This window comes from Amblyraja radiata, chromosome 2 (assembly GCF_010909765.2).
Source record: "Amblyraja radiata isolate CabotCenter1 chromosome 2, sAmbRad1.1.pri, whole genome shotgun sequence".
NCBI classification, from domain to species: Eukaryota; Metazoa; Chordata; class Chondrichthyes; order Rajiformes; family Rajidae; genus Amblyraja; species Amblyraja radiata.
This window is the reverse complement of record NC_045957.1, coordinates 135,412,158-135,556,336: the sequence shown is the minus strand read 5'-3', so window position 1 is coordinate 135,556,336 and position 144,179 is coordinate 135,412,158. Positions and strand designations below refer to the sequence as shown.

Below are 144,179 nucleotides of genomic sequence, written 5' to 3'. Positions count from 1 at the left end.
CCCAAGCGGAATATGAGGTGCTGTTCCTCCAATTTCCGGTGTTGCTCGCTCTGGCCATGGAGGAGACCCAGGACAGAGAGGTCGGATACGGAGTGGGAGGGGGAGTTGAAGTGCTGAGTCAGGTTGGTTATTGCGGGTCTTTAAACCTTCTTCACCATGTACCGTCCGAATGTCTTTTAAATATCAAGTCGTCAAGTCAAGTCAAGTCAAGTCAAGTTTATTTGTCACATACACATACGAGATGTGCAGTGAAATGAAAGTGGCAATGCTCGCGGACTTTTGTGCAAAAAGACAAACAACCAAACAACCAAACAAACTATAAACACAATCATAACACACATATTCTTTTACATAATAAATAATGAGTAGAGTTAGTCCCTGGTGAGATAGGCGTTTACAGTCCGAATGGCCTCTGGGAAGAAACTCGTTCTCAACCTCTCCGTTCTCACCGCATGGCAACGGAGGCGTTTGCCTGACCGTAGCAGCTGGAACAGTCCATTGCAGCGGTGGAAGGGGTCTCCCATGATATTGTTGGCTCTGGAGTTGCACCTCCTGATGTATAGTTCCTGCAGGGGGGCAAGTGAAGTTCCCATAGTGCGTTCGGCCGAACGCACTACTCTCTGCAGAGCCTTCTTGTCCTTGGCAGAGCAATTCCCAAACCAGATGGTAATATTCCCGGACAAGATGCTTTCCACCGCCGCTGCGTAGAAGCACTGGAGGATCCTCGGAGACACTCTGAATTTCCTCAATTGCCTGAGATGGTAAACAGATATGCCTCAAGTACCTCCTCTGGCAGCTCGTTCCATATACCCCCCCACCCTTTGTGCGAAAAAGTTGCCCCTCAGATTCCTATTAAATTTTTCCCCTCTTATATTAAACCTATGGCCTGTAGTTTTTGATTTCATTACCCTGGGAGAAGGACTCTGTGCATTCACCCTTTTTATTCCCTTCATGATTGTATAAACGTTTGTAAGATTATCCCTCAGCCTCCTGTACTCCATGGAATAAAGTTCTTGCCTGCCCAAACTCTCCAAAAATCAAGCCCTCAATTCCTGGCAACAACATTGCAAATCTTCACTGCACCACTTGCCATCTTTCACTGCATCTTACCTATAGCAGGGTGACTTAAACTGCACACAATTCCAAGTGAATTCCAAGTGTGGGCTCACCAACACTATAATATATATTCGCAACTTCTATACTCAATAGCACGCAATTAAAAACAAGACACAAATGCTGGAGTAACTCAGTGGGTCAGGCAGCATTTCTGGAGAACACGAACAATCAGTCTGAAGAAGGGCCCGCACCCGAAACGTCACCTATCCATGTTCTTCAGAGATACACAAGAGATTAGTGAGCAAAATTAGAACACATGGTATTGGGGGTAGGGTATTGACATCGATAGAGAACTGGCTGGCAGACAGGAAGCAAAAAGTAGGAATTAACCGGTCCTTTTCAGAATGGCAGACAGTGACTACTGGGGAGCCGCAAGTCTCGGTGCTGGTACCCCAGTTATTTACAATATATATCAAGATTCAATAGATTTAAGATTCAATCTAACATTTATCGCCAGAGGTCTTTCCACCAATTCAACTGAGGCAACCACTATATCATCTTTTATCAGACTTCATAATTCTTAGTGTTATTTTTTCCCCCTGGTTTTATTTTTAAAACACAGTATCAATTCTTTCATGCTTTTACAAATCACACGAACATTTGGTGAGATTGTGACTATTTTACATTCAACTCATCAATACCAATTCCACATTAAGTTTCCGAATTCTTTGAAGTGAAACCAAAAAGTAAAGTTGAGGAAGACGAGGTTCCTTCCTGCTGCCTGAGGTAGTGGTGTTTCTTTACAGTTAAAGATTTCTTTCCTGCAGGCTTTGCTGAAAGTCACGGAACTATATTAAACAAACTAACTACAGAGGTTTCATTATGCTGTGGTAATATGACAGGAAGCCTGTATAGATCATGACCCTAAAAAGCAACATTCAGAACCATATCTTTAACGTGAAAAATATCCAGTGGCTAAAACCTCATTCAGGAGGTTACATTAACAAAGCTTGGAACCCGCTTGATGAAAGGGTTGATTTTAAAAAACGATACGTTTTTTTAATAGTGGAAGAAAAAGGATACTATTAATGCATTAAGTTAAAAAAAAAATGAATGAACCAGCCTTGAATGAATTCAGACTAAACAGAAATGCTTACACAACATCCTAATGGAGTTTCAAGTAAATGTTTCACTTAATTGCTAAGTCCTTATTTTCGAAGCAAAAAAGATTTGTTGATTGCGGCTCAAACTGGCAGCACGTCTTTACGGGTCTGAAGTAGGGTCTGGACCCGAAATGTCACCTATTCCTTTTGTCCAGAGATGCTGCGTGATCCGCTGAGTTACTTCGGCATTTTGTGTCCATCTTCAGTGTAAACCAGCATCTGCAGTTCCTTCCTACACAGCACGTCTTTATGTGTGAATGCAAGTGATTCTTTGCACTGAAGCAAGGCACAGGTTCACTGATGAACTGTAGCCGAGAAAATATTCCCCAATTAAATATGATGCTGAGGAACTAGATTTAAACTCCTGTCCCACGGTACGAATTCATTCCAAGAGTTCTCCTGAGTTTGCCCTGATTCGAATTCAGAAATTTACGGTAATGGCCACTCGTCGGTACTCGGGGCTCTCATGGACATTTTTCATCATGTTGAAAATTCTTCACAAGTCTTCCCGTGCTTACCTGCCGTTAGCGAGTCTTCCCGAGTACCAGCCGTTAGCGCTAAGAGACGTCCCCGAGCTCCGACGTACCCGCTACGTTCATTCTCTGTGCTTACCACGAGTTTAACTTTTTTTTAAACTCGGGAGAGCTCTTTGAATGAACTCGTGCCGTGGGACAGGGCTTTAACACTCCACGATGTAGCACCTTGTGATAATGCTTGCAAAATGAAAATGAAGAACATGATAGATAAAATAGAGGTTAAGCTTTAATGGTCCTGTGATTTCTAAAACCAAAATGTTAATCTGTCTTTTCTACCTCATTCAGCCAAGATCTCCCTGCCCTGCCTCTCAATTAATTATATTTATAACCAAGAGGAAGGGGCCAGAACCTGGGGTATCCAGGTTTGCAAATGACACAAGTATAGGTGCATTAGCCTAAGGTAGACACAAGAAGCTGGAGTAACTCCGCAGGTCAGGCAGCAACTCTGGAGAAAAGGAATAGGTGACTTTTCGGGTCGAGAACCTTCTTTTCAAAACCAAAATGTCACCTATTCCTTTACTCCAGAGATACTGCCTGACCTGCTGAGTTACTCCAGCATTTTGTGTCTATCTTTGGTGTAAATCAGCATCTGCAGTTTCTTTTTTTACATTTTGCCCTCTGGCATGGCCATCCCTCTGTTCAAGGGCAGACAAGGTATACGTGGATTGCTTGAGTGGATGAAAACCTGGCAAACAGAATTTAATATGGTTCATGAACTTTAATAGGAAAATCAAAAGGCAGACTATGATCTAAGTGGAGAGGGATAGGAAATGTGTGGAGCACTGAGGGATCTTGTTCTTGTGCATATATTGCAAAAGGTTAGAAAAACAGGTGGAACATTAATTTCTAATGTGTAGGAAGGGACTGCGGATGCTAGAGACCTGAGATTTAGTGGATGAGCCCAGACATTTTCAGCAGTGAAATCAAGGCTGAGGGATAGGATATCCAGGCATTTGGATGGGCTGATTCGGGATAGTCAGCATGGTTTTGTACGTGGGAGGTCGTGCCTCACAAATCTGATTGATTTTTTTGAAGATGTGACCAAAAAGGTTGATGAGGGCAGAGCTGTAGATGTTGTGTACATGGACTTCAGTAAGGGCGTTCGGCAAGGTTCCGCATGGTAGGCTGCTCTGCAAGTTTAGATCGCATGGGATCCAAGGAGAGATCGCTGAATGAATAGCAAATTGACTCCATGGAAGGAAGCAGAGGGTAATCATGGAATGTGTTCAAGAAGGAACTGCAGATGCTGGAAGATAGAAGGTACACAAAATTGCTGGAGAAACTCAGCGGGTGCAGCAGCATCTATGGAGCGAAGGAAATAGGCGACGTTTCAGGCCGAAACCCTTCTTCAGACTGCCGAAACGTCGCCTATTTCCTTCGCTCCATAGATGCTGCTGCACCCGCTGAGTTTCTCCAGCAATTTTGTGCACCTTCTGGTAATCATGGAATGTTGCTTCTCAGAATGGAGGCCTGTGACTAGTGATGTGCCACATGGTTCGGTGCTGGGCCCATTACTGTTTCAAGTCAAGTCAAGTTTATTCATCACCAGGGACGGCCTTAGTCGGTGCGGGGCCCAATTGGGAAATTTTTTCATAGAAATAAATAAATAAATAATTATGATTGAGTCATATGTCGTGAGTAACATGACAGTTCGGGGGAGAGTTCCTTTCACAGCGTGTGGGGAGTCTAGCCAGGGGTAAAGTTGCGAGGAGGGAAGGAGCGTTGAGAAGGAGGGGGTCGGGTTCATGCCAGTAACACTCACTCACCGCTGCCGCGGCGCTCCGGGCGCCACCGCATTGTGGCCGGGGAGAGAAGCAGCTCGCATGGCTACCAGTGGCCTCCATCACCGGACAGCGGAACCGACAGCCATCTCAACGCCTTCTGCCGGCCCGCTCACCTCTGGCAGTGCTCCCCGTCTGAACAGTGAGGGGACCAGCTCAAGAGCAAAGAGTGGGTCAGCAGGTGATGGATAACATCACAGCGGGCGATGGAGCTTAGTCCGTGTGTCAGCGCGAACAAGGGATCAATTGAGGTTACCCGCAGCGACTCTGGAGAGAAGACCCTTCTTTAGACTCAACTGAACTCTCGTCGGTGAGAGTATTTGTGATTGTCTGAAGAAGGGTCTCGACCAGAACCGCAACCCTCTCCCCAGAGCCCCTGCCCGTCCCGCTGAGCCACCACAGACAGGGAGTTGAAGGTAGACACAGGGGGGTCCACCTTCAACTTCAGAGCCAAACAAAAAACACAGAGTGCTGGAGGAACTCAGCGGGCAAGGCAGCACCCGCGGAGGGAACACATCACTTATCAGGAGCCGCCACGGGTCAGGACTCTTCCCCCCCCAACAGAAAGGAACCGCAGATGCAGCCATCACCGCAAAACGTCTAAGAATTAACTGTAGATGCTGGAAAATCCAAGCAAGACAAAAATGCTGAAGAAACTCAGCGGGAGCGGGTGTGAGGCAGCATCTATGGAGCGAAGGAAATAGCCAACGTTTCTGGCCGGGTCTAAAGAAGGGTTTCGACCCGAAACGTTGCATATTTCCTTCGCTCCATAGAGGGGGGGGGGGGGGGGTGCAGGGAGTCAGATAGACTGCGCAATGACAGGGGGGGTCCAAGTGTGAGAGTGAGTCACCACCTGTGTACAGCGTTCCCACATCCCTCGTCTCCACCAAGCAAGGCACACTCCTCTCTCCCCTCCGTCCTCTCCCCCCTTCCTTCCCTCATCCTCCCCCCCTCTCTAAAGAAGGAGGCAAGGGGAGGGGGAGGGGTTAGTGAGAGGTAGTGAGAGGGAGATCTAAAGGGTAACTGGTTTTGGTCTCCAATCATCTCACAAAGGGCAGCCAACAGTGGTGGTGAGGCACAAGGGAGAACTCTCTATCTCCCGCCCCCTTCTCTGCACCCCCTCTCCCCCCCCTCTCTCTAACCCCTCTTTCTCTCCCCCCTCTCTCTCCTTCCTCTCTCTCTCTTCTCTCCAATATCCCCCTCTCTCTCCCTCCCTCTCTCTATCTCCCCCTTCCTCTCTCTTCTCTCTCAAATTCTCTCTCTCTCTCTCTCCCACCCACCCCACTCCACTCCTCTCCCCCCAGCCACATTTATATCTACAGTTCACTGCACGAGTGTGTGTGTGGGAGCCGAGCAGTGTTTCTCATTCTGACTCTGCTCCGTGAGCTGCTCGTATTGACAGTAATCGTGTTCAACTCTTAACTGGAAACGAGCAGTTTGCAAACTGAAAATCCCCCCTCTGCCTCTCCACGCCCCCCCCCACACACACACACAGACAGAGAAACACACGCAGATACACACGCAGATAGAGAGAGACACACACACACACAGCCACAGAAACACACACACACAGAAACATACACAGACACAGAGTCACACACATACACAGACAGACAGACACCAATGTTAGCACAGACTCAAACCTCCAACCAGGTCTGCTGTTGTACGGCACCGAACGAGTTTACACAACCCCCACCACCCATTCACTCACACACGGGCCGCCTGTCCGCTCCCGGCGTTTAGCGTTGAATACTCACGGCTGAGTTCGCTGCCCTGTAGACTCCCACCCCCCGGGTCTGCTCCGGCGGCAGTGAGTGACACAATATAACGCATTTACTGAGGAATGCATTGTTTAACTACTTGCTAACTACTGCCTGTTTAGAAGTGTTACAGCAGCAGTTAACACATCGTTTGTTATCCATGTTTTTTTTTAAATCTTTATTTAACATAGCGAATTTGTATTTCCATATGAAATACGGAAAATGAACGCGGGGCCCCCATTGGGCGCGGGGCCCAATTTGGAAAAATCGGTCCAATCGGCCTAGGGCCGGCCCTGTTCATCACATACACATACGAGATGTGCAGTGAAATGAAAAGTGGCAATGCTCGCGGACTTTGTGCAAAAAGACAAACAAACAAACAACCAAACAAAATACAACCAGAATGGAACAGAATCACATATTATTTTACATTAAATATCGTGGGATAAAGGAAAAAGGGGAAAAAACTGCACTTTAAAAAAAAAAAAGCAGTAGAATGGTACAGTAAAAGTTAGTCCCTGGTGAGGTAGGAGTCTACAGTCCAACATTTTACACTTTACAGTTTGTCATCTACATCAATGACTTGGATGAGAACATACAGGACAAGATTAGCAAGTTTGCTGATGATACAGAAGGTAGTGGTTTTGCAGACATTGAAGATGGTTGTGAACGATTCCAGCAGGATCTGGATCGATTGGCCAGGTGGGCGGAGGAATGGTTGATGGAATTTAATACAAAGAAGTGTGAGGTGTTGCATTTTGGGACGTCGAACAAGGGCAGGACCTACACAGTGAATGGTAGGCCTCTGGGTAGTGTTGTAGAGCAGAGGGATCTAAGAGTGCAGGTGCATAGGTCCTTGAAGGTCGAGTTACAGGTAGATAAGGTGGTCAAAAAGGATTTTGGAACATTGGCCTTCATCAGTTAGAGTATAGAAGTTGGGAGGTCATGTTGCAGATGTATAATACATCTATTATAGATTATACATCTACGCTTTCTGGAGCTCCCGTAACGCGACTTCTCTAGCCCGTGTCGCGGGGTTGGAATGACCCGGAGCGGGGCCGTACATCGCCCGGCGCGGCTTAATGGCCGTGGGGCATTCGAACGCCCGCCGGGGGCTCCAACTTTGTGACATTTAGACCGGGAGCGCGGCCTAAAATGGCCGTGGGACTTATCATCGCCCGCCCTGGGCTTCGACATCGGGAGAGAAATGGTGCAGGGGAGAGAAAAGACTTTGCCTTCCATCACCGTGAGGAGGAGGTTCATTGTGATGGATGTTTCTGTAAATTGAATTGTGTGTATGTCTGTAGGAAATTGTCTTTGTTTGTATGGCTGTGGTTCAAATGACATGTAATAAATATTGTATTGTATACGTTGGTGAGACTGCATTTAGAATATTGTGTTCAGTTCTGGGCACCTTGTTATAGGAATGATATTGTAACTTGCTTGAAACTCTTCAGAAAAGATTTACGAGTATGTTGCCAGGACTAGAGGGTGTGAGCTATAGGGAGAGGTCTCTAATCCATGGAGCGCACGAGGATGAGGGGAGATCTTATAGAGGTGTATAAAATCATGAGATGAATTGATCAGGTAAATGCACAGAGTCTCTTGCCCAGAATAGGGGAATCGAGGACCAGAGGACATAGGTTCTAGGTGAAACATAGAAACAACCCAATATCCTGTACCTGCCTTCTCTCCACACCCCCTGATCGCTTTAGCCACAAGGGCCACATCTAACTCCCTCTTAAATATAGCCAATGAACTGGCCTCAACTACCTTCTGTGGCAGAGAATTCCACAGATTCACCACTCTCTGTGTGAAAATTTTTTTTCTCATCTCGGTGCTAAAAGACTTCCCCCTTATCCTTAAACTGTTATCCCTTGTTCTGGACTTCCCCAACATCGGGAACAATCTTCCTGCATCTAGCCTGTCCAACCTCTTAAGAATTTTGTAAGTTTCTATAAGATTCCCCCCTCAATCTTCTAAATTCTAGCGAGTACAAGCCAAGTCTATCCAGTCTTTCTTCATATGAAAGTCCTGACATCCCAGGAATCAGTCTGGTGAACCTTCTCTGTACTCCCTCTATGGCAAGAATGTCTTTCTTCAGATTAGGAGACCAAAACTGTACGCAATACTCCAGGTGTGGTCTCACCAAGACCCTGTACAACTGCAGTAGAACCTCCCTGCTCTTATGCTCAAATCCTTTTGCTAAGGGGAAAAGAATTAATAGGAATCCGAGGGATACCTTTTCCACACAAAGGGTGGTGGGTGTATGGAACAAGCTGCCAGAGGAGGTGGTTGAGGCTGGGACTCAACTATTTAAGAAACAGTTAGGACAGGTTTGGAGGGATATGGACCAAGCGCAGGCAAGTGGGTCTAGTGTAGCTAGGACATTGTTAGCCAGCGTGGGCGAGTTGGGCTGAAGGGCCTGTTTCCACATTGTTTCACTCTATAATTCTAAGGGAGGTGTTGTGCCAGTAGGGTCAGGATGCCCCTCAGCTCTGGCAGATGACGGATCCAAAGGTCTCCAAGGTTTGAGAAACTTCACATTGGGATAGATCTCATCAGACCCTCGAGATTTATCCACTCTTATCCAATTCAAGACGTCTAATAATACCTGCTCCTTCTTACATAGAAACATAAAAACATAGAAAATAGGTGCAGGAGTAGGCCATTCGGCCCCTCGAGCCAGCACTGCCATTCAATACGATCATGGCTGATCATCCAGAATCAGTACCCCGTTCCTGCTTTCTCTCCATATCCCTTGATTCCGTTAGCCCTAAGAGGTATATCCAACTCTCTCTTGAATACATCTAGTGAATTGGCCTCCACTGCCTTGTGTGGCAGAGAATTCTACAAATTCACAACTCTCTGGGTGTTGAAAATGCCTGGGGTCTTCCACTAAATCTCAGGTCTCTGTGCCGTAACGCTGACATGTTGCAGATTGTGTAAGTGGGATAGCATGGAACTAGCGTGAACACATGATCAATGGTCGGCATGGACATCATGGGCTGTTGTGCCTGTATCCATGCTGTATCTCTAAAAGAAAATATAACTATACCCCCTGAGCTCACTTTCTTCCTTGACTTTCTCATCAGTGTATTTAGACAAGAATATTCATTCAGGGCAATAAATAAACTGCTGAAAAAGACTCAGTGGGTCAAGCAGCACCTGTGGAGGCTTCTGGCTGAGACCCTGTAACAGGACTAAGAATGTGGAGCGATGATAGTCAATGTCTAGAAGTGAGGTGAGGGGTGAAATGGGCTGGCAAGGTAACAGTTGGTAACAAGTGAGATGGGGAGGGTCAGTCTTGAAAGAGAGGTTGGCAGGTGACTGGTATTTAGCCAGTTGGAGGTGGGTGGAGGAAGCGTAAAAGCAGAGGCTGAGAAGTGAGAGGATTCCTTAATGTTTAGTTTAGTTTAGAGATACAGAGCAGTAACGGACCCTTTGGCCCACCGGGTCCGTGCCGACCAGCGATCCCCGCAGATTAACACTATCCTACACCCACTAGGGACAATTTTTACATTTACCAAGCCAATTAACCTACAAACTTGTACAGTATGTCTTTGGAGTGTGGGAGGAAACCGAAGATCTCGGAGAAAACCCACGCAGGCCAAGGGGAGAATGTACAAACTCCATACAGTCAGCACCCGTAGTCGGGATCGAACCCGGGTCACCGGCGCTGCATTCGCTGTAAGGCAGCAACTCTACCGCTGCGCCACCGTGACTACTGTAGTAATGAAATATCAGCAAGAATCCTGGCTACGTCAGGTAATGGAGGGATGATAGGCAGATGGAAACAGAGCGGAAGGGAGAAGAAAACCAGGTAGACAGTTATGTGGGTGATGGGCAGATGGAATCAGGTGGGTGATGTTGATGTCTTGATAAAGGGGGGTGTGGGGCTAGGGGAGGTGGTTGAGACAGATACAGTTGTGACATTCAAGATACTTTTTGGGTAGGCATTTGGATATGCAGGGAATGGAAGGATATGGAATATGTGCAGGTGGATAAGAGTTAATCTTGGTATCATGTTTGTCACAGACATTGTGGGTTGAACGGCCTGTTCTTGTGCTGTATTATTCTATGCTCCATGTCGGTAGGGGGCGCTGCACTGGCAGCAGCCTGTCGGCAGCGTGTCCGTCTTTTTTCAACTTTTTTAATTTTTTTAGTATGTTTAAAAGTGTGTTTTTAATGTTTCTTTGTGTGTTATGTGTGGGGGGTGGTGTGGGGGGGTGAGGGGGAAACCGTTTCGGCCGCCTCTTCCATGGAGAGGCGACTTTTTCAGGTCGCCTCCCCCGTGGCCTAACAGCATGGATCGGCGCGGACTTTCCCGGAGACGCGCCCGGAGCTTCAGCGGCGGGCGCAGCATGGACTCTCGGCGCGGAGCGGGTGAGACCTCGCTGGAGGGGAGCGCTCCGTTACGCTGGCCCGCGGCAGCCGGCAGCCTGAAGCCGTGGTCTGCAGAACTCCAGCTGGTGCGGCGTCTACAGCCCGGGATCTCACGTGGAGGACCCGGGGGGAAGAAGAAGCTTCCACCGCCGGCCCGCGGCCGCCTTCTACCGCGGGCGTGGTATGGACTTAACATCACCCCAGGAGGGGAGCTTCGACCGCCGGCCCTGCAGACTGCGGTGCTTCCGGCTGCGGCACGGCAGGTACTTTAAAACTTTGACCGCCGGCCTGCGGCCTACACCAGCCTGAAGCCGCGGTCTCTGGTTGGGAAGAGCCGATCCTGGACTCACCTTGACTTTGACTTTGTCCCTTACCATCTGGACGCCCGCAGCAACGGCTGTGGAGGGTGGAGGTCCCGACCACGGGGGAAAATGGAGGAGGACTGGCCAAGCTCTGTGCCTTCCACCACAGTGATGAATGCTGTGGTGGATGTTTGTGTAAAATGTTTATTGTGGTTGTGTTCTTTATTATTGTACCGCTGCTGGCAACCCAAATTCCACCGACCTTGGTTGTGTGGCAATTAAATTATTTCAATTCAATTCAATTCAATTTCAATTTCAAATTCAATGTTGTTCAAATACTGCGTCACTGTTTCAAGACACCCATGAAACCAAGGGAGCAACATGTTATTATGTACTCCAGTTCACAGAGCTTGGCTGTTCCTCTCATTAATGAATCCTCTACCACCAGTCCTTACTTAAGGGCCTGTCCCACGAGCATGCGACTCCATGCGGCAAGCTCGACCTAACGTGGTCGCTTGAGCCGTACGGCCTCGCGGGGCCGGTCCCACTTCGATCGGCGGAGCCGTATGGAGTTGTGCGGAGCTGGTCCCGACATCGCGCGGGGCTCCGAAAAACTGACACTGTTCAATGCATTGAGGCCGTATGCACCGCCTGTACGCAGCATCTTGACGGCGTACGCCTAGCGCGAACTTCCTGCGGACTTCGCTCGAACTTAAAGTCAACTCGTACGGGATCACTCGACCTCCGCGCGTCCCCCGCTTCCGGTTTGGTCGCGCTCGACGCATGCAGTCGCATGCTGGTGGGACAGGCCCTTTAGTCTTTTCCCTTCCCTGCTGTCTACAGCAGAGCCAACATCAGTGCCTCAAACTCAGCTGCTGCTGCTTTCTTCTGATGGGCCGCCACCCCCCCCCCCCCACCAGTATCCAAAATGGTCTACCTGTTTGAGAAGGGAGTAGCTACTTGGGAGGCCAGCGCTACCTACCTGCTTTTACCGCCCATCTTGACCGTCAACCATTACATTACAATCTTACCTGTAGTGTGACCAGCTCACTAAACGTGCTATCTCTGGCATCTTCAGCATCGCGGATGCTCCACTGTAAATCTAACCTCAGCTCCGTCTGATCTTTTTCTGGTCCGACTGGAACTGCAGATGCACACATTTCTCGCAGAGGTGGTCAGCGGGGACATCAAAAGTCCCTCTGATTTCCCACACAAGGCTCAAGGAGCATAGCACTGCCCAGATCCCATGCCCTATATCAAGTCACCTCTGCTAAGAGATATCTACCTATTTGCTACTCGCCTTCTGAAGAGCAACACTTTGACCTACATTTGTATCGCTACTCCTAAAAAGTCTGGCACCCTTTCCTATTTAACTCTGTATGCTGCTGCTCTCAGCTCTCCGGCTCACTGCTAACTATTTTGGGAACGTAGTTAGACTTTGGCGAAATTAATCTGTGGGAACCCTATCAGAATGCAATAATCGGAATTTGTTTCTAGTTGCCATTGTTCTTCCCTACTTCCCACTGCGTTGATTATTGTCAAGGATGGCTGGGAACTTGCTGGCCATATGTAAAGGTTACTGTGGAAACGCTGCAACATTAAAATATTAGCTTGTCTGAGACACAAACTCGGACGTATCCAGGATTCTTGCTGATGCAAGTTTTTCATTGAAGAACATTTAACAAGAACAGATAATCGCCATGTGTTGCATGTGCCTGGATATGTTGCCTTCAGACATTTTTTTAGACTTTTAGGTACAGCGCAGAAGCAGGCCCTTCAGCCCACCAATTCCACGTCGACTAGCGATCACCCCATACACTATCCCACACTCTAGGAACAATTTTAACATTTTTTACCAAAGCCAATTAATCTACAAACCCGCACGTCTTTGGAGTATGGGAGGGAACCGCCGCACCTGGAGAAAGCGCAAGCGGTCACAGGGAGAACATACTGTATAAACTCCGTACAGTTAGCACCCGTGGTCAGGATCGAACCCAGGACTCTATCACTGCTGCCCACTAAATCAACCTGTTCACAATCTAAAAAATGAAGATGTAATCAGTCTGTAATATTAAATGCCCATGTCTGTCTAGAAAGAGAGACAAAATATCACATCACATTGCAAAATATTTCTCTCAATTAGTCCAAGTACAAGAATCATCATCGCAATCCATACAACAAGCTGAAATCTGTAGCAACTGAAGAGTGTACCCCAGCAGTGAGGACTGCACAGAGCTGGTCAACGGAGGCAGAGGATCGACTCCGGGACTGCTTAGGGGCAGTAGACTGGGCAATGTTCAAGGACTCGGCAATGGACCTGAATGAATACGCCACAGTCGTTACAGACTTCAGAAGGAAATGTGTGGAGAACTGTGTTTCTATAAAAAAAAACATCCGAGTATTTCCTAACCATAAGACTTGGATGAACCAGGAGATCCGTATTCTTCTGAGGTCCAGATCTCAAGGGGGTGTGTGTGGGCGGTGAGGGGTGTGTGCGTGTGTGGGCGGGGGGGGGGGGGGGGGGGGGGGGGGGAGGGGGGGGGGATAGGGAAGGGGAGGGGTGTGTGTGTGGGGAGGGGGAGGTGGGATGTATGACAGGATGTGTGTAGGGGAGTGGGGTGTGTTGGCCGTGGGGGTTGGGGGGGAGTGTGAACGGGGGGGGCGGTTGTGGGGGGATGGGTGTGTGGGCGGGGGCGGGGAGAGAGTTAGGATAACAGACGGGGAAGAGCCATGGGGAGACGGGGGTATCACGGGAGAGGGGGGCAGGAGCCAGTGAGGGGGACCAGAGGGGAAGGGGCTGGAGCTGGCGGTGCGATAGGGACTCACGACCGGTTGCTGGTCGTTCTCCTCTGCCAGGATCAGAGCCTCTGCTTTCCGTTTGGCGACATCACCGACTCAGTGCCGCGCCGCTTCCGGTCCCTCCGAAAGTTGTGTCCGGTTGGAGATGTCTGCCGGCCATCCACAGCGTCCCTTAGCTCCAGTAAAGACACGATGGCGCAGGAAGGGGCCGACCGTCCCGAGGAGTGACAGAAGAGACCAATCCGCACGGCACTGATTGGCAGGAGAGGGACCAGCTCATGGCTGGGACCAGCTCATGGTATTGGCCAATACCTTCAAAAGGGAGCGGGCAACCCTGTAGGGAACTTGGATGTCAAGAGATATTTATATTCTGGTCAAGGAAAAGGAGGCACATGCCAGCATTAAGCAAGCTGAAAGAAGAGGTCTCCCTTCAAAGTGAAAATAATAGGAAAAGCTTCAAATAACAGGGGACTTATTCTAATGATGCTTATGACGACTTTTTTGAGAATGTTATGTGTATGTGTGCAGTTACATTCTGACTGTCTAATACCCAACTAAAATACGTGCCTTGTCCTGAATGACCTCTCCATTAGTGAACAAAGAGCAATCTGATCACTACAGGTTACAAATATCCGTGACCACTGACTACTTCCCTGTTCCCAATTGCACTAAAGATAATTAAATTCCACCCCTTGAATTACCAATTAAAAAATATTAAGGTGGCACTTTCTTTTCTCATGCAGCCGATTTTCACAGTTTCAGGAGTGCTGATTCACACCAAATGAGTGGGTGGTGTTATGTTATGGACACATCGCATGGAGGATTCTAATTCCATTCAAAACCTCTGAGGAAGGCAAACCAAATGGATTATATTCAGGAGCACAAGAGAAAACGAGATTTTGAAGCTTTTAACCTACTTTAAATTCAAGTCTGTCTCCTCGTACTGTGATGTGACCATGTAACCTCCCACACAGTGCTCACCTCCACCTCACCTACTTATAAAGTCTGTCATGCAATGTAATGACTTAAGTGAGAACACATTTTTCTGTAACTGGATGAAGCCTTGCAAAAAGAAAGCTAAAAAGGAATATTGTTTCATTAATACATTGTCAACAGTTCTCAAAATCAGAAGTGACTCTAAGTGGATTATTATTATTATGATTTCTTCCATCCACGACAATATAATGGGTCTAAAAGTAACTAACTTTGGTAAAGCTGAAACAAATGATGACCTCTGCCTTCTGGGTGGAAATGTAAAGTCACACAGTAAATGAACTTTGGAATTGTTAAACAATTGCTTCACCTTTTCTAAATGTGCATGACAAATGCTAAAATTTAATTTGACATAATGTCAGAATATCTCCAACATGAACGTCAACATCTCCATCATTATATCTGTGGCTTGATTTCACAATTCTTCACTCAAGTATGCAGACCGGGGGCTCTGGTGCCGACTACTCACCTCACCGTAACGGAGCTGGCCGAGTCCAGAGCGGGTGGAGCGATGGTGGACGCTGCTGCGGCCCGACCCCCGGAGATTCGGAGGCTGCAACTGCAGGTCTGGCGGACGGCAGCACCGGGAGCCCGCGGGTCCCTGGAGGGAGACCGCTTTTCAGGGCTCCCGCAACGGCGACTTCTCCCGCCCGAGTTGCGGGGTTGAAGAGCTCCTGGAGCGGGGCCTTACACCATCGCCCCGCGGGGCTTGGAATGGCCGCGGGACTCTGCGAGCGCGCGCCGGGGGCTCTAACATCAAGAACCCGGTGTGCGACCTTGCATCATCCGGCGTGGCTTTAATGGCCGCGGGACAATCGCCATCGCCCGCCGGGGGCTTTGACTTTGACTCTGACATCGGGGGGGAGAGTGCAGTGGAGAGATAAGTTTTTTTGGCCTTCCATCACAGCAATGTGATGGATGTTTATGTAAATTATGTTGTGTCTTGGGTCTATTTGTTTGTAATGTATGGCTGCAGAAACGACATTTCGTTTGGACCTCAAGGGGTCCAAATGACAATAAATTGTATCGTAATCGTAAGACATTTGGATCATTGACCAAAAGAATGGGGCTCTGTATCCCTTGTTCTTAGCCTTTGAGGGCAACTTAACTCAAGATGACATGGAGTTTCCCACTGATGTCAAAATGTTTTATGTGCCATTCCTAACTGTCACTGTATGTCATGTTGGCACATGGGCGGAGCACCAAGGCAAATTCCTTGTATGTGAATACTTGGCCAATAAACTTATTCATTCATTCATTCATTCATTCATTCAAATCTTAGATTTTTTGTGTATGAAAAAAACGATGCAATGATATTTCATCTCTTTCCTAGGTTACCATTTTCTCTTAAAAACCGGTGTTGTTTCTTCCTTAATAAGAATGACCCTCTGTCCTCTTTTGCTCCTCTCACTTCTCACATATCTCCTTCCACAGTGTGCCATCAAATTTAACTTCACATCACTGTCCTATCAGACTCTTCAAATACCAGTACCTTGCAGCTTTGGAACATAGAACACAAGGCAGGACAGGAACCGGCCCTTCGGCCCACAATATTTGTGCCGAACAGGATGCCAAGTTAAACTGATCTCATCTGCATGTACACAACACATATCCCACCCTTCCCTGCCCTTCCACGTGTCTGTCCAAAAGCAGCAAGTTCCAGGTACCACCCACTCTGTGTAAAAAATGTTCCCTCTCAGCTTAAAGCTATGTCCTCTTGTATTTGACATTTTCATCCTGGAAAAAAGGAACTGACTGCATCCCCCATCTATGTCTCTCATCATTTTATAAACCTTTATCAGTTCTCCCTCGGCTTCCAACACTCTCCTTTGTCCAACGTCTCCTTCTAGTTAACACCCTCTAATCCAGACACATCCTCAGAAACTGATTGTCGTACTTATGAAACCTTTTATCTGTTTCAAAATTTTAAGTCGGGTTGTAAAGATTAAGGATGATGCTAGATATATTTTCTGTCAACCTTTGAAATATATTTAATAATAATTATCGATCGAGCAACTATCAGCACAATAACCTGCCCCTCAACACCAACAAAACCAAGGAACTGATTGTGGACTTTGGAAAAGGTAGGATGGGGACCCACAGTCCCGTTTATATCAAGGGGTCGATGGTGGAAAGGGTCAAGAGCTTCAAATTCCTGGGCGTGCACATCTCTGAAGATCTCTCCTGGTCCGAGAACACTGATGCAATCATAAAGAAAGCACATCAGCGCCTCTACTTACTGAGAAGATTACGGAGAGTCGGATTGTCAAGGAGGACTCTCTCTAACTTCTACAGGTGCACAGTAGAGAGCATGCTGACCGGTTGCATCGTGGCTTGGTTCGGCAACTTGAGCGCCCAGGAACGGAAAAGACTACAAAAAGTAGTAAACACTGCCCAGTCCATCATCGGCTCTGACCTCCCTACCATCGAGGGGATTTATCGCAGTCGCTGCCTCAAAAAGGCTGGCAGCATCTTCAAGGACCCACACCATCCTGGCCACACACTCATCTCCCTGCTATCTTCAGGTAGAAGGTACAGGAGTCTGAAGACTGCAACAACCAGGTTCAGGAATAGCTACTTCCCCACAGCCATCTGGCTATTGAACTCAACTCAAACAAAACTCTGAACATTAATAGCCCATTATCTGGTTATTTGCACTTTATTTGTTTTCTTTATTAATGTGTGTATATATTTATACAATGGTATATGGACACACTGATCTGTTCTGTATTCATGCCTTCTATATTCTGTTGTGTTGAAGCAAAGCAAGAATGTCTTCAACTACCTTCTGTGGCAGAGAATTCCACAGATTCACCACTCTCTGTGTGAAAAATGTTTTTCTAATCTCAGTCCTAAAAGACTTCCCCTTATCCTTAAACTATGACCCCTTGTTCTGGACTTCCCCAACATCGGGAACAATCTTCCTGCATCTAGCCTGTCCAACCCCTTAAGAATTTTGTAAGTTTCTATAAGATCCCCCCTCAATCTTCTAAATTCTAGCGAGTGCAAGCCGAGTCTATCCAGTCTTTCTTCATATGAAAGTTCTGACATCCCAGGAATCAGTCTGGTGAACCTTCTCTGTACTCCCTCTATGGCAGGAATGTCTTTCCTCAGATTTGGAGACCAAAACTGTACGCAATACTCCAAGTGTGGTCTCACCAAGACCCTGTACAATTGCAGTAGAAACTCCCTGCTCTTATACTCAAATCCTTTTGCTATGAATGCTAACATACCATTTGCTTTCTTCACTGCCTGCTGCCACATGGAGAGGATAGGAAGGGTTTAGAGGGATATGGGCCAAACATGGACAGGTGGGACTAGTATAGATGGGGCATTTGATTGGCAAGAGCAGGTTTGGCAGAAGGACCTGTTTCCATTCTGTATGACTCTATAACCATTTTTTTTAATCATCTGCCCTGACTGATGAAGGATAATATAACAAATGCCTTCTTGATCATCCTATCTATCACAGATGCCACTTAAGGAACTATGTACCTGTACTCCTAGATCCCACTGCCCTATAACACTCCCTGGGGCCCACTCATTTACCGTGAAGGTCTTGCCCCGATATGACTTTGCAAAATGCAACACCTCGCATTTATCTACATGAAATTCCAATAACCATTCCTCAGCCCAGTTGCCCAACTGATCGATATCCTGCTGTATTTTTGAATAGCCATCATTGCTGTCTACAATACCACCCACTTCAGTGTCATCAACTATACACTTTGGTCAATACCATAAAGGGATAAGAGGAAAGAAACAAGAAAGTTAAGGAACTAAATTTCAGAGCTCCGTGCAACCAAAGGCTCTGCCTCCAAAGGTGAAGTGATGAATGTTTTCCAGAGATGCCTCCTGATCCACACTTAAGGGCCTGTATCTAGCGCGACCAAACGTCGTGGCTTGAGGCGTACGGCCTCGTGGGGCCGGTCCCACTTCCAACCGCGGATGCGTATAGAGTTGTGCGGGGCTGGTCCCGACATCATACTCACCAATCAGCTGGGCAGGGGGCGGGCCGACTGAATTTGGACAACGCACGGCTACGTCATCACGCAACAGCACGCCGAGCGGTGACGTCATCGTGCAATGCCACGCATTAGGCGTACGCCGTCAAGGCACTGCGTACGCCGTAGAGGCGCTGCGTACGGCCTCAATGCGGCTGCAGGCCGACAGGCCGTTGTCGCGCGGGATTTTCGGAAAGTGCAAGATTTTCGGAGCCCCGCGCGATGTCGGGACCAGCCCCGCACAACTCCATACGCCTCCGCCGATCGGTGGTACCGGCCCCGCGAGGCCGTACGCCTCAAGCGACCACGTTTGGTCGCGCTAGACGCATGCAGTCGCATGCTGGTGGGACAGCCCTTAACTCCAGCACTATCTTTCTTTTTTTGAAGTGATTAAAATGAGGGCTACCAATGAGGCCAGAGTTAGTGGAGCACAGATCATTTGGTTTTGGGGCTGATGGAGGTGACAGAAAAAGGGAGAGAGAGGCAAGACTCTAGGAGGGAAGAATGAACTGGGCCAATTTAAATTTTAAGAAGGAACTGCAGATGCTGGAAAATCGAAGAAGGGTCTCGACCCGAAACGTCGCCTATTTCCTTCGCTCCATAGATGCTGCCTCACTCGCTGAGTTTCTCCCGCATTTCTGTGTACCTGGGCCAATTTAAATGGTACTTTTCATGTTAAATTCAGAATATCCCAAAGAACCTGGCAGTCAATTAAGTTATTTTGAGGCCTGGTCTCTATGTGGCAACAGATTTGCACAGAGCAAACTCCCACAAGAAACAACATGCTAATAGGCAAACAATGATGATCGACAGATAAAGGTATGTCTGATCATTTGGGATTCATCAGATTTAATTTCAAACAGTGTCATGGCATGTCATACACCTACATGGGGGGGCTGTTAAATCTCTCATTGAAAAAATGGCATATGTCTAGAGCTCCTCAAGTATATGCATTTTTAAATAATGTTTTGGATTTTGTTAAAATATACAGCACCAGCCTATAAAGGAAATGTAAAAACTTTCTCTGTTTTTTCAGGAATTATTTACATGTGAATGGAACACAAGTTTCCGAGGATCACAAGTTGTGGCAACCTGTCCTATACTGCCCCCAAGTGGATAAAGGGATGAAGTCAGAAATGTACTGTGTTTTTCATTGCCACATTTAAAAGCAGAAGTTCATTTTCAGAGTGAACATTTGCTGCAGCTTTTAAGTTATTTTATCTAGTTTATTAAATTTAGCTGTAACAAATTCAATTTCCTCCAGTCCTATTTATTGTTAGTACCAAAAATAAAATATTAAACGGCACCCAAAAGTCTATGACTCTTAGATCATAGAGCTGTACAACATGGAAACAATCCCTTTGGACACTTTGACTGAAGAAGGGTTTCGGCCCGAAACATTGCCTATTTCCTTCGCTCCATAGATGCTGCTGCACCCGCTGAGTTTCTCCAGCATTTTTGTGTACCTTTGGACACTTGTCCATGCCAAACAAGTTGGCATATTAGCCTTGTTCCATTTGCCTACATTTAACCTATATCTGTCTAAACCCTTCCTATTTATAATTTATGGAACTCTGTGGTAAGGTCAGAAAGTTACCAACATGTGTTGCATCCATTCCTCGGCAGTTAACCTCTGACATAGAAAAGTGGAAATATTGGTTAAGGTCATTGCAGTCAAATCTAAAGCTGGCATTAACAACAATTTGACCTTACACCTATCTCACCAGCCAAAGTGGAACTTGATTTATCCTGACTGCACTGGCACTGGAATGGCTGCATTCGCAGAATATTCCAAGCAATTGAATAGGTTCCTTGAACACTCAATGTGTATTCTATTTGGCTGATCTCTTTGCTCGTTTGTCCCAAGAATAAGATGATCATCATGTTGCAGTTGTATAGGATGTTGGTGAGGCCGCATTTAGAGTTTTGTGTTCAGTTCTGGGCATCATGTTATAAGATAATGTCAAGCTGGAAGAAAGGGTGCAGAGATTTACGAGGATGTTTCCAGGACTCGAGGGCCCAAGCTAAAGGGAGAGGTTAAACAGGCTAGGACTCTATTCCTTGGAGCGCAGGAGGATGGGGGTGATCTTATAGAGGTGTACAAAATCATGAGAGGAATAGATCAGGTAATAATAATAATAATGGATGGGATTTATATAGCGCCTTTCTAATACTCAAGGCGCTTTACATCGCATTATTAATTCACTCCTCAGTCACACTCGGTGGTGGTAAGCTACTTCTGTAGCCACAGCTGCCCTGGGGCAGACTGACGGAAGCGTGGCTGCCAATCTGCGCCTACGGCCCCTCCGACCACCACCAATCACTCACACACATTCACACAGGCAAAGGTGGGTGAAGTGTCTTGCCCAAGGACACAACGACAGTATGCACTCCAAGCAGGATTCGAACCGGCTACCTTCCGGTTGCCAGCCGAACACTTAGCCCATTGTGCCATCTGTCGTCCCAAAGGTAGACACATAAGTCTCTTGTCCAGAGTAGGGAAATCATGAACCAGAGACATACGTTTAACTTGTGGAAGGAAAGATTTAATAGGAGCCTGACAGGTAACTTTTTCACACACAGTGGTGGGTGTATGGACAAGCTGCCAGAGGAGGTGGTTGAAGCAGGTAGTATTGCAGCATTTAAAAAAACATATGGACAGGTTCATGGATTAGACAGGTTTAGAGGGATATGAGCCAAACGCAGGCAGGTGGGACTAGTGTAGATGGGACTAGTGTAGATGGGACATATTGGTCAATGTGGGCAAGTGGGCCACGGGGCTTGTTTCCACACTGTATGACTCTATATTTCTACAACTATGGTCTCCGCATAAATAATTGTTTATTCCTGTCCACGGCTCTGCTCTTCAGTGCGCTCGTTATTGCCAGTTTACTGAATGAATACAACATAATCAACATACAAGTTTGCATCTGTTTCACAATATGAAAAGACCACAGAACTACAACTAAATTGATGTCTGAAATGTGAAAAAAATTCTCGCTCAGCTAGTCTGTGGCGTTGAAAATGGCATGCTGGAGGATTTGTCATCAGCATAGCAAATGAAGACATTTTATCAAGGACTTAATTAGTTTATTTTAATGGTTGTGATCAGTAATTTAATATATTTCAGAAAGTTATTTTTGGTGAACCTTAAGTAAATTCACTATTTGGAAATAGAAAATTAATGAGAAAAACATTTTTCACATAGAGAGTGGTGAATCTCTGGAATTCTCTGCCACAGAAGGTAGTTGAGGCCAGTTCATTGGCTATATTTAAGAGGGAGTTAGATGTGGCCCTTGTTGGCTAAAGGGATCAGGGGGTATGGAGAGAAGGCAGGTACAGGATACTGAGTTGGATGATCAGCCATGATCATATTGAATGGCGGTGCAGGCTCGAAGGGCCGAATGGCCTACTCATGCACCTATTTTCTATGTTTCTATAATTCCTTGACATGGCCTCATCAGTGGTTTCCATGAATAAGGTGCCAACCACAAAAAAAAAAGCTTCCACATTTTAAAACACTTCAGAAGTACTTCAGTAGCTAGTGTTTTGTATCCTAAAAGGATAATTGAAGGATAATATAAACATTGTTTCGCTGAACAACTCTGCTTAATCCGCCTTAACCTACCTGATCTCCTGGTCGTCCCATTCCCAATCTGACCTTCCTGTCCTGGGCCTCCTTCATTGTCAGAGTAAGGTTCAGCCCAAATTTGAGGAACAGCACCTCATATTTCGCTTGGGTAGCTTGCACCCCAGCAGTATGAACATTGAATTCTCTAACTTCAAATAGCCCTTGCATTCCCCGTCTCTCCATTCCCTCCCCCTTCCCAGTTCTCCCACCAGTCTTACTGTCTCTGACTACCTTCTATCTGTCCCGCCCACTCCCTTGACATCAGTCTTAAGAAGGGTCTCGACCCAAAACGCCACCCTTCTCTCCAGAGATGCTGCCTCTCCCGTTGAGTTGCTCCAGCATTTTGTCTACCTTCAATACATTATAAATGCTGGCTTTGCTTTCTGTGTTTTGAGGCTTGAATGATGAGATTATGAATTAAGGCGCAAACTCTTGTTGAATTTACTGTTTCTAGTCATCTGCTACAGGTGTCTAGTTTTTACATGTGACTAGGTTATTCATCGCTAGCACAGATGGCTTGGAACGTTACAATGAAGAACCATCGGTGTGGTGTAGTAGGACTTATGATGAGTTTTCTATCAAATCTAATTGTAAATGTTATTTAAGATCTATTAATATTTACCCTTGGCAGAAGTCTTATACTTCTTATTTCAAACTGAAATTAATTTTCCATTGCCAAACTATCACATAGATCTTTGGTGAGGTCTTACATCACACACCATTTCATTTCAGCTAGCATGTGAATGTGTTTTTGAGCAGAACTCATCAATACAACGTCCGATTTACGTTCTTATCGGTGTACTGACGTGGCTCCAATTAACTTTGCTGAGCTTAATTAACATATTAATTATTGCACAATTGTCCCATCTGCACAAACACCCTTCCTGTCATGTATGAGTATCATTGCATAGAAGCATGAAACCATGTACTATCAGATTCAGAAATAGCTTCTTCCCGATGTTATCAGTCCGGTGAAGTCCTCACATAAGCGAGTGTAGTCCTGAACTTCCAATCTACCTCATTGCAGATCTTGGAACGCTATGTGTACTGTAAAGCTGTAACTATATTCTGCACTCTGGAATGTTTCTCTGCAGTACCTGCTGTCCTTATGCATGGCTTGATTATACTCATGTATAGCATGATATGACTGAGTAGCATGTAAACAAAGCTTATACTGAATAAGAATGAATGAATAAGTTTATTGGCCAAGTATGTTCACATACAAGGAATTTGCATTGGTGCTCCGTGTGCAAGTGACAACATGACATACAGTGACAGCATGACATAGTGACAATTAAGAATGACACATAAAACATTAATAGTAAAACATAATCAATTAAACATGTGAATTAAATAAAATACCAGAGCAAAAGGAGGCTACAGATTTTTGGTTTTGAGTAGAGCTACTACTCGTGGGGAAAAAAAGCTGTTTTTATGTCTGGCTGTGGCAGCTTTGGCAGTCTGGAGTCACCTTCCAGGGGGAAGTGATTCAAAGAGTTTGGGGCCAGGGCGAGAGGGGTCAGAGATAATCTTACCCGCTCGCTTCCTGGCCCTTGCAGTGTACAGCCAACAACCTCCTCAGCTGATCGGACGATTCGCTGCAGCCTCCCAGTGTGGTGCTTGGTGGCTGAGCCAAACCAGACCATGATGGAAAAGGTGAGGACAGCATCTACAATGGTAGTATATAATTGGACCATCATTGCCTGTAGCAGATTGTGTTCCCTCAGCTGCCGCAGGACGTTGCCTCAAAAAGGCTGGCAGTATCATCAAAGACCCACACCATCCTGGCCACACACTCATCTCCCTGCTACCTTCAGGTAGAAGGTACAGAAGCCTAAAGACTGCAACAACCTGGTTCAGGAATAGCTACTTCCCCACAGCCATCAGGCTATTAAACCTGGCTCGGACAAAACTCTGATTATTAATAACCCATTATGTTATTTGCACTTTATCAGTTTATTTATTCATGTGTGTATATATTTATATTATGGTATATGGACACACTGATCTGTTTTGTAGTAAATGCCTACTATGTTCTGTGTGCTGAAGCAAAGCAAGAATTTCATTGTCCTATCAGGGACACATGACAATAAACTCACTTGAACTTGAAGTACATCCTCGGTTGTGCCTTTTTGACTGTGGAGTCGATGGTGGCCCCCCCATTTAAGGTCCTTGGAGACAATGGGGTCCTTTTGGAACTCTTCATAGAACTGACCGCCCGGCCAAACTGAGCAATCGGGTGAGAAGGGCTTTGGTCAGGGAGGTGACCAAGAACCCGATGGTCACTGACAGAGCTCCAGCATTCCTCTGTGGAGATGGGAGAACCTTCCAGGACAACTATATCTGCAGCACTCCACCAATCAGGCCTTTATGGTAGAGTGGCCAGACAGAAGCCACTCTTCAGTAAAAGGCACATGACAGCCCGCTTGGAGTTTGCCAAAAGGCATAAGAAACACGATTCTCTGGTCAGATGAAACCAAGATTGAACTCTTTGGCCTGAATGCCAAGCGTCATGTCTGGAGGAACCCAGGCACCGCTCATCACCTGGCCAATACCATATCTACGGTGAAGCATGGTGGTGGCAGCATCATGCTGTGGGGATGTCTTTCAGAGGCAGGAACTGGGAGACTAGTCAGGATCGAGGGAGAAGATGAACGGAGTAAAGTACAGAGAGATCCTGGATGAAAACCTGCTCCATAGCGTTCTGGACCTCAGACTGGGGTGGAGGTTCACCTTCCAACAGAACAAGGACCCTAAGCACACAGCCAAGACAACGCAGGAGTGGCTTCGTCACAAGTCTGTGAATGTCCTCGAGTGGCCCAGCCAGAGCCCGGACTTGAACCCGATCGAACATCTCTAGAGGGACCTGAAAATAGCTGTGCATCGACGCTCCCCATCCAACCTGACAGAGCTTGAGGATCTGTAGAGAAGAATGGGAGAAATTACCCAAATATGGTGTGCCAAGCTTGTAGCATCATACCCAAGAAGACTTGAGTGTAATCGCTGCCAAAGGTGCCTCAACAAAGTACTGAGTAAAGGGTCTGAATGCTTAGGTGAATGTGATATTTCAGTTATTTCTTTCTTAATTAATTAGCAAAAATTTCTAAACACCTGTTTTCGCTTTTTTTTAAAATGGGGTATATTGTGTAGATTGATGATTAAAAAAAAGAATTTAATCAATTTTAGAATAAGGATGTAACGTAACAAAATGTGGAAAAAGAGAAGGGGTCTGAATACTTTCTGAATGCACTGTACCTTTGTGAGATAACAGAGTCATCAGTGTAACCCTGGTACCTAAAAAGTGCACCTCACAGTACAGGACTGTTCAGAAGTGCACTGAAGTACTGGCTCAAATCCAGGGGTTAAACCAAAGGCAAGTGTGCTACCAAATAAATTGCAATGGGTCAGCTGGATCCAACAGCACTTTAGGAAGAACTGGGGTGGGCTGAGGATGACAATGTGTTCTGATGTTTGTTTCATACCAATCAACACTTCCAGCAAACACTGATGTAGTTTATGTACATTTTCAATTGCAAAAGTAACCTTGAAACAGCTATCCAACTGTCAGATTCCCAAAATGCTTAAAACTTCAAAAATTTGGATCTAAAAATAGACATTTGTTCAATGTATACACCAAGAACAGAATGCAAAATGATACCCTGTATGCTGTACAATATTCTTTCTAGTGTGTTTAGTCCTTGTGGCTTAAACTACTGTGGTTAATTGGTACTGTACTGACCAGCCTTTGGAACGCATAAAATGGGATATTTAAGATTATTACAATTTTTTTTAATTGCACATTTTGTGCAAAAGCAGAATTCTGAAGTAAAAAAAAACATTTTTTGAATACACATTTCTGGAAAAGCAAGCATTTGCTGACCAATCTAGCTGCCCTTGAGAGGACGGCACTGAACTGTAATCTGAGAGATGGTTTACTGCTGTTTAGGCTGTGGGCCGAGGAGCTTTATTCCAGTGTTTCGTGACCCAAGTCACAGAACTACATGAAATGTTCACATATTGTGTAAACAAATTATATAAATCACCCCTGAAACTCGTCATGAACAAGACTTGCATATTTTTTAAATAAATTAGAGAAAAACCGGAAAACTTTGGTTATTTTAAGTCCAATCAAAGCACGTTTAACATCGAGTTGTCTGCCAGTTGGCCAATCACGCGCTTTGTTTCAGGCTAGCACACAACATAGCTGAGAGGACTTGACGGATGCCTGTTTTACTGGAGATTCCAATGAAGGTTCTTTGTTGTTCTGTGGAATACATGTCGTGGAAACTTGCAGCAGGGTAATTGAATTTAGTGAGAAAAGCATTAAGAAGTCTGAAAAATGTGCAGCTAAGTGGAAGAAAGTCTTGAAAGCAAAGTCCCTGCTGTGATGCTGCAACACAAAGTTGTGAAACTTTGTGAATCAACTCAAACTGAAAGGTAAGATCTAAAGTCTGAATTTATGAAAATTAATCTGTATGGACTTTAATTAATTTAATTGCACCCTTTATAATGTGAAAAAATGAGATTTGGAGGCCATTCATTCATTCATTCATTCATTCATTCATTCATTCATTCATTCATTCATTCACTCACTCATTCACTTATTCATTCATTCATGTTGAGGGCCTAAACTATATGTATCAATAACAAGGTAAATTAAACATTTTCACTAATGCCAGCTTGTTGTAGAGTAATAAGTATTAATCATCTATTCTCGGAGCTGCCTGCGATAACTTATCGGGAAAAGGTGCTCCGATCGCGGGGCCTATGTATTTAACATAGTGAAGCCGCGGTCTCAATTAAAAAGCGGCCGATTCGCGAACGCGGATCTTCCCCGCGGGCGGAGGTGTACATAGCGCCGTCCGTAGCGGCCATTTCCAGAAAAACGGAGGAATATATCTATATGGAATATATATAGGTATAATAATATATTATATTATTATACCTATATTACTATCTGGAATATATAGGTATATGGACTGCAACACGGAAATAGGCTGCCCATCGTGTAATATGGGCATTGGCCACTAGATGGCGCTTTCTTTCCCGATCTCATTTTCTAATTAGTTTAATTAATGAATGTGCACCTTTCGGCAATGACAAGTTATGACATCCTTCTCAATTATATTTCATCTAAATCTGTGGAAAATTTCATGTAGTTCTGTGACTTGGGTCACGAAAACTGATTTCTAGACACATTTTTGATGCTCGGCCCACAGCCTAGTTAGATTGGAGTTCCAGGTCTTAAAAACTTTGAAGGAATATCACAGATGGTGGCATTTGCATGCACCTTGTTCTTCCAGCTGGCAGAGGTCAAAGGACTGGGCAGAGCTATCGATGATCATATAGAGGCTTCTGCAAGTAAATATTGTTCCTGCGCAATTGGTATTCATTTATCAAATGTTCTTCAAAGTTAGATAGAAACCCCCCATTTCCAAATATACAAGGTCATAAGGAATAGTAGAATTAGGCCATTCAGCCCATCAAGTCTACTTCCCCATTCAATCATGGCTGATCTATCTCTCCCTCCTAACCCCATTCTGCCTTCTCCCCATAACCTCTTACACCTGCACTAATCGAGAATATATCTATCTCTGAATATAAGAAGCTGCACATCTTTTACATCTACCTTTCTTTTTGATCCAAATTTATCAGCTCCCAACATGAAAGAGTCTTCTGCTGGAAAAATACAATGACTAAATAATTTTCTGGAAGTCCATTTCTAGAGTATGCTCATCTCTTTGTCTTGAAGAACAATTTTACAGACGATAGGTAATGCAGCAGACATCCAATAAAACAAACAGCAAGAGCACTGGGGAACACTCCACCACGTCACCCAAAATGTAGTTTTAGATACACAGGATATCATTGATAATTTCACAGTGATATAATGTACAAGTGAGATACTGGGCACCCAAACATGCATTGCTTATGTTGTGCCAGCTGTGGGGCATAACAGAAGTGATGTACTCATTTGGTTCTGCTATAATTACTTGAATATCAGTAAACAAATTCTATAATGATCAAGAAGTTGAAGCTGTTCATCACCTTCCTCTTTACAAACCTGAGACATCAGTAATAAAACAATGTTTTAAGCATTTAAGCAAAGGGCTGTCTAAGTGCTTCCCTAAACTTAAAACCCCACATATTTAAAAAATGATTTAAAAAAAAGTGCTTAAATTTCCCTGACAAACATTTTCAGTCAGCGAGATTAAAAATCTGGGGAAGTTGGTCAAATATGGTAAGTTTGAAATCATTTTATCTGATTTCAGTGCCCTTCTTAATATAACTTTCCAGCACATCGAGCTATCAAGAACGATAAAATGAATTTTAAAATAAGTAAATGGACCAATTTACAAGTTAACAGACACAAATTATTTCTCTGTCGGATATAAAAAGACAAATGGGAATAACAACTGCTCCTGACAAAACAATTTGAGAGAATTGGATGCTTATTGAATGGTGTTATCAATTGAATACCAATAAAGATTCAATTACCAATAGCAGTGTTTTTAATTAGTACCTTGTGTTCAAATTGAATTGAGTAATAACGTTAACTGTGTAATGCAATCATAGAATTATAGTGCAGAGCCTCACACAAGTTATAAATCAATTATCATTTATAACAAAGCCAACACTTAAGAGCAAGTTAAACTTCAGGAAAGAACAAGATAAACTAACATCTTAACCTTCATAGAAACGCTTCTCTGAATTCAATTCCTTCTATACTATCCTTCAAAGCCCTTGTTCAAAACCAAAATAAAGTGCTGGCACAAGAGTTATTGACGGTTAAATAAACCTCAAAGACAGTCATATTTGCTATATGAAAACTGTATTTGTAAATTATATAATTCAATAGGTTTTTCATTAATCAAACAGAAATTTTAGTAAATAAAACTGTGTGGTGAACCCCATGTAAACCTGCACATGAAAGAAAAGTGAACATATCCAGTGGTAGCATAGTTTTATTTTTTTTATATACTTTAGGAAACAATATACAAAGGTGAGCTCTACCACCATTTTCCAATGATGGTCACATGCTCAAATTACACAGATCTAGCGTATTGTGATGGCAAAAGAACAGCAGTCAGCACCTTACTTGCACAGTTAGCTACAACACAAACATCCTTCAAATTAAATGTGTCATTATAGTAATACAGGTAAACCAAGACTTTACACAAGCCAATTACAGGCAAGGAATCCCAAATCCTTGTTGAAGTTCTTGTTTTAGTCACAGAATCACTTACAAAGAAAAAAAATTGTCGTTCAATTTTGCACAAAATGGTCTCTTCTTGAAAGCCAGGGTTCTATACAAAAAAAAACAAGCATCCAACAAGGATTACTCCCAATCAGGTTTGCCAGAGCAGTTCAGCTTCCTATATGCAGTAGCTGAATAAAAAGGGTACCCAGTGCTTTAAACAAAAGTTTATTATATTTACATACATCTTCTCATGAATGACCAGCTTTCTCCCACCATCAACAATGTTAGCAATTAACATTGAGCTTGTCACTAATTGTGAGTGGCTTCAGCCACTTAATAAATATACACATGCCCTGTATCAATCTGTCTCTGCTCCCATTTTTGTTTTAAAACAGGGCACAAATGCAAATACACAGCAATTAGGTAGGCATACAAAAAATCAATCTGTACTGTACCTACTGCAACAATCTGTATTTTATTCAGACAACAGCGCACAACTATGAACTGCTGTAAGGAGGAATGAAAAGTTGGTGAACCCAAGTGCCTTGGCCACAATGCCTTAAGGAAAAAAATTGTAATTGCCTTGCAATGAAGAAAGCTGCCTGCAGAGCTGTGCCTGACTGGGTCTGTGGAATCTGAAGGTGCTCCATGCTAATTTGTATACTGACCAAACCGTTCCAGTTGTTGCAGCCCGTGATGCACACTGGCTGGTGCCAGCATTCTAAGAAATGCATTTCACTGAATGATGAAAATTACCAAAGCTAGTTTGCAGACAAGTTAACATGTAAAAGGCTAGGTATTTAGCCACCTCAGCATTGATTAGTTCAGATGTCAAAGCTCTGATACACATGGCTTCCCATGGCTTCACTCTACAAAACATATTTACAACGTGAAGAATACATCTACAAGAAATCTACATTTCAAGGATTTACAAATTAACCACTTTATCTCCCCTGAATCAGAACCTCCTTGTCCCCCTCCCATTACACCCTTTTGCCCAGACCCACGGTCCAAAGCCCTCTCAAACGCAGCTCAAATTTTAGTTTAAGATTGGGCAAGCGTTTACAGTCCCTGGCTTTAAACCATGTGCAATTTCTTCACAAGCCCTCACACCATAAAGGAATTTTGATTCTTCAGTTTTTCAAGTTCTTTAATTTGTTGTCTCAAAAACAGTATCCTGTAAAAATGGAAGCAAAGAACTGACAGTTACCAAATTGTCATGACAATTACGCTGATTAAGTTTACAATCGCAGCCAACCGAAAAGGTTTAATATTCTTCTGAACATACTTGTGTTTCTTGTCAAAATATATCATGTTCAGATCTCCTTTGAATGCTTGAAATTAATTAATTTAAAAGTTGGGAACATGGCGGAAGTGGCGGCACTGCCCAAGCAGCTGCGGCTCACCTGCAGTCCGTCTGTCTTTTCTTTTTTTCTTTTGTCCTGTTGTTTAGTTTATTTAGTTTATTTTAGTTGTGTATGTGTGTGGGGGGGGGGGGGGTGGGAGAAACTGTTTTTAGTCTCCTCTTTAGGGGGGGATGCGACCTTTTCTTTGTCGTATCCCCCCGTCTCTGTCTCCGTCTCTGCTGAGCCCTATCGCGGAGCTGGCGGCCTCCAACTGGGACCGACCTCGAGATTCCGAGATAAATCAAAGCCAGGACTTAGCAACGCGGGGCTTGCCAACTTCGGGGCTGTGGTGGCGTTGCGGCGGCAGCCACCCGACTTCGGAGCCTCGGCCGCGGGCCCAGTGGACGACAACTGTGTCATTGCAACAGTAAGAAATACAAAAGTTCCTAAAACCAAACCGCGTGTCATCATAAAGCGGGACATGAAACATTTTGTGGAGCAAGCATTTTTTCATGACCTGTTTCTCTTTGGCTGGGAGAAAATTAATGTAATTCCTGATGTTGAAAATGCCTGGAAATTATTTTATGATGGTTTTATTGAAATTGTTAACAAGCACGCTCCTTTTAGGAAGTATAGAATAAGGGGCAGGGATAATGCATGGTTCACGTCAGAGTTATCCATTTTACTCCATGAGCGCAATGTGGCATGGTCTAAAGCCAGGAGTACTGGTCTTGGATCAGACTGGTTGCTCTTTAGGCAGCTGCGAAATGCAAGCACAGTTGCAATTAGAAAAGCCAAAGCTGATCATTTCCTTATTGAAACTTCAAATAACCTAAACAATCCGTTGAAATTCTGGAAAACCATTAAATCAATAACTGGAAATAAAAATGTTATTGAGCTACCTCCATGCATTGTCAAAGACTCTACCCAAATTTATGAAAAGGCTGACATGCTTGGTTGTTTTAATGAGCATTTCATTGCCTCTGGTTCACTTTTCAACTCTCAAAACACAGCTCAAGGCTCCTCTGCTTGCTCTGATAGTAGTTGTTTTTTTGAGGGACAAGCCTTTACTTTTGACGCTGTTACACTTTCAGAGGTGCATAAGGCCCTGAGATGTTTAGACACAAAAAAATCGGCAGGTCCAGACAACCTTGAGCCTTACTTCCTAAAGTTAGCTGCTGATTTTATTGCATTGCCTCTGACTTATCTTTTTAATCTATCCCTGGAGACAAACGAAATTCCCCTTATTTGGAAATCTGCCTTTGTTCTCCCACTGTTAAAAGGGGGGGACCCCACTGTGCTAAACAACTATAGGCCCATCTCCAAACTGTCTGTTTTAATTAAGGTGCTGGAATCCATTGGAAACCAACAACTGAAGGACTTTTTATCAACTAACAGTATTTTATCTGAATTTCAATCTGGTTTTAGGAAAAAATATAGTACGTCAACAGCTGCTTTAAAAGTAGTAAATGATTTTATTGAATTTTTAGACAATAAGCAACACTGTGCAGCCCTTTTCGTTGACCTATCAAAGGCTTTCGATACTGTGGATCATGCCTTATTGTTACAAAGACTATGCAGCATCGGTTTGTCTGATCAAGCTGTCTGTTGGTTTAAAACCTATCTATCAGGCAGATCCCAGTGTGTGCGAGCAGAAGGTATTACTTCTAGCTCTCTTAATGTATCCAAGGGTGTGCCACAGGGATCGGTTCTAGGACCTTTATTATTTACTATTTATATTAATAGTTTAGATCATAAAGCTCCGAACGCAAATTTTCACTTTTATGCTGACGACACAGTGATATATTGCTCTGCGTCTACCCCAAATCAGGCTTTCTGTCAGCTCCAAACTGCTTTTAACACTGTGCAACGTAACCTGTGTGATTTAAAACTTGTTTTAAACGCTGACAAGACAAAGCTCATGCTGTTCACTAAAGCTAAATCAAAGCCCTCGGACCTCCCTCCTATCACCACTTTGCAGGGCTCTGTGGTTGAATCTGTGTCTCAATATAAATATCTGGGAATTATAATTGACGATTCTCTCTCTTTTAAACCTCATATCCAGCAACTTGTGAAAAAACTAAAGATAAAATTAGGTTTTTACTTTAGAAACAAATCTTGTTTTTCTTTTGAAGCCAAAAAAAGACTTGTTGCTGCAACGTTTATGTCTGTGTTGGACTATGGTGATGTTTTATATATGAATGCATCTTCAAAATGCCTAGTCTTTGGACACGGTCTACCACGGAGCACTGAGATTTGTTACTAATTTTAAAACCCTCACGCACCACTGCACTTTGTATGCTCAAGTTGGATGGTTTGCCCTGTCCGCCCGCAGACTCCATCATTGGCATATCCTTATTTATAAGACTATCCTCGGTGTTCTTCCTTCATACCTGCAGAAGTATGTAATTCGAAAAAGCACAGGAACTTATCAGCTCCGCTCTGAGGACTTGTTCTTACTAACTGTACCTAAAGTCCGTACTGAACTGGGGAAAAGGGCATTTAGTTATGCTGCTCCCTTCGCATGGAACCAGCTGCAGAATGAACTGAAACTTAAGGAGCTGGTTTCTATAAACAGATTTAAATCCCTTCTTAATGATGTTGAAGCGGGCTCTTCTGTCTGTACATGCTTTGTTTGATGATGTTCTGACTGTGACTCCATTTATATGTTCTCTGTTGTTTTTTTTAAATTATTGTCTGTAACTGTGGAACTGTGCTGCTGCCTGTCTTGGCCAGGACTCTCTTGTAAAAGAGATTTTTAATCTCAATGAGACTTACCCTGGTTAAATAAAGGTTAAATAAAATAAAATAAAATAAAACGTCGGGAGCTCGCAGGTCCCAGGTTGGTGACCTGTTTTCTGGAGCTCTCGCAACGACAGCTTCGTCCGCTGGACTGGAGGGTGGCAGCTTCGACCGCCCCAGGCGCTGGACTTACCATCACCCGGTGGGGGTCCAACACCGGAAGCCTGGATCGCCTCAACGCAGAGGGAGACGAGGAGGGAAGAGACTTTTGCCTTCCATCACAGTGAGGAGGTGCCTGGTAGACTTACTGTGGTGGATGTTAAACTGTGTTAAGTGTGTGTTTTGTTATTTTATTCTATGTTATGACTGCAAGGTATACAATTTCGTTTAGACTGAAATGTCTGAATGACAATAAAGGATACTTTACATGAATGAATTAATCTAAGTTTGACTTCATCGTGACCGGCAGAGTGAAGGCAAATTTGCAACAGGGAGCATACAAGCTGCGATCAATCGCTTTTCTATATTTTGAAATAAGATTTGCCTTCTTCTGGATTCCTATTTGAACAATAGAGGCATGTTTACTTTGCAAAATGCTTATTTACTGACGTGTAGAGTCAGACAATTCAGAAGCAAGTTAAAAATGCCCATCAATTCTGTTGATTACAGGAAGTTGGAAAACAAACAAAAGCAGTTTTTTTGTCATGACACGCATTTTGCAAAAAAAAAAACCATTATGTTCATATTATAGGTTTTAAGTCAATGCCTTAAGTACGGATCTCCATTGAATTTGCAGCTCCGAAAATAATGATTGTGACCTATAATCTATCGCTTCATTTTGATAATAAAACTACATATGGGACAGACCAAAAATTATTGATAGCCACTCAAGAAACTGAAATCATCCCAATGGTCTTAAAATCTGTAACATGATGGGCTGAACAGTCTAATCAAACACGGATGCGTTGCTTACCTTTGCTCACGCAAAGTGGCTTGGATTTCACATACTCGGACCAAAGATCTTAAGTTTTTGAGCTCAGTACAAATTTCAGATATGTGAATACTTCCCATGTTGTGTGCTTCTTCTCTCAGCCGTGATGCCTAGATATTAAATTATGAAGATAATTAATTAGATATAAAATATCAGTAATCGGCAATCAAAGAACAATATTTACAATTTGACTTTCTAAAATCAATTTAGTCTCGATTTAGGATTTTAATTGTATTGAATTAACACATCACACATATGTTTAGTGTTGATCTATATTCAAATATGGGAAGATGTATAATATGTGAGACCAGTTATACTGCTACGGTTCAAATCGGCAGCTCAGCACCATTTCTGTGAAGGCAATTGGTATGGCAATAAATATTGACCTTGCAGGCAAACCCCTAAACCAGAGCATGAATCTTACAAGATCAATAAAGGACATCCACATTGAATGGTAGGGACCTGGGGAGTGTTGTCGAACACTGAGGCATTCCCCAAAAGTTGCAGCACAGGTGGACAGGGTATGAAGAAGGCTTTTGATACACTGGACTGCATCAGTAAGAGCACTGAGCATTAAAGTAGGTCTGTTATGCTGCAATTGTACAGAAGTTGGTGCAGCTACACTTGAAGTATTGTGTTCAGTTTTGATTACCGTTCTATAAGGTAGATGCCACTAAGATGGACAGACCGTTATCAGGCAAGGTTGGGAAGGATATGACCTTGGAGCTTAGGAAACCAAGGGGAGATTTTACAGAGACACATGAGATCATGGGGGACATAAATACAGTGAATGCCAACAGTCTTCTTATACCAGTGTTGGAGAATAAAGAAAGAGCAGTCATAGGTTCAGGCTGGAGGGGAAAGATTTAACGGGATCCTGAGGGATAACTGTTTCACACAGAGGGTTGAACCTATATTAAGCTGCCAGACAAAAAAACAGTACAGCACAGAAACATGCACTTTGGCCCACAATGTCTCGCAGAACATGATGCTAAGCAAAAACATCTTGTAAATAGTCCGTACTGTGTAGTATAGTGTCGGTGTGTGGGGGTGATCACTGGTTGGCGCAGATTCGGTGGGCCGAAGGGCCTGTTTCTACGCTGTATCTCTAAAGTCTAAAGTAAATCTGCCTGCACATGATCTATACCCCTCTATTTCATGCATGTCCATGTGTCTATTTAAAAGTATCATAAACATACTATTATAAATGCTTCTACCACCACCCGTGCAGCATATTCCAGGCACCCACCGTCCTGTGTAAAAAATCACCCTACACAACCCCTTTCACCTTCAGATATGCCCGTTGGTCTTAGACATTTCCAGCCTGGGAAAAAGGTTCTGTTCTATCATTGGTTTCTGCCATGCAGGATTCAGTAATGATTTTCTGTGTTACACATTCCTATTACAATTAATCAATTCATTATTGTATTTAGAATGCATTCATTACAATTCAGCAAATCAAGGCTTCATATTATGCCACCATTATTTCTACCTTTGGTTTTGAACAAAGCTTCAAACCAAGCATTACAGCCACTAAAGAAACTATTCCATTCCCTGGAGACGCCTTATCTATCAGAACTTAATTTCCTCCTGCAAATGAAATGCATTTTCATGCAAGTCACCTCTGACCTTCACTACAAGACCACTTCCTAATCAGCCCCTCATGTTACCTCTTCCATAATTTTCCTTTCTCCATTGGGTTTATCACTGCTTCATATTTAAACATATTTGATTAATTATTCAGTTAGAGTTTAGAGATACAGCATGGAAATAGGTTTCGGCCCACTGGCTAACGACAATCTGGCACACGAGAGACAATTTGCAGAAACCAATTAACCTACAAAACTATAAAACCACGTTTTAACCTACAAAATTGTACGTCTATGGAGTGCAGGAGGAACCGGAGCATCTGGAGAAAATCCACGCGAGTGTACAAACTCCGTACAGACAGGGCCCTTAGTCAGGATCGAACCCGCGTCTCTGGCACTGTAGGGCAGTAACCCTATCGCTGTGCCGCCCTAAGCAGTTATCATCTGCTTTTTTAATTAAAATCTATCTCATAACACACCACACTGACTCTTCCTCCGGTGATAAATATAATTAATGCTGCTTGGTGTCGTTATTTTTCATTCCAAGAAAAGCTGTGGGAAATAGAATGTATTGATGATTTACTTAGATGTGAGCATATAATTTTAAACATCTAAATTGTGAAGTTTAATGCTGTCCCAAAGCTTATCCTTTTCAATAGAACTCTTATTGATGTGATCTTTAGATGAGTATTTGAAACCATTTTCACACATCTATCTATATTACTAAAAGTCTGATCACTTCCTGTTGTTCTGTATATTGGTTTTAGAAAAAACACTGCCACTTACGGCTGTGATTTTTGGCCATCTTACTCAGTCCCCCCTGTGCAGGACAAGAGGATTTTTCCCATTGATTAAAAATAAAAGTTATTAATGTTTAAAAAAGGTTGAGATTCTCTCTCCTGAAGGCCACGCCCCTTCCGGAGGGATTAGCAAGTTTGGTGGAGAGTGGTGAATCTGTGGAATTCTCTGCCACAGAAGGTAATTGAGGCCAGTTCATTGGCTATATTTAAGAGGGAGTTAGATGTGGCCCTTGTGACTAAAGGGATCAGGGGGTATGGAGAGAAGGCAGGTACAGGATACTGAGTTGGATGATTAGCCATGATCATATTGAATGGCGGTGCAGGCTCGAAGGCCCGAATGGCCTACTCCTGCACCTATTTTCTATGTTTCTATAAAGACAAGCCTACCGCGTGGAACCATCTGTATTCTGAAAGTTGTCAATTGAACTCATTTGAGTTATTGAGCTGTTGGAAATTGTTTGCCGAAAGATATTACCACCTGCTCCAAAACAGACAAAGTAGCATTTTACATTTTGTATCTGATTGCAAACTTTCTGAATGCCAGTGAACCAAATCCCATGTAAGAAAAGAAAATCACATCAGTGTAAGTCTGGGATGAGAATATACCTGCCAGTTCAGATTGTCGGTAAAACGAAACAGAGTTTATTGAATGTATTTGACTGGTCTATTGATTTGTGCTGTTAATGGAGTGTAAAAATATATTAACTGTACGGAATTTCTGTCGGTAAAAATTCACAACAGAACTCACAGCAAGATCAAACCAAACATAATCCAAAATTCCTAATGTCAGCTTTCTTAAATTCCCAACATTTATTTTGATAATTTCAAAACAAAATCTGATGTTCACTTACTTGCTTTTCCGCATGATCAGCAGGCCAACCCTGAACATGTTTAATAAGATTTTCACTGAAATGTGCAACTAGCGTCGGCGTCAATGAACACGAAGAACGTGCAGTTGTTATTGATGGTACTGAAGTTGCACTGCTGCTTGGGATGTGATTTGAACTTGGTGATGGGCTTCTCTGTTTGCTGCAAAAATATAAGTATATTTCACACCAATTTTAACTTCCAAATGCAGCAGAAAGCCTTAAAATAAGGAAACAGTTCCCTTTTCAGTAAAGGATGCTAACTTGCAACTGAACTGAAGAAAGAGTAAAAATTCCTTAAGCAAAAGTTGCGAATTACTTAAAGTAGTTCAAAACCATCTGTAGCGTACTGAATCACAAAGCCATGGGTTCCACGATACTTTTTCAAAGGACAAGATAAAGTATCACTTTGTTCTGGTCAATATTTAGTCTTCAATCAACCAGCTGAGATGACTTGGTCATTATCACATCACTGAGTGAGAAACTTGCTATTACACTTCTTCAAGCATTGCAGTCAATTGCAAAACAATGTAGGTGTTTATATCATTGGATCTTTTTCCTACTGAACAGCTATGTTACTTAAATTGATACATATTCGTGAGATGTTAGTTATCCTGAAGAATATTCAAGCAGAAACCAAACAACGGTTTGCACAGTACTTATTTTCACAGATCTCATCAATCAATTGGTTTCAACAGTTCAGTTTGCATCAAAACATGCCAATTCTGATGAAGGATATCTTTCATCTGGAATATCTGTTTTTTCCTCTCTTCAGATGCTGCTTGACCTATTTCTAATATTTTTCATCTTTATATTTTGATTTCAGCAAGTGGATTTTTTTTTGCTTTTCAGCTTAAATTAATCAAGCTCTTATGCCTGCCATTCGATCATTGACCTTCCCTTTTGTTCTCGGCATCAATTCTCTCCCCTTCTCTACAAACTAAAACGCGTTTTGTTTGGAGTCTGGCAACTCAACCTAGGTGTGTCATTTCCGATCAGATTAGATCGGGTGTATATTTTGCTGCAACAGTTGCCAGCCTGGCTCATACCTTATCTAGGTCAATTTGACTTGGTGTCACTGGATGGTAGCTCAGCCCAGGAACAGACTACTTGACCTGTAATGGAGAGGGTGATTTTCAGCTATTGATTTAAGTTTTATTCGCTACCCAAGGCAGCGTGTGATACTCAGGCAGGTAATGGAGGGTGAAGTTCAGCCAGCACAGAGAGCTAATTCTCATGTGCCTGCAGAAAGTATGGGTAATGGCAGGGGAATGGTTCACCACTTAAACCAAAGGCAATTGCCTCTACTTTCTCAATATTTAGAGGGAGAAATCTGTGGTATTTAGGTAATGGCTGCCAGACAAACAGTTCAATAAATCAGAGACAAACCCACATTTTTCTCTGCAAGTAATAAACAGAATATCTGAACTATTAGCATCATATAAAATCCACACATTTCAAAGACCGTAAGAGAATATTTGGCTGAAAACATAAGCATTTCTTTGAACTGTAATATCAATTCTTTAATATTTTGATGTGTCTGACATGTCCAGGGTTTGTTTCTCATTTTGTGTATCATATTATGTTTGATAACACGGGGATCTTTCAAACGCCCAAGACACCGACCGATCAAGGACACAAATCAATTAAACAGAAATCTTTCTCTTTTCACATTCCCTTCAGGTACACCATGGACGGTAGCTGTGCAATTTCCTGCTCCTGCCCCAAATTGAACATTTTCAGCAACTTTGCTGCCAATCTTTGTGCTATCTTTCACATGCTCTCTTAAACTTTCTCTTTTCTTCTTCAGTCTCTCTACTTCTGGGAGCACGCTAGCAGCTAATATCTATCATAAATGCACTGAATCCCATAGCTAATCTGGCTAATTCCTCTCACTCACTTTTTGTATGGATTTACTCCCGTCTCATAATCTCCAGTCATTGAAAGTAAGCATGCAGGTGCAGCAGGCAGTGAAGAAAGCGAATGGTATGTTAGCATTCATAGCAAAATAATTTGAGTATAGGAGCAGGGAGGTTCTACTGCAGTTGGTGAGACCACACCTGGAGTATTGAGTACAGCTTTGGTCTCCTAATCTGAGGAAAGACATTCTTGCCATAGAAGGAGTACAGAGAAGGTTCACCAGATTGATTCCTGGGATGTCAGGACTTTCATATGAAGAAAGACTGGATAGACTCGGCTTGTACTCGCTAGAATTTAGAAGATTGAGGGGGGATCTTATAGAAACTTACAAAATTCTTAAGGGGTTGGACAGGCTAGATGCAGGAAGATTGTTCCCGATGTTGGGGAAGTCCAGAACAAGGGGTCACAGTTTAAGGATAAGGGGGAAATCTATTAGGACCGAAATGAGAAAAACATTTTTCACACAGAGAGTGATGAATCTCTGGAATTCTCTGCCACAGAAGGTAGTTGAGGCCAGTTCATTGGCTATATTTAAGAGGGAGTTATATGTGGCCCTTGTGGCTAAAGGGATCAGGGGGTATGGAGGAAGGCAGGTACAGGATACCAAGTTGGATGATCAGCCATGATCATATTGAATGGCGGTGCAGGCTCGAAGGGCCGAATGGCCTACTCCTGCACCTATTTTCTATGTGTCCATAGGAATAGGAATACTTTGTTGTCACATGTGGCTTGGCACAGTGAGATTCTTTGCTTAATACACAATGTCTCCATTGCACCCGTTCTCTCAAAAGCATCTTCTAAACATTAACACTTCCAGAGAATAGCTAAGTTTTTAAAGCATTTTTAGCTTTTGTGTTGACAATATGTCCTTTTTTCACTCAACTAATGGTACCTCCCTGCCACTCTAGTTAACAAGAGGAGAGGATTTAATTGTCATATCTACCGACAGCAGAACAATGAAATTCTTACTTGCTGCAACGTAACAGACTAATGGAATGGAATAATGTGCAAACATAGAATACTAACTGTAATACCTAGTAAGCATAATAGTGCAAAACTAAAGCCTGCAGTGCAACCAAAGACACAATCCATAAAAGATCATAGTTGCTGTGGTGGGATTAGTGTTGTGTTGTGTTCAAGAGCCTGACGGGTGCTGGGAAGAAACTGTTCTTGAACTGGTGGCCACGGCTTTCAGGCTCCAATACGACTTTCCTTATGTTAGTAACAAAATGTTGGTGTGACCAGTATTTTTGCAGCAGTGCCTATTATAGATCTCTTTGATGGTGAGGAGGTAATTGCATGTGAAGCAGAGGCATTGATGAGCTTTCTTTACAATCAATATGATGCACCCAGGAAAGATCTTCAAAGATAAAAATGTCCAGGAACCCGAATCTGTTGGTTCTCTATGGCACCATCCTGTCGAGGATATTTGGCATGTCAACGAATACTCTATTGAATCTGTACAGGTGTATGGTAGAAAGCATGTTGACGGTTGCATCACGGCCTGGTTCGGCAACTCGAACATCCAGGAACGCTGGAGACTACAGACGGTGGAAGATCCTTCACAGGCATTGACCTCCCATTGACATGTCAAATATCCTCAATCTTCTGAGAAAGCAGAGGCATTGATGAGCTTTCTTTACGATTACATCAATATGATGCGCCCAGGAATGATCTTCAAAGATAAAAATGCCCAGGAACCTGAAGCTGTTGGCTTTCTATGGCACCATCCCGTCGATAATAAGATATGTTCATTTATCCCTGGATTTCTCTTCCCGAAGTCAACAATCAGCTAATTGAGAGCAAGATTATTGTTCTGGCACCATATAATCAGATTGTTATTCTCTCCCTTGTGCTCTGACTCATCATTACCCTTCATTTGCTCAATAACAGTGGCATTGTCAGCAAATTTAAAGATGGTGCTGGGGCTGTGTCTGGCTACATAGTCTTGAGCAAATAGAGAGTAGAGTTGGGGGCTGAGCACAGTGTCTGGAGGTGCTCCTGTATTGATGATAATAGAGAAGTATTGTTGCCTGCATATACTGATTGTCGTCTGCAGAGCAGATGGGTCAAAGTTAAGGTGTATACCCAAAATTATGGGTTATTTTGAGATTTTTTTAAATTTCCTCTAGGTTACATATTTACCATATAGCGCAGAATAATGAGGCAACAAAAAGATTTTTTTCACATGGTGTAGATACGAAGTCCAAATCTTTCGAAGTGTGGAAGTATAAATAAACAACATGCGCAATAAAAGGTAAATGAACATGAAGAGGATTAATTTGGTGAACCGTATGAATAAGGCCTGGATTTATGACATAGTGCAGAGTTCTCTCAGAGCACCGAGCACAACTGGAAGAATCGCCTCCTTCTAAACCATAGGATTTTATGATTCTTGATGGCAATTACAGCATTTTCTTGTGCTGGGCATTGTTATAGCTGCCTCGATGCATTTGGAGAGAAAAATAAAATAACGTTGCAATAACTTAGAGCAGCAGCTTTTGAAAACCAGAAACACAAAGACTAGGCAGCCCATATTCAATTTAAATTCTATATTTCCATTTCTGTTGATCACTCAAGAGAATCATAGATTTAAAAACTGGTTTGAACTGTAAATGCTGGTAGTTCTAATTAATTTTAATCTAGTTGGTTTTGCTGATGAACTTCACAGAATCTAGTAGTATAGATCGATCTTGCCCAGATTTATTAGCATTTACTTGAGACAACACATCATTCATGCTTCTATTGATTTCAGAGGGATTGTAGGCCTGTAGATATGAAACAAATGGGAAAGTTCCTTCAGCTATTCCGATTTACTCTGCTGATGACTGCGTAGCCAGACACAGCCCCAATGCCATCTTTAAAATCACTGACGATGTGATGGTTGTTGGATGAATGACGGATAATAATGAGCCATTGGAGAGGGATATTGATAATAATCTGGTGAGTGATGACAGAACAGTAATCTTGCTCTTAACTGTAGCAAGTCCTAGAAGATGTTTGTTGACTTCAGTATGGGGAAGAGGAGGATCCATGAATCTGTTTTTATCAGCAGAACAGGAGTGGAGAGAGACAACAGCTTCAAGCTCCTGGGCATAGACAGGGCCCGGCAAAATGATGCAAGCATAAAGAAATCTCATTCATGAATCCACTTCCCACAGAAAATCAAGATGATTTGGCACAACGATGGATATTTTATCAAACCTCTACAGGTGTACAGTCCAGGGCATACAATTTAGTACAGTAACTCAAACACCCAACAAAGTGGTTGCAAATTGTGGACATTGTCTGGTCCATCACACTATTGATACTCCACCATCGAAATGATCTACAAAAACCAAGGTATTGCCTTCAAGAACAGCTTCTTCCTATTAATCGTCGGGCTCTGCACAACCCAATGTCAGTAATGAAGTACTATGGACTTTAAGGTTGCACTACAAACTCTGCCTTGCACTATTATGACCTAGTTAGCTGGTATAATTGATAATTTGCTTATTTGTATATTTATTTGTTGTGTTTTTGCGATACCCCAAAATGCCTTTGAAGCTGAAGCAAGTATGTAATTTGTTGTTTCATTCCTGGTACATATGACAATTAAACACTTGATCTGATTCTCTCTTAACTCTTAACATCACAAAGTGAGAAGGTCCAAGATCAAATACTGCTAAATTTGATCTTGTATTATATTACAAAGCAAATATTGTGTGCAGATAAGTATTACCTTTATTCATTCAGAAACACTTTACAGCTGTAAGTTTTACACTCAGTCTGAATATGAAAATATATGGTGGAAGTGCAATATATGGCCAGTATAATAGTAAAAAATCAGAAAAGTCAGTGTACGTTCCCACTCTTCCTCAATGTTTAGAACTGAAACTATCCTCTAGCATTTAGTTTGTATCCATGTTGACATTAAGGATAAAATTGGAGAAGTGAGGCATCGCCATAGTCAAGATAAATGTCAGGTATTAGATTGCACGTCTGGAAAAATTGTTTGCTGTGATTTACAATCTTTTATTTCAATTGTGTTATGATTGAGGAGACCAATTCTTGCAAACTGCTGCACCATTTGAGTCATCTTTCAATGTCAAGAAAGAGCAAGTCTAGTTTTAACAACCTATGCATGGAGTTATTAGTTCTTGTACACATAATTTCAGTGCAACAGTGGGCTCCCAAAACAAAAATGTAACAGGACCTTCACCACATGGACTGCACTGGTTCAAGACAGATGGCTGACTGTCACTTTTCAAGAGCAATTACAGGTGAATGGTATGGTTTAAATATTACAACCAATCAATGAGAGACCATTGTGAGATGATCCAGAGAACTGTTTTGTTTACTTCAGTGGAAGCAAGTCAAATAACTGTTTTTTTTGCAGTAAATACAGAAATAATCATTTTAATGGAAATGTAGGGGGTGAGCCTTTTAGACTGTTCCTTTTTATTTTTATTTTGGACAACACCTTTGGAGAAGATTGAGCTTTTTAAACCAAGTTTCTTACTAAACTGTGTCAATGAGTAAATGCAAACAAAACTCTTTGAAAGGATGCATTTCATAATGTATTATCAAAATTATGGACACAAACTAGAGACGCAAGTTTAAAATAATCCATAATCTAAGCGAAGATTAAATAACACTGGCAGTAAAATCCCTTCAATAATAGTGATAAAGCTATCGATTGGAGTTGTAAAAAGGCATATGCTATGCTTGCTTTCATTGGTCGCAGCATTGAGTAGCACTATAACAAAGTCATGATGCAGTTTGAAAGGACTTTGGTTGGGATGCATTTGGAGTATTGTGTGTAGTTCTGGTCACCCCATTACAGGAAGGATGTGGAGGCTTTGGAAATATTTACCAGAAAGTGAGAAGGTCCAAGATCAAATACTGCTAAATTTGATCTTGTATTATATTACAAAGCAAATATTGTGTGCAGATAAGTATTACCTTTATTCATTCAGAAACACTTTACAGTTGTAAGTTTTACATTCAGTCTGAATATGAAAATATATGGTGGAAGTGCAATATATGGCCAGTATAATAGTAAAAAATCAGAAAAGTCAGTGTACGTTCCCACTCTTCCTCAATGTTTAGAACTGAAACTATCCTCTAGCATTTAGTTTGTATCCATGTTGACATTAAGGATAAAATTGGAGAAGTGAGGCATCGCCATAGTCAAGATAAATGTCAGGTATTAGATTGCACGTCTGGAAAAATTGTTTGCTGTGATTTACAATCTTTTATTTCAATTGTGTTATGATTGAGGAGACCAATTCTTGCAAACTGCTGCACCATTTGAGTCATCTTTCAATGTCAAGAAAGAGCAAGTCTAGTTTTAACAACCTATGCATGGAGTTATTAGTTCTTGTACACATAATTTCAGTGCAACAGTGGGCTCCCAAAACAAAAATGTAACAGGACCTTCACCACATGGACTGCACTGGTTCAAGACAGATGGCTGACTGTCACTTTTCAAGAGCAATTACAGGTGAATGGTATGGTTTAAATATTACAACCAATCAATGAGAGACCAATGTGAGATGATCCAGAGAACTGTTTTGTTTACTTCAGTGGAAGCAAGTCAAATAACTGTTTTTTTGCAGTAAATACAGAAATAATCATTTTAATGGAAATGTAGGGGGTGAGCCTTTTAGACTGTTCCTTTTTATTTTTATTTTGGACAACACCTTTGGAGAAGATTGAGATTTTTAAACCAAGTTTCTTACTAAACTGTGTCAATGAGTAAATGCAAACAAAACTCTTTGAAAGGATGCATTTCATAATGTATTATCAAAATTATGGACACAAACTAGAGACGCAAGTTCAAAATAATCCATAATCTAAGCGAAGATTAAATAACACTGGCAGTAAACTCCCTTCAATAATAGTGATAAAGTTATCGATTGGAGTTGTAAAAAGGCATATGCTATGCTTGCTTTCATTGGTCGCAGCATTGAGTAGTACTATAACAAAGTCATGATGCAGTTTGAAAGGACTTTGGTTGGGATGCATTTGGAGTATTGTGTGTAGTTCTGGTCACCCCATTACAGGGAGGATGTGGAGGCTTTGGAAATATTTACCAGAATGATGCCTGGATTAGGGGATATTAGCTAGAGAGAGGTTGGACAGACTTGGATTGTTTTCTCTGGCATACAGGAGGTTGCGGAGAGATTAGATAGGAGTATATACAATTATGAGGCATGGATAGGATAGACAGTCAGAAACTTTTTCCCGGGATGGGAAAATCAAATAAGAGGACATAACTTTAAGATTTAAATGAGATGTGCCGAGGCAAGTTATTTTAATCATTAATAAAAAAGGTGATTAATGCCTGGAATGTTGTTGCCAGGAGTGGTGGTTGAGGTAGATAAGTTAGGGGCATTTAAAAAACTTTTGAACGAGCAAATGGATATGCAAAGAATGGAGGGATCTGGGTAATGTGCAGGTTAATAAGTGATGGTCTTGACATCATGTTCAGCACATACATTGTGGGCTGATGTGCCTGTTTTTGTGCTTTACTACTCTATGTACCAGGGATAAAAACTATCCATCCAAAGTGAGTTGTAAGATGTTCAAACCATTAATGTGGTGTAAAATCCTAAGTGAATAAACAAGTACAGGCTCTGAAGAAGTGGTTAAAGAGCGATTAGATAACAATCTTTTTTTCTAGTTGAGAGTCCGAGTTAGAAAACACAGAAACAGGCCCATTGACCAAATAGTTCAGGATAGCCAAGTTGATTACTTGAGGTAATCCCCTTTGTCTGCTTTTGGTCCATATCCCTCTAATCCTTTCCAATCAAAACTTATCTAAATGCTTTCTAATTGGAGAAGCATCTACAAACAATAATTGTGGAAAAATTAATATGGTCTGTGGGAATTTACATAATAAAATGATGAGTTTTCTTTTTTTTTTCAAAGCAGTGTTTGATTAGTCTGGATAAATTTTTTGGATGAGATAACAGAGGAGGCCAATAAAGGGATGTAGTACATGTTATGTGCCTGTATTTTAAGATAGTGTTTAATCAAATCCCAGAGAAAAGTTTGGTTACAAAGTTGAGGTGCATTTAATTAAAGGTGTTAGAATCAGCATGGAAAATAATTGTCTTAAAAGTAGATACGAGTATCTTTTCTTCAGACTGTAGAATGATAAAATAGTGGGATCCCAAGAGTTAGGGCTGTGATTTCCTTCTGTGCTAAAACAGCAACTAAAGAAGTTGTATCCATTTCCTTTGAATATAGAGGAATAAGAGGTGATCTTATTGTAACATACAATATCCCAAGGGTACATGACAGGGTAACTGCTGAGGTGTTTCCACTTTTGGGAAAATCTCGCATGAGGGGATATAATTACAAGGGACTGAGTGCTGCAGGGTTTTCTTTAAGCAAACAATGGTGGATCTCCGTAATTCTCTACACATTGACCGTGAAGACCTCGTGCAGATCAGCCATGATAATACTGAAAAGCAGAAAAGGTTTGAGTATAGAAGTTGGGATGTAATGTTAAAATTGTACAAGGCATTAGTGAGGCCAATTCTGGAGTATGGTGTACAATATTGGTCGCCCAATTATAGGAAGGATGTCAACAAAATAGAGTACAGAGGAGATTTACTAGAATGTTGCCTGGGTTTCAGCAACTAAGTTACAGAGAAAGGTTGAATAAGTTAGGTCTTTATTCTTTGGAGCGCAGAAGGTTAAGGGGGGGGACTTGATAGAGGTCTTTAAAATGATGAGGGATAGACAGAGTTGACGTGGATAAGCTTTTCCCATTGAGAGTAGGGAAGATTCAAACAAGAGGACATGACTTCAGAATTAAGGGACAGAAGTTTATGGGTAACATGAGGGGTAACTTCTTTACTCAGAGAGTGGTAGCTGTGTGGAATGAGCTTCCAGTGGAACTGGTGGAGGCAGGTTCGATTTCATCAAAAATAAATTGGATAGGTATATGGATGGGAAAGGAATGGAGGGTTATGGTCTGAGTGCAGGTAGATGGGACTAGGGCAAAATAAGTGTTCGGCACGGACTTGTCGGGCCGAGATGGCCTGTTTCCGTGCTGTAATTGTTATATGGTTAAATGGTTATATGATGAATTAACGCTCTCTTGCTTCAAGTTCCTTGTGTGTTCTTATTGTTGAATAATTTCAATGATTGGATCTTATTGTCATCTACAACTCCGGTGACTTGATTCTTCCAAGTCACATTTGTGTCTTGTTTCCCAGACCAGTTAAACATGCCAATAGACAAACCGAGCATTGGCTAGCAAGTTAATGACGAGTACAACAGTGGTCAGGTGAATAGCAGGTTGAATTTTGCCTTTTTTATTCCAGATATTATCAATTATTTTCCCCTTATTTTCTAATGCAGTCTTTGGTGTGACTAAAAAAAAATGCACAAAGAGCTGGAGTATCTCAGCAGGTCAGGCAGCATCTCTGAAGAAGATGGAGGGGTGACATTTCGGGTTAGCACCCTTCCTCGGTATGACCAGTCAGATCGAATGGAAGCGTAGAGTGAATTCTTTCCCCACTTTGCTCCAGCTAAATTTGAGTGCCTGTGCTCTTTAAAACAAACTAAGGAAAAGGATTTGAGAATTTAGAACATAATTTGAAGATGCCACACAACTAAAATATTGTAAACAAAGATGATTTTATGGATGTCAGAAACAAATGTGAAATGGACAGATGAAATTTAACACAAAATTACAAATTTTGGAAGAACAAAGAGAAACTATAAATAAAGAGATAATATTAAGGATGGCATATGCAGACGGATTTGGGAACTTGTGCACATAAATCTTTAAAGGTGAGAAGAAAAATGACACAGATTCCTTAGTTTAGCGATTCCAACTGGAATATTGTGGTCAATTTACTTAATATTTTAATATTGTCTTGGCAATGAATATATAAATAATTTACAAGTACAGCACTGGAGATGTGGGACCAGTTTGAAAAAACAAAAGATAGGATTGTTCTCGAAAGGCAAAGAAGATCAAAGAGAAGTATGATAGGTGTGTTCAAAATGATGAAACTTTAAAAATCATAAAAGGGTTTTAATGGGTAGAATTACAGATAAAATGCTTTCACTGATATGTGCCAATAATAAGATGATGCAGATTCAAGGCAGATACGATGCAAGCAGAATTTGTTCAGAACACTGAAGACATTATAGTCTACAATTTTCTGCCGATAGCAAGATAGGAGAATAAATAGTAACTTTAAAAAATGAGTTATACAAGCACGAAAAATAAAAGATCAATGACATTGTGATGCTACTAAGAAAGAATGGGAATAATTGAACCTCTTTTGCAAAGAGTGGGCAGGGTAGACCAAATGATCTCCAGCTGTACTGCAATTATCAACAATTCTATTGTGAATATCTATAGTTATTATTTTTGATGGAGCAAAGATGAAAGGAATACTGCAAAAATACCCAACACCAAGTAAATCCTTCCCAAGAGTGAAAATGGAATCCATTTTGAGCATTCTATTGTCAACCCTACTCCCTGGTATACAGGATCAGATATATTTACTGAAAGTAAGCAGATATGTACAGAAGGGTGAAAAAATCTCACTACATTTGGAGAACAAAGATTATATTTACTCAGCTCCTGCACAAGTTGCAAAAACTTAAGTAAACATCCAAGTCGGAATAAATTTAACCTTCAGCTCAGATATCCTTACCTTGACCGTTGAACATGGCGAGGGGATTCAGGCTCATGCCCATGTTTGTCAGAAGTTGGAGTTTGCTGAGATACTTGCTGTTGTGCTGGTCCTTGTTTCACAACTGAAGCACTGGACTGAACAAAGGAAAACACAAACTTTCACCTTGGTATAAATACAACACAAAATAATTTAATATACCCTCAAATGATTGCAATGAATGAATAGATAAAATTTATGGAAGGCATTTTATGGAAGGTGTTATGGATACAATCCTGCTGCAAAAAAGAGCACCAAATTCACTGAGAAGTAAAACTCACAGACCATTACCTCCAGTGTTTATGTTCTACTTAGTAGTAGGCCCCCCTCGGTCATGGCTGACCATGGGTGATGCATCCTGGTCAGATGTAAGCCTGGGCAATGTCACATGGAGGACAGGCTGTTGTTGCTCATGCAGCACGTCCCCCCTCTCCATGTCGCTGATCGATCCAAATGAACAGCAGGGCCGTTACAGTTTGGCTCCTGCGCCATCGCAGGAGCTTCCTGAGCAAAGCTGTTGACAACAACGAACTGCCTTAGGGGCTCCGACTCCGGTTGTTCTTGAGGTTTACTCCTGGAGCCTTTTCCATGATTGGATATGGCCACAAGGCAGTGGAGGTTTTAAATCAGAGTTTGCCCTCTCCTAGATGGACTACCTTCCCAGGCTGACGAGCACTATCTGCCCGAGACTCGTGGGGGCGGGAGCGTCTACTTTCCCGTGCAGGTCTATAGCACCTGCCCACTGCCCGTGAGTTCTACTTAGACTGGTCAAATCCACCAATCGGGAAAGTTGTTTGCATAACTGACGCTCTGTTCTGAGCTGAAGAAATTTCCAAAAGTAATGAAGTAAATAAGTTTATTGGCCAAATATTCACATACAAGGAATTTGCCTTGGTGCTCCGCCCACAAGTAACAACATGACATACAGTGACAGTTACGAATGACTCAGAAAACACTAAACATTAATAATAATAAAACATTAATGATAAAACACCATTGATCAAGCATGTGAACCAACAAAATACCAGATCAAAGGGAGGCTACAGATTTTTGGCTGTTTAGAGCATGGATAAAATCTGTTTTTTATGTCTGGCTGTGGCAGCTTTGACAGTCCGGAGTCACCTTCCAGAGGGAAGTGATTCAAAGAGTTTGTGGCCAGGGTGAGAGGGGTCAGAGATGATCTTGCCCGCTCGCTTCCTGTCCCTTGCAGTGTACAGTTCATCAATGGAGGGAAGGTTGCAGCCAATAACCTTCTCTGCTGATCGGACGATTCGCTGCAGCCTCCAGGTGTCGTGCTTGGTGGCTGAGCCAAACCAGACCACGATGGGGAAGGTGAGAACAGACTCTACGATGGCCGTGTAGAATTGGACCATAATTGCCTGTGGCAGATTGTGCTTCCTCAGCTGCCGCAGGAAGTACATCCTCTATTGTGCCTTTTAGACTGTGGAGTCGATAGTAGCCCCCCACTTAACGTCCTTGGAGATGATGGTTCCCAGGAACTTAAAAGACTCCACAGATGTGACTGTGTTGTTGATGGTGGGTGAGGTGAGGGGAGGGGGGGCTCTCCTAAAATCTACAATCAGTTCCACTGTCAAGAGCATTGAGCTCTAGGTTGTTGCGATGGCACCAGGACGCCAGCTGTGACACTTCCTGTCTGTAGGCAGATTCCTCCCCATCCTGGATCAGTCCAATCAGGGTTGTGTCGTCCGCAAACTTGAGAAGCTTGACAGAGGTGTCTGTGGAGGTGCAGTTGTTGGTGATAAATGATTGTGATAAAAGGATTGTGATAAAGATTCAAAGATGTGCTCAAAGGTTCCTTGAAAAAAAGCAACATTCCCACTGACCTTTGGGAGTTTCTGGCTCATGACCCTCCAAGTATCAAATAAACATTTGAGATGATATTGAGAACAGTAAAGTGTAGATCATGCCATGTCTGGCTTTGCTATTTAGGACATAGAAAATAGGTGCAGGAGGCCATTCGGCCCTTTGAGCCAGCCCCGCCATTCATTGTGATCATGGCTGATCGTCCCCAATCAATAACCCGTGCCTGCCTCTCCAAATCCATTGATTCCACTAGCCCCTAGAGCTCTATCTAACTCTCTTAAATCCATCCAGTGATTTGGCCTCCACTGCCTGCTGCGGCAGGGAATTCCACAAATTCACAACTCTCTGGGTGAAAACGTTTTTTCTCACCTCAGTCTTAAATGGCCTACCCTTTATTTTAAGACTGTGGCCCCTGGTTCAGGACTCGCCCAACATTGAGACCATTTTTCCTGCATCTAGCTTGTCCAGTCCTTTTGTAATTTTATATGTTTGTATAAGATCCCCCCCCATGCTTCTAAACTCCAGTGAACACAAGCCTAGTCTTTTCAATCTTTCCTCATATGACAGTCCCGCCATCCCAGGGATCAATCTCGTGAACCTACGCTGCACTGCCTCAATCATAAGGATGTCCTTCCTCAAATTAGGAGACCAAAACTGTACACAATTCACCAGATGTGGTCTTACCAGAGCCCTATACAACTGCAGAAGAACCTCTTTACTCCTATACTGAAATCCTCTTGTTATGAAGGTCAACATTCCATTAGCTTTCTTCACTGCCTGTTGTACCTGTAAGCCAACTTTCAGTGACTAGTGTACAAGGACACCCAGGTCCCGCTGCACCTCCCCCATACTTAACCTAACTCCATTGAGATAATAATCTGCCCCCTTGTTTTTGCCGCCAAAGTGGATAACCTCACATTTATCTATATTATACTGCATCTGCCACGCACCTGCCCACTCACTCAACCTGCCCAGGTCACACTGGGCTACATTTATAGGCCAAAACTACAATTAACAGACGTGTTGCCTATGATATGGAAGAATGCTTTTAAAAAAAAAAAACTGTATCCTGTGGCAGGCAAGAAGCGCTTGACTGTCAGAGCAGATTTCTGAAAGAGATTAGTCCAACTAGATGCCCCATCGCAGTTTCTCCACCATCAATCTCTGATAGTAATATTAACGCACAAAGGTTGAATTAAAAAAATAAAAAATAAATAGAAAACAGGTACTGGAATTTTATATTTAGTCAAACAGCCTCATTTTCATGCGAATGGCAAAATAGTCAATTTTATCTATCATAAAATAGCCCAGATGTTCTTTTGCAACAGTAATAACTTTTCCAATGGTACATTTTATAAAATAAGAGATTGAATGCATGTTGCATAAACAATCACCAGGAACACAAATCAAATTCAAGATAAATTCTTAACCCTTTCAACTTCAATGAAATTATACGTTAATACTTAGTCAGAGTTGTGGAAACAGGCTGTTTTGTCCAACTGATCCATGCCAACCAAGATGTGTATCTGAGCTAGTCCATCTGCCTGTTATATCCCTTGAAACCTTTCTGCCCACAAACCTGTTCAAATGTTGTTTAAATGTAATTGTACCAGCCACCAGAGCTTAGGAGCTACCTTGCTCGGTCCATATACCCATCACCACCTGTTTGGTAAAGTTACTCTTCATCTCGTTTTTAAAATCTTCCCCCACCTTAAATTTATCCCTTCAAGTTTTAGACTCCTCTATTCTAGGAAAGAGACTATAACATTCCACCTTATCTGTGCCCCTCATAATTATATACATATTTGAGTTCACCCTTCAGCCTTCTATGCTCCAGGGAAAAAGCCACAGCCTCTCCATTACAAGCAGACTGCCATATTGGAAGTTAAGGGCCCTGCTAAAATCCATATAGATATCTATCACCCAGCACTCATCAATCCTCTCAGTCATCTCTTCAACTCTTCATCATCTCTTCAAAAGGCTCAATGAAATTTGAGGCACGTGATTTCCCATGAACAAAGCCATGATGACTATCCCTTATCAATCCTTGAATTTCCAAAAGTCACCCTCCAGTTTTCTGATAACTCACCTCTGGCAAATATCTCTGCCATCCCTACTATTTCCTCGACTTGCAATTCAAGTTAACTACAATTTAAAAGTTGACAGGGCTAAGAAAACACAACTTATATTTGACTTCAGCAAGATATTATAAAACTACAATTAAAAGAAAGCCAAATATTCAGATATTAAAATCAGACAAAAACTGGCAAAACATACCTTTGGCTGAGATGTTACTGGAGGCGTATTCATCAGCGGTTTAAGAGGAACTGGGTTAGTCTGCGGTGTACTAATCCGAGGGGACACATACGACCTCGGGGATGATGCATCTGATGCCAATGACATTGGAGACTGATTAGACTGAGGGGCTGCATTTAGAAAAAAAATCAATTTAAAATAACTTATCTGCTTAAATCTACTTTTTACCCAAAGGTTCGATTAAATAAATAATAGGATATTAACTCTTTTGCAACACACTTAATCAAAGCTGTTCAAACTACAACGTTTCTGTGAGTAGTTCCCTCAGCAGAAAAATGAATCCTTAGTTGCACCAGAATCAAATAAACTTGAAAATAAAAATCTCAATATATTCAACTGCAATACATAAAATTGGTAATGGTACCTGTCAGCGTTACTTTGGTCACTTAAAACGATTACTTTTAAAGTAATCAGTGTAACTTAGAATGGCTGTTTATTTAGTTTATCAGAAAGTGCTTACATTGAAGATGAGCAGACACAATAAATTCAAAGTGGTTTTAAAGTGCTTATACTGAATGATATCTCAGAATTCATAATAAAACGTAATTTCCAATAAAAAGGAAATTAAAGAAACACAAGGAAAACAAATTTCATAGCAATTTCTTTTCTTTGGAATAATTCAACCTGTTTTTTCCACTACGAGTGATACATTTTTTCCCACTGAAAGGAGAGAACAAATGTAGAAGGGAAAGTTTGAATGGACTTTGGTTCCTGCCGAGTGCAGCCTGAGAGAAAATGGCTTATCTGTTCTCATAGTTACAGGAATAGAAGCACAAGGACAAAAGGCTGAACATTTTAGCAATTATTTTAACATGATTAATAATAATTCATTCCTAAGTTTAAGAGGGATAACAGTGAGAAAGGGTGATTGATGGGCAACATTGACTTGGTGGGCCGAAGAGCCTGTTTCCATGCTTCATCTTTCTTTCAATTCTTTAGCGTAAAATTTTAGGGTAAAGATATAATGTCAGTTGATGTTGCAAATATAAATTAATAATTGCTCAGTAGGCCTTGAACCATTAACCTTCAAACAAGCCATTTGTTTACAAAAATGCCCATTTACTTTGACGTTTTTTCTTGTAGATAGTCATACTGTGCAACACAGACGTCAGAACTGCAGTTTGTCTTATGAATTCATATGAACCTATTCTAATATTTATAATGTGTAATTCAACCGAAGAAACGAGTCAAGTGATGGAGGAGAGGCAAGGAACTGCAGATGCTGTAATCTTGTGTAGGACACAAAATACTTGACTAACAGTATTCAGGCAGCGTCTGTGGAGGGAATGGATAGGCAACATTTCAGGTCGGGATACTTCATCAGACTGATTCATCTGAACAAGTCACGACCCGAAACGTCACTTATCTGTTCCCTCCACAGATATTGTCTGAAGTGATGGAGTAGGACAAGGATTGAAGGGGATATGGGGAGAAGGCAGGAACGGGGTACTGATTGGGGATGATCAGCCATGATCACATTAAATGGCGGTGCTGGCTCGAAGGGCGAAATGGCCTACTCCTGCACCTATTGTCTATTGAATTTATAAGAAATCATATCGAGCTCATCACAGCTCCAACCTGTTACCAAAAAGTGTGATGGTTTGGCAAGATCAAAGCAGCCAAAAACATGAATGCCAGAGGAGCTGATGACGTTGCTCAGGGATAGGAAGGGCAGGCAGATAGGATTTGATCAAATTACCAGCATGGTCATTGCAGATATGGTGGGATAAAATATTATTCTATGTTCTATATAAAACTTATTATATGATGCGTACACTAATGACATTTTGTTTCATTACACTACCACCAGAGGGAGCTCTAATTCATTAAACTTAAACAGGAATGCTTCATTCTTAATGCTCGAATTTCATTGTCCTATCTGGGACACATGACAATAAACTCTCTTGACTTGACTCTTGGCATATGTAAATTCAACACGGGCTTCAACCATGCCATATTCTTGATAATTTTCACCTTGCAACCAATTTAGAAAAATAAAAATGTGAATTAGTAGGAATTAAGGGGGACTATCGGACTGGTAAATCTAAGTATTGGTTAAGTGGATAGAAAATGGATGCATAGGAAATTAGCTACATGGAAGGAAGCAGAGGGTGAAGGTGGAAGGTTGCTTTACGGATTAGAGATCCTTGTCTAATGGTGTGCCTCGGCGGGTTCGGTGCTGGGCCCATCGCTGTTAGTCATAGAAATAAATTATTTGCATGAGAACGTAAATGTCAGCATGTTTGCAGATGACAAGAGTGGGTGGCATTGTGGATAGTGAAGATGGTTGCCAAAAATTGCAGCAGGATCTTGATCAGTTAGACAGGTGGTATGGGATGAGGAATGGTTGATGGGGATTTAATACCATTTTGGGAGCACTAACATGGACAGAACCTACACAATGAATGGTAGGACTCTGGGGAGTGTTGTAGAGCTGAGGGATCTCAGAGTACAAGTACATAGTTTGTTGTAAGTGCCATCTCAGGTAGATAGTGGTCAAAAAGGCTTTTGGCACATTGGCCTTCATCAGAGCATTCAGTTTAGAAATTGGGAGGTAATGTTGCAGTTGGTGAGGCTGCATTTAGAGTATTGTGTTTAGTTTTTGGCAGCATGTCAGAGGAAAGATGTTGTCAAGCTAGAAAGGGTGCAGAGAAGATTTACAAGGATGTTGCCAGGACTCAATGGCCTGAGCTAGGAAGCCAGAGAAGAAATTGTGTGAGCCCTGGCTGAGATATACAAATCATCATTAGACATCTGTGAGGTGCCGGACAACTGGAGGGTGGTTAATATTATGCCTCTCTATAGGAAGGATTGCAAGGAAAACCCTATGAACTATGACCAGTGAGCCCGACATCTCACAGGACAGGATTCTGAAGGATAAGATAAATATGCATATGCAGAGATGCCAAGTTTTATCAGAGCATTTCAGTATTCTAGTACTTGAAAATCAGTATTTTACTGAGGAAATCAGTATTTTTACACGGTGCCATTTTGCTGAAAAAAGTTTTTTTATGTGCGGTCATACCCATGTAAGAGTACAGGAATGCATAGTTTTGCTACATTTGACATGTCTTTTACGCACCTTTCTAGACAGTGCTCTTTGTATACTGCTGTTTGAACCGCTGCTTCCTACTTTTAGCACCAGATGATGATGTAGAAGCCATTTTGGAAGCCTCCCTCTCCCTCCCACGCTCTCTCTCCCTCCTTCCTCTTTCCCTCCCTCCCTCCTCGCTCCCTCCCTCTCCTTCTTTCCCTCCCCCTCCGTCTTTCCCTCCGTCTCTCCTTCCTTTTTTTCTTCCTCCCTCTTATTCCCTCCCTCCCACTCTCCCTCCTTCCCCAAACAGTCTGTGACCCAGAGCACTGTGGCCAGAGCGCTATGTGTAAGGCGCATAGCGCTCCAGCCGGTAGCGCTATATTTAGAACCCATAGAGCTGTCGCCGACAGCTCTTCGTTGAAATTCCCACGCGCTAAACTGACAGCGCTGTTTAAACCTGGAGCGGGACAGGCAGATCAAAGCTCACAAAAATAATCATCCAGATCTTGAAATTTAAAATACTAATAGATTTAATCTGCTATAATTTTTAGAGGTACAGTATGACTTTTTATATCCTTGCATTTTTTAAGCAGCAAGATGAAACAGGAAATCGGGCCGATTTTTAAACAGTCCGTATTTAACAAAGCAAAATCGTATATCCGTATTCTTACCGCATTTCTGTACAAAATACAGAAAATCCGTCCTACATGGCAGCTCTGCATATGGTTAGGCAGGGGCCGATTAGGGATATTCAGCACAGTTTTGTAAGTTGGAGATCATGTCGTACGAATGATTGATTGATGTTTTTGAAGAGGTAACCAAAAAGGATAAAGGCGGCAAATCCATAGACATTGTCTATATGAGGTTCAACTACGTCTTCTATGAGGTTCCGCATGGTAGGCTGCTCTGGAAGTTTAGATTGCATAGGGTCCAGGGTGACCCAGCAAATTGGATACAGAATTGGCTTCATGCTTCAAGCAGGTGTGGTGGTGAAAGGGAGTTTCTCGGACTGGATGCCTGACGTGAGTGGCGTGCCTCAGGGATCAGGGTTAGGCCCATTGCTGTCTATGGTTTATACCAACGATTTGGATGAGAATGTACAAGGCATGATTGGTAACTCTGCAGATTACATTAAAGTAGGTGGTATTGTTAAGATGGTTATAAAAAAAATTACAGCTGAGGAATTATGGAATTTACTGCAAATGTGCAAGTTCATAAGGAATAGGAGTAGAATTAGGCCATTTGGCCCATCAAGTCTACTCTGCCAGTCAATCATGGCTGATCTATCTCGCCCTCCTAACCCCATTCTCCTGTCTTCTCCCCATAACCTCTGACACCTGTACCAATCAAGAATATATCACTGCCTTAAAAATATCCACTGACATGGTGTCCACAGCCTTCTGTGGCATAAAGAATTCCACAGATTCACCACCCTCTGACAAAATAAATGTCTCCTCTTCTCCTTCCTAAAAGAACGTCCTTTAATTCTAAGGCCATGACCTCTAGTGATAGACTCGGCCACAATTGGAAATATCTTCTCCACATCCATTCTATCCACGCCTTTCACTATTCTGAATGTTTCAATGAGGTCCCCCCTCATTCTTCTAAAATCTAGCGAGTACAGGCCCAGTGCCAACAAACATTCATCGCAGGTTAACCTACTAATTCCTGGGATCATTCTTGTAAACCTCCTCTGGACCCTCTCCAGAGCCAGCACATCCTTCCACAGATATAGTGTCCAAAATTGCTCACAATATTCCAAATGCAGCCTTACCAGCACCTTAGAGCCTCAACATTACATCCCTGTTTTTGTATACAAGTCCTCTTGAAATAAATGCTAGCATTGAGTTTGCTTTCTTTACTATCGATTCAACTTTCAGATTAACCTTTTTGGAATTTGGTCTAAATCCATTTGCACCTCCAATTTCTAGATTCTCTCCCCATTTAGAAAATAGTCTACGCCTTTATTCCGACTACCAAAATGCATGACTATACACTTTGCTACACTATATTCCACCTGCCACTTCTCTGCCCACTCTCCCAGCCTGTCCAAGTCCTTCTGCAGAGTCCCTGCTTTCTCTACAGTGCCCCCCCCCCCCCTATTTTCGTGTCATCCGCAAACTTTGCCACAAAGTCTTCAATCCCCTCGTCCAAATTATTAATATGCAACATGAATATCTTGTCTTTTGGTTTACCAGGATAGGACCTTCACAGCTGAAGCCCTGGTGGGTGAGAACATACAAACAGAGTTTGTACCTTCTCCCCGTGAACTGCGTCCGTTTTCTCCGGTTTCCTCCCACAGTCCAAAGATGTGCAGGTTTGTAGGTTAATTGGCATGGTAAATGTTTAAAAAAATTGTCCCTAGTGGGTATAGGATGTGCGGGGACCGTTGGTCGGTGCGGACCCAGTGGGCCGAAGGGCCTGTTTCCGCACTATATCTCTAAACTAAACTAAAAGCGATCTGGAAGTACAGTTGCAAAGTTCCATCAAGGTGACGTCACAGGTGATCAAGAAGGCTTTTGGTACCTGTGCTTCATCAATGAGGTTTTGAGTATAGTGCTTGTATTATATTACGGTTGTACACAACATTAAGAGTAACGTGTTCAGTTATGTTCAAGCTGCCATTGGAAGGACGCTATTACGATGGAAAGAGCCCAGATTTACAAGGATGTTGCCAGGCTTGAGGGGCTCTGCTATAGGGAAAGGTTGGACAGGACGTAGAGTGCAGAAGATTGGGCAGGTATGACTTTATTCGTTGGCGTGCAGGAGGTCAAGAAATTATCTTGGAGAAGTGTATAAAATGATGAGGGTTATAGATAGGGTGAAATGCACAGGTCTTTTACCCAGGGTAGGGAATCTCAAAAACAAGGTCACATGATTAAGGTGAGACGGGCAAGACATAACACAGACCTAAAGAGCAACTTTTTCACTCAGATGGGGTGGGTATAAGGGAAGAGCTGCCAGAGGAGATAGAGAATGAATGGTCTTTTCTGGGATGTCTTCTGAATATGCTGAGGAGCAGTTTCCATCTTCCAACCTCCCTCATGATGGGCCTTGAACATTTTTTCTGAAGTTGTATTGCTTTAAGGCCTTACCACTCTAGTGTGCACTCCAATATTTTTCTCTTTGCACTACTTGTTGTAGTGTACTCATGGATAGATAGTACGGTTTGACTGGATAGCATGCAAAATATTCTGTGGTATTGGGTAGATGTGACTTGTCACATATTTGGTGCCTCTATTTTTCTTCTACTTTACATTCTGGTCACCTTTTAGGTAGGGATAGGGAATGATCGTCTATAGAAATATCTGCAAAGAAAATAGGCCAACATATACAAATTTGTCCAAAGGAAGATAATAAAGATCTCAAGTTTTGATGTCTCGACAGATTATGGTAAAACAGTTCAGCCTCATACTTGACGAGGAAAGCAAAAATTAAATGCAGCACCTGGAGATTCATTTAGTTATTGTATCGCTGATGTTAAATGGTCCAATTACTGATACATGTAGGAAAAGGACCGTTTTTCCAATTAGGAAATCATTTTGCAAAATGCAAAAATCAGAGTTTCCAAAATAACCAATACAAAACAACATAAGTGATGGATTCAAAATATTTTCATTCCATCTTGGCAGTGCAGTGGCAGTGGCAGTTTGGCAATGCATTCTTAACTACTAAATAATGGCAACAGACCTTTTTTGAATCTTACCTTGAGAAGACAACTGTGCAGCTTGGGAAAGGAGAGTTGTAATGCTTAAAGCTGATGGTCCAGACGTTAGGAGCTTATGAAGCATCGATTGCAAGGAAGCTTGTGTGACAGCAGCTGTAAGGACTGGAAGACAAAATTAAAAAGTGCTTTCTTAAAATTATGCTTTGCAATAGTAACACTTAAAATAAGTATAGTAGGTTAAGTAAAATTAAATTTCTTCAACCATATTATGATTTCTTGGGCTTCAACCCAATAACTTCAGCAAACGATCAATCTCGTCCCAATACAAAAATCCAGTTTAAGCCACGTTATGATTATTGCTTGAGGCACAGAAGTAATTCGAAATACAACTCCACCATCCCAAAGAAAAGCAATCAACTAACAAAGTGAAAAGGCAGACAGAGAAATAATGTAAAAACTCAAGACACAATGTCTGCAGATGTTGGAGTTGAGAAAATATGCTAAAGAAACTCAGCAGATCAGGCAGCTTTTGTGGAAGGAAACGTTGAGCGTTTTGGGTCGTAGAAATGGGGTAACGGGTCCAGTTGAAGGCCACAAAAAAAAAAGATAAGTTACATGGTGCTATTTCCCTGTCAAGTCACAGCTTCATAATAATAGAAACAATCAACAAAACCATCTGGAACAACTTTGAAAAAAATACATCAAATAGATAAGATATTGTCTGACAATCAAGATTCATTAAGAAAGATAGCTGTCAAGAATTCTTTGCTTGTTTATCCTCTTAAAATATAAAGGCTGTGTGCACTTTTCTGAAACTTAATAACATATTCATGCCAAATCTGAACATGTGCACATTTTTTTTTAATTTGCAGGAACCCCGCTGTATGGTTCTCCACTGAAAATTGTACGTTCTTAGCATCTTAAAGCTCTTAAGTACTGCAAGTAAACTGAGTCGTTTGTTCCAAACAACTATAAAGTTACAAACACAACTCAATGCAGCATTACAATGGCTGGTGCATTATTTGAAGCTTGCAAACAAGTTTGTAATGGAGCCGACCATAGAAAAGGCAATTCTGGATTTAGTGTTATCCAATGAACCAGATTTGATAAGAGAACTCGACGTAAAGGAACCGCTTGGAGGTAGTGATCATAATATGATTAGTTTTAATCTGCAATTTGAGAAGGAGAAGGTTAAATCGGAAGCGTCAGTGGTGCAGTTGAACAAAGGGGACTACGAAGGCATGAGAGAGGAGCTGGCCAAGGAAGACTGGAAAGGGATCCTAGCAGGAATGACGGTGGAACAGCAATGGCAGGAATTTCTGGGCATAAACCGGAAGACACAGGATCATTCATTCCAAAAAGGAAGAAAGATTCTAGGAGGCAACCGTGGCTGACAAGAGAAGTTAGGGATAGAATAAAACTAAAAGAAAAGATGTATAACACATCAAAGAGTAGCCGGAAGCCAGAGGATTGGAAAGCTTTCATAGGACAACAGAAGGAAACAAAACGGGCAATACGGGCTGAAAAGATGAAGTACGAGGGGAAGTCAGGAATATAAGGGAGGACAGTAAAAGCTTCTTTAGATATGTTAAGGGAAAAAGAATAGCAAAGTCAAATGTGGGTCCCTTGAAGGCAGACATGGGTGAAATTATTATGGGTAACAAGGAAATGGCAGAAGAGTTGAACAGGTACTTCGGATCTGTCTTCACTAAGAAAGACACAAACAATCTCCCAGATGTACTGGAGGTCAGAGGATCTAAGGGGGTAGAGGAACTGAAAGAAATTTTAATTTGGCGGGAAATAGTATTGGGTAGGCTAATGGGACTGAAGGATGATAAATCCCCTGGGCCTGATGGTCTGCATCCCAGGGTCCTCAGGGAGGTGGCTCTAGAAATAGTGGACACATTGGTGATCATTTTCCAATGTTCAATAGATTCAGGATCAGTTCCTGTGGACTGGAGGATAGTTAATGTTATCCCACTTTTCAAGAAAGGAGCGAGAGAGAAAACGGGGAATTACAGACCAGTTAGCTGGACTTTGGTGGTGAGATAGATGATGGAGTCAATTATTAAAGAGGTAATAATGGGGCAATTGGATAGCAGTAAAAGGGTTAGTCCAAGTCAGCATGGATTTATGAAAGGGAAATCATGCTTGACTAATCTTCTGGAATTTTTGAGGATTTGACAAGTAAAATGGATGAAGGGGAGCCAGTGGATGTAGTGTATATCGACTTTCAGTAAGCCATTGATAAGGTCCCGCACGGGAGAATGGTGACTAAAATTAGAGCATATGGTATTGGGGGTAGGGTGTTGACATGGATAGAAAATTGGTTGGCTGACAGGAAACAAAGAGTAGGAGTGAATGGGTCCTTTTCAGAATGGCAGGCAGTGGCGAGTGGAGTGCCGCAACGCTCGGTGTTGGGGCCACAACTGTTTACCATATATATTAATGATTTGGAAGAGGGAATTAGGAGCAACACCAGCAAGTTTGCGGATGACACAAAGCTGGGTGGCAGTGTGATCTGTGAAGAGGATGTTAGGAGGTTGCAGGGTGACCTGGACAGGTTGAGTGAGTGGGCAGATGCAGTATAATATAGATAAATGTGGTGGCAAAAACAAGGGGGAGGTACAGCGAGACCTGGGTGTCCTTGTACACCACTCACTGAAAGTTGGCGTGCAGGTACAGCAGGCAGTGAAGAAAGCCAATGGAATGTTGGCCTTCATAACAAGAGGATTTCAGTATAGGAGTAAAGAGGTTCTTCTACAGTTGTATAGGGCTCTGGTAAGACCACATCTGGGGTATTGTGTACAGCTTTAGTTTCCTAATTTGAGGAAGGGCATCCTTGTGATTGAGGCAGTGCAACATAGGTTCACGAGATTGATCCCTGGGATGGCGGGACTGTCATATGAGGAAAGATTGAAAATACTAGGCTTGCATTCACTGGAGTTTAGAAGGATGAGGGGGTATCTTACAGAAGCATATAAAATTATAAAAGGACTGGACAAGCTAGATGCAGGAAAAATGTTCCCAATGTTGGGCGAGTCCAGAACCAGGGGCCACAGTCTTAAAATAGAGGGGGGCCATTTAAGACAGAGGTGAGAACAAAAATGTCACCCAGAGAGTTGTGAATTTGTGGAATTCCCTGACACAGAGGGCAGTGGATACCAAATCACTGGATGGATTTGAGAGTTAGATAGAGCTCGAGGGGCTAGTGGAATCAAGGGATATGGGGAGAAGACAGGCAGGGGTGATTGATTGGGGACGATCAGCCATGATCACAATGAATGGCGGTGCTGGCTCGAAGGGCCGAATGGCCTCCTCCTGCACCTATTTTCTATGTTTCTATGTAACAGTTGAGAAAAATCTCAGAAAAAGTCATCATTTCTGAATTGAACTAGTTAAACGCTGTGCAACTGTCATACTAACTGCTAAAATCCAAGGTCAGCAGATTTCAAGACAGTTTGTGAACATATTGCTCTACATTTTATCCCAAGAGCTATAGCGGCTCTGAACCGGCCCTAATGAGTGCCCCCCACCCACCCCCTTTGGACAGTCTCCCTCAGATGGTCACGTCAATCAATTCAGCTTGTTTATTTATGTATTGTATTTATTTACCTTTCTTGTACATCAGTGGAGCTGCATACTAAATCTCGTTGCACTGACGTGCAATGACAATAAAAGATATATTATTATTATTATGAGGTTGTATGAAGTATTTATGTTCTATTTGATTGAGAAAGTTATGGTGCCAGAAGTTCAACAAGGCGCAAATCTCAGCGTTCCCTTGAAGCTCATGAGATCCCAGTCCCCTCCCTTTAAACTGCATTAACTACCCACTCTACCATTAAACTCATTACGGCCTTATTTCATGTGCTACTTCAATGTAAGTGGGTTCACTAGAAACATTATAGTACCATGTAACATAAAAATAAATGAATTGAAAATTTATTGTATTAATAATTGGAGTAATATCCTATAATCCAGCAGATCTGTCTATCAGGTACCACCAGTCTTAATTAAGTATGCAAGATCATTGAAGTTTTACTGTCGTTTAAAAAAGATATCTGTAGTGCTCTGTGCTTCAGTGCAAGGAAAGTTGCACAAATCCCTGTCCTCCTTCTTGCCACTTATTACTATGCCAGGAACTTGGTGCAAATGGCTGCTCTTTATTAGTACACCCTCAGCATTGACAGCATTGAATTACTCAGAAGTTATTTGCCAGAGAAGGGATCATCAATGTAGCTGCTTACAAGAGATGTTGGGGTCTGAGCTGAACCGTGGCTGGCATGGCAAGCATGGGCCACGGATGGGGACATGCATTGACAAGCCACCCATATCTATAGTCTCACTCATCATCTGGCATATGTACCAGATCCCTTCTTCAGAGATGCTGCCTGAACTGCTGAGTTTCTCCAGCATTTTGTGTCTATCTTCGGTATAAACCAGCATCTGTAGTTCCTTCCGACACAGGTTGACAAGGGCGCAGCCCAAACTGGAGGACTTTAATTATGGGGAGAAATTGGACGGGCTGGGTTTGATTTCCCCATCGCAGTAGCAGATCAGGGGTGCTTTTATAGAGGTTTATAATATTTCTGGGTCGGCAGTGGAGAGAGGAAGCAACTTCAGATTCCTGGGCAATAATATCTCAGATACCTGCCCTGAACCCACCACAGATGTAATCATGAAGAAGGCACACAAATACCTCAACTTTTTTAGAAGTTTAAAGAGATTCAGCATGTCACCAAATATTCTAACAAACCTCTACAGAGGCACTGTAAAGGATCCTGACTGGTTGCACCATACCCTGGTATAACAATTCTAATATTCAGGAACTCCAAGAGACTGCAGAGAGTAGTGGTCTCAGACCAGTCCATCACAGGCACAGCTCACTCCATCCCATCTACACGAGATGCTGCCTCAAGAAGGCAGCGTCTACTATCAAGGATACCCACCATCTGGCTATGGTGCTCTTACGACACGCTGCTTCTGTCAGGTAGGAGGGTATGGAAGCCTGAACTCCCACGCTACCAGGTTCAGGAAGAGCTACTTCCCGACAATTATTCAGTTTTCGAACGGACTCGCAAAACCCTAATCCTACCCCAACAACGGAACACTAGGCCCACCTCTTGCACTACCATTGACATGAAAATTATGAACTAATGTCTTTTTTGCAGTACTTTTTTTTGCTGCCTTGGAAGATTTATGTTCTTGTGTGCTATCTGTTGCAGGCAAGATTTTCACTGTACATCACCATATTTGTGCATATGACAACAAATGACATGAGTGATAAATGGAGAGAATAATTTTCCCATGGTCAGGGGTATCAAGAAGATAGATTAGGTTTGTAAGTGAGGAGGAATATTAATCGAAATTTATGGAGAAAGCTTTGTTTTTATCTGATTGATCTCTGGAACTCCTGCCTGAAAATCTGGTAGAGACTGATCACTATGTTTAAGAAATATTTAGACACTTAAATATTCAAGGCATTGAAACTTGCAGGCAAATGGGTGAGTGTAGATGGGACAAGGTCAGTATGAAGGGCCTATTCCTATGCATCACAATTCTACAACTGTCAGAACTAAGCAACAGCATCAGTTACGCAGCCCTTACAGGCAGCTCATCCCTCCAAACCTTGCACAACTCATAGCTGGAATTACACAAAAATGAAGGCACCACATCACACAGGAGTGGGGAGGTTTGACAGGTCCCAAGCTTACATCTTTTCATAAAGACTACAATAATAACCCCTTTTACTGCTTATTCCATTAGTACTCTCATTCCTAGGATCACATTCTGCAAGCTCATCAAGATACCAGTGTAACTATGGATTATATTTATTTCTTTGATCCAGACCATGCATACAAACAGAAATGGCAATTTTTCCATGGAAAGGAAATACTTCACAGCACTTTCCATGGATCGTCTGACACTTTACAACTTCTTGCATTAATTACTGTTTAGGAATACACTTCACCACCACAACCACAGTCATCTGGGGGGAGGGACTCAAATAGAGAAAGCTATTAGACAGTGTGTGAGGCAGGAGGCAGAGAAGGAAAGTATTCAGACCCAACATGTAGGGTAGAAAGAAGAAAACAATAATAAACAGAGAATAAGAGGTGGTGGGGTTCTTAAATGGGTGAGCAGAGAAACAGAGGGGTGTAAAATGCGGGCGGAAGCAATAGGTAGCAAGGTGAAAAGTAAAAGTGGCAGGCAGACAAATCCAGGGCAAAAATCAAAAAGGGCCACTTTTCAACATAATTGTATAAGGGGTAAGAGCGTTGTAAAAACAAGCCTGAAGGCTTTGTGTCTCAATGCAAGGAGCATTCGTAATAAGGTGGATGAGTTGAACGTGCAGATAGCTATTAATGATTATGATATAGTCGGGATCACGGAGACATGGCTCCAGGGTGACCAAGGCTGGGAGCTGAACATCCAGGGATATTCAATATTCAGGAGGGATAGAGAGAAAGGAAAAGGTGGTGGAAGTAGCGTTGCTGGTTAGAGAGGAGATTAACGCAGTGGAAAGGAAGGACATTAGCTTGGAGGATGTGGAATCGGTATGGGTAGAACTGCGAAACACTAAGGGGCAGAAAACGCTGGTGGGTGTTGTGTACAGGCCACCTAGCAGTAGTAGTGAAGTTGGGGATGGCATCAAACAGGAAATTAGAAATGCGTGCAACAAAGGCAAAACAGTTATAATGGGTGACTTCAATCTACATATAGATTGGGTGAATCAAATTGGCAGGAGTGCTGAGAAAGGGGATTTCTTGGAATGTATGCAGGATAGTAATCTAAACCAACATGTAGAGGAACCAACGAGAGAGCAGGCTATTCTAGACTGGGTATTGAGTAATGAGGAAGGGTTAGTTAGCAGTCTTGTTGTGCGTGCCCCCTTGGGCAAGAATGACCATAATATGGTTGAGTTCTTCATTAGGATGTAGAGTGACATTGGTAATTCAGAAACAACGGTTCTGAACTTAAAGAAAGGTAACTTTGAGGGTATGAGACGTGAATTGGCCAAGATTGACTGGCAATTAGTTCTAAAAGGGTTGACGGTGGATATGCAATGGAAGGTATTTAAAGACTGCATGGATGAACTACAAACATTGTTCATCCCAGTTTGGCAAAAGAATAAATCAGGGAAGGTAGTGCATTCGTGGATAACAAGGGAAATCAGGGATGGTATCAAAGCAAAAGATGATGCGTACAAATTAGCCAGAAAAAGCAGCATACCAGAGGACTGGGAGAAATTCAGAGACCAGCAGAGGAGGACAAAGGGCTTAATTAGGAAAGGGAAAATAGATTATGAAAGAAAACTGGCAGGGAACATAAAAACTGACTGCAAAAGTTTTTATAGATATGTGAAGAGAAAGAGATTAGTTAAAACAAATGTAGGTCCCTTGCAGTCAGAAACAGGTGAGTTGATCATGGGGAACAAGGATATGGCGGACCAATTGAAAAACTACTTTGGTTCCGTCTTCACTAAGGAAGACATAAATAATCTGCCGGAAATAGCAGGGGACCGCGGGTCAAAGGAGATAGAGAAACTGAGTGAAATCCAGGTTAGTCGGGAAGTGGTGTTGGGTAAATTGAATGGATTAAAGGCCGATAAATCACCAGGGCCAGATAGGCTGCATCCCAGAGTACTTAAGGAAGTAGCTCCAGAAATAGTGGATGCATTAGTGATAATTTTTCAAAACTCTTTAGATTCTGGAGTAGTTCCTGAGGATTGGAGGGTAGCAAACGTAACCCCACTTTTTAAGAAGGGAGGGAGAGAGAAAACGGGGAATTACAGACCAGTTAGTCTAACATCGGCAGTGGGGAAACTGCTAGAGTCAGTTATTAAAGATGGGAGAGCAGCACATTTGGAAAGTGGTGAAATCATTGGACAAAGTCAGCATGGATTTACGAAAGGTAAATCATGTCTGACGAATCTTATAGAATTTTTCAAGGATATAACTAGTAGAGTGGATAGGGGAGAACCAGTGGATGTGTTGTATCTGGACTTTCAGAAGGCTTTCGACAGGGTCCCACATAAGAGATTAGTATACAAACTTAAAGCACACGGTATTGGGGGTTCAGTATTGATGTGGATAGAGAACTGGCTGGCAAACAGGAAGCAAAGAGTAGGGGTAAACGGGTCCTTTTCACAATGGCAGGCAGTGACTAGTGGGGTACCGCAAGGCTCAGTGCTGGGACCCCAGCTATTTACAATTTATATTAATGATCTGGATGAGGGAATTGAAGGCAACATCTCCAAGTTTGCGGATGACACTAAGCTGGGGGGCAGTGTTAGCTGTGAGGAGGATGCTAGGAGACTGCAAGGTGGATAGGCTGGGTGAGTGGGCAAATGTTTGGCAGATGCAGTATAATGTGGATAAATGTGAGGTTATCCACTTTGGTGGCAAAAACAGGAAAGCAGACTATTATCTAAATGGTGGCCGATTAGGAAAAGGGAGATGCAGCGAGACCTGGGTGTCATGGTACACCAGTCATTGAAAGTAGGCATGCAGGTGCAGCAGGCAGTGAAGAAAGCGAATGGTATGTTAGCTTTCATAGCAAAAGGATTTGAGTATAGGAGCAGGGTGGTTCTACTGCAGTTGTACAGGGTCTTGGTGAGACCACACCTGGAGTATTGCGTACAGTTTTGGTCTCCAAATCTGAGGAAGGACATTATAGCCATAGAGGGAGTGCAGAGAAGGTTCACCAGACTGATTCCTGGGATGTCAGGACTTTCATATGAAGAAAAACTGGATAGACTTGGCTTATACTCGCTAGAATTTAGGAGATTGAGAGGGGATCTTATAGAAACGTACAAAATTCTTATGGGGTTGGACAGGCTAGATGCAGGAAGATTGTTCCCGATGTTGGGGAAGTCCAGGACAAGGGGTCACAGCTTAAGGATAAGGGGGAAATCCTTTAGGACCGAGATGAGAATAAACTTTTTCACACAGAGAGTGGTGAATCTCTGGAACTCTCTGCCACAGAGGGTAGTTGAGGCCAGTTCATTGGCTATATTTAAGAGGGAGTTAGATGTGGCCCTTGTGGCTAAAGGGATCAGGGGGTATGGAGAGAAGGCATGTACGGGATACTGAGTTGGATGATCAGCCATGATCATATTGAATGGCGGTGCAGGCTCTAAGGGCCGAATGGCCTACTCCTGCACCTATTTTCTATGTATCTATGTATCTTTGATACTATACATGAAAACACAGTATTTAAGTTGTCTACAGATCCATCGCCCGTTCAAGTTCATGATTAACTTTTTTTGTTCCCTATTTCACAGTGGATCAATTTACCACAAGCATCTAATACAATTCAAATTGAAGATCACTTAAAACAAGTATCTATATTACAAAAAGAGCAACAGTTTGATACCATGCTTCGCAAATACTGCTTAAGGTAAATATTTGCCACAAATAATACCTTTCAACAATATTTTTTTTTTTAAATGGCCTGTTTGATGAGGGATTTGGACCAGGTAATTTGGAAATCAAAAATGAGCTTACACAAGTGTAAGCACCAATGACTATAACATTAGTGAAGACTTGGATTTGGGGAGAGAGACCACTATTTCCAAACAGTGATAAATAAAAAGTGATCCTGACGTGCAACAAATTATTTATGACCTTCTGAAAGCAACAGGAACGCCAAGAGAAAATCCGACAATCAAGCATGTAGTCCAGACTACCACACAGACACCTTTCAATTGGGGGCAATACTTGCATGCTATAATGGGCTACGGAGCGAAGTCCAGCAGAATTACTGGCAACACATCTCTCCCCAACAAGCTCAATGATCACACCAAACATGCCAGTGGAGTATTTATTGTCATTTTGGATGACAATTTTTTGTGATGTTATATCGTGCAGATACGTTGTGCTCAATGTTATCTTGCACTAAATGTTGTACCTTTATCTGTGCACTGTTAACCGTCTGATTGTATTCATGTATAGGCTTTTCTTTAACTGGATAGCATGCAAACAAAAAGTTTTTCACTGTACCTCAGTACATGTGACAATAATAAACTAAATATTTTTAATCTCCCCCAATTCCAACTTGGGATTTCAACCTGCTTTAAGACCACTAACAGCCCAGTGTCGAAGCAAGGTATTATGCCTTGATGACCACATCTGGTGGCTCTGGTATCATGAATTGTTGAGAGGATGGTCATATACTGATTCACCCAATTTTACTTACTGCCACAACAGGTCCACAACACATGCAATTGCCCTGGCTCTACATTCATCTCTGGAACATCTGGGTAACAAGGACACTGAAGTCAGAATCCTATTAATTAACTATAGCTTCACTTCAAACCATAATTAAAACCAAACTCATCTCCAAACAAGACAATCAATGTCAGCAGGATTAAGGAGATTGTGATTTGACTTCAGGAAGCAAAGTGGCACACATACCCTAATAAAGACGGTTGAAAGCTTCAAGTTCATAGGAATAAATATCACCAGCAATTTGTCCTCGTCCAGCCACATCGAAGCGACGGCCAAGAAAGCACACCTTTTACTTCTTTAGAAGGCTTAGGAAGCTTGGCATGTCCCCCATAACAATCACCAACGTCTACAGATGTGCCATAGAAAACATACAAGTGTTTGGTGACATGATTGCCGAGTCTACGCTTGGTCACATCAGGCTGCATTTGGAGTTGTACGTGCAGTTCTGGTCCACCCCATTACAGAAGCTTTGGGTCGCTGCAGAAATAATTTACCAGAATGTTCCCTAGATTAGAGGATATTAGCTTTTAGAAGAGGTTGGACGAATATGGATTGTTTTCGCTGGAGTGTCAGAGGCCGGGGACAGACCTGACAAAAGTATATAAAATTATGAGAGGAATAGATAGGGTAAACAGTCAGAACCTTTTTCCCAGGTTGAAATGTGAAAGACTGGGAGACATAATTTTAAGTTGAGGCAAAGGAGATACATGTGGCAAGTTTTATTTTTACACAATAGTGGTGGATGCCTGGAACAGATTTCCAAAGCCGTTAGTGGAGGCACATACAACAGTTGCATCCAAGAGGCTTTTGGACAGGCATATGGATGTGCAGGGAATGGATCATATGTAGGTTGGGGAGATTAGTTTAACTTGACATCGTGTCCAGCATGGATGCTATAGGTTAAAGGGCCTGCTCCAGCGCTGTACTGTTCTATATTATAACATATCAATTACTTTAGAAGGATGCAGAGATTTACAAGAATGGTTCAAGGGATGAGGGACTGTCACCGTGGAGAGGGTAGAATCTGCCATTATCCTCTTAAGAGGGGACTGAGAAATGATTTGATAGATTCAAAATCATAAAAGCCATGTGATAGTACATCTTATAACTAGTCAATTGACAGTATTTACAATCATATGAAGTTGGCATGACATTCTTTTATTTCATGTCCATGTTTTGTCATGTTTGATAAGCAATTTGTATTGGTCTGTCCTTCAATATTATGGTTTATCATATTGTTTACTGTTCAGACCAAGCAGATTTTTTTAAATGGTTATGCATGCAGATTAGTTGGTATCTGTATTACATTAAAAAGAGGACCACAGAATTAATGATAAAAATCTCAAAAGAAACACGGGAAAAATATTTGATACGTATACATAAATGTTCGATCAACGCTAGACATAATTTAATTCAATTTAAAATATTACATAGATTATATTATTCCAAAACTAGGTTGAATAAATTTTATCCAAATATTTCTCCCATTTGTGATAAATGTCTTTCTCAGAATGCCAATTTTACGCACTCATTCGTCTCTTGTACAAAACGTTATAAATTTTGGTGTGACATATTTGATATATTCTCAAAGCTATTTAAGACAAAAATGGAACCTAATACTGAAACGATTATATTTGGGGTAAGTGGAGATGGGGACAAATTAAATACACACCAAAACTCATTTTTCAATTATGGGTTAATAACAGCAACAAAACTTATACTTAAATTTTGGAAAAATGCTAATATACCAACATTTAAAATGTGGATTAGTAATATGCAGGACACAGCACATTTGGAAGAAATGAGACTCCTCCTAATAGGCAAACAAGACCAATTCTTAAGGAGTTGGTCCCCATTTATTGATTTATTGGATCCATGTGGTGACATAGTATCATGAAAACTAAAAGTTTCAGGTATGGGTGAAAGATGATTTAGAATATTTAAAAAATCATCTCCTTGTGGCGACTGAATAATCTCCCTCCTGCTTTCCTTCTTCACTTATTACTTTTTTTTCCCACTTTTTCTTTATCTGTTTTTCACTCACGCTCACTAGTCTATTCTTCACTTTCCACAACCTCTTTTTCTTCTCTCTTTTCTCACTTCTCTCTAAAAAAAATGGAAGTTGTACAGAGAATGTAATATGTTAACATAATTGTTGTACCAATGCATTGTACTCACTTCTAATAAATTGCTCCAGTGAAGTGCTTTGGTATATGTTCTCTTGTAAATGGAAGTTAATGCCATTTTCAGCAAAATTAGATTACTTGTAATAAGACGCCAAAATTGGAGTAGAGATTAACTTATTGCTGAAGCTGCAAGTGAGGGTTTGAAAAATACACCAAAGTTGTTCATCCACCATTTACAAGTTTACCAGTAACTGTTACATGTAACAGATGTCAGCTTTAACTTAAGCTGCCTTGGCTTTTAGTTTAATGTGATGCTTGCTGACTCAAAGCTCCAAAACATATTCTGCCTTGCAATCCAAGTTAGCCAATCAAACAAATCTGGCATGCAAGTGCCTCGTCAGTTCTTCACTACGATATTTTAAAATTAGCATATATGAACACAATTTTTTTTTGTAAACAGTTACATAAGCTGACCTTGATAAACACACCCTACTCCAAGATTTCGATAGAATCTAAATTTCCAGAATTCGCATCATAGAACAGCTGAGATTCACCTATTTAACAAATATCCACATATGACTTGTCACAGTATACTAGAACAAAGAAACAGATCTGGCTGCATGTAACGAGCAATTCACATTATGCCAACGGAACGTTCTGAAAACAGAGAGACAAGCAGCTCAGTCTCATTATACATTGCTAGAAACATTAGACAAAAAAGGTATTTCTGCATAATTTTCTCAGTGTTTCTCAGCAAAGTGAACTTCATAAGGGGGTCAAGAATCAGACACCTTGTTATAGCTTTTGCTGATGAATCCCAGAATCCCATTGTTAGTAAAGGGAATTGATTTATCTTGTAACCTATTCAAAGCTAACATAGCATCATCCAATACAGAGATTTCACCCATTTTTAACCCATGAACTTCTTCCAAGACATTGACAACCCATGAACTTCTTCCAAGACGTTGATAACAAATCTTAGGTTTGATAAAAAAAATAACAAGATTGGCAGCAGTTATTACATTTTTGTAGACTTCTAATTTTAAAACATCAACCCTCAAACTATATTGTTATTTTTTGAAGGGAAGTATTACAGGGATGGTGATTACTACCAGCAGATTAATTCACAAATGAATGAAGAACCAAACACACCTGACAACAATTTTTTTTTACAGCTTTGGAAAATCAGATTTGCTTCTGAATAACTCATTAATGGACAACTCCATTGCAATACAAAGGGATCAACCAATGTATTAATTTGCATTCAAGACATGGATGAAGCTCTTACGACAGCAGTATGGATGATGACTATGTGAACAATGGTGCTTTCCACTTCAGCAACAAGCCAACACATCACAGTAAATACTTTAAGAATACACAAAACAATCATTCATAATTGTACAGCAAGATATAAGAGTCTGATGAAATTGTATTACAATAGTTTTATTGTTTGCTAATGAGTTCAGCATGTATTAAATTATATCATTAAACTATAATGTTTAATTATATAAATGATATAATTAAACTATAATATTTTAATTTTAATGTTTTATTCTTAATGGTTTACTGTATGTCGTGTTGTTACTTGCGAGCGGAGCACCAAGACAAATTCTTTGTATGTGTACATACTTGGCCAATAAACTTATTCATTCATTCATTCATTCAATTTCCTCAATTGCTTCAAACAGTTGTGATGCACATTTTTCCATTTTAAGTTAAATATTTACTGGTCTAAACATTAGATGATTTAAGAAATATAACAAAAAGATGATGATATATCAACCTTTGAAAATTCCAGGACAAATCATAAAATTCTGAAGTGAGAGAACTTTGTAATCAGACTACCTTGTCCCAAAGTACAGGAAATAATGTACTTTGTTGTATCAACTAAGCATGGCATCAAATCTCCTCCTATTTCTCATGTTAATTATATGAATTTAGATTCAAACAGCACAATTTTAAAAACTGCAACTCAAGTAGAACATGCAAATATGGTAAATCTCAAGGGACAGACTAGGTTTTTGGGTAGAAAGGTGAAATTGCAAGATGGGAGATAAAAATAATGCAGATAGGTTCACATTCTCCATCATATCTGCAAGTGGACTGAGGGGAAAAAACATTCACATCTTTGAAGGTGACATAAGATAAGGAAACGTTAAAAATGTACAGAATCCTGTTCTTTTTCCAACTAAGAGCACAAAAAAAGGAACATACTTAACATTGTGGTAAATTATGGATTAGCTTTCAGCTGGAATATCATGTCGATTTCTAGTCAACAGAATTTAATGGAAGATGTCAAGCTTTGGAGTGTCTGCAATATAAATTTATCAAAATACCAGTTTCACTTACCCTGAGAGATTGGCAAAATTGGGATTACCCTCTCTGAAGAACAGATTATGCCATAAACTTTAGTTAAAATTGATTTAATTGCACAGATGTAGGCATCTCTGGCATGCCAGCATTGACTACCCATCCCTAAGGGTGGCACAATGGTAGAGTTGCTGCCTTACAGCACCAGAGACCTGGGCTCAATCCTGACCATGGACGCTGTCTGTACAGAGCTTGTACGTTCCCCTGTGAGCACATGGGCTTTCTCCGGGTGCTCCAGTGTCCTCCCACATTTCAAAGACGTGCAGGTTGGTAGGTTAATTGCCTTCAGTAAATTGTCCCTAGTGTGTAGGATAGAACTAGTGTATGGGGAAATCACTGGTCAGCACGGACTCGATGGGCCAAAGAGCCTATTTCCGTGTTGTATCTCCAAACTAAACTAGTGTACGAGTGACTGAGGGTTGGTGTGGACTCGGCAGGTCGAAGGGACGGTTTCAACGCTGTATCTCTCAACTAAACTAAACTGTCCTGAAATGTATGGGTTGCTTGGGGATATTATCGGGAAGTTAAGAAATCACAGGCCTGGCGATCTATTGGTCACACAGGCCAGATCAGGCAAGGACTGCAGATTTACTTCTTGGAAGGACATTAGTGAACCAGATATTTAATTAAACCACAATCAGTAATATCATGGCCACTGTAACAAATCTGGAATAAAAGCTTCCATTAGGGGGCGCCATCCTGTATGGGTATGGCTGCCCAGCCTGCAGATGTCCATTTTTTCACCTCTTTTATTTTTTATTTTTAGTGAGTTGAGTGTTTTGTTTTTGGAGCACTAGTCTTTTTATGTGGGGGGTGGGGAGGGGGTGAAGGGGAAAACAGCTTTTCAGGGTCCCTACCTGGTCGGAGAGGCGGCTTTTCTCCGAGCAGCACCTTCGACCCGTCCTCACGGCCTACCAGCGGGCCTGGAGCGGCGTTTCCTGAGGGGACCGCCCAGAACCTCGGCTTCGGCGGCGGCAGTGCTGGAGCTCTATCGCGGAGCGGGCGATGCTTTGCCCGGGTCGCCGCGCTGGAACTCCGGTATGCTTGGACCGCCGATGAAACATCGTGGAGCTGCGGTCCGTGGAGCAGCCAGCCGCGGGCGGCAGCGCTGAACTTTAACATCGGGAGCCTAGGATCTCTCGCCGAGATCGCCAGTGGTGGAGCTCCATCCAGCGCGACCTGTCGGCTTCGGAAGCCGCGGTCTCCGGTAAGGAAGCGGCCGTTCCAGGTTACCCATGCCACTGTGAGGATTCTCCCGACGCCGGAGCACCATCATCTGGCGAGAAGGGTCTGGAACATCGACTGCGGAGGCCTTAATAGGCCCGACTATGGGTGGACATGGGGATGGGGACTGGACTTTGCGCCTTCCCTCATAATGGGAACCATTGCGGGGGGATGTTTTTTTATGTTTAAATTTCTTTATTATTGTTATGTTGTATTCTTTTTTATGTGCTGCAATGGCAATCCGCATTTCACTACACCAATTGGTGTATGTGACTAATAAAGAACCTTTGAGCCATTTAAATATCCCATTGTCAAATTAGCTAAATATGTTTTCACCGACAGAAGAGTTGGTAACTTAAAGTAAAAACGTAATGGAATTAGAGAGAAAAAAAAAAATCAGGGGAGTGGTCAAATTATTATGGCCTGTGTTATAATGTTTGAAAGTATGTGGGAAAATAATTCAAAAGGTAAAGAGCCAACAAATAGAACCATAAACATACAAGGATCTGAAAAGCTCTTGCAATAAACTAACACATGCATGAAGGGCCAATTGCCTCAATTTCCATGTGGTAAGATTCTTTCATGGAAAACCTAATGGTATTGGTTCATTATTGTTACGTGTACTTAGTCAAAATCTTGGTTTTGCCCGTCTTTCAGGCAAATCATACCATACACGAGTGTATCAGGGAATGCAAAAAGAGGAACAGAATAAAGTGCACAATATGGTATTACAGCTATGGAGAAAGAGCAGATAAAAAAGTGCAACTGCTGCAACAGGGTAGATTTTTAAAAAATAGTAAATTCAACCCTGGCACGAGAGGTCCATTCAAGAGTTTGATAAAAGCAGGGAAGAACCTCGCCTTGAATCTGGTGATACATCTTTCAAGCTTTCGTATCTTCTGTCCAACAGGATAGGGAGAAGGGAGAATGACAAGGGTGCGAGTAGTCCTTGTGTAGGTTGCCTACTTTCCTGAGGTAGAGCCGACGGGCGGGGAAGCTGGTTTATATGGACTGGGCTGCAGCTCGTTGTAATTTCTTTTGCAGTCTTGGGCAGAGCAGCTGCTGGACTTGACCCATTCAGCAGCAGATTGTGGGGAAGTTTTGTCAAAGAAGCCTCAGCAGTTGAATTCAACATATTTCTGCTCTCCCCCTCCTGCTAGACTCCTTCACAATTCACAACTCCTCAATCCGTCTCTCACCCCCTCTGCCTTTTAATCTTTTGCCTTTGTCCACCCATCTGTCCATCAAAGCACCCCCCCACCCCCCCCCCCACACACAGTTTGTCCTGCCCCTCCTCTTTCAGCTTTCTTCACACCCCCCCCCCCCCCACTCCTCCACACAATCAGTCTGAAGAAGGGTTCCGACCCAAAAACCTCACTTATGTTCATCAGAGATGCTGAATGAGCTGGTAAATTACATTGTCTTCAGTTTATAAACCAACATCAACAGTTCCTTGTGTTAAAAGTTCAAAATAGTGAGTAACGAGGGTGAATTCAATATTCATGCCTTATCTTGACTATTAAGCTTGTAATTGAATTATATTTCCTGACATAGTAATGCCATAGAGTAATACAGCGTGGAAACAGGCCCATCGGCCCACCTTGACCACACCAACCAACATGTCCCGGCTTCACTAGTCCCACCTGCCTGCGTTTGGCCCATATCCCTGTTTCTTAAATGCTGGGATAGTCCCAGCCTCAACGACTTCTTCTGGCCACACACCCACCATCCTTTGTGTGAAAAAGTGACTTCACTGATTCCTATTAAATCGTTTCCCCTTTACCTTAAGCCCATGCCCTCTGGTCCTCGATTCACCAACTCTGGGCAAGAGATTCTGTACATCTATCCCATCTATTCCTCCCATGATTTTATACACCTCCAAGGAATAGAGTTTCAGCCTACTCAACCTCTCCCAGTAGCTCAGACCCACTAGTCCTGGCACCATCCTCGTAAATCTTCTCTGTACCTGCTCCAGCTTGACAACATCTTTCCTATAACATGGTGCCCAGAACCGTACACAATACTCTAAATGGGGCCTCAACAATGTCTTATACAACTGCAACATGAGTTCCCAACCTTTATACTCAATACTCTGGATTGCCAATGTGACAAAAACCTTTTTGACCACCCTATCTACCTGCAACCACCTTCAAGAAACAATGCACTTGCAATCCTGTATGAAGCAAGTCATGTAATATGGCATAGAACAAGGCCTGGTTAACATCCCACAATGCAACACCTCGTACACATCTGCATTAACTTCCACTAAACATTCCTCAGCCTATTTGCCCAACAGATTGTGTCATCTGCACACTTACATTTCCACACAGAGAGTGGTGAGTCTGTGGAATTCTCTGCCTCAGAGGGCGGTGGAGGCCGGTTCTCTGGATACTTTCAAGAGAGAGCTAGATAGGGCTCTTAAAGATAGCAGAGTCAGGGGATATGGGGAGAAGGCAGGAACGGGGTACTGATTGTGGATGATCAGCCATGATCACATTGAATGACAGTGCTGCCTCGAAGGGCCGAATGGCCTACCCCTGCAACTATTGTCTATTATCTCTTACCTCGACGGAGATGCGATTATTTTCCGTATCGTATCTCCGTCGGCATTGCGGCCTAACATCGAGGAGTTGGCGGCCTTTGCTGGAGGCCGACTTCTGAGAGCTCCACCGCGGCTCGCGACCCCTTTGCCAAGGGTCGACCTTGGAGCTCCAACCGTGGGTGCTTGGGGATTTAACATCAGAGTCCGCGATCTCTGGTCAGAGACCGACTTCTGGAACTCCAAGCCGTGGGCGTTTCGACTGCCCCGAACGCGGGGGCATCGACCGCCCCGACACGGGGGCTTTGACCACCCCGACACGGGGGCTTTGACTGCCGGCTGCGTGAGCTTTGATCGCCCCGACGGATTGTTCAACTGCCCCAACAGCGGGAGAATAAAGAGGAAGAAGCTTGGACTTTTGTGTCTTCCATCAGTGAGGAATGAGGGGAACCCGCTGTGGTGGATGTTTATGTTAACTTTTATGTTGTTGTGCTTCTTGGTGCTTTTTTTCCCCATATGGCTGTATGGCAATTCACATATCACTGTAGCTTAATTGGTACACGTGACAATAAACATCCTTTGAAACCTTTGAGAAATACTCATTGAGAAAGGTGATCACTTCTGCAATCACAAGGATTTCAAATGACATTTAATACCCAACCATAGAGGTACAAGGGCAGATAGCAAATAAAATTGATTACGACCAGTTGTAATAAACACCTCGCAGGAGGAAGGTGAAGAGATGGAGAGGTTTGATGAGATAATTCCAGAAACAAGGTACATAGATCAATTAAATTTGTGGATCACTCAAATGGTCAGAATTAGAAAAAGTGCAAATATTATGATAATTGAAGAGGCTTGGCTGTGGAGGGATTGGAAAACATGGACGAGGCTATACATGGATAAGTAAGGCAAGAGAAACAAGCCTGCAAGTCTGCTTACGGAATTGGAATGTGGTGGGATGACATCCATCAAAACATAAATCACCTTGTTTATCAGTAAATTTTATGACTTATAAATGTTCTGTCGCATAAATTGTCACATCTAACTTTCAAGTTTAAAGTTGTTTACCATACCAAGCTTTTTAAAAAGCTATTCAAAGCTAACACATACCTTCATTTATTTTTGACATATCCACATTAGCATTGTTAAGTTGCAAAGTGGCCTGTAAAGCTGGAAGTAGTTGCCGCAAAAGATTTGGATCCTGAAGCAGAGGAGGAATAGGTGACTGAGGAACGGGCGAAACAGGAACAGTAGATGTTGTGGCCGATGGCGTCTGAGAAGCTGGAGTCATTCCAGAGGATGATGATGAAGGAGTAGCACATGAATGAGATGTTGGCTTGTCAACTGAAGTTGTTTCTGGAGAAGGGGAAGGGGAAAAAGTCAGTGTTGTAACATACAGAAATTAAAGAAAAACGAGAGGGAAAGCATGCAATTTCGAATTGTGTTTTTAATATTTTACAAAATAATGATAATTCACATGCTCCCATACAGTATTCTCTGAAAATTACTTTAACGGAGGCTATGAATTGGGAAGATATACAAATTAGGATGGTATACAACAAGGTTAAGTCAGCAAATATGTAACATGCAAAGGAGTTTTGTAGAAGATTTAAATAAAACTTCCATTAACCAGTCCAACTGCAGGATGACTGAAAGGTTCTCCCCAAGTCCTGGTGAACGGTTCTCTTTTTGTTGATTCCATCCTATCTGAACTGCAAAAGTATTATTCTAAACTGGTTCATCAGAAGATGCAATACTGACTGGTGTAGCACAGGAGAATCAGTGACATACAAACTATTAATTAAAAATACGCAATAGTATTCTTAAATCCCAGAAAGGAGTCAAATGTTATACACACCAACAACGATCAAATGAATACACTGAAGATTATTAGAGATAAGAAACAAACAGGTTTCCCAACACCCACGAAAATAAATCAACTGAAGGTAAGATACGTAGGGCAGCACTGCAGTTATTTTAATTCTTAACCAATTGAAGTATTTTCTTTGCTGCAATGCAATTTAGAAAAAACAAGATACAAAATTTTCCCCACTCACCCAAGTGAGAATTGATGATTTCAAAACTGTTTAGTAAGAGGGGAAAAAAATGTTAATTCAATACTATTACTGTGCAAGTAAATTAACTTTTGAAACATAGAAAAATAGGTGCAGGCGTAGGCCATTTGGCCCTTCGAGCCAGCACCGCCATTCAATATGATCATGGCTGATCATCTAAAATCAGTACCTCGTTCCTGCTTTCTCCCCATATCCCTTGATACAAAGTAAATATCAATCACTACCTAAAAAGTTAATTTTTCAAAAGCTAAGCTGCCAATCATAAACACATTGAACTCGCAAAATGGAATTTATCCAATTACTGAGACAGAGGAACTTGCCTGCATAGAAATTACTTTTTGAAGAACATTCTATGAAAAGCATTCTCACTGAGGAACTCAAGATAATTGAACAGGAGGCAAGGTGATCTCTCAAATGGCAGCAAATAACTGATTCATCCAGCTTCACTGAAGACAATTTTAAACCCAATTTTCTTAGAATTCAATAATTGCTGGCAAGGCAAGATTTTACTGTCTATCCCTACTGCTTGTGAAATTGGTGGTGAGCCATATGCTACTTTTTTGAACTGCCATAGATTTTAAGAATGGTACTTGTACAAACGGCATTTGCTGGGGCATTCCAGGATTTAAATCCACCAATAAAGAACGAGCAATCAATTTCCAAGTCAATGTGGCACAAGATTTGCGGGCAAATTTATAGGCGTTACATACACTTGCTCAGTTTGTCCTAGCATTGGAGATGGAGATAACGTCAGGATCGTGAACACGCATCAATGAAGTAGTCTGTTTCGTCACAAACGACACTGAGCTTCATGAGTATTGCTGCAGTTATTCCAAGAAAATAAGCATATTATAGTTCATGGGACAGTTTTCAGTAGTTAAGAGCAGAGTCAATTGTCAGTCGGCACCCAACTTCTTGCCTGTTCATAAGATCACACTGTGTCTACCCAGGCCACTCGATCCTCAGGTCATTTGTGACCTCGACAATGTCGATGGTGGGGAACCTGCCAAATATCAAGTCGGGTGGTTACATACGCTCTTGATGGAGATCTTCCTTTCGTGGCACTTACGTTGCATTCACTGCCTGTTCTTGCGCATGTAGGATGGTCATGGATGAGAAAATCCTGCAGTGATGTCCTGAAGCTGAGATGATTGATCTCTGATAACCTCATCTATGTTCTTTCTACAAGGTACCAATGCAACCATTGTCATGTTCTCTTGCTAATTCCCTGGGCTCTTTAATCCAGCATATGGTCAAACATTATCTAGATGCCAATGTTTAAGAAGGAACTGCAGATGCTGGAAAATCGAAGGTAGACAAAAGTGCTGGAGAAACTCAGTGGATGCGGCAGCATCTATGGAGCGAAGGAAATAGGCAACGTTTCGGGCCGAAACATTGCCTATTTCCTTCGCTCCATAGATGCTGCCGCACCCGCTGGGTTTCTCCAGCACTTCGTCTACCTAGATGCCAATGGTCACTTTCATCTTACTTGTGAAGTTTAGGTCTTTGGTTGACGTTTGGACAAAAGCTGTGATGAGATTGGAACCAAGAAGTTCTCTCAAAATCTCACCGATGCCGAGCTTGAGTTATTGAAAAATGCCATTTAATAACAATAATTGAGAATAGGCCGATTGTGTGGAAAATAGTTGAATTGCAATTTTTTTCCACTGCCATTCAATAATCTCAACCCTTTCTTGACATCACATGGAGTGAATTAAAGTAGCCTGAAAAAACCCTATAACATTGAAAATCTTAAAGGAAGCAGAAATAGTCATGTCATAAGTGATAGGAATAGAATTAGCCCATTCGGACCATCAAGTCTACTCCGCCATTCAATCAGGGCTGATCTATCTCTCGCTCTCAACCACATTCTCCTGCCTGCTCCCCATAATCTGACACCTGTACTAATCAAGAATCTATCTGTGCCTTATCCAATGGCTTGGCCTCCACAGCCTTCTGTGGCAAAGAATTCCACAGATTTACCACCCTCTGACGAAATAAATTTCTCCACATCTCCTTCCTCAAAGAACGTTCTTTAATTCTGAGGCTATGACCTCCACTCCTGGACTCTCCCACAAGGCGAAACATCCTCTCCACATCCACACTATCCAAGCCTTTCACTATTCTGTATGTTTCAATGAGGCCCCCCCTCATTCTTCTAAACTCCAGCAAGTACAGGCCCAGTGCCGACAAACGCTCATCATTGGTAAACTTGTGATGATTCTTGTAAACCTCCTCTGGACCCTCTCCAGAGCCAGCACATCCTCAGATATGGTGCCCAAAATTGCTCACAATGTTCCAAATGCAGCCTTACCAGCGCCTCAGCATTACATCCCTGTTTTAGTATACAAGCTCTCTCAAAATAAATGCTAGCATTGAGTTTACTTTGTTTACTACCGGATCGACTTGCAGATTATCATTTTGGGAATCCTGCACCAGCACTCCCGTCCTTTAGCACCTCCGATTTCTGGATTCTCTCCCCATTTAAAAAATTGTCTACGCCTTTATTCCTACTAACAAAATGCATGACTCCACACCTTGCGACATTATATTCTATCTGCCACTTCTTTGCCCACTCTCCCAACCTGTCCAAGTCCTTCTGCAGAATCCCCTGCTTTCACTACACTACCTGCCCCTCCACCTATTTACGTATCACCCGCAATCTTGGCCACAATGCCTTCAATCCCCTCGTCTAAATCATTAATATACAACTTGAATAGTAGCGGCCCGAGTGCCGACCCCTGCCATACTACGCTTGTCACTGGCAACCAACCAGAAAAGGCCCCGTTTATTGCCACTCTTTGTCTTCTGCCATCCAGCCAACCTGCTATCCATGTATCTGCCCTTTGATACCATGGGCTCTCATCTTCCTTAGCAGCCTCACGTGTGGCACATTATCAAAGGTTTTCAGAAAATCTAAGTGAACATCGAATGACTCTCCTTTGTCTGTCCTGCTATTTACTTCTAAATGGATCTTCCATTCGGTATATCTGGCGGAACATTGTTGAAAATGCTTCAACACTGTCTTAAGCACATGTACATTGGACCAAAGATTGGGATGCTATTGTTCTCCAACATTGCAGCTAATTAACTGTCCACCACCATGTTCATACCTGGCAGACCTAAGGATTCTAATTTGATCCATTGGTTGGAGGATCACTTAGCTCAATCTTTTGCACACTGTTCGCATTTATCTGGCCTACATATTGCAACTTTGCCAGGATACCTTTGGGAATGCCTGGTGCTGTTCCTTCTGCAATCTTCATTGAATCAAGATTGATCCCATGGCTTAATAATAGTAATTGTACACTGAGTGAATGGCAGGGCATGAACAAACATCAATTTCTGTTGCTGCTGTTGTTCCTTGTTTTACCTGCCAAATTGTTTTAAGCAGCCAAATCCGTTCAATCTCAATCACAATCAGTTTTATTCGTCACTTGCACATAAAGTGCAAGTTACATGAATTTGCCAGCAGCGGTACATCAATCCCATTTAACACAATGATAGTTTTACATAACATGAAGTATGGTCTCAGAGGGAATATGGGACTAGTGATCAGTCCTACAACTGCTTTCAAGAGGATGCATCTGTAACAGGTAGAGTGATTATGGTAATGACAGTGATGTCAAGTTCCATGCATTGCTGATTTACTAACAAGATGCTGAAAACCCTGTTGAGAAACTACATCCTTTAGTGACAAAACAACCGGCTGAATGGTGCTCCAACAACAAACACTCGCTCAATGTAAACAAGACCAAGGAAAAGGCAAGTTGGGAGACAATGTGCCAGATTAGACAGCGATGCTTCCAAACTACTCGAAGATGGACACCGAAGTTCATCACCATTGTGCATCCTTGCTATTCTGCGCCACTCAACATGCAGAAACTTCATGATTCACATTTGACCTCATACAATGAAGCTTCACAAAGCTAGTAGTAATGTTTACTCTTCCACCCGAATACCTTTGTATTGCCAGGTCATTCAAAGCAAACCCAGGGAAGGTGATCATTTGTCACTTTGTTGACAATGTACAATTCTGTGATTGGGACTAAATCAGTCTGTTCCTTCCTTTGAGGATAGCTCTCTTAACTAGGCATTATAGTCATTGTGAGATACAGGTACAAGCCTTTCGTCGATCTAGTCTTCACTGACCAACAACCAGATGCTATTGTTTGCAGTGTCGGATATCAACACATGGTGATCCATTTTTAATTCATTGTTGTTTTTTTTCCTGTTTTAGCATATTAGCCACTAAGTTGCTGAATTCCTTCAGAAAGTAGTTTAGTTATCCACGTTGTTGCAGGTCACACACCAGGAAAGAGCAATGAATTCAAGTGTTACATGCAAGGCCCATAATCTAGTTCTCTGTACTCCACTTGCAATAGGAACCATGACTTACTTATTAGAATTTTGGAATTCAATTTTGCAATTAGTGAGGTTCAGTCACAATATCTCGACCATCAACACAGGTGCACGTCAAGAATGCGTGCTGAGCACCCTGCTCTTATCTCTTTGCTCTATAATCGTATGACGAAGATAAACTCCAATGTCGACCGTATAATTTACCGACAACCCCACTGTGGTGGGCCTGATCACTGATGGTTATAGGTCAGTATGCAGGAGAGTGAAAGAACCCCTGGTCGAGTGGTGCCACAACAACAACCTCTTGGTCAATGTGAACAAGACCAAGGGACCAATCACTGACTTCAGAAAAAGGTTAGTTTTCATAGGTAAATCTTTGATGAAGGGAGTTATTTTGCAAACGTCAAATTCCTGAGCATTAACATCTTGGATGACTTGTCCTGGTCCCAGCACCCAAGTACAATCACGAAGAGGGTGCACCAGTGTCCCTACTTTCTCAGAAATTTTAAACGATCGGCATTTAACTGAATACCCAAACAAACCTATACAGAGTATATCCTAACTGGTTGCATTATGGCAATTACAATGCACAGCAATGCAAAAGAAAGCAGATAGTGGTGGACTCATTCCAATCAATCACAGGCACAACCCATCCCACCATCAAAAGCGCGAGTTGCTGGCTGACAAAGGTGGTGTCCATCAAGGATCCCCACCATTCTCTTGCACTCTTTTCACTGCTACCACTGAAACCTAAAGTCCCACACCATCAGCCCAGCTATTTCCCAACAGCTGTCAGGTTCGTGAACCTATCTGCACACAATCCTAACCCTGCCTCCTCAACATAGTACTTTGGTCCTCCTTTTGCACTGCAGTGGACTTGCTTTCATTCCCCAACTAAGTTTTTGCACTAATTTGTTTTTGTTGCAGTCTTTTTAGAAATATAAAGCAATTTATGACAATTCACATATAATTTGGTTTTGTTTCTATGTCTCAGTCTCTGAGCCTGTGATGCTGCTGCAGGCAAACATTTTAATTGTGCCTGTACCTCACCGTACTTACTCATGCATGACAGTAAACTAGACTTAACTTGTATGAGAACGCAAAAGTGAGACCCGGTTCAATCCCAAACCAAGTTATTTGTTATCTGCACGTTCTCCTGATGATTGTTTCCAGACCGTCAAAGGCAAAATTTGTCAAGCTCATCAACTGCAATGACGCCATCTGATTTATAAATTAATGAGAAACAACTTGAACAAAAGAATATAAAAGTTGTGAAATGCAGCAAAGCTGTGAAATTCCCAGCATATTAGGTTGCGCAAGTGGAGAAAGTAAATTGTGCAGATAGATGACCTTTAACAGACAAGTTAGATTGAATGCTGAAGTTGTAGAAATTTTGTACCACATCCAGAATACTTCAATCTGGTTGGACAGTGGCTGTTCCTCAACTTATGCAGGGCTTTATAACAGTCCAGGAAGTCACAGAGCAAGAGTAGAATGGAGAATGCAAATTAGAGGAGGGAGAATTAAACTTGCAGGCAAACTTGATGTCATCCTTGCAACCACATTATAAGCACTGATTAGAAAAAACTAGGTTGGAAAAAGGGCAAGTTAAAAGTGCGAGGGAAGCCAGAATGTGTATAGTTGAGGTAGCTGTGGGAGACTGTGGACTTGCAAAGGACCTTTGTCACCCTTGTGATTGAGACGGAGACGTCGAGAAATGAAAGAGTCAGAATGAAACACCTGAATTTAAGAACAGGGGTCTATCCGATGCAGACGGGGTCCCTGAAGTTGTAGAAATTTAGTACCACAACCTTAAATGTGGTTGGACAGTGATTGTGGGGACAGGGTGGAAAGTGACACCAAATGTACAATATTTGAGTTCAATACGAATACAGGAGGCAGAACCTATGCAGTTAATATATTAAAAACACGGTTGAGGTAGGGGATCCAAGTCGGATAGTTCTCCAAGCTGTGCCTTTTTCTAGTAAATCGTTTGGAATGACATAGAATTGGTACAATCTTTTAAGAGACAACTAAATTTCTAAATGGAGGCCTAACCACAATTGTGTCTAACACATTATCTCGTCTTTTATTTCTTTTTTTTCACATTTTCTTTCTATATGCACATTTTTAGGAAATATGTTATTTTTAATGTTTACAAATGGTAAATTGGTGGCTTTAATCACCATGTTTTATACTTCAATAGACAAAAGATGCAGGAGTAGGCCATCCGGTCCTTCGAGCCAGCACCGCCATTCAATGTGATCATGGCTGATCATCCCCAATCAGTACCCCGTTCCTCCCTTCTCCCCATATCCCCCGACTCTGCAATCTTCAAGAGCCCTATCTAGCTCTCTTGAAAGTTTCCAGAGAACCAGCCTCCACGCTGAGGCGGAGAATTTCAGACTCACAACTCTGTGAGAAAAAGTGTTTCCTCGTCTCCATTCTAAATGGCTTACCCCTTATTAATAAACTGTGGCCCCGGGTCTGGACTCCCCCAACATCGGGAATATGTTTCCTGCCTCGAGCGTGTCCAAACCCTTAATAATCTGATATGTGTCAATAAGATCACCTCTCATCCTGCTAAACTCCAGAGTATACAAGCCCAGTGGCTCCTTTCTCTCAGCATATGACAGTCCCGCCATCCCGGGAATTAACCTTGTAAACCTACGCTGCACTCCCTCAATAACATGAATTTCCTTCCTCAAATTAGGGGACAAAAATTGCACACAATACTCCATGTGTGGTCTCACTAGGGCCCTATACAACAGCAGAAGGACCTCTTTGCTCCTATACACAACTCCTCGTGTTACAAAGGCCAACATGCCATTCACTTTCTTCACTGCCTGCTGTGCCTGCATGCTTACTTTCATTGACTGATGAACAAGGACCCTCAGATCCCGTTGTACTTCCCCTTTTCCCAACTTGACACCATCCTGTTTTTACTTCCAAAGTGGATAACCTAACATTTATCCATATTAAACTGCATCTGCCATGCATCTGCCCGCTCATCCAACCTGTCCAAGTCACCCTGCATTCTCATAGCATCCTCCTCACAGTTCACCCAGCTTTGTGTCATCTGCAAATTTGCTAATGTTACTTTGAATCCATTCGTCTAAATCATTGATGTATATTGTAAATAGCTGTGGTCCCAGCACCAAGCCTTGCGGTACCCCACTAGTCACTGAATGCCATTCTGAAAGGGACCCGTTAATCCCTACTCTTTATTTCCTGTCTGCCAACCAATTTTCTATCCATGTTAGCACTCCACCCCCAATACTATGTGCCCTAATTTTGCCCACTCATCTCCTATGTGGGACCTTATCAAAAGCTTTCTGAAAGTCCAGGTACACTACATCCATTGGCTCTCCCTTGTCCATTTTCCTAGTTACATCCGCAAAAAATTCCAGAAGATTAGTCAAGCACTATTTCCCCTTCATAAATCCATGCTGACTCGGACAGATCCTGTTACTACTATCCAAATGTGTCATTTCATCTTTTATAATTGACTCCAGCATCTTCGCCATCACCGATGTCAGGCTAACTGGTCTATAATTCCCTGTTTTCCCTACCCCGCCTTTCTTAAAAAGTGGGATAACATTAGCTACCCTCCAATCCACAGGAACTGATCCTGAATCTATAGAACATTGGAAAATTATCACCAATGCGTCCACAATTTCTAGAGCCACTTCCTTAAGTACTCTGGGAGGCAGACCATCAGGCCCTGGGGATTTATCAGCCTTCAGTCCCATCATAATGCAAGGAATTATTACCCTGCATAATACCATGCATAATTCCATGCCTAATGTGGATCTCCTTCAGTTCACCCCAGATCATCTGGCTATTAGTACATCAGGAAGATTGTTTTTGTCCTCCTTAGTGAAGAAGGAACCAAAGTACCTGTTCAACTCATCTGCCATTTCCTTGTTCCCCATAATAAATTCACCTTTTTCCAGTCTTCAAGGGTCCAACTTTGGTCTTAACAAATTATTTCCTCTTCGCATACCAAAATAAGCTTTTACTATCCATCTTTATATTCTTGGCTAGCTTACCTTCATACCTCATCTTTTCGCCCCATATTGCCTTTTTAGTTATCTTCCGTTGCTCTTTAAACATTACCCAATCCTCTTGCTTCCCGCTCATCTTTGCAACGTTGTACTTCTTCTCTTTAATTTTTATACTGTTCCTGATGTCCCTTGTCAGCTACGGTCGCCCCTTCCTCTTTGGAATGAACTGACCCTGCACCTTCTGTATTGTTCCCTGAAATACCTGCCATTGTTGTTCCACTGTCATCCCTTCTAGGGTATCTTTCCAGTCAACTTACCAGTCCAGCTCCTCCCTCACGGCTCCATAGTCCCCTTTATTCAACTGTAACACCGACACCTCCGATTTACCGCTCTCCCTCTCCAATTGTAGATTAAACGTGACCATATTATGGTCACTGCCCCCTAATGGCTCCTTAACCTCAGGTCCGGTTCATTACATAACATTAAATCCAGAATCGGATATCACTGTATACGCATGACAACTGACAATGCATTTACATGTGATTGAGAGACAAACCACTTCATTGAAAAGCGAAACATACAAATGAGAAAGAGAGGGCCATTCCTTGCAGGACACAAGGTGTAAAGAGGATTTCATAAGTTCATAAATGATAGGAGCAGAATTAAGCCATTTGGCCCATCAAGTCTACTCTGGCATTCAATCATGGCTGATCTATCTTTCCCTCTTAACCCCATTCTCCTGCCTTCTCCCCATAACCCCCGACATCCGTACTAACAAATAATCTATCCATCTCTGCCTTAAAAATATCCATTGACTTGGCCTCCACAGACGTCGGTGCCAAATAATTCCAGACTCACCACCCTCTGACTAAATAAATTCCTCCTCATCTCCTTCCTAAAGGAACGTCCTTTAATTCTGAGTCTATGACCTCTGGTCCTCGACTCTCCCTTGAGGGGAAACATGCTCCCCACAGAAATAAATGACTTGCAAATTAGTTTTTTGGGAATCCTGCACCAGCACTTCCAATTAACCCAAACAACATCACAAGTAGTAATCGAGTAGTTAATGAATATTTTTCCAAGCTAAAAAGACCTATTCCCAAGTTGAATATTATCTACCTGTAGAAATTTTTTTCAGTTTTTCACTTTCACAAACTTAAAAATTAAAAGTTAACCCCACACAGGCTATCGATTTCTAGCCTTTTCCTCGCCAACGTACGCTAACTGGCGAACAAAATAGACGAACTCAGGCTACGGATTACCTCCCACAACTGGATTAAAGACTGCAGCATCATGATCTTCACAGAAACATGGTTTAACATCGACGTTCCTGACAGCGTCATCGAGCTAACGGGGCCTCATATACTCCAAGCGGACAGAACAAGTCCGGTAAGACCAGAGGTGGTGGTCTGTGCATTTATGTAAATAAAGCTTGGTGCACGGACACCACCATCATCGAGAGTCACTGCTCAGCTAACCTAGAGTTTCTCATGGTTAAATGCAGGCCGTTCTATCTGCCCAGAGAGTTTACTTCCACTGTTGTGACTGCAGCCTATATTCCTCCGGATGCTAATGCTAAGCTTGCAATGAAAGAACTGCATACTGCCATTAGCAAACAACAGACTCACAACCCCGAGGCTGCCTTTATTGTTGCGGGTGACTTCAATCACTCCAACTTGAAGACTGTACTCCCCAAAATTCCACCAACATGTCTTCTTCGCCACTAGAGAAGACAAGATACGGGACAAAGTTTACACAACATGGCTGAAGCCTACAAAGCCGGCCCCCTCCCCCACCTTGGACAGTCTGATCACCTCTCATTGTTCCTGCTCCCAAAGTACTCCCCACTCATCAGACGTGATAAACACACAGTGAGGACAGTTAATGTTTGGTCAGAGGACGCGGACTCCACGCTTCAGCCGCGTTTTGGAAACACTGACTTGCAGCTCAGGCCACCCTTGACTCCCACACGGACATTGACTCATATACCTCCTCCGTTTTGGACTTTATCAACTCCACCATTAACAGTCACCTCCCTCAAACGGGTTACTACATTCCTGAATCAGAAGCCATGGTTGAACAGAGAGGTCAGGCTACTGCTGAAAGCACGGGACACCGCTTTCAGGTCAGACGATGCTCGAGCCTACAGTTCATCCAGGGCTAACCTGAAGAGGGGCATCAAGAAGGCCAAGCACAGCTACAAGCTAAGGATCGAGGAGCACTTCAATAACTACTCCGACCCCCGACACATGTGGCAAGGTATCCAGGCCATCACGGACTACTAAACCCACCAACACCACCCCCACATCCAGCGATGCCTCCTTCCTTGAGGAGCTTAACCACTTTTATGGCCGCTTTGACAGGGACAATCAAGAGATGGCCATCAAGGCTGTGCTCCCTGCTGATCACCAGCCCCTCACACTCATCCCCTACGACGTGTATGCGGCACTGAGCAGGATTAATGCACGCAAGGCTGCTGGCCCTGACGGCATCCCCGAGCGCGTCCTCAGGGCATGTGCTGCACAGCTGACAGACGTCTGGACTGACATCTTCAACCTGTCACTTGCCCAAGCAGTTGTCCCCACGTGCCTTAAAACCATCTCCATCGTGCCGGTGCCAAAACACCCCACTGCGGCGAGCCTCAACAACGTTTGCCCAGTTGCACTTACTCCCATCATCACTAAGTGCTTTGAGAGGCTGGTCCTGGCACACCTCAAAGGCTACCTACTGCCCCACAGTGGAAACCTACGCCTACGAAGGATGCCATCTCCACGGCACTTAACTCCGCCCTCTCCCACCTCGACAACAGAGACACCTACGTGAGAATGCTGTTCATCGACTTTAGCTCAGCATTTAACACCATTATCCCCTCCAAACTGATCACCAAACTCATCGACCTGGGCATCGACCCCTCCCTCTGCAACTGGATACTGGACTTTCTAACCAACAGACCCCAGTCCGTTAGGTTAGACAAGCACACCTCTTCAGCCCTCACCCTGAACACCGGCGTTCCACAGGGCTGTGTGCTGAGCCCTCTCCTCTATTCCCTCTTCACCTACGACTGCACACCTGTACATGGTACTAACACCATCATCAAGTATGCAGATGATACAACGGTGATTGGTCTCATCAGCTACAACGATGAGTCGGCCTATAGGGAGGAGGTCCAGCTCCTAGCAGCATGGTGCGCTGACAACAACCTGGCCCTTAAAACCAAGAAGCTCATTGTGGACTACAGAAGGTCTAGGGGTGGCACGCACACCCCCATCCACATTAACGGGACGGAGGTGGAACGTGTTTCCAGCTTCAGGTTCCTGGGGGTCAACATCTCCGATGACCTCTCTTGGACCCACAATACCTCAACTCTGGTCAAGAAGGCTCACCAGCGTCTCTTCTTCCTGAGGAGACTAAAGAAGGTCCATCTGTCTCCTCAGATTCTGGTGAACTCCTACCGCTGCACCATTGAGAGCATCCTTACCAACTGTATCACAGTATGGTATGGCAACTGCTCCGTCTCCGACCGGAAAGCTGCAGAGGGTGGTGAAAATTGCCCAACGCATCACCGGTTCCTCACTCCCCTGCATTGAGCTTGCCCAGGGCAAGCGATGTCTGCGAAGGGCGCGCAGCATGGTCAAGGACTCACCCCAGCTACAGACTGTTTACCCTCCTCCCATCTGGGAGGCGCTACAGGTCTCACCAAATCACACACCGGTCACTCCCACTTATCCGCTCAGTACTCCTGAGACACTATCTATCTCATTGGAGACCCTCAGTCTATCTTTGATCGGACTAAACATTATTCTGTTAATCTGTACACTGTGGATGGCTCGATTGTAATCATGTATTGTCTTTCTGCTGACTGGTTAGCACACAACAAAAGCTTTTCACTGTAACTCACGTGGCAATAAATTAAAATCATTCTATTTTCTACTTTGTTCTTTAGAAGTGCAGCGGCTTACCAAAAATTATTGCTTTGTAAATCTTTTCCCACTTGTTAAACTGCCTTTTGAACTCCAACTGCTTGTTAGTCAATCACAAGCAAAATTGCATTTTCACTTCATTGTCCTTTTAATAACTGACAAGCCAATAACTTGGGTGATGGCACCATAGATATGGTTACTAAGTTTCCCCACGGGTAAGAAAGCAAGTTTTGATGAGGATGCAAGTAAACTACACAAAAAAACATGAATTAGCAAAGATCTCGCAAATGAAGTCATAAATTTGGGAAAACATTAAATTATTTGTTTTGGCAGAACCTCAAGGAATTCAGAATGCTAACAAATTTTTATCATTCATTGCTGGGGAAGTGAATACGAAAGCAAGAAATTAACGCTTCAGTTGTCTTAGACATTGGTAAGTTCAAAGGTGGGGATGATGTACCTTATCAGTATTTTTTTAAGGAAGGAGCATGGTGCACTGGGAGAAATTCAGAGGTTTACTGGACTAAAAGCAGAAATGAGCTAGAGACAGCTGTTTGGTAAAATGAGAAGTGACTTGATTGAAACTTGCAAGCTTCTCAGGATTCTTGACAAGAATTTTCTCTTCTGAACGAATATAGAATAAAGGGATTGCAATTGTCAAGACTCAGGCAGCGATTAATCAAAAAGTGTGGAAGCAGTGTCTTACAAGACTGCAGCAGTGTAGATTTTTTAGAAGAAAAGGAGTAAAGTGTTACTGGGGCAAGTGGGAATGTGGAATTAAAACTACAAACAGATCAGCTGATAATCTTACTGAATGATGGTGCAAACTGAAGGGGTTGAGTGCCTTGCCGCTGCTCTTAATTTGTATGTTTATTTGAAGTGGCAGTTTTGGTATCAAAGCTTGATGTTATCATAAGATGCACCACACCGCAGATGCAATTACAAGAATGTGTAATCAAGACTAATAAAATCAACAGTGGTGTCAAACTATGACCATTCAATCAATACAACTGTTATTACAAATTAATTTCTTTTTAATCTTAATTAAGTTTTCTTCAGTTGTATAAAAAGCAAGAATGAGGCAAGAGTGGACATTGGAGAATGATGCAGAAGTGATAATCAGTGATAAAGAAATGGCAGAGAAGTTGAATACGTTTTTTGCATCATTCTTCATAGTGGAAGACACCAGAAACGTGCCTGAAATTCAAGAGAGTCAGGGGGTGGAAGTTAGTGGAGTGGCTATTTCTGGGGAGAAGGTGCTTGGGAAGTTGAAAGGGCTGAAGGTGGATAAGTCACCTGGAGCTGATGGACCCACAGGGATCTGAAAGGTGGCTTTAGAGATTGTGGGGGCATCGATAGTAATATTTCAACTTCTTCACCCAGAGAGTTGTGAATTTGAGGAATTCCTTGCCACAGAGGGCAGTGGAGGCCAAATCACTGGATGGATTTACGAGAGTTAGATAGAGCTCTTGGGGCTAGTGGAATCAAGGGATATGGGGATAAGGCAGGCACGGGTTATTGATTGGGGACGATCAGCCATGATCACAATGAATGGCGGTGCTGGCTCTAAGGGCCGAATGGCCTCCTCCTGCACCTATTTTCTATGTAAGAATCACTGGAGTCAGGAGTGGTACCAGATGATTGGAAAATTGCCAATATTAGCCAGCTGCACAAAGAGGGAGTAAAGCAGAATAATGGTAACTGTCAGCCGGTTAGTCTGACTTCGGTGGTTGGTAAGATTATAGAGTCCATTATAAAGCATGAGTTTACGAAGTATTTAGTTCACAATAAAATAGGCCAAAGTCAGCATGGCTTTGTGAAGGAGGGGGAGGGGCAGAGAACAATGAAATTCTTACTTGCTGCAGCACAACAGAATATGTAACATAGTACATAAACAACAGGAAAAAAGTTCAATGTGGTTATATATCCACATACACACATACTCGGTGATGGACTGGGCAGTGGTCACAACATTTTGCCGTCTTTTCCGCTCCTGGACATTCAAGTTGCCAAAACTAGGGCACGAGTTGCCAAAACCATCATGCATTTTAATAGTAGGAATAAAGGCATAGACTATTTTCTAAATGGGGAAAGTATCCTGAAATCGGAGGGGCAAAGGGACTTGGGAGTGCTGGTGCAGGATTGCAAAAAAGTTAATCTGCAAGTCGAATCAGCAGTGAAGAAAGCAAACTCAATGCTAGCAATTATTTCAAGAGGGCTCGTATACAAAAACAGGAATGTAATGTTGAAGCTCTAGGGCGCTGGTAAGGCCGCATTTAAAATATTGTGAGCCATTTTGGGCACCAGATCTGAGGAAGGATGTGCTGGCTCTGGAGAGGGTCCAGAGGATGTTGACAAGAATGATCCCAGCCATTAGTAGGTTAACCTATGATGATCGTTTGTCTGCACTGGGCCTGTACTTGGAGTTTAGAAGAATGAGGGGGGACCTCATTGAAACATACAGATCAGTGAAAGGCTTGGAGAGTGGATATGGAGAGGATGTTTCCATGAGTGGGAGTCTAGGACGAGAGGTAATAGCCTCAGAATTAAAGGACGTTCTTTTAGGAAGGAGATGAGGAGAAATTTAGTCAAAGGGTGGTGAATTTGTGGAATTCTTTGCCACAGAAGGCTGTGGAGGCTGTCAGTGGATATTTTTGAGGCAGAGATAGATAGATTCTTGATTAGTACAGGTGTCAGAAGTGATTGAATGGAGTAGACATGATGGGCCGAAAGGCCTATCACATGACCTTACCCCCCACCCCCTTCTATATAAAAAAAATACAGCCTCTGTCATCATTAATTTCCACTTCTCCTTGTTAAGGGGGGGGGGGGGGGGGGGGGGGGGGGGGGGGAAGATGGAGAAAATACATTTCTTAAAAGAAAAATCCCAAGATGTTATTTAATGTATTCAAGTATATTTGTGCACAGACACATTTCAATAGTCAAAAATTATTTTGAAAAGCTGTCACAATACAAATGTTTAGTTCTTTAAAAATAGATCTTAATTCTGAGTCAATGTAGTTCTTGCTCAAGCCAAAGGTGATCATAAATTACCATTACTCCAACACTCAAGGAAAGATCATAAACCCAACCCCAAACAAGAAATTGGCAGCTTTATGGTTAAATGACCAAACAAATATTCTAAAGGTCTAGAATGATCAATCCAAATTTGACCATGTCAGATGGGAAACTGAAGTTAAGTTATGCTATAATCCAAATCAAAAAGGTTGTTGTAATAAAAATAAACCAGACTGTCATTTAAATCAATTAGCCAACTAGACTCTCAACGACAAATGACCCTCAAATGCAGCAAACCAGACGGTGTATGTGAACACAGTAATAGAAAGATTTAATCTAGCCAACATTCACCTCAGTTCTGGGGAAGAATTACAAAAAAAATCCTCACATTAAAATAGATTTATTATTCCATAGCCCACTTTCTTAGTATACATAGAATCATAGCTTACAACCAATATCCTATTCTTCTTCCACTATTAATGCCATCAAGACAGATCTACTGGAAAATGCACAGCTTTGCATTACTGGGAGGGAACAGAACAATCCACAACAAAAGAGAAATGCTGATAAGGGTCAGCAAGTTAAGCAGCTTTTATGGAAAAAATAAGTGCGAAAGATTATTTTTCAACCTGTAATGTTCTTTCTATTTCCCTTCTCATAGATGCTACCTGATCTGCTTAGTCTGTCCAACATTTTCTGTTCTTATGTTTTTATTATCTACGAATCAACAATATTGGCTCTCGATCTGACAAATAACAATTTGCCTTAGTCTGTCAATAGGTAGTTCTCATTGAATACATAACAGCTCTCAGAAGCAGTAATGCCCCTGCCCCACTTAGGAAACCTGAAAGGAAACCTCTGGAGACTTTGCGCCCGGAGGTTTTTGTCAGTCTCCCTAATGGTCGAAAGTGGTTTCCGCTTCTTCTATGTTCCGGCGATTATATAAAAAAATTCAAAACGGGCGCAACTAAAAATAGGTTGCCGTTTTAAAAATCGATATTTTTTTAGTCAAAGCCGATTGCGATGCTAGTTGAAGGTGGTTGCCGTAGGGTGCAGGAGGTTGCAGGTAAGTGGAAGGTCGGTTTTGAATTTTTTGAAATAATCGACCATTAGGGAGACTGACCACTTTCGACCATTAGGGAGACTGACAAAAACCTCCGGGAACCGCACGGAAACCTTGGGTGGGGTGCAAAGTCTCCAGAGGTTTCCTAAGTGGGACAGGGGCATAACTAGTGCACTGAATGTATTCCAGATGGAGACGCATCTCCAAGATGCTTAGTTGCCCCAATAACAACAAATATTTAAGGAATATACTTGAAATAGTACACGAGGCGATAATCAACATTAAAGATAATCCTCCATTTAATCCTCACCTCCATATATGTATATGTTCATGGCAGTATTGATGAATGGCGACAAAATACTTCCAAATAGACAAAGCCATAACTTGCCAACTCTGCCTGCTATTCATGTTAAACAGCAATACCATACCTCAGTTTACCATTATCAATATCATTGATCTAAAAGACTTCCCAAAAGGTGATGGATCTTCTTGAATGTCAGTGGAGCTGCATTAATTCAGACATACGGAGAGTTGTCCATTGCACTCCTGGATTAAAACATGAGAAAGCTTTCCACTGTATCTCTGTACAGGTGACAATAACCTAAACTGATGAGAAACAGGCAGCCCTCCATATGATCATGGCTGACGTGATCTATCCCGTACTCCTAATTTTCTGCCCATCTTTCATAAGTCTGAATGCCCGAAAAACAAAAGATTAATGTCGAGGTCACACAGATTCCTCACTGTTCTTCGCCATTTGAAGATGATATCAAAAGGCATAACTTCATATTTCCACTCAGTACAAACCAACATAAAAAATGTGCCCATGCTTTTAACCAATCCATCCTCTTTTGCAACTACTTTGCATCATTTTCATAACTTATTTGCCAACCCACGTTTGCATCCTCAGTTAATTAGAATACACACGAGTCATATCTAATACAAAGCAGGATGGCACTGCTTTGATTCACTTTGAACAACTACATCCATTTACCCGAACACCTTTAGTTGCCTAATCATGAATCTCCATTCCATCCTAAGCAAGAAGTCAAAATGGCCACTGAAATTTGCCACGGGTTCAAAAGCCCATTTACAATTCTCACCCATTACAGCAAAATCTGGACAATAATTATGAAACTAAAGAATAGGCTATTGGGTGGCAAATAACCTTTCTGGCAATAACCACTCTAAATATTACTCTAACCACCTTCTCTTAGCACCAAAGACAAGATGCCCTACTGTTAATATTTTGTTGTCACTGAACAGAAATAATCACATAAATACTTGTCTCTACAAATGCTTGTCTGGGCCAAAATGCCGTGCTGCATTTGCTGGCTTCTCAAATAATTTTCACTAGCTGAAATGAAGTGAGATGAAACAGTTTACACTTGCCTGTATGACAGCTCTAACTAAATTCAAGCTTGATGGTATCTGGGACAAAATATCACATTTGATTGGCACCCCAACCATATATCTGAATGTTAACTCACTTCACCACATTGGTGCAATGCAACAACTAAGCCAAGCACTAAGGATAATTTGACAACACCTCCCATAATTACAAGGACATGGGCAACAGGGATAAGATTGTCATGTTATAACCTTATTTTAAAATTGATTAAATTCATTTTTTTAAATCATCAATCTACACACAATACCCCAGAATGAAGAAGCGAAAACAGTTGTTTAGTAATTAAAAAGAAATAACTGAAATATCACATTTACATAAGTATTCAGACCCTTTACTCAGTACTTTGTTGAGGCCCCTTTGGCAGCGATTACACCCTCTTGGGTATGACGCTACAAGCTTGACACACCTGTATTTTGGTAATTTCTCCCATTTGTCACTGCAGATCCTCTCAAGCTCTGTCAGGTGGGATGGGGGAGGCGTCAATGCAGAGTTATTTTCTGGTCCCTCCAGAGATGTTCAATCGGGTTGAAGTCCGGGCTGTGGCTGGGCCACTCGAGGACATTCACATATGTCACAAAGCCACTCCTGCTTTGTCTTGGCTGTGTACTTAGGGTCGTTGTCCTGTTGGAAGGTGAACCTCAGTGCCAGTCTGAGGTCCAGAACGCTCTGGAGCAGGTTTTCATCAAGGACTTCTCTGTACTTTGCTCTGCTCACCTTTCCCTCGATCCTGACCAGTCTCCCAGTTCTTGACGCTGAAATACATCCCCACAGCATGAAGCTGCTTCGTGATGAGCGGTGTCTGGTTTCCTCCAGTCGTGACGCGTGGCATTCGGGCCAAAGAGTTCAATCTTGGTTTCATCAGAACAGAGAATGTTTCTCATGGTCTGACAGTCCTTTAGGTGCCTTTTGGCAAATTCCAAGTGAGCTGTCATGTGCCTTCCACTGAGGAGTGGCTTCCATCTGGCCACTCTACCATAAAGGCCTGATTGGTGGAGTGCTGCAGATCTAGTTGTCCTTCTGGAAGGTTCTCCCATCTCCACAGAGGAACTCTGGAGCTCTGTCAGAGTGACCATCGGGTTCTTGGTCACCTCCCTAACCAAGGCCCTTCTCCCCCGATTGCTCAGTTTGGTTGGGCGACCAGCTCTATGAAGAGTTATGGTGGTTCCAAAGTCCTTCCATTTACGAATGTCAGAGGCCACTGAGCTCTTCGGGACCTGCAATGCTGCAGAAATTTTAAACCCTTCCCCAGATCTGTGTCTCAACACAATCCTGCCTCGGAGGTCTACGGACAATTCCTTCATCTTCATGGCTTGGTTTTTGCTCTGACATGCACTGACAACTGTGAGACCTTATATAGACAGGTGTGTGCCTTTCCATACATGTCCAATCAATTTAATTTACCACTGGTGAACTCCAATCAAGTTGTAGAAACTTCTCAAGGATAATCAATGGAAACAGGATGAATCTAAGCTCAATTTTGAGTGTCATAGCAAAGGGTTTGAATACTTATCTAAATGTGATATTTCAGTTATTTATTTTTAATTACTTTGCAAAAATTTCTAAACGCCTGTTTTCGCTTCATTTTGGGGTATTGTGCGTAGATTGATGATAAAAATGAATTTAATCCATTTTAAAATAAGGCTGTAACGTAACAAAATGTGGAAAAGGTGAAGGGGTCTGAATACTTTCTGAATGTACTGTACCGTGCAAGAGAAGCAACTCTCTTTGTTCCCACTCTGTGCACAACTCAAAAGGTCTCAGCACCTTAGCTATAAAGTCAAAAATGTGGCAGCTGCAAGGCACCTAAATGGTACAGGTTTCACTATTGAACTTAACCCTACACAACAAAACCTTCTGGTTACCAACAACTATTGGCTGGAACTTAATTCTATTTTTAAATCCCTTCACATTTTGTTTTAGAACTGCCAAATTAATTTAATAAACAGTTGTTAAACAAAAGTATATTCTAAGTTCCAAGTTAGTGGCAATTGTTAATCTTTCAAAGTGCAACATGGAGCATACAATACCATCCACTCATACCGAATATAAATATTTATAAATTCAATACAAGTTGTCCCATTAATCAATGAGAACAAATCTTGAGGATTTTAAACTTTCTTAAATTGCAATCTTAAAACCTCAAGTAATGAAATGCTCGATTTACTTTATGGTTTAGGAAACAAGTACTCAAGAAATTCCATGTAGAAAATGTTGATCAAATGCATAAAGATAAATGCACGTATACTGTGAAAGGGGATTACTAATTCCGTTTTCATTACATTAGGTCTCTGCTGTGACCAATGCTTCTATGTGGGTGAAAAATAATAGCTTCTCTCATTGAAACGGGGCTTGCTGTCTCTCCCTTGGGCGGAATACGACTTTTTCGTCGTATCCCCCCTCTCTGCCTCCGTCTGCGCTGAGGCCTAATGGCGGAGCTGGCGACCTCGGGAATCCGGAGGCAGCCTGTCAGGACTTGCCCTGGGCTCGCTCCCGTGAGGGCGGCCCAGCTCGGGGCTGGAACTGCGCTCCCGTGAGGACGGCCTGGCGAGGGGCCGAGACTCTCCCGTGAGGGGCTGTGGCACTCCCGTCGGAGTGGCCCAGCCCGAGGGAGGAACGGCACTCCCGTCGGAGCGGCCCAGCCCGAGGGAGGAACGGCACTCACGTGAGGGCGATCCGGCTCGGGGCTGGAACGGTGCTCCGGTGGCTGGGACGGCGTTCTGGCGGCGGCGACCTGGGTCCAGGGTTGAGCCGCGGGCCAGCGGCTGCGTCCGTTGGACTGGAGGGCGGCAGCTTCGACCACCCCGGGCCGCGGTGTTTGAGCCGGCCCGTTGCGGGTTTCGGTGAGCCGCGGGACTGTTTGTACCATCGCCCGGTGGGGAATCGCCTCAGCGCAGAGGGAGAAGAGGAAGGAAGCGACTGCAGCCCTATGATTTTTGCCTCCACCACAGTGAGGTGCTTGGAGGACTCACTGTGGTGGTGTTAATTTGTGTTTATTATTGTTATTATTGTATGATGTATGTATGACTGCAGGCACGAAATTTCGTTCAGACCGTAAGGTCTGAATGACAATAAAGGCATTCAATTCAATTCAATTTGCTCAGCAACGCTAGTGTGATCACTCCATCGGAAAACTAAGCAAACATTTAACAAAATGGAGATGGCCTTTAAATTTATTATTTTTTAAATATTAATGACTCAACCTGGAGTATTGTGTGCAGTTCTAGTTGTCCATCTATAATCAGGAAGTCATTAAATTGGAATGGGCACATAAACTATTCACCAGGGTGTTACCTGGGTTGTGGGATTCAGTGTTCTCCCTATCAAAGCGTGCGTAAAACGCATTGAGCTCGTCAGGGAGTGATGCTCCGTCGACATTCGAACTACCTCCTGATTTCGCCTTGTAGGAAGTGATTGCATTCAGGCCCCGCCACAGCTGCCGAACATCTGTCTCATCCTCCAGCTTGGAGCAGAAGTCCCTTTTGGCCTTTTTGATGGCCTTACCAAGGTCGTATTTGGACTTCTTGTAGACCACGGTATCATCAGACATGAATGCCCGGTGCCTGGTCTTCAGGAGAGTGCGGATCTCAAAGTTCATCAAAGGCTTCTGATTGGGAAACACTCGGAAGGTTTTTGTAGGGATGCAGTCCTCCACACATTTCTTTATGAAGTCTGTAACGACTGTAGCGTATTCGTTCAGGTTCCTTGCCGAGTCCCTGAACATTGCCCAGTCTACAGACTCCAAACAGTCCTGCAGTTGTTCCTCTGCCCCCCCAGCACCGCGGTCTGGTCAGATTTACCGAAGTAGTTTACAGGTACTGAGTGTACTTACTGTACCTGCTGTTTCTGCGAACCTGCGCTGGACCGGAGATTCCCTCACAGACAGCAGCTCCAGCCCCGTTGCTCCCAGGAAATCCTGCTCGTCGGCTCCGGAGGCGTTTCCAGGTACAATCTCTTTGATTTCCAGTCCGGTCGGGTTCTCTCCAGCGGTCCAGGGAACGCTTGCAGTCAGAGGGTCCCGCAGCTGCGGGAGATCGCGAAATCGCTAGTGCTTTCAGATGCACTAGCAGCTTGTCTGTTACGGTGCCGATTTCAGCCATTTACTTCCTCAGTGTTCTGAGGAAGTAAAGTCTCTGTTGCGCCTTTTTTACAACTACAGCAGAGTTCACATTTAAGATCCTCACTGATGTTGATCCCCAGAAATTTAAAACTAGGCACCCTCTCCACCTCCTCTCCCCCTATCTCCAGTGGCCTGAGCTCCGCTCTATGTCGCCTGAAATCAGTGATGATCTCCCTTGTCTTTAGTGTTCAGAGAGAGATTGTTGTGAGCACACCACTCAGAAAGTCTGTGCACCTCCTCTCTATAGGCAACCTCGTTCCCATTTGAGATGAGCCCCACCACGGTTGTATCGTCCGCAAATTTTATGATCCTATTTGAGGGGTGATGGGGCAAGCAGTCATGTGTGTATAGGGCGTAGAGGAGCGGACTGAGCACACAGCCCTGCAGTGCTCCTGTGCTGAGGGTCAGGGATCCCCCCCCATAACCTTCTAAACTCCAGTGAATACAAGCCTAGTCTTTTCAATCTTTCCTCATGACAGTCCCGCCATGCCAGGGATCAATCTCGTGAACCTACGCTGCATTGCCTCAATCACAAGGATGTCCTTCCTCAAATTAGGAGACCAAAACTATACACAATACTCCAGATGCAGTCTTACCAGAGCCCTATACAACTGCAGAAGAACCTCTCTACTCCTAAACTGAAATCCTCTTGTTATGAATGAAATCCTCTTGTTATGAACGAGGTCTAGGAAGCTGAGCACACAAGGAATATAAATGAAGTAGAAAAAACTTTAATTGGGAATTAGGAGGGTTAAAGGAGCAATGAAATGTCCTTGGTGAATAGGATTAAAGAGAATCCCAAGGCTTTTCTGACTTATTGAAAGACAAGCTTGGGACAGGATAGAGCTAGTCAAGGAAAGAAAAATGAAATTTAGGCCCCGGTGCCAGATGAAGTGGGCGAGGTACTAAATGAGCATTTCACCATGGAAAATACATAGAAGATAGCGAGAACAGGGGGGAGTATCCTGATATTCTAGAGCATATTGACACCAAGGTGGTGATGGTGGTGTTGGGTCTCTTGAAGAACATTTTGGGTGTAAAAGTTCCTGGCACCGAAACGCATCTATCACAAATTATTGAGAGGAACTAGAGGAGATTGCCAGGGCCATAACAGAGATATTAGTACCCATTTTAAGCACAGAAGAGATCCCAAAGGACAGTGTTCCAGTGTTTAGTGGCAACAGGGACAAACCAGAAAATTGTAGGCCTGTGAGACTTACATCATTGGTAAGGATGTGATTTGATAAGATTCTTAGGAATAGTACCTACTCAAACATGGAAAAGCTTACATCTACTTGGGGTAGTCAGTACAGCTTTGTGTAAGGGAGGTCATCCCTGACAAACGTGATTTGAGTTTTTTTTTTTGAGGAGGACAAAGACAATTGATGAAGGCAGTAGGTATTCTACACATGGGCTTTAGTGAGGCATTCGAGGACCCAAGATAGGCCGATCCAGAAGTTTAAGCAACACAGACTTGATTGATTGGATTCAAAATTGGCTTGGCTATAGAAGACAGAGGGTAGTTGTGGAGCAAAACGATTCCGACTTGACACCCATGATCAGAGGTGTTCCATGGGTATCAGCTGTTTCCCTGCTGTACTGTGCTCTGCTCCATGCTCGATTTTAATCTTTATAGATCCTTTAAGTATTTGTGCTAATTAAAGCTAAATTTGGAATATTGAGAAGCATAACCAAATCGAAATTGCTTTAAATAGATCATAACTGACTGCAACTTAACACATACATTAGATTGAAGGTTTAACGTTTTGAGTTAAATATGGTAAGAATTTTTGGAAATATTCAAATGTGTCAAGCTGAAATATCCAAACAAACAGAAAATTATAGATTTACAACAGGATGATCAGACCACTGGACAAAAAGTCTCAACGATTATTCCAGTGAACGGTATAGGTTATTTCATAATATATACAGGATCATATCCATGACATTTTCACAATAATGTAAGTCCCAGTTTTTGGAGGGATATGGGCCAAACACAGGCAGGTGGGACTAGTGTAGCTGGGACATGTTGGCCGGTGTGGGCAAGTTGTGTTGAAGGTCTTTTTCCCACACTGTATCACTGTGATTCTATGAAAGGATTCTATGAAAACCGACATTAAAAGATTTGTAAAATATAAGCTACTGATCTCCGATTTTCACTTTATCAGCCTGGAAAGAAACTGCAGAGCTTTCTCAATAAATACCAGGACTGAGCAGTTTGATTAACTGCGTGCCACATTGTAGTTCCCCATCATGTATCACCCAGTTGGTGCCCATAAGAGACAAAAAAATTCTACTGTTCACACATTTTATTTTTCTCATTTTTGATAGCAAGCCATCTCCATGTCTCTTGGTCCAGATATCAACGAACGTGACAGCAATGAAATACATCAGGCCAAAAACAATACTCTCCAATAAATAAGATATTGCGGAAACGTGAGGAAAAGCAATGTTTGACAAGCTGCAAAATTCCTGCAAACGGATGCAATTTGCTGTAATCTAATAGTGTACAATTTTGTTCATCAATAATGTCAGAATTTGAACAAACATTACTTAGCAGAAAAATAATGCAATCGCATCTGTGGTGTTAAAGTACAACCAACAAACTAAAATACAAGACTATATCCCTCAAAATCTTTCCTATCCATTCAATATGATCATGGTTTAGTTTGGTTTGGTTTATTATTTTCACATGCACCATTGAACATTGAAAAACATGATATGTTTAAATGCCATGTGCTTCTATTCCTCTACTATGCCCGTCCTACATAGACTTCAATTGTTTTAACTTTTCATAAATGTATCTGCCTTTTTCAATACTCTAATGATTTAACGGCCACAATGTTTTGGGCAAGAGATTTTCAGATATTCATTATGCTCTTTGGATCATGCTTTTAAATAAATATCCCCTCAATTTGTAACAACCCTCACCAAATGCACTGTAGAAAGCTTTTTATCAGTTGCATCACAGCCTGGCTTGAAGGGCCAAATGGCCTACTCCTGCACCTTTTGTCTAAATGTTATATCCTTCATCATTCATTTGTACACTGTGAACGGCTTGATTGTAATCATATATAGTATTTTCTTTGACTGGATAGCACACTGTCCCTTGGTATACCTAACAATAATAAACTAAACTATGCCCTCCAGGCCAGGATTCTACCAATATAAATAACTTGACATCTCTCCCACAAAGCCCCTTAGCACAGCTCATTGTTATTGTCCTTGCAATAGCACCCACATAAAATAAATATCTTCCCTCTAAAGCAGATCATAAATGGATGAGCTTCTTGTCATTTATAAAAATATCTAAACGCTTGATGGCAAATTTTGTTCATGGTTGTGCATTGGGTTATTTTACCATGTTAAATAAATAAAACAGTCGTATAATAAAGTTATTCCTATTAAATTGGGCTAGCTTGCAAAGTTAAAGACCAAAATAGCAATCATTCAAATAAACAACCATTTTTCTCAATCACTTCACAAGTTCAAGAATGTGATTAGCTTTTTAGATTTTGATTAAAAACTAATTTGTCAAAATCATCACAATCCATGATTTTTTTTTAAATTGAAGAGGACACAGGAAAATATAAATCCAACAATGGCATTGCCAACTTAACACCCCCCAAAACAAGTTTATGACGCTCTTGGAATTTAGTGCCCAAATCAAGTGAAAACAAGTTACTGTCCACACAAGGTGAAAAAAAAACACACAATTGATAACATATTTACACTAGTTCCTATTTAATATTTACATGGTAATTTTTTTGTTTTGGATCCAAACTAAGTTTGAAATAACCAGCAAAATTAGCAATGAACTATATAAAAAGAAACGTACTTTGCCCATCCAACAGGCAAATGGCTTTCATCAAGTGTTCTCATACATTTCATTCTCCTGCCAACGTTAGTTTCAAGTACAATAATAATTTGTACTTCTTGTAAAGCATTCCATATGTCACCACACATAATACGAAACAAACTTACCCAACACTTTTGCCCATATTTAGCAAGAACTAATCACTTAAAATTGCTCTAAAAAATGCAATATCTTCTCCTTAATGGTGATAAATTGAATTTTATTTTTAACTTTACTCCATTCAAATTACCATCTTTCTCTCTTTTACATTACATGATTACAGTCTCTCAATTTTGAAACCACCGAAGTGGAGTCATTGTCATGCAACAGAGAAACAGGACCTTCAGGCAAATGTTTTTGTACCAACCATCAAGCTCTTATTTACACAAATTCCATTTTATTCTCACCACATTCCGATACTCCTGCTCCCTCCTCCCCCCCCCCCCATTGAGATGCAACAATGAATTTATCATGGCAAAACACAAAACTTCACACAGTAATGATGAACCTACACAGTTGTAACAGAGCAGCTCAACTTGCTGCACCACTGTGACATACGTAACTTCACACTTTCTGGGCTTTAACTAACTAAGAACAGGCAATAATATTTACAGATTTAACGGTCATCCATGTAACTATTCTTATGCAGCATTAGCTCTTGAAATAAATTAATTCAAATTGTGCCAATAAACAGATTTACACGGGTTCCAAGGAAAATGTTATGGACACAAGAAACTGCAGATGGGTGTTTCCAAAAATAACAACGTGTAGGAGTAATTAATAAGGTCAGGTAAATCTCAAACCACCGTCTATGTGAAGAGGTATTTCCTCAGATCCCCTCTTAACATCTTGCCCTTCACCTGTGCCTTAAAGGTTCAGTTAATTTGTGGGAAACAGTTCTTCCCATCAATCCCATCTACAGCCCTCAAAATGTTGTATTTACCTCAATTTACCCGAGCCAGATACCCATCCAGTCAACAACCATCTCCTCACTGTCAACAATACTAAGATTTTTTGTGTCATCGGGAAACGCACTTATTACTCCTAGTATTTTGAGCAGTTGGTTGTATTTCATATTTCCAGCAAATATGGTAGTCTGCATCTTACTGTTCAGCACTCTTTTAAAAATCTTTTTATAGCCCAATTATCTTCCTCTATTTAACTCTTTCCAGGCTGATTAACAAGCATTCATTTCCCTCTCTGAGATGATAATGAAAACTGTGTCCCATGGACTTGCTCCATTTCCACAGTGACAGATATTTGCCTTGTTCCTTCTGTCCTTTCTCAACCCTGCAACTTGAAACATATTTGTTCATCTTTCAAAATGCCAGCAGGAAAAACATTCCTGCTGCAATGCAAAATCCTCACCAGCAAAAAAAGAAAGCAAACAGGTTCTTCTCGTTTAATAATACAAGATTTATTTCAAGTGAAACCTGGGTTGGCAGAATCACCTTTGGCCTCATTCAGAATTCATTGCTGCTCTCCATTTGACATGAAACTAAAATTACGATTCAATTAAAAAGCTTGTTTTCACAGAACATAAATTCCCTAAAATGTAAAACTACCACTGGCAAAGATAATAATCTCATCCTGGGTGTTGCTCATAAACAGAAAAATAATGTGCTGTACAAATTCAGCCAAGATGGTATTAATGTTTGCCAAGGAATTAATACTGCCTCCATGCCCAAATCTTTTGTCAGCTCCAGTGGCTAGAACCGTACTTGAAATATGATTCTATTTGGGATTTACATAGCTGGGGGATGACTTCCACCCTACCTGCACTTAATTTTTTTCGATACATAAAGATCAGCAATCCACAAGCCCTTTATTCATTTTTCTGTAGACGTTCATAATATATTCATGAGCAAGACCAACATTTGGAACACTGCAGAGAGTTTATGTTTCTCGTTTTATGCAAGGGAAAAGCAAAGTTGCTGAGTTTTTTTCTAAAGGTTCATTTGTTCACCCTCCGAACAACTGCACCGCCAACCGAAACGCACTGACTCGCCCCACAGGCCTCCCAGGGGACTGAGCCTCCTTCGCTGGGTGGCGAGGCCGGTCTGGCCAAAGGAGTCTCAGTGACGGCGATGATACGAGCCTCGACGGCGGCAACGTGAGCCTCGACGGCAACAGGAGCCCTGGCAGTGGTGGGGCCTCGGTGGCAACGGAAACCTCAGCTGCAGCAGGGGGAATCGGGTGCCTCGGCGGCGGCAGATCCTCGCGATCGATGAGCGTGTGGGAGGATGGGGAAACAATGTGGACCCGGCATGGGGGGACCGCCAGGAAGAACAATGGGGACCTGGCATGGGGGGAGACAGCATTCTAGTTTAGAATCCTCTGCCCAGGGGATAAGTCTGTGTTCGTTTGTTTGTTCATTCGTTCCGGTGAAGGCACTGTGTACACAACAGCCAGCCAACAGTCGCTTGTCTTTTTCTTTTTGTTTTCACTTTTAATTTCGCGTTTTCGTGAACCTTGTTGTGTGTTGTGGCTGTTGGCAGACCAATTTCCCTCCGGGGATGAATTAAGTTTTATCGTATTGTATTTATTCCTTCTCTATTAACTTTGCTGCCAAATTTAACTTAAGCCTCAAAATCTCCTCTATCCTATACGGTGCTTTTAAAAAAAGACACAAAAAATCTATAAATGAGCAAAAGCCACAAATTCATAATTCTAAAACATAAAAAAATGTTGACTCACTGGCAGCATAGCTACATCATGTCAGAAGGGCATGAGTCCAGGTCCTAATTCAGGGACTTCATGATCAAGAATGTCCTTCTCAAATTAGGGACCAAAACAGCACACAATACTCCAGGTGTGGTCTCACTAGGGCTCTGTACAACTGCAGAAGGACCTCTTTGCTCCTATATTTGATTCCTCTTGTTATAAAGGCCAACATGCCATTCGCTGCCTGCTGTACCTGCATGCTTACTTTCATAGACCGATGTACAAGGACCCCCAGATCCCATTGTACTTCCCCTTTTCCCAACTTGACGCCATTTAGAAAGTAATCTTCCTTCCTGTTTTTGCTACCAAAGTGGATAACCTCACATTTATCCGCATTAAACTTCATCTGCCATGTATCTGCCCACTCCCCCAACCTGTCCAAGTCACCCTGCATTCTCATAGCATCCTCCTCACAGTTTACACTGCCACCCAGCTTTGTGTCATCTGCAAATTTGCTAATGTTGCTTTGAATCCCTTGATCCAAATCATTGATGTATATTGTAAATAGCTGCGATCCCAGCACCGAGCATTGCGGTACCCCATTAGTCGCTGCATGCCATTCTGAAAGGGACCCGTTAACCCCCCACTCTTTGTTTCCCGTCTGCCAACCACTTCTCTATCCATGTCAGCACTCTACCCCCAATACCCCACTCTACCCCCAATACCAATGGCCTTATTTTGACCACTAATCTCCTATGTGGGACCTTATCAAATGCTTTCTGAAAGTCCAGGTACACTCCATCCACTGGCTCTCCCTTGTCCATTTTCCAAGTTACATCTTCAAAAAATTCCAGAAGATTAGTCAAGCATGATTTCCCCTTTGTAAATCCATGCTGACTCGGACCGATCCTGTTACTGCTATCCAAATGTGCGGCTATCTCATCTTTTATAATTGACTCCAGCATCTTCCCCACCACCGATGTCAGGCTAACTGGTCTATAGTTCCCCGTTTTCTCTCTCCCGACTTTCTTAAAAAGTGGGATAATATTAGCTACCCTCCAATCCACAGGAACTGATCCTGAGTCTATAGAACATTGGAAAATAGTTACAGCACAGAATGGCAATTTGATTCAGAGAACCATTTATTCTATTTTCATAATATGGGCACTCCTGGTGAATATTCCGCAGTTGTACAGGGCCCTAGTGAGACCACACCTGGAGTATTGTGTGCAGTTTTGGTCTCCAAATTTGAGGAAGGACATTCTTGCTTTTGAGGGAGTGCAGCATAGGTTCACGAGGTTAATTCCAAGGATGGCAGTACTGTCATATGTTGATAGAATGGAGTGGCTGGGCTTGTATACTCTGGAAGTTAGAAGGATGAGAGGATATCTTATTGAAACATATAAGATTATTAAGGAATTGGACATGCTAGATGCAGGAAACATGTTCCCAATGTTGGGGGAGCCCAGAACCAGCGGCCACAGTTTAAGAATAAGTGGTAGGCCATTTAGAACGGAGATGAGAAAAAACGTTTTCACCCAGAGTTGTGAATCTATGGAATTCTCTGCCTCAGAAGGCAGTGGAGGCCAATTCTCTGAACGCATTCAAGAGAGAGTTAGAAAGAGCTCTTAAAGATAACGGAGTCAGGGGATATGGTGAGAAGGCAGGAACGGGGTAGTGAATGTGAATGATCAGCCATGATCACAGTGAATGGCGGTGCTGGCTCGAAGGGCCGAATGGCCTACTCCTGCACCTATTGTCTATTGAATAACTATGCTGAGCAAATTGACAGACAGTCTCAATCACAATAGTTGCATTCCTAAGATATCTTTTGTTTTAGAAAATAATTTAATAAAAATCAGAGGGGAAAGTGGGCTCGGGGCTAGCGAGTTTCAGACTCACAAGTTAATTTCCTCGCGGAATATTCAAAAAAAGATATTTTCAAGAGCAATAAGTTGTTTTTTGTACTGCAAGCTAAAAATATTAATAACTGTATGTAATAGTTTAATAGATTATCATTGCACAAGTGGCAATAAAAGTGACTGCTTGTCAGTCTGAATGAGCACACACAGTTAAAGGACCAGCTTCACACATTACTCTACCAGCTGTACACACAATTGCTGGGGAAACTCAGCGGGTGCAGCAGCATCTATGGAGCGAAGGAAATAGGCGACGTTTCGGGCCGAAACCCTTCTTCAAACCCTTCTTCAGTCTGAAGAAGGGTTTCGGCCCGAAACGTCGCCCATTTCCTTCGCTCCATAGATGCTGCTGCACCCGCTGAGTTTCCCCAGCAATTGTGTGTACCTTCGATATTCCAGCATCTGCAGTTCCCTTTTGAACACTCTACCAGCTGTGTTCTCAAGAGACATTTGTATCTGATTACTACAATAAGATTACATGGACACAGGTACTTTTTCCCTCCATTGTTTAAATCCTAGACCCCCCCCCCCCCCCCCCCCTCGTCAATTTCCAAAGTAAATCACCTTGTAATCACTCGTAGTAATCCGATACACATAATGCAAATCGTGTTCCTTTTTGTTCATCACTTGTGTTAAATATAATTCATGTTAAAGAAATACCTTTCTAGCAGAATTCAATTTTAACGAGTGCTGTTTGGGTGGAGATTGCCGGCTTTTTCCTACAACCACATGGGTTTCCTCTGACAATGGACACAAAATGCTGGAGTAACTCAGTAGGTCAGGAGGCATTTAGATCATAAGGTCATATGATATGATCATTTCTGGAGAAAAGGAGCCGATGTTTTGTGTCGGAACCCTTTCTTAAGAAAGTAGGGGTGGGGTGGGGGAAATAAACTGGAGGCAAGGAAAGGCCGGCACAAATCAGGGCTAGCAACAGATGAACTGATGAAGGGTGGAGCCCACTGTTGACTGGGGAACGCGAGATACAAGAATGCAACCAATGGAACAGGTGGAAAAACTAAGGTAGGAGGGGAGAGAGAGGGAATGCAGGAGTTACTTGAAATGAGAGAAATCAACATTCATACCACTGTGTTGTAAGTTGCCCAAGCGAAATATGAGGTGCTGTTCCGCCAATTTGCATTTGGCCTGTCTGGTTGCTGGGGAAAGTCCCAAGGGATGAGTGAACCAGGGAGTTGCAGAGGGTGTGCAAAAGCAGAAATGGATGGAAATGAGATGTGACTAGTGGGGTGGAGACCCAGGGTTTCCTGAGTGCACTGATTTGCTCCCACGTTCCAAAGACATGAGTGTTCAATGGTTAATTGGGCATTATAACATGTCCTTAGCATATAGTCAGATGATGGAATCTGGATCAGAGTACCTGCCTCAACCAGTTCCACTGGCCATATACCCACCACCCCCTGCATGAAAAGGTTATCCCTCGGGTTCTTATTAAATCTTGCATGTCTCACCTTGAACCTCGGCCTTCTAGTTTTTAATTCCAAACCCTAGAGAAAAGGCTTACATGTTCACCTTATCCACGTCCCACATGATTTATATACCATTGTAAATCACTGCTCAGTCTCGTCGGCTCCAAGGAATAAAGTTCTAGCTTGGGCAACCTCTCACCATAACTCAGTCCCTCAGTACTGGCAGCATTCTCATAAATCTGGTCTGCACACTTTCCAGCTTAATATCTATCTAGCCTATAGCAGGGCATAACTGAACACAGTACTATTGGTGGAACCTCACCAACATTTTGTACAACCTCAACATAACATTGCAACTTGCATATTCATAAATACTCATGAAGGCCCACGTGATAAATAACTTCACCACCGTGTCCACCTAACTATGTTATTGTCCTCTTCAGTCTGTTCTACAACACTCCCCATTGCATTATCAAAGTCCTATCCTGGTTTGAGGTCCCAAAATGCAAAAGTCACATTACATGGCTGGCATAAAGCCGACTATGTGTGTAGGAAGGAATTGCAGATCTGGTTTAAACCGAAAATAGACACAAAATGCTGAAGTAACTCAGCGGGACAGGCAGCATCTCTGGCAAGAAGAAATAGGTGACATTTCGGGTCATGACTTCTTCAGGGGAGGGGGTGGAGATAAGGAAAACGTAGAATAGACCATTGTTAGCTCGGAGAAGGCAACATCAAAGCAAACTGAGATAAAATGCAATCCGGGACTGAAAGACTGGTCGGAGAACTGGGAAGGGATGGAGAGAGAGGGAAAGCAAGGGTTACTTGACGTTAGAGAAGTCAATATTCATACCGCTGGGGTGTAAGCTGCCCAAGCAAAATATGAGGTGCTGTTCCTCCAATTTGCACTGGGTCTCACTCTGACAATTAAGGAGGCCCAGCACAGAAAGGTCAATTTGGGAATGGGAGAGGGAGTTAAAGTTATTAGCAACCAGGAGATCAGATAGGTTTAGGTGGAGGGGGGGGCAAATGAACCTCTGCCTCGCCTGAAAAGATTGTTGTGGTCCTTGGACAGAGTCGAGGAAGGAGGTATAGGGACAGGGAGAGGAGAGGGGGTGCTGTCCTGTACGGCTGCCAGTCCTGCAGCTGTCCGTTTTTTTCACTTCTTTTTTATTATTTTTAGTACGTTAAGTGTGTAGTTGGGGGTCTAATCTTTTTATGTGTAGGGGGTGGAGGGAAGGGGGAAACTGCTTTTCAAAAGTCCCTACCTGGTCGGAGAGGCTGCCTTCCTCCGAGCAGCACCATCGACCCGTCCTCGCGGCCTACCAGCGGGGCCTGGAGCAGTGTTTCCTGAGGGCACCTGGCCAGAACCTCGTCTTCGGCAGCGGCACAATGCTGGAGCGAGCAATGTCTTGCCTGGGTCGCCGCGCTGGAACTGCTGGGATCTGCCGCTTGAACATCGCGGAGCTGCAGGTCTGTGGAGCGGCCAGCTGCCGCGCTGACTTTAACATCGGGAGCTTGGGGCGTCTCGCCGAGATCACCAGTGGTGGAGTTCCGTCCAGCGCAGCCTGTTGTCTTGGAAGCCTCTGTCTCCGGTAAGGAAGCAGCCGTTCCAGGCACCCCAAGCCGCTGAGAGGGTTCTCCCGACGCCGGAGCACCATCACCCGGCTAGAGGTCCTGAAACATCGGGCCTCCGTAGCGGCAACTGTGGAGGCCTCAATAGGCCCAACCATGGGCTGATAAGAGGATGGGGATTGGACTTTATGCCTTCCCCCACAGTGGGAACCATTTTGGGGGGATGTTTTTATGTTTTAATGTTAAACTTCTTCTTTAATGCTATGTTGTATTTTTATTAGTGTGCTGCAAGGACATCTGAATTTCCCCCTGAAAAAGGGATTAATAAAGTATTTATTATTATTATCAGGTGTTGCATCTCCTGCGGCTGCAGGGGAAAGTACTTGGGCAAGGGGGAGGTTTGGGTGGGAAGGGATGAGTTGGCCAGGGAGTTGAGGAGGAAACGGTCTCTGCGGAAAGGGGTGGAGACTACTGTGGCCCCTCAACTTACCATGACTGAACCCAACAACAGGGAGCTAGGTCAAATACACTTACATCGACACGAGGGAATTCCTCACTTCTGTGTTCCAATGCCCAGGTACCAAAGTCAGTAGTTCACCAAACAATGAAAAGCACATGACTAGTCATTTCATGCTGAACCACTAGAAAATGTTGAGCACATTTTGGCCAAAATGACCAAATAGAAAATAATCCCAAAACTGAAATGAAAATAAATACTGAATACTTCAATTGCTAAAGAACAGATATTATCAGATAAAAGCTGATACGGCTTGGATTCGGTTGATTTATAGATTCAGGACAAACATATTCGGTAAAAATATCCACTTGATCTCCATAGCTTCTGTCTTGGGATTTTAAATTATGTGACACTTTACCCTTCAAACTTGGGCGAAATGCTTCAGTTCTCAGCAATTTATAGCTGCTCCAACTCAAAGTTTGGTGACTGCTTGGTTTGATAACAGCTTTCTGAAGAAACATCACTTTCAGCCAAATGATGATTTGGGGGACTATATATAACTGACACAATTCCAGGGTCAAATAATCTTGTTTAAAACCTCACTTACCTCAACGAAACCCCAATGACAAACAATAAAATGTAAAATACAGCAAGCAAGAATTTCTTTGTCCTATCTGGGACACAATAAAACTCTTGACTCTTAAAATGCTCAGCTCATGTTCAAGGTTTATGAGAAAAAACATCCGATTTAAATAAATATTTTAAATAAGAGCTGCAAAGAAGCCACAAAAATGATCAGTTTTTCAGTTTGCTGAAACAGGCCAGAGCAAACAACTCCTACAACACGATTCTCATTTTCAACCTTGTCCAGAAGTGACTTACTTCTTCTATGCAATCACAACCTAGTACAATAGTTAAACATAGAACAACATCGTATTAAAACAAGCCCTTCCATGATATCTATGCCTGCCATGACGCCAATCTAAACTAAACCCACCTGCCCCGGACATGGTCTTTATCCCTCCAGTGAAACAGGCCCTTCGAGTCCACACCAATCATCGATCACTTATTCATACTGATTGTAGTTATCCCACCTTCGCATCCACTCTGTGCAAGCTCAGGGTGATTTACAACAGCCAAATAATCTATAAACCCATGCATCTTTGGAATGTGGGAGAAAATGCATGCAGTCAAAGGAGCATGCAAACTCGGCAGACAGAACCCAAGGTCAGAATTGAACCCAGGTCTCTGGCACTGAGGCAGCATCTCTAAAAAATAGGCCATCCTTAAATATCGAACAAAGAACAAAAGTGCCAATTAAAAAACAATGAGAATTACAGCTTTGTGATACCCGCTGAGCTACTCCATCTTTTCGTGTCTATCTTCAGTTTAAACTATCATCTGTAGTTCCTTCACATTTTGTCTGCTCCACTGCGATACCTCCTCAAGGTATGTCTACTTTGAAGAAGTTCTCTTCCCCTCTCCAACAAGAGTTCTGCAACATCCTCGCTCGCTGCTGCCCCTCTGTGATTCCTCCTGCTCTCCGACAATATGGCCACGTTTCAACCCAGACTCGCAGCCACAGCCACATGCGTTTTCTCTGTGCTTGCCTGCTCCTCCATCTTCTACCTCAGGGATTCCAACTCCGGTTCCGGACATCCAAGTTCAGACCCAACCTGGCCCTCACTTCTTAATCCCTGCATTCCCTCTCTCTCCATTCCTCCCCCACCAAAGTCACACCAGCTTCGAAATAGTCTTGTTGAGTCTCATTGTCTGTACTTGTTCGCACCTAACACACAGCTAACAATAGTCTGTTTCCTTTATCATCGTTTCTTTAATTCATTTGTTCTATATCCCTCTACGTCACTGTCAATATCTCTCGTTTCCCTTGCCCCCGACTCATTCTGAAGGGTCTCAACGCAAAACATCACCTATTCCTTTTCTCCAGAGAAGCTGACTGACCCGCTGAGTTACTCCAGCATTTTGTCCATCTTCAGTTTAAACCAGCATCTCCAGTTCCTTCCTCCACAATGAGAATTTCTGATTACCCCATTTATTTCCACTTTTGTAACAAACATAATGCTTATTGATCTTTTAAAAATAGAAACTTAGAAAATAGATGCAGGAGTAGGCCCTTCGGCCATTCAAGCCAGCACAGCCATTCAATATGATCATGGTTGATCAACCAAAATCAGTATAATGTTCCTGCTTTCTCCCGAAATCCCTTGATATCTAACTCTCTCTTGAATATATCCTGCGAATTGGCCTCCACTGCCTTCTGTGGCAGAGAATTCCACAGATTCACAATTCTCTGGGTGAAAAAGTGTTTTCTCATCTCCTAAATGCCCTACCCCTTATTCTTAAACCGTGACCCTTGGTTCTGGACTCCCCCAGCATTGCGAACATGTTTCCTCCATCCAGCCTGTCCAATCCCTTAAGAATTTTAGGTAGACGCAAAATGTTGGAGTAACTCAGCGGGTGAGGCAGCATCTCTGTAGAGAAGGTCGAGACACTTCTTCAGACTGATGTCAGGGGAGGGGGCGGGACAAAGATAGGATGTAGGCAGAGACAGCAAGACTGGTGGAAAACTCGGAAGGGGAAGGAGAGAGAAAGCAAGGGCTATCCGAAGTTAGAGAAGTCAATGTTCATACTGCTGGGGTGTAAACTACCCAATCGAAATATGAGGTGGTGTTCCTCCAATTTGCACTTGGCCTCAGTCTGACAATGGAGGAGGCCCAGGACAGAAAGGTCAGATTGGGAATGGGAGGGGGAGTTGAAGTGCTGGGCCACCGGGAGATCAGCTAGGTTAAGATGGACTGAGCGGAGGTGTTCAGCGAAATGATCACTGAGCCTGCGCTTGGTCTTGCTGATGTAGAGAAGTTGTCAACAAGATTCCCTCTCATCCTTCTAAATTCCAGTGAGTATAAGCCCAGTCAATCCTTTCTTTCATCATATGACAGTCCCTCCATCCCGGGAATTAATCCGGTGAACCTACGCTGCACTCCCTCAATAGCAAGAATATCCATCCTCAAATTAGGAGACCAAAACTGCACAAAACTCCAGGTGTGGTCCCACCAGGGCCCTGTACACCTGTAGTAGGACTTCCTTGCTCCCATACTCAAATCCTCTCGCTATGAAGGCCAACATGCCATTTTCCTTATTCACTGCCTACTGTACCTGCATGCCTACTTTCAGTGACTGATGTACAAGGACACCTCCCCTTTTTTAAATCTGACACCTTTCAGATAATAATCTGCCTTCTTGTGCTTGCCAGCATTTATCTACATTATACTGCATCTGCCATGCAACTGTCCACTCAACCAACCTATTCAACAGGTACGAATACTCATAGAACTTGAAATGGTTAAAATCTGGACTAATATCTGAAAATATTATCTGAAAATATTATTTCAAAAACCGACATGAGGAAAGAATATGCGATAAATTTATTCTTTAAAGTCAATGAAATGTACAGAATAGTTCCTTTGGAAATAGCCTGCTCCACCTTTCAACTTAATCAAGGCAGACCATCCATTTGAACATCCCGAGAACACATATCAGTGCAGCAAAGGAATATGCACTTCAGCCTACGATGGCTGTTCCGAACTCAACACCAAATAAAACTATTCCCTTCTGCCTGCATGTGCTCTGCATCCCACCATTTCCTACATTTTCATGTGCCTATCTTTAAGCCTCCAAAACACCACAATTAGAACTGCTTATATCACCACCTCAGGCAGCTGTTCCAGGCACCCACAACCGTACAAAAAACCTGCCCCATACATCACTAAACTTTGCCTATCTGATCTTAAAGCTACACCCTAGTGCTTTTGACATTTCCACCACGGGGAGAAGGTTCTGACTGTCTGCACTACCTAAGCCCCTCATAATAGTGTATAGCGATCATAGAACATAGAACATACAACACAGGAGCAGGTACTTTGGCTCACAATGTCTGTGCTAAACATCATGACAAGTTAATATAATTTCATCTGCCTGTACACGATCCATACCCCTTCATTCCCACGTGCCTATTTAAAAACCTCTCAAACACCACCATATACTCTGTAAACTAAAACATTTGCCACGCGCATCTCTTTTAAACTTTGCTACTTTTACCTTAAAGATATGCTCTCGAGTCTTTGACATTTCCACACTTGGAAAAGGGTTGATTGTCTACTCTATCTATGCCTCAAACATGTCTCCAGAAAAAAGCAATCAAGTTCGTCCAACCTCCCATAGCAGAACTGTACAGCTGGTTAATACACAAAAAGACACAGTGCTGGAATAACTCAGCAGGTCAGGCAGCATCTCTGGAGAACATGGATTTCAACCCAAAACCTGAAATGGTCTCCTGAGGTACTACCTGACCTGCTGAGTTACTCCAGAACTTTGGTCCTCTAAAGAGAGGACAAAATACTCTGTAATCTAGGCAGCATTTCTGGTCAACTTCTTCTGCACCCTATCCAAAGCCTCCATATACTTCTTGTAATGGGGCGACCAGAACTGTAAGCAATACTCCAAATTTGGCCTAACCAAAATCCAATAACGTTACACCATGACTTAACTGATTTTTATACCAATACCTCAACATGTGAAGGCAAGCATACCATACACCTTCTTTACCAATCTTTCTACTTATGTTGTCAGGGTGCTCTGGACTTGGACCCCGAGTTCCCACTGTACATTGATGCTGTCACAAGTCTTGCCATTAATACTATACTTTACCTCTACATTCAATCTCCCCAAGTGACGTAACAGTTGTTCATGTCTTCCCTCAGCTTTCGCCATGCCAGACAAAACTGCATTCTGAATCCACTGCATTCTGTGGTGGAGAATTCCACATTTTTTTCCAGATCTGTTCAAAATGGCATTCACTGTAGTGTCCTCATGCTGTGATCGTAGCTCCTGGACTCTCCAGAATTCAGAACATTCTCTTTGGATCTAGTCCCATTAGAATGTTATTAGTTTCTTTGAGCTCCTTTTTCTATAGGGAGGTTTCACGGCAGTCGAGTCACGACCCATGACCCGTACTGTTGCTACGCTACTCCAAATGGAGTACATGCAATCAACTGCAGGTAAGCACTTACCATGGTTTCCAGCATAGCGGGCCCGTTAAAACCCACCAAAATTGTCAATTTTTGCGCTGTAAATAATTATGGGAATCGGGATAAGCGTGTGAGACATTTAGCATACTTCAGAATTCCAAAAGTGAGGAGAAATGACGGTAGATAGAAGTGAGAGCTGAAGGGACAACAACAGACAGAGTGCTTAGCGAACATTGGCCGCATTTCATCAACTAAGGCAATATTTGTGTTTTTTCTTGATTCCTTTGGCATCTAAAAAGTTTCAGAAGTGAAAAATCTGGCTGTAAATTTTTTTTAATCGCCCATGGTTCTCAAGTGGGTTTTTACATACAAAATGAAAGCGCATCTGAAGAAAAACTTACAGCCAGATTTATCACTTTTGAGACTTTTTAGATACCAAAGGAATCAAGAAAAAACACAAATAATTCCTTACTGGTGATGAAATGCAGTGAGCAAACGCGATAATTCCCAATATTTTAAATTCCGATATGTTCGCCAAGCACTTTAGCTGCTGTTCTCCCTTCAGCTCTCGCTTCTCTTTACCTTCATTTCGCTTCACGTTTGGAATTCTGAAGTTGGGTGCATGTCTCTCACACTTACCCTGATTTCCAAAAAAATTTTACAGCGCAAAAATTCAACATTTTGGCGGTTTTTAACAGGTAGGAAAGTACGCGTTTCTTGCATTAATAACATATACCGGAAGTTACGGATGTCCTCCAGATGGATTGAGCGGCTCCGTGCGTCAAGCCCTATGACCCAGTGACCTTACGTGCAACCCCCCTATTCCAGTGTCATAGGTCTAATTGAGCCAATTTCACATTATACATCTGTCTGGTCTATTTAAAAATCAAGACTGATAAACCTTTCTGGCATTCCCTTCCTGGCAAGAATATGCTTCCTCAGGAGACCATAACTGCAACCAAAAAAAAATCTCAATATAAAGTAAGTCTTTCCACTGAAAATAATTAATTAACTGTACCAGAAAGTGTGACAGCCAACTTGGTCACTACTCCAGACAAAACTTTAACCATTATAGATGTCTCTGGTGTTCACAAGGTTTCAAAAACAATTAAAACGATTGTCAAATGATAGTCAAGATTTGAATCACTTGAAAGATTCAGCAGATAAATGTCAGTTTGAGTATAAACTGGACATGCTAAGGCATTTAAGAGTAGGAATACAATAAAGGACAGGACTCTCAGAAGCACCGATGTAGGGAGGAATCTAGGGGTACAGGTCCATAGCTTTAATGTGTCATCACTGGATATTGTGGTTAAGAGGGTGCACAATATGCTTGCCTTCATTGGCTGCCGCAATATGCTTGCCTTCAATGGTTGGAGCACTGCATATACAAGTTTGAAAGTAAGAAATTTGGACGAGGTCACATTTGGACAATTGTGTGGAGTTCTGGTTGCCATATTATAGGAAGGGTGCAGAGAAGTAGTTTACCAGGACGTGGCCTAGATTGATATACATTAGTTGTAAGGGGAGTGCTGAGAGAAATATAAAATCATGAGAGGCATATAGGGTAGAGAGTCATTCTTTTTCTTCAGCGTGATAGTGTCAAACTCAAGGGGGCTTACATTTAAAATAAAAGGGGTAACATTTAAAGGAGATGCACAAGGCTAAATGTTTTTACCCAGAGTGGTAAGTCTCTGCAAAGTGCTGTAAGGGGTAATGGGAGAAGTAGATATAATAGTATCTACTATAACAAGATGCATTTAAACAGACACATGAACAGACAGGGAATAGAGGGAAATGTATCATGTGCAGGAAGATGGAATTTGTGTAAATAGTCATCATGATCAGCGCAGACACAGTGGGTCTAAGGGCCTGTTCCGCTGCACCATGAGTATCAAAAGAAATATAACAGGGCAGAAAAATGCAAATGAGAAAGACCAACCATAATCTGGACTGGGGTTCAAATAATCAAGGCTACTTTTGCTAAAATAGAATATTTGTAAAGATCTTTATAACTATTTACTGGATTTAAGATAATTATGTTTGCTACTTTTCCTACATGGAAAATATCTGAAAACACAGGAATCGTTTTTGTAAATTAAACTGCCATTCATTGTAAGCCTTAGGCTAACAATAAGGTTATTTATTTTCTCAGAAAAGTTAATTGTAAAAAAATATATACATGCATAAGTACATTTGAAAAGTATTTCATCTAAATTGGTACCTCTCGTCTCCAAATGAAAAAACAATGCAAAATAACTTGGGACTGGAAGCCAGGACAATGTGCCAGTGGGACTTATCTTCTTTCCTCTATTTACTTAACTTGATCCAGGAAAGCATTTCAAAGCCCATCTTTCCCAAATTTTGATTATCTTTAAAGTTGATTATGAAAGAACAGCTCTTTATTGCCAAGCATGAATAAAGCAACCATTTCTTCAACTTTCTTGGCCACATAGTCAGAATATCCTTAAAAAACAAAAGTAACTTTCCTGAAAGTCACTACATACCTTTCTGGAGTGGCAATATAAAAACATTATTTTCGTTATGTGATATCACAGGCCTAGATTCCAGAAAATACAAAAAAGAGACAGCCGATGGCTACAAACATTTTGTGCAACCCTTTTGATTGCAAGTCAATTTAAAGGGGAAAAAACAGCTTGTTTAGCTGTTTAACAGGATAGCTTCAGTCATCTTGTTGAGTCGCATTGTCTGCAATTTGTTTTCACTGAGTCTGCAGCTTACAATGGCATATTCCCTTCATAACTGTTCCTTTGTTGCATATCTTTTATTCATTTCTTCTATATCTCTCTATATCGCCATCTATATCTCTCGTTGCCCCTGCCCCTGACTCAGTCTGAAGAAGGGTCTTGACCCAAAACGTCACCTATTCCTTCTCTCCAGAGATGCTGTTTGATCCTCCGAGTTACTCCAGCTTTGAGCCAATATATTACCTCAGCCGTCAGGTGGGAGGCACATTTAAACACAGTACACCGGTACTTGCACAAGAATCCATAATCAAAAGAAATAGGCTATTTAGCCTCTCTAACTTAGTAAATTCACATCATGCTCTCCTCTTTATCAATTAGGTCAAAGGTAGTAATGCACTTAGTGTCCTCCATAATGTTTGGGACAAAGACCCGTCATTTATTTATTTGCCTCTGTACTCCACAATTTGAGACTTATAATAGAAAAAAAAAAATCACATGTGGTTAAAGTGCATATTGTCAGGTTTTAATGAAGGCCATTTTTATACATTTTGGTTTCACCATGAAGAAATTACAGCAGTGTTTATACGTAGTCCCCCTATTTCAGGGCACCATAATGTTTGGGACATAGCAATGTCATGTAAATGAAAGTAGCCATGTTTAGTATTTTGTTGCATACCCTTTGCATGCAATGACTGCTTGAAGTCTGCGATTCATGGACATCACCAGTTACTGGGTTTCTTCTTTGGTGATGCTCTTCCAGGCCTGTATTACAGCCATCTTTAGCTTATGCTTGTTTTGAGGGCTGGTCCCCTCAGTTTTCTCTTCAACATATAAAAGGCATGCTCAATTGGGTTCAGATCAGGTAATTGACAGCCACTCAAGAATTTACCATCTTTTAACTTTGAAAAACTCCTTTGTTGCTTTAACAGTATGTTTAGGATCATTGTCTTGCTGTAGAATGAACCACCGGCCAATGTGTTTTAAGGCATTTGTTGGAACTTGAGCAGATAGAATGGTGTGTCTATACACTTCAGAATTCATTATGCTACTACCATCCGCAGTTGTATCATCTATAAAGATAAGTGAGCCAGTACCTTCAGCAGCCATACATGCCCAGGCCATAACACCCCCACCATCGTGTTTCACAGAAGAGGTGGTATGCTTTGGATCTTGGGCATTTATTTCTCTCCTCCATACTTTGATCTTGCCATCACTCTGATATAAGTTAATCTTCGTCTCATCTGTCCACAAGACTTTTCCAGAACTGTGGTTGCTCTTTTAAGTACTTCTTGGCAAACTGTAACCTGACCATCCTATTTAAGCGGCTAACCAGTGGTTTGCATCTTGCAGTGTAGCCTCTGTATTTCTGTTCATGAAGTCTTCTGCAGACAGTGGTCATTGACAAATCCACACCTCACTCCTGAAGAGTGTTTCTGATCTGTCGGACAGGTGTTTGGGGATTTTTCTGCATTATAGAGATAATTCTTCTTTCAACAGCTGTGGAGGGCTTCCTTGGCCTGCCAGTCCCTTTGCGATTAGTAAGCTCACCAGTGCTCTCTTTCTTCTTAATGATGTTCCAAACAGTTGATTTTGGTAAGCCTAAGGTTTGGCTGATGTCTCTAACAGTTTTATTCTTGTTTCTCCGTCTCATAATGGCTTCTTTGACTTTCATTTGCACAACTTTCGTCCTCAGGTTGATTATCAGCAATAAAGGTTTCCAAAGATGATGGAAAGACTGGAGGAAAGACTAGGTGATGAGAGCTTTCTTATACCTGCATTAAGGAGGCAATTAAACAAAACCTGAGCAATTACAAACACCTGTGAAGCCATGTGTCCCAAACATTATGGTGCCCTGAATGGGGGGGGGGACTAGGTATAAACACTGCTGTAATTTCTACATGGTGAAACCAAAATGTATAAAAATGGACTTTAATAAAATCTGAAAATGTGCACTTTAACCACAAGTGATTTTTTTTCTATTACAAATCTCAAATTGTGGAGTAAGGCAAATAAATAAAGGGTCCTTGTCACAAACATTATGGAGGACACTGTATAATTTATTAAATAACCTCCTGTTTAAATTTGTTTTCTAACCTATTTACACAAAACAAAGACAAACCTTGCCTCTACAATAATCTAATTTGAAGTGAGCCTATACAAACATAATCACAGTTGCTGTAACAAATGCTCTTCCTAAATCTTCTCAGTTGACTAGCAATTGCATGAATATAAGCACGGATGCAATTGTGAATATAACAAATATCAAAAATCAACTGTGCAAAATGCCCACTAACATCCACAAATTCCAGATTTAATTAATTTCAATGAACAAAATATGAGACTCAATAAAAAGGAGCAACTGCATTATTCAAATGTGGACTGTAGTTGTAAATTCAAATAATGAGTAATCTCACAAAAATGCATCTGTTCGATTACTTAATTCTGCAGTTTGGCATTAACATTTTCACTTCAATAGATGTTCATCTACTCCAGATGTTTTGCAACAATTTTGCAAACAGATTAAGTTAATTTTAAACATAACAATAAATATGCTCAATATTGAGAACTATTTCATTAGTCCAGAAACTTTAGAAGGGAGATTATTTTTTAATATTTCAATTCTGGTTTATCATTGTTTAATAATGAGCTTTAGTGTCACTAGTGAACTAAAAACGTGCATAGAAGTCAAATATACCCCATCATACGTACCTTTCTTTTCCGTCTTCTGGTTGGGGATGGAAGGTGTGGGTGTAGGCACTTTCGGTACAGTAGCTGCTCCATTAGCATCAAAGGATTTCTTTGGATGATGCTCAGGCTGTAGACTAAAAGGACTAGAAGGAACAGTGCTTGGGTTTGTTGTTGGGAGAACCACTGGTTTGACGGGGTGCTGCACTGGGGCAGCTTCACCAGGAGTCTCTGTTCTGGGCAGTCTGTAGTCTCTGTCATTGTGTCTGTTTGTCTGGGACAAAATATTCTGGGAGAGCATACTACCGGCACCGCTGGAATGCTTGTCTTCCACTTTTCATGATTCACAAAGGAAATGTGGCAAAAAAAATAAAAGGGGGAAATGTTGAAATTAGAATTATTAGACCACTATTGGCTAATTTATTAACAGTCCCATTAATTGTTCATAATCAATGTTTTAAAATGCAAGAGTTGTTGGGATCAAAACATCTTCTCAGGATACATTAGACCTTGTATCTTTTGGTGTCACACCTGCAACATCATCCATTTGGTTCCATTTATGTATTCTGCAGCAGCAAATTTTGCAAACATTTTAACTCCAAAACAATGTCAGTTAAATCAGGATAATATAAACAACGGTTGTGAGCAATTTTCCAAAGCACATGCACTCGTTAGTGCATGCTTCAGAATTAAACCGTAAATGTTCAGCACATGTCCTGGGCTGCACAGGTGTGAATGTCAATGCCAGAGAAACCCAATTCTGAACAAAACTCAATCTCCAAATAGGAACTGGGCAGTAGGAAATCATATCAGTCTGTTCTGTACATTTAATGAAAAGCCAAATTATTGATGTTGGCATTGCAAATGTGCAGAATCCTTTTAATTGTTCAACAGATGAAGATTCAGGGTCATTAGTTCCCGAGGAGTTGCTGTGGCAAGTTGGCAACTCTTGCAGACTACTTTCATCCCCAAACCAAAAATGACTTGGTTTGGGAAATAGGTATTTAACATGAAATCAGTATCCAAAACCAAAAAACTCACATGGATTCCTATTTTCCGACAGTTCCAAAAGTAATATTTACATTACATATTTAGCATCACTCGGAAAATAATGTTATTTCAACCACTGTTTGACTTCAAACTTTCAGAAACCTTACTTCTGGCCAGAATTTCATCACCAAAACCTGGCACCCAACATCAATGAGACAGTTTTTTCACATATGACTGCTTTACTTTGAGGAACATAGCATCGACCGTACCCCCAACATTCAATAAGATCACAATTTAATTAATTGTGCAATTTCATCTTTACATACTAACCCAGCACCATTCAATTCCCACTATGAACAAAAAAAACTTTTAGCTTGGAGCACCAACTTAAACGTATTTGATGCCTAAGCAGCAGTTGCTTTCTAACAGTGATGAAATTTCTTAACTCAATTCTAGAGCATCAAATCTGCTGTAACCCCAAGTAGAAGACTCTAACCAAGAGACATCGTCCCAGCAACAGCCCTTCAAGTAGTTGTTTATTTCAATAAGATCACCTCTCATTCTCCTACATGCTTGGAAAAATAAACCAAATCCACTCAATCTCAACGAAAATGACAACGCCCCATCCCAGCAATGTCTAGCAAACCTCAGTTGCACCCACAATTAAAGCATAAACCTGCAGATAAGCATACTTAAACTATCGTTAATTGTATTCTAATTAATCATTATTATAATCCAATTCTTAACGTGCAACGGTTTACATACAAGTGCCTTCCTAATTGTATTCTTCACCTGCATATGAACTTTATGTAGTTTCTGAGAAACAAGCCCCTCCCAATTGTTTGTATTTATGCCGACCAAATGATCTTCATAAATATTATTCATCAATTTATTTACAATAAAATGCATGCAAATTAAAGAGATTCCAAGTTTGCATGCTAAATGAATCCTGTAAAAAGAAATTTGACAATGTATTGTTTTTATCTTAAGTCTCTTGTTACTTACTTCCACTTGTAAACCCAGTAGCTGCTTGCAACATTTCTCTTCTGTAATCTCGATCTCTTGGGAAGCTGTTAAAAAGCCCAACTTTACTTGCTTCTTTATGTCTCTGCTCTCTACACACACAAAAAAGAAACTGTTGATGCTGTCACCCATTAAAACAACTGCATAGTTGACAAAATTTCTAAATAACAGGACTTGCACCTTTCAATCCATTCTTTGGGTTTCTCCCATTGAGAAACTTCTGTCCTGCAGTTGTAGTAGTATTTTTTGCCTGAAGAGCTGATGTGCTCTGACCAGTCATCGGCTGGTTCATAAGGCTATAGTAAGACAAAAAGAGTTAAATCAAAAGAGAAAATAAAAAAAATAAGGTAAGTGATCTGAATGGGTTCACTGCACAGCAAATCAATGCTTATTTCTACCACAATGATACAATTCGAAAGCAGCTAAAAATGATAGTTAAATTAGATTCACATTTAAAACTTGATTTTATAGTGATTCAATTTTCATAATACTTGATGCAATGACAAAAGAACACAAATATAATTTAATATGGCACATAATCCATTTGTATTTCCACAGCCAGAGAGATTTTTGTGCTTCATGCAAAAGATTTTGGTAATACCTCGCAGTCATTCAAAAGGCAAACAGAATAGCTCCAACTGTAAAACAAATGTCATGGACAGCCGTTATGGCAGCTTGGCCCAGTTGGTAGCACGCAACTCAGTTAGAATTTGATAGATGGAATTTGAGCATATAATCCAGGTTGACAGTTTGTGCAACATGGAGAGATCATTGCATGCTGGTTGCAGCTTCAGATAAATCTGCATGCTGATGAAAGGTGTCAAGTGACAATCTAAATAACTAAACAGCATCCAAATTAAATAGTCTCTCTCAAAATAAATTAACTACTCATTGTGTTCTCTTTATTGTTTGTAGGCATATATATGATTACTTCAGGCATGTCTCTGTCTTCATTTCATTGTGAACATTGTGCATGAAGCATTTTTCTAACATTTAAGATTCAAGTCATGATTTTCACATTGCAATCAGCTGACAAAATATCAGTTATTGCAATATTGTACCAAAATTGCTAATGACCTATTAGCTGATATTAATTTAAATGTTAATCAATTAATGGTATCCATAGCTGTGATTCAGTACAAAAGGACATGCAGTACAATCACAAATCACAGAGAGAATCAAAGTATGAACGGTGCTTATCAGCTTTAGTCTTAATATTTGAAATACATGTGTTCTGAAAAAAGCTAAATAGCAACATTTTAAATATTCAGTGGATATATGAACCAGATAACAAAGATGAAAGCTTGACATTTATATTTAGGAAAATATATTTGATATTAAATGGAAATTTTTCACACTTCAGAAATGGTGCTATGGTAAAACTCCCAGTATTGAACGACAATCTACTGCAGAAATTATACTTTGTAACATGATATTTTTCTGTGGGCCTGGATTCAGCCAGGAAACTTGTACGTCATGCCAATCTCCACCCACAGCTTCAACATGATCGTTTGAATTCAGAACGCTGTGTTTTGAACACTGAGGTACTTTCTGCTATCTTTTATTCTGAATGCTCCAAAATATCACTTTTCCGATGGGAAAAAAATTCTGCAATCATTATGCATCAAAATGCATGATAGCAATATACTGTTAAAATTATGCCACACTTCCCAAAAATTTCATTTTTATTTCTAAAATGACCACAAACTCCTCAGAATACCAACTGCAACATTTTTTTTCTTTTTCTAAACGACAAAAAATAGTTTACATTAAGGTTTCTCTCAATGCACTTTATGCTTAAATAGCAAACTATAGTACTTCATTCATTTCAAATAAACTTATCTGTAGTGTTCAGGAATTACAAAATTCTATGCTGACTATACACATATAAGAACATTTCTACTATGTGAAAGCATGAGATAAATTTAAAATTCGCTTGATCCCAACATTTCAGGCCATGCTAATGAGGAAATGTTTTGAATTTCAAATAATGCATACAAAAATGTTTTACATTTTATATGATTGTCAGTCCTTTCGCCATAGAGGATTTATATGCATTACTCTACCTGTGATATTAAATTGCTAATATTTAAAATAAAAACAAATTTCCATTTATGAAACACTCCTTGGAATTACGTCATATAGTCAGAGTGATACAGCGTGGAAACAGGCCCTTCAGCCCAACTTGCCCACACCTGCTAACTACACTAGTCCCATCTGCCTGCGCTTGGTCAATATCCCTCCAAACCTGTCCTGACCATGTACCTGTCTAACTGTTTCTTAAACATTGAGATAGTCCCAGCCTCAACTACCTCCTCTGGCAGCTTGTTCCATACAACAACCATCCTTTGTGTGAAAAAGTTACCCCTCAGATTCCTATTAAATCTTTTCCCCTTCACCTTGAACCTGTCCTCTGGTTCTCGATTCCCCTACTCTAGGCAAGAGATTTTGCGCAGCTACCCAATCTATTCCTCCATAGATTTTATACATCTCTATAAGATCACTCCTCATCCTCCTGCACTCCAAGGAATAGAGTCCCAGCCCACTCAACCTCTCCCTATAGCTCACACCCTCTAGTCCTGGCAATATCCTTGTAAATCTTCTCTGAACCCTTTCAAGCTTGACAATATCTTTCCTATAACATGGTGCCCAGAACTGAACACAATACTCTAAATGTGGCCTCACTAATGTCTTATACAATTGCAACATGACCTCCCAACTTCTATACTCAATACTCTGACTGATAAAGGCCAATGTGCCAAAGGTCTCTTTGACCACCTTAGTGTCAATTGAAATGCTGTAGAATCCAACTGATATTCTCCAAAAACAGTCAACAGATTTAAATAAACTAATATAACATTGTGTTCATAGAATGGACTACATTTATGTCCAAAATCAGTTGTTAAACTGCTGGTAAGAGGGTAACAGCATGGAAAGGATTTTTGCATAAGCACTGACAGTTTAATTGGCCCAATTAGTTGACAGTCAGTGCAAAAATTCCATCAATTTTACTATAGCATGGGGATGTCTAACTCTGATATTATTGGTCCAGTCAGAGCATTCTTATTGCAGAATGGAAAATAAAAAGTTAGCATTAAATGTAGAAATCATTTGAAAAAAATCTAGATTTCTACAATTATTTAACTGCTTTTGTTCCTGCAAGAATCAAGATCGTGGCTTCTTAGGTATTGATTTGGTATTTGGTTCGGCCACATTTGGAGTATTGCATGCAGTTCTGGTCACCCTGTTAGAGAAAGGATGTGGAGTTTTTGGAGACTTTGCACAGGAGGATTATTAGAATATTGCCTGGATTCAGGAATGTGAGCTATGGTGAGAGGTTGGACAGACTTGGATTGTTTTTAATGGAATACCAGAGGTGGAGGGGGAGACCCAAGAGAAGTATATACAATTATGAGAGGCATTGATAGTTTCAAAGTTAAACTTGGGCAAGATTTTTTAATGGAGAAGGTGGTGAGTGCCTAGAACACGCTGCCGGGGCTGGTGGTGGAGATAGACACAACAGTGGCATTTAAGAGACTTAGACATAGAAACATAGAAAATAGGTGCAGGAGGAGGCCATTCGGCCCTTCGAGCCAGCATCGCCATTCATTGTGATCATGGATGATCGTCCCCTATCAATAACCCGTGCCGAGACTATAGTTATACAAGACAGTAATACACATGGAGATGCAGGGAATTAAGGGATACAGATTATGTGTAGACAGATAAGATTTGGTCTTCGTATGCGTTTTGGCAGATAGTGTGAGCTGAAAGGCCTATTTCTGTGCTGTGCTGTTCTATGTTGGATTGTTCTTATGACTCCACAAGTATCAAGATCGCAAATTCTAATGCTATTATCCAGCATTGGTTGGCAAGATATAATGTTATACCTGTAGACCATTTCAAGGAAATGATTCCACATGTTGAAAGATTTGCAATTTGATTATATTACAATATACTAATACTAACTTTATAGTTTCCTGCATTAGATATTTGAAGCCATTTCACTCCATGCAAAAGGAATTATCCTGCAAAAACTTTACATAGCTTTCTGTGTGCAAGGGATATGGGGAGAAGGCAGGCATGGGTTATAGATTGGGGACGATCAGCCATGATCACAATGAATGGCGGTGCTGGCTCGAAGGGCCAAATGGCCTCCTCCTGCACCTATTTTCTGTGTTTCTATCAAAATGGTTTAATGTGAGCCATGAAGAAACCTTAAAATATTCTGATAGTCCTCAATCCCTCTTGAAATATTATCACATTCAAATTTAAAATGTCAAAATATCCACTGGATCATTCTGCAAATAGAAAAACAAAAAAAGGCTAATTTCCAGCTTTCAGATTGCTTTATTTTTCCAGCTATCAGGTTGTTTTAGTTTTCTAAGACATAAATATATAACTCCCATTATGTTAATGAAATATCTTTATTACTTAATTGTAAAATAAATACTTACTGCATCTGAAGTTTTACTTGGATTGTTACTAGGATTAGAAGAATGCGAATTTGAGCTATGATGGGTACTGTTATTATGTGAATTCTCCTGTGGAGAATAGCTGGTCCCTGAAACAAATATAGTATACTTCTTACAAACATATATAAACAAAGTAGGTTATCCTGAACAACAATATACTTCAATATGTGTCAGCAAAGATCGAGCATTTTATTACTAATTTTCTCCCTCCCAGCAACACCATTATCAATCCAGCCAAAAATAAATCAATTCCTTCCTAGATTTGAGCAACACAAACATTTAGCACCCTCCAGTAAATTGTCCAAATGGCAATTAATCATATGATAGACAATTATAACCATAGTTCTGTGGACTACTGGAGTTCCCTACTTTGTTCATTGTCCATTAGTTAGGAACTAATTTCAGACAAGCCATGTTTCAACAGTCTTTGCCCCAGTTTATTATTCATTGTGCAGAGGTAATGGCACAGCCACAACAGAATAAAGGCAAAGATTAATTAAAAAATCAAGATGTCTATGAAATTAAATGGAACAGAACTAGAATTTCCTGAGCAAGGGATCTGTGATAATTCCCCAGTAGATATCTAGTGCAAAGAAATTATTTACATGCTATTTTGTTTCAGTAACTTAAATAAGTATCAAATCAACAGCCATGTTTATGATAATTCAATGATGGTCAACCAATGAATTCTGGGAAACATTAAGAAGAATCCTGCTAAAGCAGACATTTTTGGTCCTTCTTTACAATCATGGAATAATGCTACAGTGGTCATGGGAGATTTCAACATGCAGGTAGGCTGGGAAATTAGGTTGGTACTGGACCCAAAAAAGGGAATTTGTAGAATGCCTCCAAGATGGATTCTTAGAGCAGCTTGTAGTGGAGTCTACCAGAGAAAAGGCAATTCTGGATTTAGTGTTATGTAATGAACCGGATTTGATACGGGAATCCGTTAAAGGAACCATTAGGAGATAGCTACGACAATATGATAAGTTATGATCTGCAATTTGAGAGTGAGAAGGTGAAAACGGATGTGTCAGCATTGCAGCTGAGCAAAGGGGACTACAGAGGCATGAGGGAGGAGCTAGCCAAAGTTGACTGGAAAGCGACCCTAGCAGGGATGACGGTGGAACAGCAACCGCAGGAGTTTCTGGGAATAATTTGGAAGACGCAGGAAAGAGGAAGAAAGATTCTAGGGGAGAAAGAGGCGACTGTGGCTGACAAGAAAAGTTAAGGAGAGTATATAAAACTAAAAGAGAAGGCATATAGCATTGCAAAGATGAGTGGGAAGCCAGAGGATTGGGAAGCTTTTAAAGAAAAGGGTAAAGGTAAAAAGGCAATACGGAGAAAGATGAAATACAAAGGTAAGCTAGCCAATAATATAAAAGAGGATAGCACGAGTTTCTTTGGTAAAATAAAGAGTAAGAAAGAGACAAGAATGTACGCTGCAGTGCTGGGAAATTATACAGGAGAAGTTATAATGGTGAACAAAGAAATGACAAAGGAATTGAATAGCTTTTTTACATCAATCTTCACAGTGGAAGACGCCAGCAACATTCCTGAAATTCAAAAGTCGGGGGTGGAAGTTTGTGGAGGGGCTATTACCAGGGAGAAGATGCTTGGGAAGCTGAAATGGTTGAAGGTGGATAAGTCACCTGGACCAGATGGACTGCACCCTGGGATTGTGAAAGAGGTGGCTTTCGAGATTGTGGAGGCATTGATAGTGATATTTCAAGAATCAACAGTCAGGAGTGGTTTCAGATGATTGGAAAATTGCCAATATCACCCCGCTGCACAAGGGAGCAAAGCAGAATAGTGGGAACCATAGGCCAGTTAGTGTGACTTCGGTGGTTGGTAAGATTTTAGAGTCCATTATATAGGATGAGGTTACGGAAGACTTAGAAGTTCATGATAAAAAGTCAATATGGCTTTGTGAAGGGGTTTTGCCTGACAATTTTGCTGGAATTCTTTGGTAGTAACTAGCAGGACAGGCAAAAGAGTCAGTAGATGTTGTTTACCTAGATTTACAGAAAGCCTTTGACATGGTGCCACATGGGCACTGCTAAGGAAGAGAGTCCATGGTGTCTAAGGGAACTAACCAGCATGAATAGCAGGTTAGCTAGATTGCAAAAGGCAAAAAGTGGCAATAAGTGGGGCATTTTCAGGTAGGCTGCAAGTGACTAGCGGAGTTCCGCAGGGCTTGGTGCTGGGGCTGCTGCTCTTCACGTTGTATATTACTGATTTGGATGACGGGATTGAAGCCATTGTGGCCAAGTTTGCGGATGATACGAAAATAGGCGGAGGGGCAGGTAGTGTAGTGAAAGCAGGGACTCTGCAAAAGGACTTGGACAGGTTGCAAGAGTGGGCAGAGAATTGGCAGGTGGAATATATGTAGCAAAGTGTGTAGTCATCCATTTTGGTAGGAGGAATAAAGGCATAGATTATTTTCTAAATGGGGAGAGAATCCAGAAATCAGAGGAGCAAAGGGATTTGGGAGTGCTGGTGCAGGATTCCCAAAAAGTTAAACTGCAAGTCAAATCGGTAGCGCAAGAAAGCAAACACAAAGCTAGCATTTATTTCGAGGGCTTGTATACAAAAACAGGGATGTAATGCTGTGGCTCTATAAGTTGCTGGTCAGGCCGCATTTGGAATATTGAGAGTAATTTTGGGCACCAAATATATTTGCCACAGAAAACTGTGGGGGGCAAGTCAGTGGATATATTTAATGCAGAGAATAATAGATTCTTGATTAGTACAGGTGTCAAAGGTTGTGGGAAGGAGGCAGGAGAATGGGGTTAGGAGGGAGATAGATCAGTCATGGTTGAATGGCAGACTAGACTTGATGGGCAGAATGGCCCAATTCTGCTCCTATCACATGATCTTATGAATAATAATGTGGAAAAAAAAGCTACTCCACTGCTAATTCATTTCATTGTCTGTTTGTTGAATTAGCACAATGATTGAAATGTTACTTAACAGTTTATGATCATGAAAAACGGTTTTAATAAATTTAAACAGTGTCAATTGAAATGCTGTATAATCCAACTGATATTCTCCAAAAACAGTCAACAGATTTAAATAAACTAATATAACATTGTGTTCATGGAATGGACTACATTTATGTCCAAAATCAGTTGTTAAACTGCTGTTAAGAGGGTGACAGCATGGAAAGGATTTTTGCATAAGCACTGTCAGTTTAATTGGCCCAATTCGTTGACAGTCAGTGCAAAAATTCCATCAATTTTACTATAGCATGGGGATGTCTAACTCTGATATTATTGGTCCAGTCGGAGCATTCTTATTGCAGAATGGAAAATAAAAAGTTACTTTTTCAGATAATTCGACAAACTGAAGGGCAGCTACCCAGTTATTTTGTAGTGGTAAAGTTTTGAATTTTATATCTTAAAGCCGGGAATCTTGCAAAATATCTTCTTTAATCACCCACTCTAAATAAATAGAAATTTATGACATAACTTCTAAAATCTCCAATTATATCTTCGAGTTGTAGAAAATCCTAATTACTTTTGGGTTGCTTTATTATGTAATCAATTCCATTCATGAAAAACGCCGTCAATAAATGTGTGTATATAAACATAAATGATTAGAATAATATAAACAGTCACTGCAGTTAAAAAAAAACAACTATGACACTCATAGTTTCAGTCAATAGACAAGAGAGTTGGCAAGTATCTCTGCATAGTCCATATTGTTGGTGAAATTTTCTCAGGAGGAATTTCATTAAACTGCATTATCAATGCATTTATAAATTAAACAGCTTTATTGCTGAATGCAAACCTACAATTAATTTGGATGCTTCATGATTTGACTCCAAACTTTGAGATGGTGGGTTTAGCAGCTGATCCAAACACATTAGTTGTAATCGTTGTTGGGATATTGCTTGGGAAACTATATCACAGCTTTATAAATATAACAAAACTGTGTTTCCCACAACAGAGGAAGCAAACTATTAAGAAATTGTACAGAAGTATTTGAGTTGCTGTGTGCTGTCTGCACGATAACTTACCTCCATCTCGTTCTCTGGCTCGATGCGAGTGCACAGTTTTACTCTTATGTCCTGTACTATCACTATGTTTATTTTCAGGACTGTTAGAACGACGCAGCATTTTACAGGGTGGTGATGGATCTCCTGATTCTCTAGCCTTGTCATGACGATGATCACTGCTGCTTGCGTGACTCTTCGATGGGTATTTAAGAGTCTGAAAAATATAATGAACGAAAGTTATTTGGGACAGCTATGTACAAGTAAACCACTTGATTCCAAGTCTCTCCTACATACATAAGTTCCATGCATTTCCAAATTTGTTTTGGCAAGAGAGAAACAATCAAGTAAACATAACCTATTCTAGTGAACATAGACACAATGTGCTGGAGTAACTCAGTGAGTCAGGCAGCATCTCTGAAGAAAAGGGATCGGAGACATTTCGGGTCTGGACTCCTCTCCAGATTGGTCTGAAGGGCCCCGACACAAAACATCACCAATTCGTTTTTTCCACAAATGCTGCCAGATCCCCTGAGTTACTCCAGCATATTGTGTCTATCTTTGATATAAACCAGCATCTGCAGTTTCTTGCTTCTACCTATTCTAGTAATATTATTTAAACAGGTTTGTCTGCTTTCACACAGTACTGACAGTTTAAAATAACTTATTTTGGGATTTCTCAACGATTTATTTTAAACAAATGACATTTGCCTCCAGAATTTAGCATTTAAAAGCTGCAAAAATACAAACGGGACAAACGGTTGTCCCAATCAACCAATTTTTATATTTTCACTGCAAAATCATAGGAATTCTAAGAAATTACAATGTTTCTATTTGTATTTATGGCGAAGGAAACAATTTATTTCGTCCTGTAAAACCGTATGACCAAAAGAAAATTTGCAGATAGAAACCTACAGATGGGGCCTAGCGATAGTTCAGAATCAATTTACATGCTCAATTAACTCAAAACTAAACAGAAACTATAAAAGTCAACGGAATAAACTGAGAAATCGAAGCATAATTTCCGGGAGAAAGTTTAAAACGATATTTCGTTTTATTTTCCCCTCTTCTTACGATCTTGTTGTGGAGAGTTGAGGCCTGTTTCAGACGCACAAGCCTTCGTTAAAGTAAATGCCATTCGTTTCACTCTATGCGAAATATACCTGATAGGGCTGGGATTCCCTCCTGTCGTGACACCTGCAAAAATAAAATCAGAAAATAAACAGATCGGTAGTAGTGCGAGACATTTTTTTTAACTTTTAGCTAGAAAAGCGGTAAATAGATAGATATTTTAGAAAACCTTCCACCGAGTAAAATGGTCACCAGAAGGGGAGGAAATTAATTTCCTCAAGTTTTTACTTATTTTGGTTTACAACAAAAATGGCGGATTGTCAAACGAGAAGGGAAAAATTCGAAAGAGAGAAAAAAGGAGATTCGAAGAATAACAAGAAAAAAAAAACCTAAATATTTTACCCATCATTGAGTCTCGGTTGTTTCCTTGTATACATTACCATCAATGCTGTTGTATGTGGAGTGGATCAAAACGTAAATTAGATTTTTCTAAAGGGGACAGGACTATACAGGAAAAAGGGACCGTTCGTGTATTTTTTAAAACAGTTACGAGACTAGCAACTGTGGGGATCCATCTCACTCACACACACAAACCAACACTGAGCTGAGGAGCAGGAGCAGGACGAGGCCCAGACTACATACGGGTAACGCGTCAGCGCTCGGTAACAGCCCACCCTTGCTCCCGACCTCCCGACCACCATCGGCCCTTTCCGGAAACCTCTCGGCTCTTTCCGGTCAATAGACGCTCAGCCGCCAACAACAAGCAAAACGTCAACGACCACCAGAGAAAAAGAAGTAAAAACTATCGGATCCGTGTTGTTAAATCCGCTTCTAATTCTGTGAGCGTTATGTATGTGTGTGTGTTTTATTCGACGTCGTGCTGGAGGGGCAGGGTCACGTGACGGGGGCTGCGCATCGAAGGAGTGTTTACCAAAGATCCTATAGCGGACATTGTAGTGGTTGGGGGGGGAGTTAGGGCCTAGTGTGTGTGAGTGTGAGAAGGTTTACAATGTTTCTTATTTAATGTTCCCTTGTCTAGTCTGAAATAAAGTTCATCATTGGATATAAAAATCAGAAGAAATATAATTGTGTGTGTTATATGATTATATACATTTATATCACATTCATGTATGTGTGTTTATAAACATTTTATTCTTTAGCAAGAATTAACAGAAGTATGAACTGACAGAATTATGAATCTAACCCTATATCACACACAAAAACTGTTGCCCTGCGAGTCGGGTCGGCTCCGGTTACTAAAATGGGCGGGGGAAATGCCCAGGATCCCCTCCGTAGCGTACTACACGTCAGCCCATTGCATTTCACAGGAGGAAGCTACCTTGATCCGCTATAGGATCTTTGGTGTTTACTACAACAGCAGCAGCAGCAGAAAAGTCTGGTCGCTGGAGAAGAGGCTGTGGCTTTGTCAGTCGTTGTCAGATTAGTGGTTGGAAACAAGGGGGACATTTTAGAAAAATGAAGGGTAAATACAGATACTGGTCGGTTAATGGGGCGGATAGTGGAGTTCTGTGCATGGTGGATGTGCTGTCCTATGGGGGTGGGGGTGGGGGTGGGGGTGGGGGGGGGGGGGGGGTCAGGGAGAACAAGGGGTCACAGTTTAAGGATAAGGGGGAAATATTTTAGGACCGAGATGAGGAAAACATTTTTCACACAGAGAGTGGTGAATCTCTGGAATTCTCTGCCACAGAAGGTAGTTGAGGCCAGTTCATTGGCTATATTTAAGAGGGAGTTAGATGTGGCCCTTGTGGCTAAAGGGATCAGGGGGTATGGAGAGAAGGCAGGTACAGGATACTGAGTTGGATGATCAGCCATGATCATATTGAATGGCGGTGCAGGCTCGAAGGGCCGAATGGCCTACTCCTGCACCTATTTTCTATGTTTCTATGATAATGGCCAGGTTAGGCCTGCAGGGTGTCCATGGTCAGTCAACGTGCGGCAGGCATCTTGAAAACAAATAGCAGGGATAATACATACATACGTGTGTGTGCGCTGGAGTTTCAGACCCGTTTCGTGTAACGTTGGCATTGGTTTTTCGGCTGATGTGTTCATAATCGCATGCATTTTTTTAAATTAAAAATTAACAAAACTGGGATTCAAAGTTGGTACACAATGAGGCACAGAAGAAAAATATACCCCAGGCATTTATCAGGAATTTACTAACGCTAAGTAATAGATTTTGTGAAAGGGGCCGTTTCATTCGTAACTAGTGTTACATAAAAGTAAAACTTGTTAAGTTGTAATCTTTCAGTTGGATAAAATTCTACTTATAAAATTTCCTACACCATGTTAGCACGCAACTTTAGTTTTGAAGTTACGCAATAGAAACTCAATTTTATTTGTAGAAATTCTCACTTTCGTGCGAAGAGAAATAAAAGTCACAATTTTTTCAAGCCACACTTTTCTATCTTTGACACTTGCCAAACATTGTTAACTGCAGAGTTTAAAGCAACGGTATTGCATATTAAAATGATTTTTTTAAGTAGCCTGTAACACCAATAAAAAAAATGTCAGTATTTCAATATGTACAGAATAATAAATGGGAGGGCATTATGCATAACATTTTATATCAAGTAATTAGAAAATTAATCAATGCCATCCTTGGATAAAGTGGGAATGGTCTATTTCCAGCCTGTGTCTTCCCTGTCTGTAATAAGATGCAAACGCTGTTTGCAGAAAGCTTATGGTTACCTAATTGTTTTGTACAAATTTATCAATGAATCCCATTTATATTCAAGTACCCTTTCTTCTAAAATTGCTGTTGACCAATTTTAAAGGCTGTATTTTCCTGTATGTTGGATCTACAGCTGAAAGTGTATTTGGAGCCTGCAGTATTTTCCATATCTGTTAAATTCTTACAAATGTGTTACTGTCAAAGTCAATTAGCTCAAGAGTCAAGAGTGTTCTATTGTCATATGTCCCAGATAAGACAATTAAATTCTTACTTGCTGCAGCACAACAGAACATGTAAACATAGTACATAACAGGAGAAGAAGAAAAAAGTTCAGTGTGAGTATACACATGCACACATACTCAATATATAACAAATATAGTGCAATAATAATAATGGTCTGTTGCAGTTCAGAGCTTATTTTTTGTCGTGTTTAATAGCCTGATGGCTGTAGGGAAGAAGCTGTTCCTGAGCCTGGATGTTCCAGTTTTCAGGTTCCTGAACCTTCTTCACGATGGCAATGGTTAAATGAGTGTGGCCAGGATGGGGTGTGGATCTTTGATAATGTTGGCTGCCTTTTTGGGGCAGCGACTTCGATAGATCCCTTTGATGGTGGGGAGGTCAAAGCTGGTGATGGCCTGGGCAGTGGTCACAATGGTTTGAAGTATTTTCCTCTCCTGGACATTCAAGTTGCCGAACCAGGCCATGATGCAACCAGTCAGTATGCTCTCTACTATGCGCCTGTAGAGGTTCAGGAGAACAGCTCTGCCTGTTTCTGCCAGTTAGCCACTTTGGGAACAAAACAGTGCATATTAACATAGACATCCAAGCCCCTTACAGATGATCAGATGATATGGACATGAAAATGGAAACAAATTAAGGAAAGTGTGTAAAGACAGGTATGTCTAGTTTATTTATTTTTGGATTGTAGGTATTTCTGCCAGGTGATCCTTAATTTTCACCTTACAGTTAGTTTAGGGAGCTTTTAGATAAAACTGGATGCCAACTAAGTCACATAAATGGATGTTGGGGTTGGTGGGTCTCATGTTTGCAAAAGTGAAATTCAGAAAAGATAACAGTCTTGCCTAAAAGGACATTAATGAACAATTCTAATGATAATTTGACAGCTTCAGGGTCACTTTTACTCATCCAGTGTCTTCAACAACAAGTGCTGGTCTATCAGTGGGTCAGGCAGCATCTGTGGAGAACTTGTATAGGCGACATGGTGAGTCTGTTCCTTTCTTCAGACTTATTGAGGGAGGAGGGGGAAGAGGAAAAAGCTGGAAAAGATGGGGGTGGGACACAGTCTGGCAAGTGATGGGTAGATAGAGGTGAGGGGGGGTTTTGAATGGCAGGTTAACCATATAACCATATAACAATTACAGCACGGAAACAGGCCATCTCGACCATTCTAGTCCGTGCCGAACACGTATTCTCCCCTAGTCCCATATACCTGCGCTCAGACCATAACCCTCCATTCCTTTCCCGTCCATATAACTAACCAATTTATTTTTAAATGATAAAAAACGAACCTGCCTCCACCACCTTCACTGGAAGCTCATTCCACACAGCCACCACTCTCTGAGTAAAGAAGTTCCCCCTCATGTTACCCCTAAACTTCTGTCCCTTAATTCTCAAGTCATGTCCCCTTGTTTGAATCTTCCCTACTCTCAGTGGGAAAAGCTTATCCACGTCAACTCTGTCTATCCCTCTCATCATTTTAAAGACCTCTATCAAGTCCCCCCTTAACCTTCTGTGCTCCAAACAATAAAGCCCTAATTTGTTCAACCTTTCTCTGTAACTTAGTTGCTGAAACCCAGGCAACCTAGGTTGTTGGACAAAGCCAGAAATGAAAATACAACAAGTGTGGGATAAGGATAGAAGAGGCACGAAATGTGAAGGAGGAAGAGGAAAGAGGAGAAAGGGTGAAATGGATCCAGATGGGCCACAGGGGAGTTAGGGGGGAAACAGGGTAGGGGTGTTTTTAGGTTAATTATTACATAAAACTGGAGAATGTAATGTTCATACGGTTAAATGGTAAGCTACCCTGATGGAATATGAGGTGCTGTTCCTCCAGTTTGCATGTGGATTCACTCTGGCAATGGATGAGGCCCAAGACAGAAAGGTCAGTAAGGGAAGGGGAATTAAAATGGTGCACAACAGTGAGATCCAGCAGGCCTGAATTCTCCAATTTCAGATAACAAACCTACAAACACCTTTCTCCTTCTCACTTTCCCCCCTCTTTTCCCTGTTCCCCATCTGGATATGCCCATTTCTCCTCTTCCCATTTGTCCCCTTCCACCAATATTGTTTCCTTTTGCATCTCATTTTGTGCTTTATCTATCCTTGTCTTTTCATCTCACACTTGTCTTTTCATCTCAGGCCTTTGTCTAACCATCTGGCAATCAACCCTGCCCCCCTCATCTGTATCCACTCACCTTCCCAGACTTTGTCCCACCACAACATCTCTTCCAGCTTTCTCCTCCCCAACTGTAATCTGTCTGAAGAAAAGTCCTGACCCGGAAAGTTGCCTATCCATGTTCTCTGCAAATGATGCATGACCTGCTGAGTTACTCCCGCACTTAGTGTCTTTATTTGAAAACTAACATTTGCAGTTCCCGGTCCTCAAAAACAAAACCTAATTCTAATTGTTTGATGGCTTTTTTTGTACATTTATTCCCTCGGCTGCTCAAACAAAATTATAATTCTGTTCATTTTTCACGAGGATTTTAAAGATTGGGTTGTAGAATTAACGGTAGGATGGTAGAGTTCTGCTAGTGATTGCAGAACAGGTGTGGTTTTACAGTAACCCATAGTCAGAAAGTATGCATCTTAGAGGGAGGGTAGAAGAAAAATGGAGGGATTTAAAAATCATAATTATCAAGTTGGAGCAGAATGAAAATTGGTAAATTGGGTTTTTAAAATGGCAAACTGAATGGATATAAAAGTCCAGCATTCTGCACACTTGTGCCTGGACATTAGAAATTGAGAGAATGGTAATGACATCTGAAAATATTAATGAATATAAAAATTATATCTCAGTGGCAGTAAACACGTCATGGATCAGTTTTGGTGGTTACAGTATTGTTTAAGGTCCAGTGGCATAGCAAGCTTACAATGTTATTCAGTCTGAGAAGCAAAAGAAAGCACGTGTTAAATGAAAGTTTGGGGCAAAAATGATGGAAAATTAAGGACTGACAGAAGTCATAATTTCCGTGCCACTCAAATTGTGGAATTATTTAGCTTGTACAAAGGATTCAAAGGACATTTATTGTCACATGTACCAATTAAGGTACAGTTATATGCGAATTACCACACAGCCATACGGAAAATAAAGCAACAAGACACACAACTACATAAAAGTTACCATAAACATCCACCAAGCAGATTCCCAAATTCCAAACTGTGATGGAAGGCAAAAAAGTCCAAACTTCTTCCTCTTTATTCTCCCGGTCAGGGCTGTTGGGGGGATCAAAGCTCCCGCAGCTGGCGGTCAAAACTCCAGCGTCAGGGTGATCAAAACCCCCGCATCGGGGCGGTCGAAACTCCTACGGCTTGGAGCTCCCAATATCGGTCTCCAACCAGAGACCGTGGGCTCTGTGATGTTAAGTCCGCAAGCATCCATGATTGGAGCTTTGAGGTCGATCCCTGGCAAAGGGATCGCGGGCTCCGTGATGTTAAGTCCGGAGGTGCCCGTGGCGGAGCTCGTGAAGTCAATCTCCAGCAAAGGCCGCCAACTCCTCGATGTTAGGCCGCAGTGCGGACGGAGATGCAATACCGAAAAAAATTGCACTTCCGTCGATGTACATATTAGGAGCATGTAAAAAAAAATGTGGTGATGGCACAATGATATGGAAAGGCAGAATAGACTCAAGGAGCTGTCTGATATGTTCCCAATAATTCTCCTACCTTCTTCCTACCTAATTCTGCTACCTACATTATTGGCCAAGGCAAGGAATACCGATTGCCCAAATTTATTCCCATATCCTGCATCTATACACTGTAAATGGCTTGACTGCAATGATGTGTTGTATTTTCGTTGCCATGCGTACAACAAAATCTTTTAGTTGTACACATAGCAATAAGCTATACTGCTACTACTTTAAATGCCTCATCTATGTCCTATGACTTGCAAAACTCTGCAGATTAGATTCCTCTGTACTACTTAGTATCATGTACATTTATCATGTATTGCCTTTTGTTTGCCCACCCAAAGTTTTCCACTATTAATTCCATCTGCCATTTAACTTTATTCCCCACTGTTAAACAAACTGCCAAAATATATCAACAACAATTCCAAAGATACGTGCTGCCCTTGATATCAAGACGGTACTTTACCATGGTTCTTTGTTGACATCCATATGTATCAGAAGGAAAATTAGTGAATGCTGTCATCAAATCTTAATAACAAGAAAATGATTGTGATCTACAGAAATTAAATATCGCTGGAATGTATGGCCAAGAAGCTGGTGAAAGAGCCAGGGACTCGGGTTCTTGGAACATTGGGATCACATCTGAGACAGGTGACATGTACAAGAGGGATGGGTTGGACCTGAACTAGTGGGGCATCAATATCTTGTGACGGAGATTTGCAAGTGCTACTCGAGGGCTTGAGCTAGATTGATAGTAGGGTGGTCATTGAACAGAAACAAGGCAGATGAGATGGAGGCAAATAGGTATTCAACAGGAGCATTTATTTCAAGTGAGAGGCTTAACAGACATTGCAGAA

General features: G+C 41.9%; 1 protein-coding gene across 4 annotated transcripts; it reads right to left on the bottom strand.

Moving 5' to 3' along the window:
• Nucleotides 1-29,358: 29,358 nt before the first annotated feature.
• Nucleotides 29,359-137,447, bottom strand: wac (WW domain containing adaptor with coiled-coil). Of its 4 annotated transcripts, none has more exons than XM_033016249.1 (14): nt 137,164-137,447; nt 136,854-136,887; nt 135,715-135,907; nt 131,676-131,782; nt 127,399-127,514; nt 127,201-127,310; nt 125,230-125,538; nt 80,004-80,249; nt 60,436-60,558; nt 53,657-53,805; nt 49,538-49,653; nt 37,932-38,109; nt 34,674-34,801; nt 29,359-30,789 (listed from the first exon to the last, which is right to left on the bottom strand). In XM_033016249.1, exons 1-14 carry the CDS (start codon nt 137,202-137,204, stop codon nt 30,720-30,722), a joined length of 1,920 nt encoding a protein of 639 aa, XP_032872140.1. In that variant the 5' UTR covers nt 137,205-137,447; the 3' UTR covers nt 29,359-30,719. The 4 variants fall into 4 exon arrangements, with proteins under 4 accessions (XP_032872140.1, XP_032872143.1, XP_032872151.1 ...); XM_033016252.1 differs by having other exon boundaries at nt 53,657-53,766; nt 137,164-137,417; XM_033016260.1 differs by lacking the exon at nt 125,230-125,538 and having other exon boundaries at nt 137,164-137,417.
• Between the last annotated feature and the right edge of the window lie 6,732 nt (nt 137,448-144,179).

What these genes read in the sequence shown, in the direction of transcription:
- wac (XM_033016249.1), bottom strand. Translation starts at nt 137,204, where the DNA reads ATGGTAATGTATACAAGGAAACAACCGAGACTCAATGATGG. An exon ending in CAAGTAAAACTTCAGATGCA is followed by an intron (nt 127,515 to 131,675) that starts GTAAGTATTTAT and finishes GTCTTACTATAG; the next exon opens with CCTTATGAACCAGCCGATGA. An exon ending in CTGATCATGCGGAAAAGCAA is followed by an intron (nt 34,802 to 37,931) that starts GTAAGTGAACAT and finishes TTTAATATCTAG; the next exon opens with GCATCACGGCTGAGAGAAGA.